General features: G+C 42.8%; 15 protein-coding genes, 2 long non-coding RNA genes and 2 pseudogenes across 40 annotated transcripts; 7 read left to right on the plus strand and 12 right to left on the minus strand.

Moving 5' to 3' along the window:
• The first annotated feature begins 1,580 nt into the window (after positions 1-1,580).
• Positions 1,581-6,936, plus strand: LOC115674809 (uncharacterized). The gene is made up of 11 exons (XM_030597324.2): positions 1,581-2,018; positions 2,656-2,743; positions 3,317-3,408; positions 3,582-3,700; positions 4,366-4,481; positions 4,551-4,678; positions 4,775-4,861; positions 5,547-5,607; positions 5,684-5,724; positions 5,820-5,940; positions 6,378-6,936. The coding sequence occupies exons 1-11, from the start codon at positions 1,675-1,677 to the stop codon at positions 6,435-6,437; spliced, it is 1,257 nt and encodes a 418-aa protein (XP_030453184.2). The 5' UTR covers positions 1,581-1,674; the 3' UTR covers positions 6,438-6,936.
• A 1,639-nt stretch (positions 6,937-8,575) lies between these two features.
• LOC115674773 (U4/U6 small nuclear ribonucleoprotein PRP4-like protein) lies at positions 8,576-23,038 on the minus strand. 5 transcript variants are annotated; one of them, XM_056302976.1, is made up of 7 exons: positions 22,833-23,038; positions 12,166-12,242; positions 11,154-12,054; positions 10,367-10,829; positions 10,080-10,277; positions 9,908-9,989; positions 8,576-8,740 (listed from the first exon to the last, which is right to left on the minus strand). In XM_056302976.1, the coding sequence occupies exons 1-7, from the start codon at positions 23,021-23,023 to the stop codon at positions 8,646-8,648; spliced, it is 2,007 nt and encodes a 668-aa protein (XP_056158951.1). In that variant the 5' UTR covers positions 23,024-23,038; the 3' UTR covers positions 8,576-8,645. The 5 variants fall into 5 exon arrangements, with proteins under 5 accessions (XP_056158951.1, XP_056158954.1, XP_056158952.1 ...); XM_056302977.1 differs by having other exon boundaries at positions 8,584-8,740; positions 22,766-22,863; XM_056302978.1 differs by lacking the exon at positions 22,833-23,038 and adding an exon at positions 12,480-12,546 and having other exon boundaries at positions 8,584-8,740.
• LOC115669346 (probable inactive purple acid phosphatase 16) lies at positions 13,890-16,979 on the plus strand. Of its 2 annotated transcripts, none has more exons than XM_056302982.1 (5): positions 13,890-14,318; positions 14,882-15,106; positions 15,419-15,686; positions 15,963-16,131; positions 16,583-16,979. In XM_056302982.1, the coding sequence occupies exons 1-5, from the start codon at positions 14,000-14,002 to the stop codon at positions 16,793-16,795; spliced, it is 1,194 nt and encodes a 397-aa protein (XP_056158957.1). In that variant the 5' UTR covers positions 13,890-13,999; the 3' UTR covers positions 16,796-16,979. The 2 variants fall into 2 exon arrangements, with proteins under 2 accessions (XP_056158957.1, XP_056158956.1); XM_056302981.1 differs by having other exon boundaries at positions 13,893-14,318; positions 15,416-15,686.
• On the minus strand, positions 17,542-19,650 carry LOC130134935 (glucan endo-1,3-beta-glucosidase, basic isoform-like). The gene is made up of 2 exons (XM_056302983.1): positions 19,507-19,650; positions 17,542-18,645 (listed from the first exon to the last, which is right to left on the minus strand). The coding sequence occupies exons 1-2, from the start codon at positions 19,580-19,582 to the stop codon at positions 17,705-17,707; spliced, it is 1,017 nt and encodes a 338-aa protein (XP_056158958.1). The 5' UTR covers positions 19,583-19,650; the 3' UTR covers positions 17,542-17,704.
• On the minus strand, positions 20,735-21,513 carry LOC130134936 (uncharacterized). Its single transcript, XR_008814458.1, has 2 exons — positions 21,181-21,513; positions 20,735-20,883 (listed from the first exon to the last, which is right to left on the minus strand). It is a non-coding gene; the product is annotated as an uncharacterized LOC130134936 (long non-coding RNA).
• A 521-nt stretch (positions 23,039-23,559) lies between the features above and the next one.
• Positions 23,560-27,092, plus strand: LOC115668350 (probable inactive purple acid phosphatase 16; annotated as a pseudogene).
• A 490-nt stretch (positions 27,093-27,582) lies between these two features.
• On the minus strand, positions 27,583-29,649 carry LOC115667462 (glucan endo-1,3-beta-glucosidase, basic isoform-like). The gene is made up of 2 exons (XM_030589038.2): positions 29,491-29,649; positions 27,583-28,663 (listed from the first exon to the last, which is right to left on the minus strand). The coding sequence occupies exons 1-2, from the start codon at positions 29,564-29,566 to the stop codon at positions 27,723-27,725; spliced, it is 1,017 nt and encodes a 338-aa protein (XP_030444898.2). The 5' UTR covers positions 29,567-29,649; the 3' UTR covers positions 27,583-27,722.
• Positions 29,650-31,412: 1,763 nt separating this feature from the next.
• Positions 31,413-36,825, minus strand: LOC115674810 (DNA repair protein recA homolog 2, mitochondrial). Of its 2 annotated transcripts, none has more exons than XM_030597325.2 (8): positions 36,585-36,825; positions 36,138-36,198; positions 35,377-35,594; positions 34,627-34,714; positions 34,212-34,384; positions 33,763-33,909; positions 33,529-33,666; positions 31,413-32,180 (listed from the first exon to the last, which is right to left on the minus strand). In XM_030597325.2, exons 1-8 carry the CDS (start codon positions 36,693-36,695, stop codon positions 31,893-31,895), a joined length of 1,224 nt encoding a protein of 407 aa, XP_030453185.2. In that variant the 5' UTR covers positions 36,696-36,825; the 3' UTR covers positions 31,413-31,892. The 2 variants fall into 2 exon arrangements, with proteins under 2 accessions (XP_030453185.2, XP_056158955.1); XM_056302980.1 differs by having other exon boundaries at positions 36,142-36,198; positions 36,585-36,745.
• Positions 36,826-39,301: 2,476 nt separating this feature from the next.
• Positions 39,302-42,737, plus strand: LOC130134927 (protein FATTY ACID EXPORT 1, chloroplastic-like). Its single transcript, XM_056302940.1, has 6 exons — positions 39,302-39,570; positions 40,395-40,638; positions 40,895-41,062; positions 41,938-41,984; positions 42,136-42,176; positions 42,265-42,737. Exons 1-6 carry the CDS (start codon positions 39,445-39,447, stop codon positions 42,353-42,355), a joined length of 717 nt encoding a protein of 238 aa, XP_056158915.1. The 5' UTR covers positions 39,302-39,444; the 3' UTR covers positions 42,356-42,737.
• Positions 42,738-43,449: 712 nt separating this feature from the next.
• On the minus strand, positions 43,450-45,474 carry LOC115674811 (uncharacterized). Of its 4 annotated transcripts, none has more exons than XM_056302942.1 (3): positions 45,421-45,474; positions 44,715-44,816; positions 43,450-44,058 (listed from the first exon to the last, which is right to left on the minus strand). In XM_056302942.1, exons 2-3 carry the CDS (start codon positions 44,740-44,742, stop codon positions 43,652-43,654), a joined length of 435 nt encoding a protein of 144 aa, XP_056158917.1. In that variant the 5' UTR covers positions 44,743-44,816; positions 45,421-45,474; the 3' UTR covers positions 43,450-43,651. The 4 variants fall into 4 exon arrangements, with proteins under 4 accessions (XP_056158917.1, XP_056158919.1, XP_056158918.1 ...); XM_056302944.1 differs by having other exon boundaries at positions 45,113-45,473; XM_056302943.1 differs by having other exon boundaries at positions 45,102-45,473.
• A 775-nt stretch (positions 45,475-46,249) lies between these two features.
• Positions 46,250-50,012, minus strand: LOC115665125 (eukaryotic translation initiation factor 3 subunit E). The gene is made up of 8 exons (XM_030587010.2): positions 49,730-50,012; positions 49,433-49,587; positions 48,932-49,159; positions 48,684-48,805; positions 48,285-48,504; positions 47,906-48,048; positions 46,790-46,927; positions 46,250-46,624 (listed from the first exon to the last, which is right to left on the minus strand). The coding sequence occupies exons 1-8, from the start codon at positions 49,935-49,937 to the stop codon at positions 46,525-46,527; spliced, it is 1,314 nt and encodes a 437-aa protein (XP_030442870.1). The 5' UTR covers positions 49,938-50,012; the 3' UTR covers positions 46,250-46,524.
• A 2,804-nt stretch (positions 50,013-52,816) lies between these two features.
• LOC130134888 (calcium-binding protein CBP-like) lies at positions 52,817-55,140 on the minus strand. The gene is made up of 5 exons (XM_056302706.1): positions 54,615-55,140; positions 53,794-53,840; positions 53,514-53,689; positions 53,364-53,382; positions 52,817-53,079 (listed from the first exon to the last, which is right to left on the minus strand). Exons 1-5 carry the CDS (start codon positions 55,057-55,059, stop codon positions 52,975-52,977), a joined length of 792 nt encoding a protein of 263 aa, XP_056158681.1. The 5' UTR covers positions 55,060-55,140; the 3' UTR covers positions 52,817-52,974.
• A 17,033-nt stretch (positions 55,141-72,173) lies between these two features.
• On the plus strand, positions 72,174-86,788 carry LOC115674546 (chromatin-remodeling ATPase INO80). Of its 7 annotated transcripts, none has more exons than XM_056302767.1 (23): positions 72,174-72,434; positions 72,681-72,768; positions 72,961-73,339; positions 73,460-73,880; positions 74,021-74,221; positions 74,367-74,477; positions 75,576-76,006; positions 76,114-76,222; positions 76,303-76,383; positions 76,467-76,639; positions 77,468-77,593; positions 78,077-78,238; positions 78,336-78,393; positions 79,265-79,495; positions 79,611-79,757; positions 81,426-81,986; positions 82,074-82,334; positions 82,442-82,549; positions 84,190-84,284; positions 84,413-84,569; positions 84,853-85,050; positions 85,216-85,371; positions 86,203-86,788. In XM_056302767.1, exons 1-23 carry the CDS (start codon positions 72,189-72,191, stop codon positions 86,470-86,472), a joined length of 4,770 nt encoding a protein of 1,589 aa, XP_056158742.1. In that variant the 5' UTR covers positions 72,174-72,188; the 3' UTR covers positions 86,473-86,788. The 7 variants fall into 7 exon arrangements, with proteins under 7 accessions (XP_056158742.1, XP_056158743.1, XP_030452810.1 ...); XM_056302768.1 differs by having other exon boundaries at positions 72,967-73,339; XM_030596950.2 differs by having other exon boundaries at positions 72,222-72,430.
• A 708-nt stretch (positions 86,789-87,496) lies between these two features.
• LOC115674547 (glycerol-3-phosphate dehydrogenase [NAD(+)] GPDHC1, cytosolic) lies at positions 87,497-90,977 on the plus strand. Its single transcript, XM_030596952.2, has 5 exons — positions 87,497-89,093; positions 89,654-89,875; positions 89,998-90,245; positions 90,421-90,560; positions 90,738-90,977. Exons 1-5 carry the CDS (start codon positions 88,433-88,435, stop codon positions 90,859-90,861), a joined length of 1,395 nt encoding a protein of 464 aa, XP_030452812.1. The 5' UTR covers positions 87,497-88,432; the 3' UTR covers positions 90,862-90,977.
• Positions 90,978-91,883: 906 nt separating this feature from the next.
• On the minus strand, positions 91,884-96,631 carry LOC115674551 (uncharacterized). Of its 5 annotated transcripts, none has more exons than XM_056303054.1 (8): positions 96,184-96,631; positions 96,002-96,040; positions 95,615-95,670; positions 95,451-95,519; positions 95,020-95,351; positions 93,958-94,086; positions 93,473-93,673; positions 91,884-93,325 (listed from the first exon to the last, which is right to left on the minus strand). In XM_056303054.1, the coding sequence occupies exons 2-8, from the start codon at positions 96,013-96,015 to the stop codon at positions 92,327-92,329; spliced, it is 1,800 nt and encodes a 599-aa protein (XP_056159029.1). In that variant the 5' UTR covers positions 96,016-96,040; positions 96,184-96,631; the 3' UTR covers positions 91,884-92,326. The 5 variants fall into 5 exon arrangements, with proteins under 5 accessions (XP_056159029.1, XP_056159028.1, XP_056159027.1 ...); XM_056303053.1 differs by having other exon boundaries at positions 96,180-96,631; XM_056303052.1 differs by having other exon boundaries at positions 95,615-96,040; positions 96,184-96,630.
• Positions 96,632-98,338: 1,707 nt separating this feature from the next.
• On the minus strand, positions 98,339-98,966 carry LOC130134970 (uncharacterized). The gene is made up of 2 exons (XR_008814467.1): positions 98,830-98,966; positions 98,339-98,753 (listed from the first exon to the last, which is right to left on the minus strand). It is a non-coding gene; the product is annotated as an uncharacterized LOC130134970 (long non-coding RNA).
• LOC115674891 (uncharacterized) lies at positions 98,740-103,995 on the plus strand. 5 transcript variants are annotated; one of them, XM_030597414.2, is made up of 6 exons: positions 98,740-98,868; positions 101,794-101,933; positions 102,004-102,148; positions 102,407-102,802; positions 103,257-103,493; positions 103,579-103,995. In XM_030597414.2, the coding sequence occupies exons 2-5, from the start codon at positions 101,882-101,884 to the stop codon at positions 103,393-103,395; spliced, it is 732 nt and encodes a 243-aa protein (XP_030453274.1). In that variant the 5' UTR covers positions 98,740-98,868; positions 101,794-101,881; the 3' UTR covers positions 103,396-103,493; positions 103,579-103,995. The 5 variants fall into 5 exon arrangements, with proteins under 5 accessions (XP_030453274.1, XP_030453272.1, XP_056159043.1 ...); XM_030597412.2 differs by having other exon boundaries at positions 102,017-102,148; XM_056303067.1 differs by lacking the exon at positions 98,740-98,868 and adding an exon at positions 99,036-99,613.
• A 3,329-nt stretch (positions 103,996-107,324) lies between these two features.
• On the minus strand, positions 107,325-109,139 carry LOC115667299 (zeatin O-glucosyltransferase-like). The gene has a single exon (XM_030588898.2). The coding sequence runs from the start codon at positions 109,002-109,004 to the stop codon at positions 107,520-107,522; it is 1,485 nt and encodes a 494-aa protein (XP_030444758.1). The 5' UTR covers positions 109,005-109,139; the 3' UTR covers positions 107,325-107,519.
• Positions 109,140-130,645: 21,506 nt separating this feature from the next.
• LOC115664931 (zeatin O-glucosyltransferase-like) lies at positions 130,646-132,316 on the minus strand (annotated as a pseudogene).
• Positions 132,317-136,742: the final 4,426 nt, after the last annotated feature.

Consider the following 136,742-nt stretch of genomic DNA (forward strand, 5'->3'; position numbering starts at 1 on the left):
AAGCCTTGCCGGCCCGTGCCTGTGGTCGGTTGTTGAGGTCCGGCGACCGGTAAGAAGAAGAAGAAAGAAGAAAAAGAAAAAAATATATTAAAAAAATTTTGGCCTCGATGGACAAGGCGCAAACGTCAAGGACCCAGGCTTGGCCTTGATATTATTGAGCCTGGCCTCAATGGATCGGAGCACGGCCTAGATGGACCCGGGCCATGGCACTGGATTCCCAACCCCGGCCTCGATGGACCATGACGGCAACTTGCCAATATTACGTTTCAGCTAAGGGCGCGCATGGTAATATTTCTGTTTCTTTATTTTTCTATTTTTCTGTTCCCAGAAATATGTTTGGAACAGAAATTCGTTTGGTAACGCAATTTCATTTTTCTATTTCTGGAACAAATTTCTATTCCAGAAATAGGTTTGGAACAGAAATCAGAAGTAAAAAAAATTTACTTTTTTATTTCTGGAACAGAAATAAGAAATAAAAACTTTTCTTATCGCTAGCCCTCGCTACTTGCCGGTTATCCCCTTGCCACTCGCTATTGCCGCCGGCCGCCTCCCATCACCGCTGGCCGCCTCCCGCCACCGCCGGTCGCCTCCCGCCACCGCTGGCCGCCTCTTGCCGTTGGCCGCCTACCGCCGGTGTCCTTCGCCGACTGCCTCCTCCCACCGCCATCTTCCGCCGTTCGCCGCCGCCCAACACCGGCCGCAACCCTCCCACCGCTGCCTCCTGTGTCCTTCGCCGCCACTGTACGGCCGGCTCCCAGCTAATGGCCGTAGCCGGTCACCTCTCGCCGCCGTCCACCCAGTCAGGTGTCGTCCACCGTCGGCCGTCTCTTGCGGCTCAGACCACCGTCCTCCGCCGCCGATAGCCGTTGGAATTTGCCACCGTGGCCGGTCCTCCGCCCAAATCGGCGCCGCCTCCACAGCCTTGAGTGCCGGCCACCCTCCGCCCAGTCGGCCGCCGACCGCCGTCGTCCGCAGTCGGCCGCCCGGCCGCCGTCGTCCGCGCCGTCGGCCGTCGTGCTCCACCGCCCCGAGGCTTAGGCGGCCTCCGGTCACCCTCCGCCGTCGTCGGCCGCGCGTTCTCCCGCCCTCGCCGCCGGCCGTCGTGCTCCACGCACCCTTCGCCGCCGGCCGCCATGCTCCACCACCCGGCACCGGCCGCCGGCCGCCATCATCCACCGCCACCGGCGGGCCACCTCCCATTGCCGGCCACTGTCCTTCGCCACCCGCCGTCCTTCGCCAGTTGCCCGGAACGGAGAAATTTTGTGTCGTTATCAAATAAATTTATATTTCGGAAACAGAAATTTTGTATCGTTATCAAACACGCATTTTTGCTTAGAAATTCGTCCACGAAATAGAAATAGAAAAATATATTTCTGGCCATAAATTAATTTTTGGAACAGAAATATTACCATGCGTGCCCTAAAAGGACAAAGGTCAAATCTCAATGTTGAACATCTGCCTTAAACGAAAGTCCACCCACTAAAGGCACGTGGCGGAACATGATTAGGAACCATGACGCGTATGAATCCGACGTGGCTCTAAAGCGAGGTCGAGCTCGACCAAGAGAGAGATAGAGAGAGAGAGAGAGAGAGAGAGAGAGAGGAGGTCACTGAGAACCAAAGAGACTGTATTTTTCCCTTCTTCTCTTCGCTGAGCGACTCACAAGATTCAGCCATGGCAGCTCGCAAGAGAGCTTCCGTCTCCTCCGACGAGACCCTCAAGGCCCCGCCCAAACCCGCGGACGCCGCGCCGGTCGATCCCCCAATCGCCCCGCCGAAGCTCGGCTTCATCCTCAAGCTCGCCGCCCTCTTCCTGGTCCCCTACCTCTACCTGATCGCGCGCCACTTCGACATCGATCGGGAGCTCAGGAGGTCGATCCTCATCAACGCCGGCCTCAGCCTCGCGGGGTTCTTCGCCACCGTGAGGCTGATCCCCGTCGCTTCCCGATACGTCCTGAGGCGCAACCTGTTCGGGTACGACATCAACAAGAAGGGAACGCCTCAGGGGACCGTGAAAGTGTGAGTAGTTTTTTTGCACGAATTCCGCGATTTTAGCTGCAAATTTTCGATCTTTGTCGAGGTTGGAAATGGAATCGGCTGGTTTTGTACTGCGTTTGGATGCTTGTATTAGAATTTCCTCACGGTCGCGTTGTGTATGTTACATTGAGCTGGATAGGAGTGGGATTCACTTGGCCTCATGAGTCGAAGTCGCTCGTACTAATTTTAGGACCTGTTGCATTTGTGATGTGGTTATTTGTGGTTCTCAGTAACGTGATTTACTTTTGCATTTTCATTTCCTACATTATAGAATTTAGTATTGCGACATCTCTACAGTTCCAATGGCTTGAATGAGAAGCCGTAATTTGGAATTGGGACACTACAGCTGCAAATGATGTGGTCTTGTCTCATTAGGCTGCAGATTTAAGTTATATCCTAAACTATAAGTAATGGAATTTTGTGTTTTCTTGTGATATACGCAAGTTGTTCATTGCTTATTTGGAATCATTTGATTCATATATATTGTTCACCTGGCATGTGGTTATGGAAGGCATAAACTCACGTTTCCATATGTAGTTGGATCAGTCAGTAAATATGATTCTTCCAATTTTGTGGCTCTTCTTTGGCTAATGTAGTGGTGATACTTGTTGATATGCAGGCCTGAGTCGCTGGGTATTGTTGTTGGGATCGTATACTTGGTCTTGGCAATTGTGTTCCAGTATTTCAATTTTACAGCAGATTCAAATGTAAGTTCTCTTGTTTGAATGGTTGACGAGCACGATTATTAGTTGGCTGGCTCTTGTTGTTTCATGGAGTAGTTGACTTTTGATAATCAATTGCGCCTCAAAGAGAACTTCTTTAGTTTCTTCCTAAATTCAAACTTTTGGCATGCTGCACTTTTCTTAACTATTATATATTTCTTTTTTGCTCCCTTTTTGAGCTCATAAATTTTGTTATACTGAAATTTGAGCTGCTAACGCAATTCTCTTACCTTATTCTTCATTATGTGTTGCCTCAGCTTCATGACATGAATCCTGCCATCTTCCTGAACACGACTTAAAATGCGTAGGGAATAGTTCCTTCATTTTTTTTGTCTGGTTGTTTAATTTGTAAATGCTTGGTTAAGTCATGCCAATTTCCAACTGGTGCTTCCTTTCTCCATCTTAACTTCTCCCGTAAATAACTCTTGGTGTTATCAGATTACGTCTAAAGCATTGGTAACACTGGATTTATCAAGTTCTTCTCCACCATGTATTTTTCAGCTCTGAGCTCCTCCTCTGCTAATTGAAAATTAAAATTCTACTATTTACTTTGTGCAGTGGCTTGTTGAGTATAATGCAGCGTTGGCATCAATTTGCTTCATGGTTTTGCTTGGTTTTATGGATGATGTCCTTGATGTTCCCTGGAGAGTGTAAGTATCTGTCAATCCTCCATCATTATCACATGATATGAGAATATACTTCAATATTAGGAGAAAACTCATGTTGGTATAAGAAGCTCAACCATTCATCACATGGTTTATGTGAACAAATTATGAGATGGAACTGACTCTATTCTGGATTTCCTTCTAATTTGCAAGAACAGGAAGTTAATCCTACCATCATTTGCTGCTCTTCCTTTGCTGATGGCCTATGCTGGACATACAACTATTGTCATACCAAAGCCTCTTATTCCATACGTTGGTATGGAGATATTGGACTTAGGTATGTATTAGAATCATAGTTCACAAGTCTCAAGCAGTGAATGCATTCAATGCATTTGCTTTCCATGCAATTCTCGATTTCTTTCCCACCCTCAAGGTGATCTATTTTCGGGAATTGTATACAGTTGGACACGATATTTAGAGTGGACATGCATGTTGATGTAGATAACTCTTATAGCTGTTCTCCAAAAAGTCCCATTGGAGCATAAGTATACTGACCTACTGAGATAACATAGATTGAGCTAGCTATCTTTTTTTTTTTTTTTTTGGTAACCCGGGAACCCCCCGCACGGCCGACAGCCGAGGAGGTAAACCCGGGGTGACGCTAGCGCAGGACCCACCACCACAACTTCACGCTTAAGAATCCTTGACGCCAGCGCTGGGATTCGAACTCCTACCCTTCGTGGGGGGAGGGGAGCCCGAAGCCAGCGCAGCCGCTGAGGGCGGTGGTAGCTAGCTATCTTTTTGTCACTGACTTAAGTAAAAAAAGAGAGGTTAAAACCTAATTTTAATTTATCCGTTGGTTGCAAACTCATAATGGGTAGTGTAAGTAATGTTGGACATAAGGAGAGGATTAAACATGAGCAATCACCAAGATGTTTGTTGTTGTCTTGTCCGTCGAGTTGCTTATCCTCTATGTTGCAAATCTAATTATTATCTGGACAGGATGGATTTATAAGTTATACATGGGACTTTTGGCGGTGTTTTGCACAAACTCCATCAACATTCACGCTGGCTTAAATGGTCTTGAAGTGGGTCAAACAGTTGTCATTGCAGCTGCGGTAAGCATGAACTTATGAGTATTTAGCATCCCATTATATAAGAATCTGACACATTTAATCCATTTACAGATTCTGCTGCACAACATTATCCAAATTGGAGCATCGAAAGATCCCGAGTACATGCAGGCTCATGCATTTTCTATTTATCTTGTTCAACCAATGTTAGCCACATCCTTGGCTTTACTTTCATACAATTGGTAATCAATGAATACTTATCCTTGGTATTTTGAATGTGTTATTAGTATATGTGGAGAACCAACACCTGATAAAGCTCGTGTCTCTGCCCAATATAGGTATCCATCTTCAGTTTTTGTTGGAGATACATACACATACTTTGCTGGGATGACAATGGCAGTGGTTGGGATATTAGGACATTACAGGTAGGCCCTTTCTTGTGGCCTTCCACATCTTAAAGATGCGCTTTAACTGTTTAAGGAGATATCAAGTGCAGGCATAGGCGAAAGTGCTTTTATCTTTTTTCAGTTATTTAATCTGTCTTACCTGCATATGCTGTCTTATGCAGCTGAAATACAAGCATTATTCTAGTTATTCTGCAACAGTTAGAAAACTATTATATACTGCCTATACTTTGTTCCATAAATGATTTTCAGCGAGTTATTCTTTGTAGATCGTATTCCAAACCGAATGAATTAAGCCGTGCGATTAGCTGTTTAGACTCTAGAGAAGTGAAATATTATGGGGCTCTGCTCATAAATCCTGAAAATACTTGATGGTTCATTACATGTCTTTTGACCAGACTGTTAGAAAATTGTCCCCTGATGGTGATATTCCCCTTTACGTATGCACAATTAGCTGTTAAATTATCAATGGAAAATGAGAGCTGCTGTTTTATATACCGATACCATAAAAGTCATTAGTTACGTCGTCATCGTGTGGGTCCCAATTTTTACCTTAGGCGAAGCTTTCGCTCGGTCCCAAAATTGAAAGTTTTCACCTTTTTTTTTTCTGGTCATCGTTCTGCACAGTTGCATTTGCTATTGCAGCAGAATTATTGGCAATGCTTTGAAGCTAATTATTTTTCCATTTCTACTCAATCTGGTTCAGTGAAACACTGCTGATCTTCTTCCTACCGCAAATTCTGAACTTTTTACTTTCGCTTCCACAGGTTCTCTCTCTCTCTCTCTCTCAATTCTGTGTATTATTGGTGTCGTTTTTTTATCAAGTTTAGCTTCTTTTTCCAGCTAGCAGGATTTGTCAAATGTCCAAGGCATCGTCTACCTAGGTAGTATTATTTACCTCAAAATTTTAGGTTTCCACTATGGTAATAATGGTCTATGTAATTTGATGACCTGATGATTTTATGTTGACGAATTTCAGGTTTGATCCTCAGAGTGGACTACTGACTGGCACCAATGATGGGACACTAGTCAATTTCTTTCTAAGAGCATTCGGCCGGAAAACAGAAAAGTCACTTTGCATCCTTCTTCTTCTGTTCCAGGTTTTTGTCATCTTGCCTCTGATTCTTTACTAGATGAAAGAAAAGGAATCATTTAGGACTCTTGGACCTCTGACCCATAATAAGCAAGGACGATTTTCCATTTTAGTTGTTTATAGGTCCTGCGTATTAACGAGTTTATCTAGTCTAAAAGGTGTTGTTCTGCAACATCTTGCCCTAGTGGGCATGTTAGGTGGTTCTTCGGATGACCATTGATCAGGGTCGCAGGCTGCTAGATGGTTGACCTTTTCCCTCTTTTAGAGACCAATAGTTATATCTATTATAAGTTTTTCTTTTTGCCTTTTTGATAGAAGCATCTATTATTGCCTCAAATGGACATCACATATAATTGGAGTCGGAATGCATCACCTTATTTTTTATTTATCTGCTTAGCCATTCTTCAGGATAGTCACAAATAGATATATGTCAACTTCCGACAGGCCATGGCATGCTGCTTCTGTTTCTTGTTGAGGTGGGTACTTACTGGATGGTACAAGTAGAGTGGTGGGATATGAGTTGTGCATTACTGGTTCTGCTCATGAATTTGTGGAGCTTCACCTCCAAATGGCGGCACATGCTGTATTGTTTGAACTTCAATCACACAGTAACTTCACCCCCTCAGGGCACGCAGATATTCAGGAGAGATGCCAGAGATTTATAGCTTCGATGGAGTTGAACTTGATTTTGACACGAGATGGTTAAAAAGTATGCTCTCTGACCAGCATGTTTTGTATTAGCTTTGTTGAGTTGTTTAAAATGAGTGCAAAGTTGAAGAGTCTTTGCAATTCTTAAGCCGCTTGTAACCATGCTTTTACAGCTCACTTTTATAGTTGAAGATATTGATTAGTTCTCTTAAGTTTCTTTCTCAAAGCAGTGTCTGAGATATGTGATCGGACAAATGTAAGATTTCGGCAGGGTATTCCGGCAGAAACATATAGTATTTTGACGGAGAAACTGTCTTGTAATTAGCAAAGATAGATACTAAGATGGGTTCGTTCATTGTCCTCGGTCCAAATTTTACCAAAACAACTTATTATACTTATATAATGAATCCCACGTATTATATGGATGAGCTCAAATGGCTTTTGCGTGTGTATGTGTGTCTTTAAATCCATATATAATGAGGAAAGTGGGTGGGGAATAGTATTTGGGTGATGTGGCTTAATACATAATTTGTTCTTGTTCTTTTTTTTTTTCCTCATTTTGGTTGAGCGTTGGTAGGTGAAATCTTTCCTTAATAGTTTTTGTCGTTTCTTTTGTTTTTGATATTAGAAGTGGTGAGTGATTTTCCAAGATGATTTTTGTATGTCCAATCCGTAAACAATATTGGGAATTCAACCCTTGTTTTTGATATTTTGGCTAGTGAGTTCAAAATTAAAAGTTTGATGAACTATTCAATCTTTTGAAAGAAACGGAATAACTCTGAGCATTGTGGTAAATCTACCTGATGAACAATTAGTTGACTTTATTTTCAAAATTTGATGTAAATTTTATATTAATCTTCATCTACGCCAGTAATTAGTGAATCCATCTATTATAGAATAAATATGTGAACTTCCATAGACATTTTCATTGTAATCTAACGGAGTATTTGGAACCATCTTTGATAATTTGAACGACGGGAGCGCATTAAACTCCATTTGCTCTCTAACGATTGGATCCTCAAGGATCTCTAAAAGCAAAACAATTGATGAAGAAAAATTCAATCAATCGTTTCTCTAATTCTTTTTAGTGTAAAATAATATAAGCAGAATAGACGTGTTCATGGGATCCAAGCCATTCCATTTTCAATTGCTTTATATTGCTTGACTTTTAAATTATTTGATCCATTATATATTTCACGTGCATTATATTTTTTGGGATAAGCGCATTATAAGTCTTAAAACTTGTCACGAAAGTGCAATTGAATCCTAAAACTTTCAAAATGTGCAATCAAGTCTTAAAAATTTCAAAAAGTGCAATCGAGTCCTAAAATTTATTGAGAAAGTGCAATTGAATCCTAAAACTTTTAAAAAGTGCAATCAAAAGAATAACTTAATTGGACTAACTTGACAAGTTTTAGGACTTAATTACACTTTTTGAAAGTTTTAGGACTCTATTGTATTTTGTGACAAGTTTTAGGACTTAATTGCACTTTTTAAAAGTTTTATGACTCAATTGCACTTTGATGACAAATTTTAAGACTTTCAATACACTTATCCCATATTTTTTCAATTATCGTCTCTTGCTACATTAAATCTACAAGTCGGTATAACTTTTCACCGTAGGAGCGCAAGCAAATTTGGAATTTTTAACAAACTAAATTTCCTAATGAGTTCCAATGAACAATGCAATGCAATATATAAGTGAAAGATGCAATTTTCTTTTTTGTTCTATGGCTATAACGATTGGTATGGAAATGAGGAAGCGGTACCTTATAAAGTGTCTTCTGCTTGTTCCTAAGACATAATACACTCCACATCAGAACGTTCCTTGCATCACAGGGTCAAAATATAGAAAGGGGCAGAAACTACTGCTAAGATATTTGGGTAAATATATTCGGGGCACCCAATCAAAAACTATGGTACAAGCAAGCTAGAAACGCTTTTAAACGTGGAAAATAAAGTTGCTAAATATGATGCCTCAGATCTGCCAAAATGTTTACAAACTCTCGACAGGATCAATTTCAGTGCTCCCCCCAAAATAGTACATGCTAACTGAAACCGAATTTAGTCGACATCCATGGCCCGTTCCTTCATGTCGTCGGTACTAGTCCAAAGCTTAATTGTTCTGTCATGTGACACTGTAACGATATGACTTGCATCTGCACAAAAAGTACATTCATGAGCAGTTAGCAGGTCAAGAGGAATCCACATTGAGGGAGGAAATACAATCTCAACTGACATAATTCAACAGTGAAATGCTCTGTTTTCTCTATCCTTGGGGGGATAAATCAGTTTGTCATCACAATACCAACAATTTCCCAATGCCAATTACTGAATACTATGGAGTAACCAGTTTAAGAAACATCCGCATTACAGTAAGTTCCAAAAGGCTTTGTAACAACTGAGCAATCAGAGTTCTCACAGATGCACTTGACAGTATTTCTAGATCACAATAGTCGCCAATGTCAGCCTGCGATCCACAGGATCATGACATTTGCTTTTGAATATATTTACCTATTCACCAGCTCATAAGTACACACATGACAATAATAGCAAATATTTGGTTCCCACATCACCAGGGCTGATCAAAATTCAAGGATCATAATCATGCATTACTGGCCAATTAAGACATTGAAAAAGAATACTCATCACAACAATCAAAAGTAAGTCACAACAGAATATAAATGCTTTTTTCTCTGAAACCACGGGGTTTCAGAGCACCTAACCTATCAATTTATCTACTGAAACTTCAAACACCAATCAATACGAACAATATACAGCGCCACCCCCAAATGTTGCTAAGTCATGCTCAACCACCATCACCTCGTACCATCTAATCTGGCCATCATATAAACATTTTTTCTTTTTTTCTTCAGTGTGGGTGCTGGGCATAGACTAAAAAATTGTATAGACTGCCAAATAACCACTAACCACAATAGTTGTTGCATATTGTTCCCATCCCACCCACTTCATCTCTTGAAACTTAGTGCTTTGCGATTGTTTTTCTTGGTTTTGCGACAATCCAAATGTTTAAGAACCTATTTGCTAAAGAAATGAACTAAAAACTGGATAATTTGATTTACTTCCGGAAAGATTGTCCTGAAAGTAGGTATCCTCAAATTGACAGAGCGAATACCATGGAACCATACAGAGGCTCGGTTCATCTTATGGCACATATCTTGCATGCTCAGCCACGTCAAAATTTCCCGACTAAGTGAGTAGAGCACTTATCATATTGCACAAAGTTTTGCATAATCTACCCTCAAAACCATAAATCCAAGAGAATCATAACTATGTTATGCTTGCATAGGAGTGAAGAAACTTACCCGCGGTGATATCCACTGATGTTATTTTGGCTTCATGCACTGACAAAGTTTTCACCGGCTTAAAGTCTCGGGCCGACCAGACCTAATCACATGCAGACGGCAAAAGTTATAAAAACAAGAACAGGTTTTTCTACAGCAATATAATTAAAGGGTGGAAAGCCAATCTAGATACCTTTGCCGTAGTATCATATGACGCAGTAACCAGAAAGTATCCTTCTTGAGGCTCAAATTTCACTTCCGATATAAGATTTGCATGAGCAGGAATAACATACAATGACTTTTTCTTTCTTAAATCCCAAATACGACAGGTATTATCTTCACCACCGGTGGCTAAATGATATCCATTGGGTGAAAAGCTGATTCCCAGAATCTGAAAAGTGTATGGAAGAGGTATAAAAATCAACAGATGACAATATATTGGCAGCCAAGCATAAGTCAGTAACAATTCCAGAGACTCACTGGCTTAACATGTCCTTCCAAAGCAAGGATGCTTCTACCGGTGCGGAGGTCCCAAACACGTGCAAGAGCATCCAGTCCACAAGATGCCACTAAGGATCCATCCTGGTTGAAGTCTATCCCATAAACACTTCTACTATGGCCTTCTTGAAGAAGTAGTTCCTCACCACTTTCTATATCCCACAACCTCCATGTCTTGTCAAAGCTAGTTGTGCCCACGTACTTCCCTGATGGATGAAATGCAATACGACCAAGGCGATCCAGATGCCCCTCAAAAGTCTTCAAGATAGTTCCTTCAGTATTCCATAACTTTGCAGTCCGGTCAGCAGAAGCAGTTGCTATAAGATTTTGCACCGGAGAAAAGGCCACATCAGTAGCACGTTCTGTGTGACCCTTCAATGTGGACACTTTATTCACTTGAGGCATGCGACATGTGTCCCATAACTTAGCAACTCCACTCATGGAACTAGCAGAAGCAGAAAAAGCTAAGCTAAGTGATTCTCATACAATTGCAAAGTCAATCGCTAATGTTCAAGTCTACCCATGAAATATTATTTGGAAAGCCTGATTCCTAATTCATAATGAAAATGCATAACGAAGTCATGCTCAACACTACTCAGCATGATCAGGGTGTACAGCTATCACATAAAGTCAATGAGATTTCATCCCTCGAGAGGCAATTTGGTTGGTTGAAATGTGGTCCTGGCGGGTGGACAAAGAGCTTCCAAGATTCAAATAAGCACTTATGCACTCTAACACGCATGCATCAAGGAGAAGATAAGCAAATTACCATGTGGCAAGCAGCTTTCCATCATGGGAGAAAGAGCAGCCTGAAAGAGGTCGATCATCACCAATCTCACTGCAATGCAAGGACAAGCTCTCTGCCTTTTTCAATGCCCAATCTATCTCTGCATCCACATCCTCATCAGGGTCATCCCTTCTCCTTCTTGCACGTTCAAGACGCAGTGCAGCCCTCGCGATCGAAAATTTTGCAATATCTATTCTAGCATCCAAAAGAGCTTTAGATCCTTCGGTATAGAATGGATACTGAAGCATCTCTTCCTCGACATCCTCCGGAGCAGCGGAAGCAGCAGCCTCCTCATCCTCATGGGCTTTCATGAGCTTCTCGAGCTGTCCTTCAGCATCTAATTTAGCCATAAGCATCCGCAGCCGGTCCCGCCTTTCCATCTCTCTTTCCCCAAAGAGGGTCATAGGTTCTCCGAGCCGGCGAAGACGGGCACGTACAGCCTTATCATTAGTAGGCACCGCCAGAGCAGCACCGCGCCGCTTCATCATCAGATCCTGCATTGCCTTCTCATGCCGCTCCCGCACCAGCCTGCTCTCCTCTGTAATCTCATACTCCGCGGTCGACCCAGGAACAGCGCCCGCACGCCCCGCGTCATCATCGTCAGAGTCCGAGCCGCTACTGCTTCCAGCCTCTTCTTTCTTGGGCGCAGGAGGCCTGAAAACGGGAGGGCGGATGGGCAGAGGCGCCAGGGGTCGAAGGACCGGAGGAACTGCAGGAACAGGAGCCACCTGAGGCACCGCGGGAGGCGGGATTGCGGGCGGAAGAATCGGTTGAAGGGTAACACTATCGACAGCAGAAGCCAGAGCCTGACTATCCACAGCGGCATCGGTAGACTCCGCGAGGGCATTCAAATCTTCGAGATCCTCTTCAACACCCATGACAGCTGAGAAGACAAGGTTCAAAACGAGGCGCTCATCACAACTGGAAAGGAAGAAAAACAAAAAAAAAAAAAACACCCAAAAAGCTGCTTCAAGGGTTTCTTCGACGGCCGTACCGAATTCAAGAGCGCTAGGCAATCGACTCGATACAGGTCCAACTCGAATCAACACTTCCAGGCGCGCGCGCGCGTTGCTAGTAAACAAAAAAAAAAAACCACGCATCAAGCAGAACCCAAGCAAATACACACGACGCCCTAACAATAAGACGGAAGCTGGTAAGAGATTCAGCCACCCAAAACCCGTCTTTTTCAAGAGCAAAATCGGGGAGGAGGAAGCGGAAGCTGCACGGGGGAGGAACGCACCAAGGTTCAGGAAATCCTCGCGCAGCAACAAAATGCCCTGCTACGTGAGAGAGAGAGAGGGAGAGAACCTCAAAAGATTGTCAGCTGAAGCTTCCTCTCGATCGTAGTGCGCTGAGAGCGCAGTGCAGTGCAGGAGAACGAGAACGAGAACGACGGAGCTCTCCAACCTCCGACGCCTCGAACGTATACCACCTTGGGCTCTCTGCGCTTCCGCGAGGGATCATCAGATGGCGGGCTCGGGCTGGGCATTCTATGCGAAGTTGTAGTTCAGGCCGGGCCAGGTCATTGGTGGGGGGCTCGGGTCGGATAAACTCTTATCTACTCAAAACGAACATGTAGATCCGGCTTGTAGGGGCCTGTCGAGGTCCGATCAGGCCCACGAAGGAAGCAACAATTGCAGGGCTGGTTCCAAAACAAAAAAAAAAAACCGTACCAACTATACTTTGAGTGATAATTCTGACCCCGAACTTTTCTTTATCTCGATAAAAAATACAAAATTTTACTCGAGTCTCAAATCTGGCCCCCGTGATGTGAAATTTTCAAATTATTCGGGCCAAATTTTTGATTTAAGTGAAAGTTTGTGATTTTTTATGAGACAAAAAAAAAGTTCAGGTCAGAATTGTTACTCATGGTAAAGTTAATGCTTTTTTTTGGGAATTAGACCGCATTTGCATGCGCCTGACTCTCGTGTGGATCTTAAAGCCTACGAAAGACATCATATGTGTGATCAAGTTGATCAGTTTTGAAAGCAGCGAATTTCACATTTAAATCGCAGCATACTTTGATGCACGTGAATAAGGTGATTTAAAAGCATTCGCGAAGGTTAGTCAAATCGAGAATTCGAACGCACGTGTTATAAAATATAAGAGAGCATAAAAGAGTTGAAAGTAGCGGGTGATGATCTCAACTCAATTTTTTTTTTTGCGAGAACACTAATAAAGCGATTGACATGATGAATGCGGCCGCGATAATCGAAAATCTTGATGCTTCGGTCTTTTGGGGTCTCTCCACTCAAAGGGTGTAACCTCTAATCGGATATTCCATAGCAGGCATGATCCTCTAGCTGCTAGAGTTGGTCGCCGCTTTTGGCTCGTCAAGGGAAAAAGACATTGGGTTATATAGCACAAATGGTTCCTAAATTTGTATTTAATGTGCAATGTCGATTCTGAATTTTGGCCTAATGTGTCAATGTAGTCTATAAACAATACGAAAATCTTTATAAGTTCAAGGATCATATTGAACATTGGATCGAAATTCAAGGTCACGGCAAACAAATCAAAAATTTTGAGAATGACCTTGCACAATAAACTAAATTTTAGGGATTGTGTGTCATTTTCTCAGAAAATTTTATCTTTCGCCGGGAACTGGCAAAAAACATCCTAGGACGAAACGACGACGGAGGACACTAAAAAACGCAAAAAGTTAAAAAATCTAAGCTTAGATACTCCTAAAAGGTTTAGCATATTCGGTTTTTTCGTGCGTGAGCTTCTAAAGAACGGCGATTCTCTATTACACTTCCCCCCTGAACATTACGCCGACGATCGCCGCTCGCCGGGAGCTCTGCTTCTCTCCTCTCTCCGACGACCCAATGGCCGTATCGCCGGCGGCGGTTCGAGCCTTGATCCTTTCCTTCACATTTCTGCTGTTCCTGAACCTGCGTCCGATCTCGCCTACGAAGGTCGGATCCGATTCCGGCGCGCCCGGCTGTGACGGCGACTACTACCAGGAGAAGTTCAGGCGCCGGGCGTCGCCGGAGAAGCGCCTCCCGGCGAGGCAGGGGTCGCCGTTCAAGATCGCCCTGTTCGCCGATTTGCACTTCGGGGAGGACGCCTGGACGGACTGGGGGCCCCGCCAGGACGTCAACTCCGTCCAGGTCATGTCCACCGTGCTCGACGATGAGGTTCCTGGTAAGTGCTTGTTCGGATTGGGTTTCGTTTTTCTTCTAGCGCGTTTCGCTTCGTGCTTGGCTCGGCCAGTGATTTGGCGAGTGTAGTGGACAGCCCAGATCCCGGGAATTTGCAAGGATAGTTCATTGGACTCGTGCTTTGAGAATTTGAGTGTGCTGTGGTGGGCGAGCTCAAAACAGTAGAATGCGGGTCGTAAAGAGATCGAATATCGAAGAAGAGGCCATCACTGGGTGAATGGCGAATGACCTAGACCTGCGGTTGATGCGCGTTAATGGTGATCTGGACTGAAGTTGGAAACAATAGAGAGAGGGCAAAAATTTTTCGACTTTTGACAAAAATTAGGACGCTGCTAATAATTCATAGGCCTTAGGATCTTCAAATTTTAGCTCTTGCTGCTGCTATTTCCGTGAATCAGCTTCCAACCTGCTAAGTTTTGTGCAGGGCTTTAATTCGTGCGTTTTGCGACAGACTTGCCTGATACTTTGCCCAGGAAGCTCTTTAAAATAGGGACCTGTCTTTTGTCTGATCCACATTCTGACAAGACACATTGAATTGCGTTGCAGATTTTGTTGTGTATCTTGGAGATGTCATTACGGCAAATAACATTCCGATAGCAAATGCAAGCTCGTACTGGGATCAAGCTCTATCTCCAACAAGATCGAGGGGAATTCCCTTTGCCAGTGTCTTTGGAAACCATGACGATGCACCGTTTGTGTGGCCATTGGAGTGGTTTTCAGCCCCAGGCATTCCTTTGATTCACTGCCCTGTTGCAAATTCATCATTTTCAGGTAAACATCGAGGTTTGCTTACGTATGTTAAAGTCGGCAATGCTTACATTAAACTGCAAATGTTTCTAATAGCCTGAACGCAAGATCATGGACTGGGATATCTTCACATCGATGTGATAGCTAGCTTGATGGAGTCATCGCATGAACAAAAGAAGCAGAAAGAATTGCTAGTATAGTAAATAATTAGATATAAAGTTGCACGGCGCCTACAGTCTTGGAGTCGAATTAACTCGAAAAATGATCTCGTCTTGCAGATACGTGATTTATGTGTTGGTCGTATTTATGCGTGATTTTTCCGTGTGTGATTAGGAGATTGCAGCTTCAGAGGAACACAGCGTTTGCAGCTCATGAAGAATGAGATAGAGCAGAATGCACTGTCCTATTCTAGTAAGGGTCCAGAGGATCTTTGGCCAAGCATATCCAATTACGTCCTTCAGATCTCGATAACGGATAATCCTCAGTCCCCTGTAGCGTACCTTTACTTTCTCGATTCTGGTGGTGGATCCTATCCAGAAGTAATATCAAAAGCCCAATCCGAATGGTTCAATAACCGATCTCTACAGATCAACCCAGATTCAAGGTACAAAGAAATGATGGCAGAACTTTTATTTATTTCGTATGCACCTATTACTATTACTCATAAACTGAACTTATCCAGTTAATTTTCCCTGGTTTCCAGGAAGAAGCAATCGCGAACGCTGATAATCATATTTCTGTTGCAAAGAAATTTTTTTCTTTTTTTCTTTATAAAAAGATGGAGAAACTGTATAACGAGTGAGCAATTCGATGTTGGTTAGAATATGTATAAACTCTTTCTCCAGTTTTGTTGGGAAAAACAATTTATCACGTGGCACAGGGTACCAGAGTTGATATTTTGGCATATACCTAGTAAAGCTTACGAAAAGGTGGCTCCATGGATCGGTGTACGTAAGCCTTGTGTGGGCTCGATCAACAAGGAGACAGTTGCTTCTCAAGAAGCTGAAGCAGGGATAATGGAAATTCTTGAAAAGCGGCCTTCTGTCAAGGTAATTAATGCCACAAATTGGTTTGTTCATTGATACTTTGACGATCATCTGCTGAGCTGCTTTTATCACCTTGGTTTTTAGGCTTTGTCAACATGCAAGTATTATCTTTAAGCAAGACAGCCATTGAAACAAAAAAAAAAAAAAAGCGGCAACGCTAGATGCTTCAACCACTTTCCAAGACTTGCCTGGTTTCTTCTTTGCATTTTTTTTTTCCCGGTCTGCACATTCTTGCTCCAGATATAAATGCATGTGGCTATACACAAGTTACTCCCGTTTGGTCTTGAGTGCTTTCTTAAGAAAAGAGAAACTTGCTTGTCAAACTTCTTTTACACCCAGTGGAAGCATATGCCGCCACTTTCATGCATTAAGTTTGAGATACTTGAATCTTTGATAAACATTCGTTATTTCAATCTGATATGAGTAAAAGTGTAATTTTTTGTCACGATGGCAGGCAGTATTTGTTGGACACAACCATGGATTGGACTGGTGCTGCCCCTACAAGAAGCTGTGGCTATGCTTTGCCAGGCATACTGGGTATGGTGGCTATGGCAATTGGGCTAGAGGCGCGAGAATTATTGAGATAAATCAACACCCTTTCTCTATCAAGTCTTGGATAAGGATGGAGAATCACGACGTACACAGTGAAGTCCATTTGAGTTCTTAAAAGCGTTCGGTGTACAGTGAGAAAAAAAGCCACGTGATAAAGGACAGTATTCTCATGTACAAATGTGTCTAGCTCTTATAGAGAATGTATAGAATAATAAATTGTTGATTATATCTTGCTGGTTACCCATTCACGATAACCTCGATCACAATATATAACCCATTTCGATGCCTGAAGAGTAAAATCCTTGCAATCATTTGTAATTGAGTTCTAACTCCTCCAAGCTTAGTGTAATATCAATTCATCAAACGGCAGAACAAATTTCCATCAGTGCAGCTAGGCAATTTTGTTTCCATTCGCACACCCTACGAGCTTCTAGAACTACGCCCTTTCCAATGTAAGGACGGTGATGGGAAAAAATCTAGCCTGCTGCACTGTGGAGTGTGGACTCCTAATATCAAACTGAGTTTCCATGCAGCCACAGATCGACCAAGGACGGTGATAGGAAAAAATCTAGCCTGCTGCGCTGTGCAGTGTGGACTCCTAATATCAAACTGAGTTTCCATGCAGCCACAGATCGACCACTATTCTTTGTCTTGTAATAGAGGGTTGTCCTGAAACAAGATGCTGTGCGTTATACCTGCGTTACAGCTATCAAATTATGCTTTTGGAGGTTGGAATCCATTAATATCGAAGTTTATGATTATTAACATTCACTTGTTTAACTAATAGTTGATCATGTGTGATGGGTGTCGAGGATAAACTTTCTTAACTAAATACTCAAAATGAGCAATCTGTCATATGCGTTAGAGGAAGAATTATATGAGACTTTCGTGATTTATTGCGATTGCCATTTTCTCTTCTTTCCTGTTTTTGCATGTTACATACTGCAGCAACTCTCTTATTTTAACATCATTGAGCTCACGATAGGTGTGCCCTTATTCCTTAATACAAGTCGGTGTGTACCCATTAGTTGAAATTAATAGGGTATTTTGGCTGTCTATTGGGGAAAAAGAGCCCCCAATGTTTCTCAAGCTCCGGGGTCTTCTGGTCCTCGTCGAACATAGCAAATATGTAAGTTTCGATTGGCTTTCCAGGCTTCTTGGGAGTCCCTTGCTTCACGTGCTGAATCAAATTCGAGTTGTAGATTCTCGCGTTGTCAATGGACGTTGCCTTCCCGCCAGCAGATGGCCAACCGCTCTCCGACACAACCACTTCTAGGGACCCCCCACCGGCTTTCTCTAGTGCAGAGTAAACAGCATCTAGAATTGCGTCAAACAAGTTCCGGTACCCAAGTGGTCCATCTTGCACCACGACCGAGTTCGCCGTGAACAGAGCATAGTCAAGGCGTTCCTGGGGATTGTTCGCATAGCTGAAGTACGGATAGAGGTTGACAAGCAAAGGGGACTTGTTGTTGACTAGGAATTGGATTATAGGATCTAGAAGCGGTCTGTGATCGGACTTAAGTGTGCCCTTCGATGGAGGAGACGATTCTCCTAAGATGATCGTGTCCACAGCTGTGGAAACCTTGATCTGGGCCCCGAGTCCGGCGTTCGAGATGGCAGTCTGGATGTTTCGCATGGCAGGGACGAGAAACTGGGCATTTTGAGAAGAAGGCTGCACTTCATTGCCAACTGCTATGTACCTGAACTTGACATTGCCATAGTTCTTCACATTGTTTTGGACCCAAGTGTTTGCATTGGTTTGGCTAGAGGCAATCCTTTGGAGGTCCTCATTGGGAAGGCCCAGCATGAGCTCACTGTTGGTGCCTCTAAGGGCTTGGAGAGCGGGCTGGTCCGGGCCATAGAGCCGCATCCTGCGGATATTGCGCTGGTTGTAGAGCGCAACCACGTCTGGCCGCGAAGGCAAGTTGCTGCCGAGCATTCCATAGCAAACCCCTATTTGAGCACCTGCATGGAATGGACAGAAGAGTTATTGCTTCAACGTATTCTAGACTCTTCTTACTATGTGAAAGAAAAGCTTGCAAGATCTAACATCGTTAGTTGAATGAAAGTTGTTGAAGGGATAAGTGGTCTTTCATACTGTCAAAGCAGGTTTAAGATCTTGTACTTCTAATACAAATGAAGCTTAGTTTTGTGACCTTACCAGCTATGACTTCAGGCATGGTCAATTCAAATAGTTTTTCCGACCAAAAAAAAAATTCAAATATTTTGGTAAGGCTACTTTTTTGAGAGGGCACAGATTTTCCCTTATATATTTCATGATTTATAGAAATTCTTCCGTAAATTTGCTTCATTTGGGCTAAGGGTAGAATAGTAAACCGCCCATCTATATACCATTCCATCCCGTGCATCTTTGATATTTGAACTGGATTTATCAGCATTAGTGATGCATAGATTACAATCATCAGCTTTGATGAGATTCCATTTCAGGGCCACAAGATACGTCCGCGGGCTGGATCGGCTCTATTCTATGCATAACATAATCAGCACATAAATCTATCACCACAAAGAAAGATGCCATGCATTACTTCCCTTTGTAATTGCTCAACCGTGAGGACAGGTCGGTGTAATCTCTATATGTCACCATGAATGCGAGTCTCAACTTGCTTATATAACTTATCTAGCTACCTCGGAGATCCTAGTTATGAAAGGAGAAAACACAGCACGAGAACACGCACGAAAGATCACGTGATACGAATGAGTAGACATTATAGTCCATTAAGAAGTAAAAAAGATTATATTCATTATCTTACTAACGAAATGAAATCATTGGATGATCTTTCCAGAGAGAGAGAGAGAGAGACGAGCCTGTTGTATCAAAATTAGCTGCTAAAAGAGCCAGTGTTAGCATGACAGAGAATATGGAAGATGTGAATGAAGCCATTTGAGACGGAGCGAGAAAGTTGCAGTTTGCAATCTCGGAAGATGCTCCTTTTTATATAGGGAGATGTGCATTGTATCACTACTTGTGCAGATTTCTAAGTAATGGCACGTGAAGACTAAGCAGTCTCCCTCTCTCCTTCTCCTCGCCACGTCCATCTGATCAAGACTTGATCATTTGCCAGGTCAAGTGCGCACCCCAAATGAAGACATATCTCTCTCTCTCTCTCATCCATGTGATCAAGACTTCATGGTCTGCCAGGTCCAGTACGCAATCCCAATGGAGACATCTTTGGAGTGATCTCCATCTGTAAAGGCTAATGGAATTTTCCCCTCCAGCGACTAAGACTAATTCGAAGTCCCACGAGGTCTACTACCGACTGGAACTCCAAGCTATCGTGGCATGAAAATCATTAGGACTTTGAAAAGTTGGCGGTGGCTAGTGCTAGAAATCAGGACATTTTTCCACGAATGGGAAAAAAAAACACGATGCTAGTAATAACACTAATCAAGAAATCATGTTTCCCTTGGGACACGGCAGCCCTTCGGTTTCGTGCCCGCTTACACAGTAGTCAAGCTATAGTAACGAGCTTATCCTTACAATTGCATGTGGAAACCGAATTCCGTAACGGATGTAAAACTCTCTAAGTAATGCGCTCGCACTCTCTTCACACGTGTGCATACCCACGACAAAAGGATAACTCTATCAGGCTCCTTGTACTCGAGGTGTTTGTTGTGGTTAACTTTTCGCTTTTCTTATATGAACAAGTGCATTGAAAACCTTTTGAAGGACTCCTCAATATCATGATTATCTTTTGAAGGACCCCGTCATTTTGAGCCAGATATTCTTCCGCTTCATGTTTAGCACAGAAAACCTTCCCGTATATGTTGTGTGTGGATCCTTCTTTCCAGATAATCCCATGATCACAGGCCAATTCTAAGACCTCAGATTCCAAGCAAAAACCCTTTCCAAACATGATTCCTAGTTCAGCTTTCTTCTTAACGGGTGCCAACTTATTTTTCACCACTTCCTCGCAAACCCGAAGACCAGTTGGCCAGTGAAATTGCCGCCCAAAAGTAAATGTCAAACAGATAATTAGAGATAAATACTATTGGAAAATCATAGTGCAAGAAAATTCTCTGTACAAACAATCTTAAGTTAGAAACTGAATTCCGTCAACTAATAAAAACAACACTCTGAAAGTCCAAACATTCTCATAAATACAGTTAAGAAAAAAAAAACTCCATCTTGAAGATCTTGTTTACGTAATCATTCACACAAATATTCAAATAGATCAGCTTTCCCTGTCGTGAGATTTTGGTAGAACCACTGCCAACTGTTCTAAAAGCTTAAGCTGTTAGATGAAGGCGTAGTTTAATATTTAATTACTTTAACACTCTCCTCCATGCTTAGTTTGGTCTTTTTGCCTAGTACTAAGCGTGGACATATTTAATTGGGGAGACAAATGGGGCCTGGAAAGATTGGAACTCAGGACCACCAGCTCTGATACCATATGAGATTTTGGTAAAACCATTGCCAACTGTTTTAAAAGCTTAAGCTGTTAGATGAAGGCATAGTTTAATATTTAATTACTCTAACACCTACAAATCAGAACAATATCGTAATGAGCAAATCCTGTCATACTTCTGCTCCCTTCCAAATTTTGAGAGCCTAACAAAAACATAATAGAGGACGCTATATGCTCCATCAATTAATTCATAGAAATTTGCACTGCCGGAACATATTAATAAATAATACTGATCCCGTGGAAAAAGTACATAGCACTAATTTGAGAAAAATCCTCTACTTCCAACAAATGAGTAAATGCAACTACTAGAGGGAGATTATATATATAGGCCCATTGAAATCCATTAAGTAAATGAACAGGGATACTTATGCACTCTAACACGCGTGCATCAAGGAGAAGATAAGTAAATTACCATGTGGCAAGCAGCTTTCCATCGTGGGAGAAAGAGCAGCCTAACAGTGGTCGATCATCACCAATCTCACTGCAATGCAAGGACAAGCTCTCTGCCTTTTTCAATTCCCAATCTATCTCTGCATCCACATCCTCATCGGGGCCGTCCCTTCTCCTTCTTGCACGTTCAAGACGCAGTGCAGCCCTCGCGATCGAAAATTTTGCAATATCTATTCTAGCATCCAAAAGAGCTTTAGAACGTTCGGTATAGAATGGATACTGAAGCATCTCTTCCTCGACATCCTCCGGTGCAGCGGAAGCAGCAGCCTCCTCATCCTCATGGTCTTTCATGAGCTTCTCGAGCTGTCCTTCAGTATCTAATTTAGCCATAAGCATTCGCAGCCGGTCCCGCCTTTCCATTTCTCTTTCCCCAAAGAGGGTCATAAGTTTCTCCGAGCCGGCGAAGATGGGCACGCACAGCCTTATCATTAGTGGGCACCGCCAGAGCAGCACCGCGGCGCTTCATCATCAGATCTTGCATTGCCTTTTCATGCCGCTCCCGCACCAGCCTGCTCTCTTCTGTAATCTCATACTCCACGGTCGACCCGGGAACAGCGCCTGCACGCCCTGCGTCATCATCGTCCGATTCCGAGTCACTACTGCTTCCAGCCTCTTCTTTCTTGGGTGAAGGAGGCCTGAGGCCTGAAAACGGGAGGGCGGATGGGCAGAGGCGCCAGAGGTCGAAGGACCGGAGGAACTGCAGGAACAGGAGCAACCGGAGGCGCAGCGGGAGGCGGGATTGCGGGCGGAAGGCTGGGCAGGGTGGGTTGAAGGGTAACGCCATCGACGGCAGAAGCCAGAGCCTGACTATCCACAGCGGCATCAGTAGACTCCGCGAGGGCATTCAAATCTTCGAGATCCTCTTCAACACCCATGACAGCTGACAAGACAAGGTTCAAAACGAGGCGCTCATCACAACCGGAGAGGAAAACAAAAACACCCAAAAGCTGCTTCAAGGGTTTCTTGAACGGCCGTACCGAATTCAAGAACGCTAGGCAATCGACTCGATACCGAGCCAACTCGAATCAACACTCCAGGCGCGCGTTGCTAGTGAAAAGAAAACCACATATCAAGCAGAACCCAAGCGAAACAGACGACCCCTTAACAATGAGACGGAAGCTGATAAGAGATTCAGCCACCCAAAACCCATCATTTTCAAGAGCAAATCGGGGAGGAGGAAGCAGAAACTGCACAGGGGAGGAACGCACGAAGGTTCAGGAAATCCTGGCGCACCAACAAAATGCCCTGCTACGTGGGGTGAGACAGGAAGAGAACCTGAAAAGATTGTCAGCTGAAGCTTCCTCTCGATCGTTTGGAGTGCACTGAGAGCGCAGTGCAGTGCAGGAGAACGAGAACGAGAACGAGAACGACGGAGCTCTCCAACCTCCGACGCCTCGAACGTGTACCAGCTTGGGCCTGCGCTCCTGCGAGGGATCACTAGATGGCGGGCTCGGGCTGAGCATCATGTGCCGAGTTGTCTCTCGGGCCGGGCCAATGGGCAGACCCGGCTCGTACGGGCCCGTCGCGGTCGGATCAGGCCCACGGAGGAAGCAAACGTTTGCGTGTACCCGACTCTCGTGTGAATCTAAAGAAACATCAAGCCGTCGTCGGATCAGCGTGATGCAGAATCCCGCACGAGGCTCGACAACTACGAAAGACATCGCATGTGCAATCAAGTTGATCGGTTCGAAATTAGCGAACTCCATATTTGTACACCTGATGCACGTGAACAGGACGATTCAAGCACATTCATAAAGATTTCATTAAAAAAAGAGAAAGAGAAAGAGCATGAAAGAGTTAGAGAAAGTATCGGGTAATAAATCCCGAATCGGTCGTTTTCTGCTAGAACACTAATAAAAGGAGACCTACTAATAAAAGTGATTGGGCGTGATGAATGGGACCGCAATAATGATCGAAAATCCTTGGGCTTTAACATCCTCGGACGAGACGACAACGGAGGACATTAAAAAACGCAAAAAGAGCTGAACATCTAAAGCTTAGATACTCCTAAAAGGTTTCGCATATTCGGTTTTTTCGTACGTGAGCATGTAAAGAACGGCGATTCTCTATTACACTTCCCCCCTGAACATTACGTCGACGATCGCCGATCGCCGGGAGCTCTGCTTCTCTCCTCTCTCCGATGACCCAATGGCCGTATCGCCGCCGGCGGCTCGAGGCTTGATCCTCTCCTTCGCATTTCTGCTGTTCCTGAACCTGCGTCCGATCTCGCCTTCGGCGGTCGGATCCGATCCCGGCACGCCCGGCTGTGCCGGTGACTACTACCGGGAGAAGTTCAGGGGCCGGGCGTCGCCGGAGAAGCGCCTCCCGGCGAGGCAGAGGTCGCCGTTCAAGATCGCCCTGTTCGCCGATTTGCACTTCGGGGAGGACGCCTGGACGGACTGGGGGCCCCGCCAGGACGTCAACTCCGTCCAGGTCATGTCCACCGTGCTCGACGATGAGGTTCCCGGTAAGCGCTTGCTTGGATTGGGTTTCGTTTTTCTTGTAGCGCGTTTCGCTTCGTGCTTGGCTCGGCCAGTGATTCGGCGAGTGTCGTGGACCGCCCGGATCCCGGGAATTGCGAGGATAGTTCATTGGACTCGTGCCTTGAGAATTTGAGTGTGCTGTGGGGGGCGAGCTCGAAACAGTTGAATGCGGGTCGTAAGGAGATCGAATATCCAAGAAGAGGGCGTTATGTGGTGGGTCGCAAATGACCTGTGGTTTGGTTTGTGCGCGTTGATGGTGATCTGGACTGAAGTTGGAAACGATGGAGACCTTGGAGTTGGCGAATACTTTGGAGACCTTATTTCTCATACCAAGCATGCCCACGTGAGCTTAGGGAAATCGAAATATGAACCGACGATATGTGACCCCAACGGATGGAATATCGGAGCAAATCGGTTTTTTTCTTTTAGGCTTGTGTTTTAAGCTGACTCGTTTGTTGTGGGATCAAACGGATTCAAATGGGCTTGGATTTTGGGCCCATTTTAAGTTCTATATATTGTACTTGTATGAGAGATCATTGTGACAAGTAGTTGTGATTGTAAACCTAAATATCATAGTGGAATCCTTTTGCAAGACGTAGCCCTATTCTGGAGTGAATCTGGGTAAACTCGTGTATCGATTTTTCTATTATCCGTGTGATTGTTCTGATTTTGTTTAGGATATAAACCATCAGGAGAAAGGGAGAAATGGTTGTTCTTCTTTTGAAAAAATTAGGACACTGCCACTAATTCATAGGACTTAAGGTCTTCAAATTTTAGCTCATGCTGCTGCTATTCCGTGAATCAGCTTCCAACCTGCTAAGTTTAGTGCAGGGCTTTAATTCGTGCGTTTTGCGACAAACTCAGCCTGCTACTTTGCCCGGGAAGCTCTTTGAAATGGGGACCTGTCTTTAGTCTGATCCACATTCTGACGAGACACATTGAATTGCGTTGCAGATTTTGTTGTATATCTTGGAGATGTCATAACGGCAAATAACATTCCGATAGCAAATGCAAGTTCGTACTGGGATCCAGCTCTATCTCCAACAAGATCGAGGGGCATTCCCTTTGCTAGTGTCTTTGGAAACCATGACGATGCACCGTTTGTGTGGCCATTGGAGTGGTTTTCAGCCCCAGGCATTCCTTTGATTCACTGCCCTGTTGCAAATTCATCATTTTCAGGTAAACATCGAGGTTTGCTTACGTATGTTAAAGTCAACAATGCTTACATTTAACTGCAAATGTTTCTAATAGCCAGAACGCAAGTTCATGGACTGGGATATCTTCACATTGATGTTATAGCTAGCTTGATGGAGTCATCGCATGAACAAAAGAAGCAGAAAGAATTGATAGTACAGTATATAATTAGATATAAAGTTGCACGGCACCTACAGTCTTGGAGTCGAATTAACTCGAAAAATGATCTCGTCTTGCAGATACGTGATTTATGTGTTGGTCGTATTTATACATGATTTTTCCGTGTGTGATTAGGAGATTGCAGCTTCAGAGGAGCACAGCGTTTGTAGCTCATGAAGAATGAGATAGAGCAGAATGCACTGTCCTATTCTAGTAAGGGTCCAGAGGATCTTTGGCCAAGCATATATATCCAATTACGTCCTTCAGTTCTCGACAACGGATAATCCTTAGTCCCCTGTAGCGTACCTTTACTTTCTCGATTCTGGCGGTGGATCCTATCCAGAAGTAATATCAAAAGCCCAATCTGAATGGTTCAATAACCGATCTCTACAGATCAACCCAGATTCAAGGTACAAAGAAATGATGGCAGAACTTTTATTTATTTCGTATGCACCTATTACTATTACTCATAAACTGAACTTATACAGTTAATTTTCCCTGGTTTCGAGGAAGAAGCAATCACGAACACTGATAATCCTATTTCTGTTGCAAAGAAATTTTTTTCCTTTTTTCTCAATAAAAAGATGGAGAAACTGTATAACGAGTGAGCAATTCGATGTTGGTTAGAATATCTATAAACTCTTTCTTCAGTTTTCTTGTGAAAAACAATTTATCACGTGGCACAGGGTACCAGAGTTGATATTTTGGCATATACCTAGTAAAGCTTACGAAAAGGTGGCTCCATGGATCGGTGTACGTAAGCCTTGTGTGGGCTCGATCAACAAGGAGACAGTTGCTTCTCAAGAAGCTGAAGCAGGGATCATGGAAATTCTTGAAAAGCGGCCTTCTGTCAAGGTAATTAATGCCACAAATTGGTTTGTTCATTGATACTTTGACGATCATCTGCTGAGCTGCTTTTATCACCTTGGTTTCTAGGCTTTGTCAACATGCAAGTATTATCTTTAAGCAAGACAGCCATTGAAAACACAAAAAAAAAAAAGCGGCAACGCTAAATGCTTCAACCACTTTCCAAGACTTGCCTGGTTTCTTCTTTGCATTTTTTTTCCCGGTCTGCACATTCTTGCTCCAGATATAAATGCATGTGGCTATACACAAGTTGCTCCGGTTTGGTCTTCAGTGCTTTCTTAAGAAAAAGAGAAACTTGCTTGTCAAACTTCTTTTACACCCAGTGGAAGCATATGCCGCCACTTTCATGCATTAAGTTTGAGATACTTGAATTTTTTATAAACATTCGTTATTTCAATCTGATATGAGTAAAAGTGTAATTTTTTGTCACGATGGCAGGCAGTATTTGTTGGACACAACCATGGATTGGACTGGTGCTGCCCCTACAAGAAGCTGTGGCTATGCTTTGCCAGGCATACTGGGTATGGTGGCTATGGCAATTGGGCTAGAGGCGCGAGAATTATTGAGATAAATCAACACCCTTTCTCTATTAAGTTTGGATAAGGATGGAGAATCACGACGTACACAGTGAAGTCGATTGAAGTTCTTAAAAGCGTACGATGTACAGTGAAAAAAAGCCACCTGATAAAGGACAGTGTTCTCATGTACAAATGTGTCTAGCTCTTATAGAGAATGTATAGAATAATAAATTGTTGATTATGTCGTGCTGGTTACCCATTCATGATAACCTCGATCACAATACATAACCCATTTCGATGCCTGAAGAGTAAAATCCTTGCAATCATTCGTAATTGAGTTCTAACTCCTCCAAGCTTAGTGTAATATCAATTCATCAAACGGCAGAACCAATTTCCATCAGTGCAGCTAGGCAATTTTGTTTCCATTCGCACACCCTACAAGCTTTTGGAACGACGCCTTTTCGAATGTAAGGACGGCGATAGGAAAAAATCTAGCCTGCTACACTGTGGAGTGTGGACTCCTAATATCAAGCTGAGTTTCCATGCAGCCACAGATGGACCACTATTCTTAGTCTTGTAATAGAGGATCGTCCTGAAACAAGATGCTGTGCGTTATACCTATGTTACAGTTATCAAATTATGTTTTTGGGGGTTGGAATCCATTAATATCGAAGTTTATGATTATGAACATTCACCTGTTAACTAATAGTTGATCATGTGTGATGGGTGTCGAGGATAAACTTTCTTAACTAAATACTCAAAATGAGCACTCTGTCATATGCGTTAGAGGAAGAATTATATGACTTTCGTGATTTATTGCGATTGCCATTTTCTCTTCTTTCCTGTTTTCGCATGCTACATACTGCAGCAACTCTCTTATTTTAACATCATTGAGCTCACGATAGGTGTGCCCTTATTCCTTAATACAAGTCGGTGTGTACCCATTAGTTGAAATTAATAGGGTATTTTGGCTGTCTATTGGGGAAAAAGAGCCCCCAATGTTTCTCATACTCCGGGGTCTTCTGGTCCTCGTCGAACATAGCAAATATGTAAGTTTCGATCGGCTTTCCAGGCTTCTTGGGAGTCCCTTGCTTCACGTGCTGAATCAAATTCGAGTTGTAGATTCTCGCGTTGTCAATGGACGTTGCCTTCCCGCCAGCAGATGGCCAACCGCTCTCCGACACAACCACTTCTAGGGACCCCCCACCGGCTTTCTCTAGTGCAGAGTAAACAGCATCTAGAATTGCGTCAAACAAGTTCCGGTACCCAAGTGATCCATCCGACACCACGACTGAGTTCGCCGTGAACAGAGCATAGTCGAGGCGTTCCTGGGGATTATCCTTGTAGCTGATGTACGGATAGTGGTTGACAAGCAAAGGGGACTTGTTGTTGACTAGGAATTGGATTATAGGATCTAGAAGCGGTCTGTAATCGGGCTTAAGTGTGCCCTTCGATGGGGGAAACGATTCTCCTAAGATGCCCGTGTCCACAGCTGTGGAGACCTTGATCTGGGCCCCGAGTCCGGCGTTCGAGATGGCAGTCTGGATGTTTCGCATGGCGGGGACGAGAAACTGGGCATCTTGAGAAGAAGGCTGCACTTCATTGCCAACTGCTATGTACCTGAACTTGACATTGCCATAGTTCTTCACATTGTTTTGGACCCAAGTGTCTGCTTCGGCTTGGCTAGAGGCAATCCTTCGGAGGTAGTCATTGGGAAGGCCCAGCATGAGCTCAATGTTGGTGCCTCTAAGGGCTTGGAGAGCGGGCTGGTCTGGGTCATAGAGCCGCATCCTGCGGATATTGCGCTGGTTGTAGAGCGCAACCACATCTGGCCGCAAAGGCAAGTTGCTGCCTTGCATTCCATAGCAAACCCCTATTTGAGCACCTGCATGGAATGGACAGAAGAGTTATTGCTTCAACATAATTCTAGACTCTTCTTACTATGTGAAAGAAAAGCTTGCAAGATCTAACATCTTTAGTTGAATGAAAGTTGTTGAAACGAAAAATGGTCTTTCATACGGTTTCAAACTTATGATTATTGAATGGAAAAGTGGTATTTCATACTGTCAAAGCAGGTTTAAGATCTTGTACTTCTAATATAAATGAAGCTTAGTTTTGTGACCTTACCAGCTATGACTTCAGGCGAGGTCAATTCAAATAGTTTGGTAAGCCTACTTTTTTGAGAGGTTTCTTCATTGGGGTATGGGTAGAATAGGGAACTGCCTGTCTATATACCATTCCATCCCATGCCTCTTTGAAATTTGAACTGAATTGATCAGCATTAGTGATGCATAGATTACAATCATCAGCTTTGATGAGAATCCATTTCAGGGCCACAAGATACGTCCGCGGGCTGGTTTGACTCCATTCTACTTAGATATGCATAACATATTAAGCACGTAAATCTATCGTGAACCATGAAGAAAGATGCCATGCATTACTTCCCCTTATAATTGCTCAAACGAGAGGACAAGTCAGCGTAATCTCTGTATGTCACCATGCATGTGAGTGGCTACCTTGCTTATATAACTCATACCGCAGAGACCCTTGTTGTGAAAGAAGAAAACACGACACGAGAACACGCACACAGAATCACGAGATAAGAATGAGTAGACCTTATAGTCCGTTGAGAAGTAAAAAAGATTTGATCCATCATCTTAGTGACGAAATGAAACCATTGGATAATCTTTTTAGAGAGAGAGAGAGACGGACCTGTTGTATCAAAGCTAACTGTTAAAAGAGTCAGTGTTAGCATGACAGAGAATATGAAAGATGTGAATGAAGCCATCTGAGACGGAGTGAGAAAGTTGCACTTTGCAATCTTGGAAGAGGCTCCGTTTTATTGAGGGAGATGTGCAATGTATCACGACTTGTGCAGATTTCTGAGTAATGACATGCGAAGACTAGGCACAGTCTCCCTCTCTCCCTCTCCGCCACGTCCATCTGATCAAGACTTGATCATTTGCCAGGTCAAGTACGCACTCCAAATGAAGACATCTCTCTCTCTCTCTCATCCATCTGATCAAGACTTCATCATCTGCCGGGTCAAGTACGCTGTCCCAATGAAGACATCTTCAGCTGCAGCCAAACGAGAAGAAGTTATCTCCATCTATTAAGTCGAATGGAATTTTCCACTCCAGCGACTAAGACTGCTTCAAAGTCCCACGAGGTCAACTACCGAGTGGAACTCCAAGCTATCGTGGCACGAAAATCATTAGGACTATGAAAACTTGGCGGAGGCTAGTGTTAGAAATCAGGACATTTTTCCACAAACGGGAAAAAAATACACGATACTAGTAATAACACTAATCAAGAAATCATGTTTCCCTCGGGCCACGGCAGGCCTTCGGTTTCGTGCACGCTTACACAGTAGTCAGGCTACAGCAACGAGCTCATCCTTATAATTGCACGTGGAAACCGAATTTCGTAACGGATGCGAAACTCCCTGAGTAATGCGCTCGCACCCTCTTCACATGTGTGCATATACATGACAAAAGCATAACTCTTTGCAGGCTCCTTGTACTCGAGGTGTTTGTTGTGGTTAACTTTTTGCTTTTCTTATAGGGACAAGTGCATTAAAAATTCTAAAACTTATCACGAAAGTCCATTTAAATTTTAAAACTTTCAAAAAATACAATCAAGTCCTAAAATTTTTAAAATGTGCAATCAAATTCTAAAACTAGTCGCGAAAATGCAATCAAATCCTAAAACTTTCAAAAGGTGTAATCAACGGAAGGAAACTTTCAAAAAGTATAATCAATGGAAGGACTTGATTGAATCAATTTGATAAATTTTAGGACTTGATTGAACTTTTTAAAAGTTTTAGTACTCGATTACACTTTCATAACAACTTTTAAAACTTTGAGCATCTCAAATTCATAAAGCCGCTGACCAAAAAAGAATAAAAATCTTAAAGCCATCTAACCCATAACATTTTAAAATCATATTAGACTTTTCCATAATATATTCTTAGAAGGGGTTTTCCACTTTGTCACGACTCACGGAGTCCCGGGATGTATTTATAGTTTCGAAAGTTCACTTCTAACCAAGAGAACTTATCTTCATGAATAGAACTCGTCAAACAACCTACTCGAGCATTCGCCCACTCCATTGATTCCCTGTTGATATTCTTATTTGGATGGTAGGAATTTTAGGCCTGCCACAATAGTCAAAAGCCGTAAAATCATACTGGAACCGTGATTCATCTTGCTATCGAGATTGGACCGAGATTAATGAATTCCGAGGTTGAAGTTCAAGCCTCGTGGTCCATTGACATTCCGATTCAATCACCATGATTAGCGCCGTTGCATTTGGGTCTTACTAATCAAGTGTCATCAGTCTTGTCATGGATCTACATCAGCATCAGGGATTGTTAACAAAGTGATCCTATCTAGACAAATGAACTTGCACCATCGATTAAGGGGACATCTTGTCCTGTCCTTTAATTAATTTTCACTCTCTCTCTAAAATTTTGAAATCGAGGAAGAGCATATAAATCAAGACAAATGAAGAAGGCGATTGCACAGATTTTCATCAGAAAGTAATCAGAATAACTTATTTTATTTCTTTTCTTGATAAGAAACAGAAGGAGTTCCACTGAACTAAAGAGTACAGACAGTAATTATAAAAAAAGAAAAAGGGAAAAAGTTCCACTTCATCTACTGATAGACAACTAACTGTCGTACAGAAGTATAAACTCAAAAATAATGGAGCACCAGATGATCTAGACCAATTTACAGCGAAAAAGTTACCTTAATATACCAGTGGCAATTAGACAGTTACTAGAATCACCATTGCCTCGGCAAGATCCTGATTGTTGGGCAATCTACAAGCCATGGAGATGAATATCCACTCCTCCCCAGGATGTTTACTTAAAAGGGCGTCTCACAACAAATCAGCTTCACTTTTTGGAGCCGATCTTTGACAAGCCCATTTTATAAGAATCCATGCGTATGTGAGCACATACAAATGCTGCAGTTCAATGAGGTCATATCTTGTCATTCAATGTCAACCTGCTCCAACCACCAAGAACAGAAAGGCGTTAGGCAGGTTGTCCAGAATGGCTCAATCGCCTAAGGACATGTCATCCTCACCCAACCAAGGACCTAGTGTCATCACTCTTCATTTTCAAGCAGATGACTCCTCAATATCATGATTATCTTTTGAAGGACCCCGTCATTTTGAGCCAGATATTCTTCCGCTTCATGTTTAGCACAGAAAACCTCCCCGTCTATGTTGTATGTGGATCCTTCTTTCCAGATAATCCCATGATCACAGGCCAATTCTAAGACCTCAGATTCCAAGCAAAAACCCTTTCCAAACATGATTCCTAGTTCAGCTTTCTTCTTAGCGGGTGCCAACTTATTTTTCACCACTTCCACGCAAACCCGAAGACCAGTTGGCTAGTGAAATTGCCGCCCAAAAGTAAATGTCAAACAGATAATTAGAGATAAATACTATTGGAAAATCATTGTGCAAGAAAATTCTCTGTACAAACAATCTAAAGTTAGAAACTGAATTCCATCAACTAAAAAAAACAACCCTCTGAAAGTCAAAACATTCTCATATTTACAGTTAAGAAAAAAAAAAAAACTCCATCTTGAAGAGCTTGTTTCATTCACACAAATATTCAAATAGATCAGCTTTCCCCACAAATCAGAACAAGATCGTAATGAGCAAATCCTGTCATACTTCTGCTCCCTTCCAATTTTTTAGAGCCTAACAAAAGCATAATTGAGGACGCTACATGCTCCACCAATTAATTCATAGAAATTTGCATGGCTGGAACATATTAATAAAAAATACTGATCCCGTGGAAAAAGTACATAGCATTGGCTCCGTTCGTTTCACGGAAAATAACTTCCCACGGAAAATATTTTCCTTCCTATGGACAAAACTCCTTCACTTTTGTGGAAAATGACTTCCTCTTTCTCAAAAGAGGAAAACATTTTCCCTGATTTCACCATTTATTTTCACTATTTTCTTTTTCTTTTTTTTTCCTTCTTCTTCTTCTTCCTCAGCCGGTCACTGGTGGCCAGCGACCGGCCAGCTCGAGCCTCGCCGGCCCATAGCAAGGCTCGAGCTTGCCTGTGGCCGGTTGCCGGCCGCCGCGGTGGCCAGCGACCTGCCGGAGAAGAAGAAGAAGGAAAACGAAGAAAAAGAAAAAGAAAAAAAAGAAAATTAAAAATATTTTTAATAAATAAAAATTATTAAAAGTATTGCAAGGAGGAAAATCTTTTTCATACCGAACAACGAAAAATATTTTCCGAGACTTTTTCAGATTTCAGCTAAACACCGGAAAATTGTGTCATTTTCCAGGAAAATGACTTCTGGGAAAACATTTTCCAGAAACGTAACATTTTCCGCGAAACAAACGGAGCATTAATTTGAGAAAAATCCTCTACTTCCAACAAATGGGTAAATGCAACTACTAGAGAAAGATTATATATATAGGCCCATTGAAATCCATTAAGTAAATGAACAGGGATACTTTAAGATATTGAACCTGACTCCGATACCAAATTAGAATATGCAACCTAATAGCTTAGACTATACGGTGGAAGAAGATTACATGTATAAAGACCATTGAAAACGTGTTAAAGTGGTCCAAATTACTTGAAATGCTTCCTTAAGAAAGTAGCATTGTAACAGATAGCATCTTTAATTGATTTGCAGTGACCCCCACAAGAAATAGTATCTCCAAAAATCAAGGGAGGTTATCTTCTTCACCGAAACCAAATGGTCATTTACCTTATCGTCCGTTTTAAGCAATCCCATCCTGACCAGTCTCATCCGGACAGCCGCATAGAACTTCAAAGCATTTCCACCGCATGTAACCTCATCTCGATGTCCTCCAAATGCGTGACCATATTTTGGATCTGACCTAACCTGAAATTGAGTGAAGCTCATGGTTTAGTGGCCATCATCCTTCTTCCAACAAGAGACAAGTCATCCCATGCAAAAGAAATGGAAGTTAAAATAAACCTGATTCACAAAAACAATGAGAGTTTTCGACTGGAAAAGAGAACCATGGATCTTTCTAAGAGCCTGTGTCATGATTCTTGATTGTATGTCTTTGTTTCTGCTGCCTATTGGTTCATCAATTTCACATTGGGGCACAAGGGCAGCGACCTACAAGAGCAATGCATGCCACAGGCATATGAAAAGGCATGAAAAAATGCATGGTAGTAACACCAGAGAGAGATAGGCCCACAAAAAGCATGCTACCCTTCAATCACAACCTGTGTTCTCTACGGGAGTAGTATTAGACAACTTTATCAACAAGCATTATCAGAAACCAACAAAAGAAATTGAAGAAATAAAACACTAGATTTGCTCTAGAAGAATATTGCGTAAAGATAAATAATACTAAAGGGACATAAAGAGTTCTAGTTAAAATAAGGGATAAACAAAGAGAAGAGCCAACCACTTACGCTGTCAATGACAATGACATCTAGGGACCCACTTTTTGTCAGTGTATCAACTGCACTAAGCAAATTTTCAGCAGAATTTGGACGGAAAAGAAGAAGATTTTCTGTGTTTATGCCCATTGATTCTGCGAGTGATGGGTCGAGTGCATTCTCTGCATCAAAGTATGCACAATAACCTGCTCAAAAAAAGAAAAACTAAAGGAGATGAAGATAACAGTCTCTCTGATGATATGCCATTCAAAATAATCAAATAAGAGACTTAAGAGTCAGATACAGAATAGGTAAACAATTGCTTAGAAACACAACTAACTCTGAAAAACGCAAAAAGGTCTCACAAGCTTGCTATCTTCACGGCAGGACCAAGAGAAATCAAATCTTAGCCTAAAAACAGATACTCTGCAAGAAGACAGACGCATACCACCAAGTTTCTGTGCTTCTTTAATGATGTGAAGGGCAAGTGTTGTCTTGCCAGATGCCTCTTTCCCATATATTTCAACAATTCTACCCTGAAAATGGAATGGAATTTTTTTTATTTTTGGGCTCAAGGGCGTGAATAATCTAAAAAATTCAAAACTTCAGCACAGGCATATCAAAATGTTCAACTCAAACTCTTTATGCAAGAAACAATTGGACATGGAGAATTCATATCCAACAGAAATTAAAAGTTCAATCCTAATCAACTTAACATAAAGATAATAGACAGTGCTAAAAGCAGCCATAAAGTAATTACCATGGTGCTATATGTTCAGGCAATATGTTACAATGTTGCTCATAAATCATGTCTAAGAGTAGTTCCAAGATTTAAGTTAAGCTTAAACACAAGCCTTCTTATCTTTACCAACAATCGATCTTGACAGAAAATGCATTTGATACAATTCCCATAACTAAAATCCGATGTGCAATTGTCAAGAAATCCATGGTAATAGCTATCTCGATCAACTGGACATAACCATAGCCTTGTGACCAAGTAAACCATTACCTTCACTATTAAAAATATACGAAATATCTATAATGTATTCCAGTTATAGAGATATTCTCTTTGATTATAAACTTTTATCAAATAATCCTCTGCGTGTATATGTTTGCGATGCAGAAATATGTAAGTAAATTTCTGCCTCCAGCCTTTGCTATCTCTATCTCAATAGTTCCAATAGAAAGAGGTCCTTACCCTCGGTAACCCTCCAATCTCAAGGGCTTGATCAAGCTTTAAAGAACCAGTAGATATTACTGGTTGACGTCGTGAACTGAAAAATCGCCTCAAAGACAGCATGGATTCCCTACCAAATTCACCAGCAAGGCTTGCCAGAGCATGACGTAGGGCATCTTCTCTCTCCATCATCTTCACATCATCATGAAGTCCATCGCGTTCAAAATCCAACTCTTCAACTTAAATTGGAAGAACATGCATCAAGTTCAGAAATTAGTCCTAACCACCATCAAAGACCAATTCAACTACTCAACCAGCAAAAGAACTTTTGCTGGACGTGTTTTCCAAATGACGAAGCATCAGTGCTATGTGAAGTTACATCTTTTCCAGCAGCCATACGAATGAAGAATGTGACTCACAAAGCTAAGAAAGTGTCGTCCAACCAAACAAAACATGCCAGAGAAGCTACCCTGTGAGACAGTTTGTAAAATGCATTTTCAAGTTACAGCATTTTAAGATTGTTGAAGCAGAATCCCATTACCAAATGCCAACAATTCCAGCTAATTTTCAGAATAGTAGGGACATTATAACTTTACAAATCATGCCACTGAAAACCAGAGCCTTGAAAATTGGAAGGCAGTTAGAGTCAACTCATAAGAGGGCAAAAGAGTTAGGCTAAATTTGCGTTCTGACAATTCCCAGCATACTATCATCGACAAAGAATGGAAGCAATAAGATACGTGCATGGTGGAAGGGAGTGAGCCCCAACAATGGCTGATTACCTACAGTGGAAAGGCAGCATGCGGGCACCCTTGTTCTGGAAACTGGATTCCTTCCGATGCTCTGTCGACGGGAGGAGGAGAAAACATCACATAACAGAAAGACCGGGGGGCACAGACATGCCAAACCAAAAGCAAACAAGCACGATACCAAAACCCTCTAACTAGGTGAAGATTTCAAGACAACTGAGACCTCCGGTTACTAAGAAAAACAACATCGTCCGAGAAAGACAAGAACCCCTGCCCCCCGAACAGTCCGGCACGAAACGCTTATACACAAGCCTCCCTCCCTAATGAGTTATGAGTCCACACTCACAGCTACAGAAAAAACCGCCAGCTTTCGCTTTCGCCATCCGCGGCGCGTCCCTACGCGCTCGTAATTACCCAGAAAAAGAGGGGAAAAAAAAAACTCAAACTTCAACCGAGTTGCTTGGTTGTCGAGCAACTCACCTGGCCGCCGGCGCCGGCGGAGGACCACCTCAGGAGAGAGGAGAACGAGACACCGCGAGAGGCTCCGAGGCGGAGAGAACGGGAAAGCGGGCGCGGGAGGAGGAACGCCATGGCTCTGCTCCGGCGATCGCAGCGATGGGAGCGGAGGTGGTTAGGGTTTTCAAATGGCGCGAAGAAGCGCCAATTTCACCACCGTTCGTTCATATGGATGCGCCTCCTCCTCTGGTCTTTCTTCGCCATTTTGCCACTTTTTCGTCGCGGTTTGGGCTTTTGCTATCGACCCCTCAACTTCTTGGTATTTATCGTTGTCGCGCGGGTGGATTGACATTTTGCCCCCTAATATTTTGGGATTGTGGCAAGTAGCCTCCAACTCTCAACTTTTTTTGCAATTTTCCCTCTGAATCTTCGAAATCGGGCATAATCTTCGAAATAGGGCGTTGGCTCCGGCCAAATTTTGCCTGCAACTCTGACCGCATGATTTGATGTAACATTCTTCTAGGGCGAATTGGTTACATATTAAAATATATGGAAATAAAATAAAATGGACAACTCAATAATAATATGATCGATAAACTATATGTTAATATGCACCTAGCATTAACTTCTGTCAAATACTCGCTAGATTTTGTGTCGCATGCTCTTGTATACTATTCCGAACTGTCATGCTACTTTTTCGTGCGAATACAATTATATCGTCGGTGCCGCAAGGATTCATTGTAATTGATTTTGTAAAATTCGAGATATAAATTTCAAAAATTGAATGTTGCGCCGAATAATTACCCAAATCCACCCATGGCAAAAACTTACATATAAATAGCAGCCCGAATCGATGCCATCTCGAAGCTGAACGGGACGGACTTTCTCACGTAAGAGCATAGTTTAAGCTCATCATTTTGGGTTTGACCATTGATCGCCCCTATGCTTAAAATGTCGAACGGTAGTAGAGCAAAGCCCAAACCACAATCCTCTCTACGTATTGCAGGCCTGTTCAATCACAAACCGGGCTTCTCCTTTCTTTTCTCATCAATTCGACGAGTTCAGCCTATTTGGGTTCGTAATGCCGATTCGGTCTTCGAAACCATTACGCTAATCAAAAGTATAGTAATTAAATTAACCGCACCCACAACTCTTCGAAGTTCGAGAATGAAAGTGTCAAATGTTTCTTTCTCGTGGGAAAACACAGGCTATTCAAGAAGGAAAAGAATCTGATCATCCGATGGGATTAATGTTTCGTTCATGTTGGGTGATTTCGCTGTGTTAGAATTTTCCGAATAAAGACAGACATGGACGAGTTGGCCACTAAGGGCCCGTTTGGCAACGTGCCAAACAGTGAAAATTTCTGTTCTTTTGTTCCCATAAATAATTTGGGAACAGAAATGCGTTTTGTAAACTTTTTGTTCCAGGGCACATTTTTGCAAAAATTTGTGCCGAGAAACGATTTTAGAAGAGAAACAAGAAGTAAAAAAATTGCTTCTTGTTTCTCAGACAATTTTGAGAATCAGTTTTTTTTCTTTTTTTTTCTTTTCTTATTTTTGTGTTGTTCTTCCCAGATGGGCCGCCGGTGACCGCCATACGCCCGAGGCGAGAGGCGTCACGTCCCTCGCCAACCGCCGGCGGAGGCGAGGGTCGCCCTCGCCGGCGAGGGCGAGGGCCGGACCCTTGCCGCCTGGGCGAGGCGGCCTCGCCCGGATCTGGCGAGCCAAGCCTCGCCGTCGCGATCCACGGCGAAGGCGACCTCCGGGCGAGGCCGAGCCTCGCCGGCGAGGGCGACCCTCGCCTCCGCCGGCGGATCGGCGGGGCCGTGACGCCCTCGGCCGGGCCTCGGGCTGTGGCCCGGTTCTTGGCCGCCGGTCGCCGGCGACCGCCATGGCCAAAGAAGAAAATGGGTAGAAAGAAAAAAAAATTAAACAATTCAAAATATTATCAAAATATTATTTGGGAACAGAAATTTTGTGTAGTTACCAAACGTATTTCTGTTTTTTTCTACTCTAGGAATAGAAATTTTGGACGGTTTATTAAACGCCTTAAAATACTGAAATTGTTTGAGACACAGAATAAAAAAAATCATTTTACATTGAGAAATAGTTAGAGCGCGAGAATGGTATTCATGCGCACCCTAAGGGTGCGTTTGGTAACCATTCTGCTCTCGGAAACAATTTCTGCTCAGAAATGATTATTTTTTATTTCATTCCCAGAAATAATTTCTAAGAATTTGAAAGCGCTTTAGTAACCGTCTAAAATTTATATTATTGAAATAGAAAAAGAACATAAATGCGTTTAGTAACTACACAAAATTTCTTTTTATTAATAATATTTTAAATATTTAAATATTTTTTCTCTTTTTTTTCTTTTTTTTTTTCTTCCCCTTCCTTAGCCCATGTCCAGGTCGCCGAATCTGGCGAGGGCGGTAGCGAGGGTCGCCCATGCCAAATTCGGCGAGGGCAGCCCTCGCCGACCACCGACAAGGGCCGCGATGCCCTCGCCAGCCTTGGCTTGGGGCCAGTTGTCGGTGGCCAGCCACAGGTGAGAAAGAAAATCAAGAAGAAGAAGAAAAAGTTTCATTTCTGATTCTTGTTTTCATACTTTTCGATTTTGTTGCAAAACTGATTCTGAGAATAAATTTATATAAATTTATGCCTGGAAATAAAAAAATTTACAATTAATTTTCGTTTCAAAACTAATTCTGGAACATAAGAATGGAATCATTTACCAAACGCAGCCTAACTCCCCCCACCTAAACCATCACGAACAAGTCAAATCAAATCAAAACGCAGCCTTTTCTCTCTACTGATTGAACTCTCTGCCTCCTTCTTCTTCTTGCCTTCGATTTCGATTCCCGGAGTCGATTCGCGCCGTCGGGATGGCATCATCAACCGCGGCAGCGGCGACCGTCTCCCCGTCTCAGCTCTCCTGCTTCTCCGCGATCGATCGCAAGCTCCGGCTGCGCAAGCTCTCCGCTTTGACCTTCCAGAACCATCGATCGAAGGTACGCGGACGCGGAATTGTTTCGATTGTGCTTTGCTCGGGGTCAACGCATTGCGGGGTGTCGCTTGTTTGCTCGAGGGATGCGTCAAAAAGTTGTCTTTTTGGGGATACGCAATATGGGTCGTCGCCGACGTTCTTGATTTTCTTACGTGCGGCCGTAATAGGAGTACCTGCTGCTGAGAATCATGGTATTTGTGCTTGTTCATTGAGTCTCACGTGCCTTGCAATCGAATTGTGCAACTGGGATGATGTGGTCTATTTGTTTATGTTGCATAACTCTTTTGCGATGTCTGCATTATGGAATCAGAATGGTTTTTTCAACTGCATTTCTTGCATTCCCATACACTGGACTAGCTTTTTGAATCTTTTTCCAATATAGGAAGAGATATTCTTTAAGAATCATCGTTCTGCCGTTAATGGGCCGTAGATATCGTTGACCCAATATTTGCGTCTTCATCTCGGGATCTATCCTCGGGTGTTTCAAGCATGTTTGTAGACAGTAGCCAGATGCCCAGGATAGCATTAGTGTGACTTGCTTATAGATTCTCTGCAAGACAGAGCTTTTCATTCTACATTGGGAGTGAAAGTGGAGAGTGTTTTGTGTTATCTCATTGCCTGCTACTTTTTTATGAAGTTCATTTCCGGGATTTCATGTATCAGGAAGTATTATTGTAAGAAGATTGTATCCTACCAACGGCTTTATCTTGGTCCATTAAGGAAGTTTTCAACTGTAAATTCAGTTTAGATATAGTGGAGTCATACTCTTTTTTCCCTTTTTTTTCTTTTGCTTCATAATGTTTGTATAATAACTGGAACATTGTACAGTCATCGGTCGTCATGAGTCTTGAAGGACGTGGCCCAGAGACTACTTCCCCTGGCAACAAAAGTTCTTTCAGTTACATAGATGACGCATCAAGATCGCAAATGAACGGGGCAGCAAAGTCATATACATCTATAGAAGACCATAATGCTGAAAATATGGGAATAAGTGAGCCCGAACAGGAACAGGGTGTCGCGGAGCCGAAGAGGGCTGCTAAAATTCATGATTTTTGTCTTGGAATTCCCTTTGGTGAGTGTGCTGAATATGAACTCCTCGTTGCTGATCATCATAAGAACTTATAACTTGAGGCCTATTTGTAATGCATGCCATCGATCCCCATCTTAGTTCAACACTGTTGAACAGCAGTTGAGATTTGTCTTGTTGATCACTTGAGTAAATATAACATGTCCATCTTACATGTTCAACTTTTAAACCTGTTAAAGTTTGTAATTTGACAGCTTTAGGAGGAAAATTACTCAGGCAATCCTATTGTTTCGTCTAACAGGCGGTCTAGTTTTCAGTGGTGGACTTCTTGGTTTCATTTTCTCCAGAAATCCAACTGCTCTGGGCAATGGTGTACTATTTGGAGGCGCTATACTAGCCCTTAGCACCCTTAGCTTGAAGATCTGGAGGGAAGGAAAATCCAGCTTGCCTTTCATTTTAGGACAAATAGGTACTTGTTATTCTATTAATCCATCCTCGTGAATTTTCATCTTTATATTTATGAGTAGTACAAGCAAAAAGCATATGATAGATAACCTGGAAGTATCAGCGTGGTATTTTCCATTTTCTATACCTTGCTTTCTGCATCAAATGGTAAATCTTGTATTCTTTGGACTGTTTTGGGTCCACAATCAGTGTTTATGCACCTTGCATATGGGACTGGAGCTCATTATTTATGACAAGTGAATATAACTACTTGACCAAATGAAGTGTGTATATTGTTATAGCGGACTCAACTGTTGGCAATGTAGAATTTCCGCATAGAAACCTGGTTGTACTTTCACTTTCTGCTGACGGAATTAGTGACAGATTTGAGCATGGCTTCAAAAGGACTGTGGAGATGAATCAGCATGCTTGTTAAAGGTCCTTCTGCTCCTTCAAATGGAGGATTTTCTGGAAGTGAACCTCGCTTGTTTAGGAGATGCAATATTTGATTATCATTGGATCTTTAGGTCTACGTTTTTACAAAAGAACGCGGCTTTTTAACCTCGATTATCTAATTTGTGGTCTTTCAAGTACAATTTTCAAACAATCTAAGAAGAATCTTCTCTCTTTAAATCAAAACCTGCTAAGCCTGACTTGCAATTATGATTCCATTATGCTGATCATAGTAGTTATTGTATGATATGTATAAAGGAGTAGTTGTATGGTCTGGGCACTGACCTGTTGCATAATGTGCATTTGAGTTAATGGACGTCCTTGGTCACAATTTCTGTGTGGAGATCTCTCCGAGATTATCTGTGCTTATTATGCATCTTCTTTTTTCTGTGTGGAGATCTCTCCGAGCTTATCTGTGCTTATTATGCATCTTCTTTTCTCTTGCAGTCCTCTCTGCTGTCATCTTCTGGAAGAACTTTCAAACTTACTCTCTGGTAGGTCTCAAGCACCATACCCTATGATGCTCTTAATCTGTGAAAGTATGATGTGCATGAGCGCATGCCTGGGCATTTCCTATAGATTGCATATAGAGACTCATTGGATGGTTCTTTGTTTTAATACTCACCTCTTCTGTCACGGATGCAGACAAAGAAAGTATTTCCAACAGGGCTTAATGTTCTTATCAGGTACTTCTGTTGTTGCAGAGAAATGCTTTGCTTACTAGACTGTGAATTCGGTAAAGTGACTCGTTTGATTTTTCATTTGTGCATGTAGTGCTGCGATGCTGTGCTTCTATTCGTATGTAATCTTGTCGGGAGGAAATCCGCCACCAAAGAAGTTGAAATCTTCTGCTTATGTCGCGTAGTTACATGGATGCAAATGTTTGAATGAGATAAGAGAGGTTAGAATCTTTTTCTTCCTTTTCGGCTGTAATACAGAGGTGTATGGTGAACTGAAGAGAAGTCATGGGTGGATGGGTGAAGCCTGTAATTTCATGTTGATTTGTATCTGTTTACTTACATAGCTCCTAGTTATTTGCTTTTAGAGTTCAAAAGGATGGTTTGCTAGTATAAAGTTATTTTGAGGAAGGAGGACACCACTTAGACTGACTCTTTCTTGTGAACCCCTGAGCCTTGTCAAAGAGTGAAGATTTGGAGGTATAGGGACTTCATGCAGTGTTTCTTATGTAAGCATCTTTGGTGCGGTGTGCCACTGTGGGTAATAATAGAAATTTTTTCTTAACGGTAGTTAACTTCTTAGCCCTTCGTGTACTCGGACCTTGTCACTCTATGTATTAAACCAGAATAAGAAAATGAGGGTGAAGATGTGAAGATCTTCCTAGTTATGGACCTGCTGGTCTCCTGCCGGAGTGGTTTTCACTGATTATTGGGACCTGATCGGTGTGAAGGTTGTCATTATGATAAGTTATAAACTATGCAGCAGTGTAGAATGAAAGCAAAATTTCATTGACACGAGGTTGAAGGGGTTTGCTACATTGAATCTTGGATTTTCTTGGGTGCGTTCAGTTTCAAAGAACATCTTTAGTTTGGATTGATATTTGGAAACACAACGAATGCAGAATTTCTGTTTAGATAATCAAATCTCAATACAAGTTGCGGGAACAAAATCATGGCATTTATATTTTTGCTTGCATAGACCGACTTGTTCATTTCACTATTGGCTTTTATTAGCGTAACCGGCCTAAACATGCTCAGTGAAAGCTTAATGAATAACTGTGACTCATTAATGGTGACCCATTTGGCGATGCCATCATTTTCGTTTCATTACCAGCAGAGCCAATTTTAATGACTTCCATGTCGCAGTCGAGCATTTGCTATCAAATATAGCTGCTTAATAGGTGGTTAAAATAAAGGATTGTTTCCACGAGCTAAGGCAAGAGAAAAAATTATGGTTGCGAATCAGATCCATCAAGAAAGGCACAATAATGTAACTAAGCTATTGTCAATTGAAAATATTCATCTATTCTGAGTTAAGTTCATAAATTGTGAGTTACAAAACTTACAACAAAATTTACAAGGAGACTCAAATTTGCGCATCAGAGACAACTATGTACATCAAAGAGAGAGTTCATCGAGGTAATGGTGTAAAAGTACAAAAGAAGTCAAGCTCATCAACAGGTACGAAAGTAGGAAGCGGTAGCTTATTCTCTTTGTGTACCTTCTGTCCAGCCAAGGCCCGGTCTGCATACTTCCTCTTGCAATTCCTCATAGTCTCGTGCGGCACGCAGAGCAGCTTCAAAGTCTGTAGAATCACTAGCAACTGGAAGAAAGCTACTTATATCATCTCTGGCCCCAAAACCTCCAGCCCTTATTACATCATCAGGAATTATGAGCGCTTCCATGTTTACTTCACCAGTAATGTTAGGGTCATTAACAATTGCATTAGGTCCAACAGTTCCCCCAGCTTCTGGATCAAAAACTTTGGCCTTTGGAATACTTCCAGGAGAACTTGGAATGGGTTCCGAGACATCCTTATCTTTGATCGAGGAAAGCTGATCCTCCTTAATAACATCAACCCCTTTGTCGATCTTCTTGCTGTTTATCTTATCTGTAGCACCCACAATGCAAAGATTCTCAATTTGGAAGGAGGATAGGGCGACCAAGTCTATACACTTAAGGCAAGCCAAAAATTTCCATGGTCAAACTAATAGACCGGATGTGACAATTTGCCAGAAATTCCTTCATCAAATGCGTGTTTTTATTTTCAGTACAGAGAGGTAGTGTAGTGACAGGCAACCAACATAGAGAAAAAGATTGGGCACAGAGGTAGATGTCTCGACATTCCAGTCTAGAAGTCGGCATGGACTAAACTGCCAATAGCCGGTATTCATTTGGACAGTGACACGAAAGATCTCAAGAAGTCAAGCTACTGAAATCATCAAGTAATGTACTATGAATAACCATAACATCCACTTGCTGCATAAATAGCCCCTCTTACACACATTACAACCCTTCAAAATCTGTCATGGAAAGGACGTGTGAGCACATCCCTGCAAACAGCAGATCTTGTGTGCGAGAGGGGGGGGGCGCGCGCAAGAGTTCCACAAGGGGCACCAAGAGTACTCTTATTAGGAAATCTACTAGACTTAAAATTCTCCTAACCCCGACAGCAGACGAATTTCAAACAGCTTCTCTGTCCCTAAAATCATATAAGCTCTCGTCATGGCAAAGGAATTGAACATCAAAGGATGAATAAGTTCTTACCCTGTGAAGTTTCCAACCGACTGTCCATGTGAGATCCACTACTTTCAAGCGAAGGCTCAAAAATTTGCGTGATACTTCCTTAAGCAGTCCTCCAAAACTTGCCTGGGAAAACCAAACAAGAGAATAAAGATACTAATGAATTTGTGGGGACAGAAACTTTGCCCAAAACGAGCATGATAAAACACATCACCCAGAGAAGCATTGCCAGAGCAGCAGACGAAAGAGATATAACTATGATCTTCTGTTCTAGAACTTAGTAGGCCTGGTTCGAACGTCGACCAACAACGCGAATTCGTCTGCTAATAAGTCTATGCTATACCTAGGAGCTGCATGTCCGGAAGCCAAAACCCATATGAGCGAAAACAAAAGGTCGGATACGAACTCCACCAGATAGATACCGATAGAAACCAACAAGCAGACGACCCTTCCTTCTTCCGGAACAGAGCAAGCCCAAGCAATCTCACTCCGACTGTTTCGCCGTACGAACAAGACTCGCGACGGGATCCAGGGCATTCGAATCGATCGCAAAAGAGGACAAAGAAGAAAGGAGGGGGGGAAGTTTCACAGAAATGAGTCGTGGCGGCTCGTATAACTGGAAATAGTCTCTAGATTTTCCGATGAACTCTGTCGGACATCAAAACATAGAGACAGAATCGAGACATGTCGCGTTCGAGAAATCTAGCAGAACCGGCGAAAGAGAGCATACCTGAGCGAACGCGACGCGATCTAAACAACCAAGTGATAAGAGAGAGAGCGAGTGTTTTCTATGCATGCCGGTAAGAGCAGCCTTAAAGCATAAATTCGGGTCGGTCCGGTCGATGAAACACGGGCAAGTGTTCGGATCTAGACGATCCGGACCCATAGCATGATGGTTAGGCCCGGCCCAACACCGCCCGGGACCTGAATTCTAAAGGGATCAAGACACAACTGGTGCATTTAACATTAACATTTTTATATAGTCTAGGAATCAAATTGAACATATATAAAAAATTTAGAGATCACATCGAACAATTTAAAAGTTCGGAGATCAAATTGTATATTGTGCTAAAGTTTAGTTCAAATACCGTATTACATAGTAGACTAAAGTTTATGGATCATTTATGTCATTTTCTCAAAAAATAAATCATTTTCCCTAAAATAACGAAAACACTTTTCCCGAATATATCGGGTTCTTACCTTCGAACCCCCCTATATAAGAGGACGCTTTCCTGTTCGTGTCTTTGTCGCACAAGTCGAACTGGAAAGAGAGAACAAGAAATCCGAAGTGACCAGATTTGTAATATCTAATTTACTAACCGGCTAGGTAATCTCGATTGAAAATCATCAGCTGAACTTGCATTCGATTGAAGTTCCATGAGATCGATCCCTGAGCAGGGGCAATCGGATATGTCCTAAACCTCGCTCAGGACGTCCCGCGTCGCGGACACGCAGGTTAAGAGCCATAGCTGATGCCTTCAAGAGCGCATCGGAGACTAATAACCGAAAACTGAAACGTATGATCATAGGATTCAATCCATGCCATATGAAAGCCTCGATGGACCTCCGTTAATACGGAGCAAATTCGAATCACATTCCATTCTCGCTTGAACAAAATATTCTAATGGCCAGAGCAAAATTGCAACTTGGCATCTGTCAATACAAATAATCAACAAGGATTCTTGGTAAGCAAACGTGAATGATCTCTCACAAATTTCAACTTTTCTCATCTCTCACAACATAAGCTTCCTTTGGACAAAAGCTTAACATAAAAAGTAAAAGACACCTTAACCCTAAAAAAAAGAGTACTACTCAAAATCTTCAGCAACCAAAGTTATCGAGCAGTCTGTGTCTGTGCGTGCTCCAGAACCTGAGTGACTAGCTTGTAAGTGCGCCCTGAGAGTGCCTTCGTATGGTCTATCAGTTGTTCATACCTGCAGGAAAGGATAAAAACAAAAGTGCTTATAAGATCAGCATACTTAATTTACCGACGTGGAGAAAGAAAAGACACCCAAGTGTGACACGAAAAGGTGGTGGTTGAGATATCATAACGATCAACAAAAATTCGTGAAGAGATTGGAATTTGTAGGCAATCTTACACGTTGGGGTTATTAGGTTCTATGAGAATAGTCCCCGATTTGGAATCAATCTTGGCTTCGAGTTTTGAAGTCCGAATAAGATTGACAATCCATCTCTCAGCCTCCTCATAATTCAAATTCAGTTTCTCCGCAAGGACCCTGCAAATAAAATCCTACAATTAGAACAGAGTCTAAGAAGCCTCTATACGTGGTATATAATTGGAAACCATGCATCAGGTGTTTCAAGAACAGAGTCTACCAAGTCCATCACAGCTATTCCTTTCACGTAGAAAACAATTTTGGGTCGTACAATCTTCAAGAAAACAGTAGAAGCAAATTAGACATGTTAAGGTCCCCAGTTGTTATGGTATTTAACTGGTGTTTTTTTGCTATCATAAGAGTTGCATGCGAATTGATTTAAATCAAGACAACAAGAAACTATATTCTCCCCCAAGAATAACTTGCATGTTTGAATAGGGTCAGTCCAACTACTATAGAGCTGAATGCCACACATTTTCCCAATTTCTTTTTAAACCCCTTGCAGTGGAGATGATCACATTGCTACTTGCTACCTCTTCACTCGAATGATATCATATGAGAACCGTCATGGGAGGAGTCTCCTAACTCTATGTGGTATTATCACTCAGACAAGACTATGAGAATAAAATGAAGTCGCATTGGATGCCCCAAAACGAGCTTCCGAATAAGAGAGCTCAAAGCAATATCAAAGATTTTCAAAACGCTGTGAGAAGATTAACTTCAAATTGTCTGTTAAGTTAAATCTTCCTTCTAGATAGGCTAATCATGTGACTTGGATGATTTCTTCCTTTCAGATTATGACCTACTTTCTCGAACTGCAAGTGTCGAGTAAGCAATAAGGGCACCTAACTCGCTACTAGCAAGAGAAGAAAACTTCGATTCATGTTATCATATGTTACTCATTTACCAATTCTTCCAAGGGTATGTTCCACGCACGAAGTGCCAAACAACGGCTAAATGAGCAAAAAAACTAAAAAATAGGAGAAATAAGATGAGCAATCAATATCCATTGCCATGCAAATTATTTCAAGCAACCAAAGAGAGATAGCAATCCCTTCACATGGAACTACATTATACATTCCGTCACCACATACATACCCTATATCAATTCTTCTATGTATACGGCAGTAGGTCTCGAATATGAAAAGGCGGGCATTTTCTAGAAACTCATCTCTCAATGGCACACTGGAAAAGTTCCCTTCCTCAACTCTTTTTCCAAGGAAAGGGTCATTCAAGATCGCCTGCAGAGAATGACAATTAGTAAGACCACAGTCCAAGCTACAGCACTTCACTTCTGAACATGGTACGGCAGAAAGAAGGCTAAATGAAATTTCAAAGACCACGCAGCATATCTTTCCTATTAAAAACAGAATATCAATTCCCCCTTCCCAAGACAAAAAGAGGATTTAAACTGAAGCCTCGCATCCACCTTAATACTGTGAATGAATCAAGAGTAGCATCAGGACAAAAAACTTACTTCTTCACACTCTCTCATTTTCTTTTGTGCACCATCAAAGTCGTAATTGACATAGACACATGCTAAAAACTCTGTGATTGGATCTTTGAAGGAATACTGCTCTTGTTGAACAACCCTGATAAAATCCTTGAACTGAGGGCGTCTTCTTTTGTTGACGATAAATGCAGTGGCCAGATAACGTAAAAGATGGGGAGCATTTGTCTGAATGGCATTCAAGTACCTGCAAAGAAGAAAGTTAAATTATTTTCAGACAAACTTATTCAACAAGATCACGCTAGTGAATACGTATTAATACAACGCCACATGAAGAGCATGAGTGACATCTTGGGCAGAAACTTTTCTTAAGGCCTAATGCATAAAAGATGAAGATTGATCAAACAGGGAAATAAAGAACCATACTTGTCCTGATTAAACAGGTCAATGATCTGAGTCCTCCCATTCTCATTGTTGAAAAAGATGAAGAGACTCCAATTCATCAACCATATCCTGCTTTGCACTTGGTTCAGAGCGGACGAAAAATTCTGCAAAAGAAATCAGCATGAACAATTTGAACCCGGGCTCAATAACAAAAACTAATCTATCAATTTCACCAAGAAAAGGATTATTTGATCAATTCCGAATACAACAGTCGGGTATGCGGCCAAAACCTTGGAGTCTATGATCTCCTTCAGACGATTAAGTTCATCGAGAGCAATATCCCAGTTTTGCATCAGAATCTCGGCAGCCAGCTTTCCCCACAATGCACTTAGACTCCTTTCACTGTTTGTGCACAGTTCCCTGTACTGATACAAATAGTCGGCAGCACCTGAGTAGTTCCCGCATTCGAACTGGAATTTGGCATACTGATACAATGCCTCTATCTGCTCTGGACCGATCTGGCAAACCGCACCACCAAGTACACCAAATTCATATCATAAACTTAACTCAATAACATAAGCAGAACAACAAGCAGTATAACCAAACTCGAGAAATCAAAATACGGCACTTCTGGCTCCACGAACAAGTGCAAATCGCTGCACGTGACAAAGCTTTTACTTTTACAAAGACGTGTACAAGGGGCTCGCATCAGCGTGTGTGAAAGAGAGAGAGAGAGCTTCAATTTAATCGATGATATGACCTGGCACACACCAAACGCTGCGTGACCTTACCTGATATCGATCGTTGAGCATCTGGAGATTGTAGCTCTTGTCGGCCCTCAGCTCCTGGACGGAGCTAGGGTTCAGCAGGAACGTGACGATGGGCGCCGCCGCCTCCTCCAGCGCCTTGAGCCTCGCCACCACCTCCGCCCTCCTCTCCACCATATCTACACACAACAAACGCGCGCGCGCCCGCACCAATCAAAATCGCAGACTCGCTGTATAAACCCTAGCGCTCAGGCACAGAAATCAACAAAGAAAAAAAAACAAGGGAAGCACAAAAACCACCAACAACGGAGAAGAAGGGACCTTGAGGGACGTCTTCGGTGTGGTAGAGGCTCTTGTGGATGTCCATGGCGTAGTCGACCATGTTGGTCTGGCTCAGGAGCTCGATCTTCGACTTGAGGATCTCCTCGTCGGGGTAGAGCTGCCGCTCCTGGAGGAACTCCAGGATGGGGAACACCAGGTGCCGGTCGAGGTTCGGCGCGATGCGCGGCGTGAGGTCGTACGAAGCCATGGCTGCGTCCCTCTCCTTCGTTCGACCGACGGAAGGAGGAAGATGAGGCTGAGGAAGAGGAAGAGCTTGGGGTTTCCGTGTAGCGTTTAGGTTTTCTCCAGATCCCCTCCCGGGTCAAGTACTAGAAATCGGATCCGAGACGTCCGACCCGTGAACTATACAAGTGATATATCCATTAGGCATAGGAATTAAGGGAAAAAAAATTGGGAATAGGAATGATGGGAAAAATTAAGAAGTGGATGTGAAAAATACTTGGAGTTAATACCACGAAAAAATCCTAAACTATTACACAAATGACAATTTTATCACGAACTAATTTTTTGACCGTCAAAAATACCAAACTGGTACACCTGTGATAAATTTACCCCGAACTATTTTTTTTACCATTAAAAACCCAATACTGGTACACTTGTGACAATTTTACCCCGAACTAATTTTTTGACTAAAAAAAATCTCAAATTGGTTCACCTGTGATAATTTTACCCCAAACTAATTTTTTTACCACTAAAAACCCCAAACCGGTACATTTGTGACAAACTTACCCTCCATTAAATTGGATTAATATCACAAAAAATCACAAATTGGTAAACTTGTGACAAATAGAGGGGTAAAACCCCAAACTGATACATCCATCAACTGCCACATGTCATTAAATTTAGCAATTTGATAGTAAAATTTAACGAAAACTAACGGATGGTAAATTTGTCACAAGTGTACCAGTTTAAGGTTTTTTATGGTCAAAAAATTAGTTCGGGGTAAAATTGTCACGAGTGTACCAGTTTGAGGTTTTTTATGGTCAAAAAATTAGTTTGGGGTAAAATTATCGCGGGTGTACTAATTTGGGGTTTTTGGTCATCAAAAAAATAGTTTGGAGTAAAATTGTCACAGATGTACTAGTTTGGAGTTTTTTGTAGTCCAAAAAATAGTTTTTGGTAAATTTGTTATAGGTGTACAATTTTTTAATTTTTCGTGGTATTAATCCATAAATTTAAGGCCACCACTTTAAAGGGAAAGTAAGTATTCTTGTACGACTACAATCCGTCCTTTCATGCATCACAATATTTAGCATTAACTTGATTTGTAAGCAGGTTTCGGGTCGGGCTCTCCTAGCTCGACAGTCGAGCTTAAATGAATCGAGCTCAATCTCGAGCCTGAATTCACGTCTAGACCAATCATTCTGAAAAAACTGGAAAAAATTTGTTAGGTTTGGGAAAAATAAGTTCAAGAAAGGATCTCAAAATTTAACTGCTTACAATATATTGCTATTTACTTTTTTTTCTCATGAGTTACAAATGATGCTAACCAATTCATGCTACTTCCAAAATTACCTTTAATTTGGAAAACTTATTACTCGGGGCAAATTTACTAATAAATTGGTAAGAGATAAAAAATTTTCTTGAGTCTTTAAACTTACTAACCTAGATAAGAAACTTACTTCATATAATAAGTAAAACATTATTTTTCAAAAAATTACTAACATTTTATAGTGCAATCAACAACTTTACATACTTAAAAAAAATAAGCAGTCTTCTCATATTTGTGAATAGTTGTCTTTCAAGAGGATTAGTAAGTTTCGAGATAAGAAGAGTAATTCTCAAGTAAACCCGCCCGATCATCACACGATCCCAAACCAAACCCTGCCTTAGGATAACAGCTATAAGTCTAATCTAAACCCGAGATTTTGAGCCTTAAGCACTACTTATTGATTTAAATAACATTATACTTTGATAAAATTCATAAACGAGAGCTACATTTCATCGATTTGACATGGATCATCTATCCTGCGAGTTTTTATGTGGGTATCTTGACCATCAATGCATAATTTATCTATGCAAATTGACAATTAAAACCCAATTGAAACACGAATGAAAGCATCATGCAAGATTGAGAATTTTCATTCCAATTCCAACTTTGCCATTTTTTTCTTTGTCTTGTTAGAGTCAAAAGCAAAATCACAGAGCAAGCACTCTACAAAACAATTTATTTAAATTAACAAATGTCTATTGGTTTTCCTAAGAAAAGCAAAATTAGTAAAATCTTCTTCACCACTTCTAACTTTGTATCTGTATTTCTTCTCTGAACTTGCTTTTTTTGAGATCGAACGACAGCGCTTCGCACATTGTGGAAATGAGCTACTTCTCTTTGATCAACGGCTAAGATCAATGTTAGGGAATACTTGGGAACCAATTTAATCTAAATTTCTTAATTAGTGAAAAATTGATGCATTTAACGAGGTAGTTCGTCACATAAATTATGCACCGCACAGTTCAAGATTGTTTTGTGCTAAAACTTTCGCAAACTTTAAGAATGAGGGCTAATTCCCAAAAAAAAAAAGTACTAACTTTACCCTAAGTGACAATTCTGGTCTGAACTTTTTTTTGTCTCATAAAAATACACAATTAATAATCTAAGCAGTAAGTTTTCTGAAGATCTTATTAAGGAAAAACTAGTAATTATGTGCGCTAATAAACTCGGCCATGGATCCTCAACATCCTGGAATCTGCCATTCCCTTATCACTTGCATACAGTCTGATTTTAGACTTATCTTCACCAGAACATCAGATGCGTTGTCACAGTAGTGCAGAGATACATACAAGACTAGGAATGGCCATAGAAGCACTGCAGCACCATTTTTGGCCGGCCGCAACTGTTCCAGATCAGACAGAGAAAAACTTTCATGGCAACAATCAGATCGAAGAAAGTAATGATGTATTATCGTCCGAGGACCAATTCAACGACCGATTCAACACCCGTTGCCCTTTCTGTCCGTCTGTCCATCCGTGTTCTAAAGAGGAAGGGCATCACTGGAGGCCCTTCTGACTTCTTGCAAATGTTTTATTAAGAAACGAAGAAGAGTGAATAATGGCATTGGCAAGCCCTTGGAGAAGTAAAACTACATTGAAAAGTTCGAAGCTTATTTGACTGAAGCAAACGTGACATTATACCAGTTCACTGGGGGGCAAAGATGCCACAGACGGCGAAAATTACTTGGGAAACATCAACGATACTGCCCGAGAACCATATTAAGGTCTCAAACTCAAGCAATAAGGAAAGGCAACACAGTCAGCATGAAGCCCTCGTAGTTGAAAGTCGCCGAGCCCGAGTACATGGGGTCCCTCTCCTTGAACTTCTCGGTCAGTCCCTGCGCACATCATGTGAACAATGAGGATCAATAAGACAAATTCTCACTCCTTCGCTTCTGGTTAAAACCACTTTAGACATCAATCAAAACTCAATTGAGGCAAACAGCGAGTGCCCGTATTAATATAAAAGCTTTATCTTCTGAGCTTAAAGCGAAGAGCCCAGGTAAGAAAGTCGCGGTGTTTGATGGCAGTTAGGCTAAAAATTATGAAGCGAAAGCGAAGTCCAGTGCATAAACCCAAATAGAAATTGGAAAGAATGGTTATGTGGAGCGAGAACTCTCACCTTGACAGTAAGGCAGCACCTGCATAAAAATCAAACAAAGGAAATTCAAGCATTGGTTAGTGAGCGGTGACAACAGGGAAATCCAATAATTTACGAGGCATAAACTCATGACATAGTGGGAACTAGGCAGACACTAGGCACGGTACGTACTCGATGAAGTTGTCGTATTCGATGGCCCTGTTCTTGCCTCCGCTTTTGTCGAACTTGGAGACAAGCAAGTCGAGAACGACGGGCGAGACGGAGAATCCCAGACTCAGAAGCGCCTCTCTCAACTCGTTGGCATCGATCTTCCCACTCCTATCCCTGTCAAATCTCTCAAATATGCCCTGAAGAAGTTGGTAACAGCACAAATTAGGGAAGCCGGAAGCATATGTGGATATCTCGTGCCGTTTGAGATTACAAATGAAGAGCTGCAGATTTAGGACTTTACCCTCCAGTTCTGGAGACTGTAAAACACCTGGGTGAATTCCTTTGGTCCTGCCAAAAGGTGGGAAATTTGTAAAGGACGTCCTCGGAGGTCATCAAGATATAAGCACGGTCACCATTTGAATTGATGAAAACTCGAGCATCTCAAGACGAGTACCGTAAAAGTCAGATCGAACAGAATCGCGGATGAAATGATCGAAGCTTCACCTCTTTCAGTGCTCAGCTATACATCGGTCATGATTAATATAAGGATTTTGTATATCCATTTTGATGTTCCCGCGCCGTGAGCGTACGCCGGAGCGGCGCTCTGTAGCCGTAGTTCGGCAGCGCGTTCGGGTATATCCTGCCATTTTGATTGCGAAAGAGTTCACGGCGCGGAGAGTGTCTGTGGAGGGCGAAGGCGAACGTAGTGGGCTTGGACAGAGCGAAACGGTGGCGTATTAAGTAGTGTTCAGATTGGGGGATTAGGCTCGCGATTGGGGATTATTACGGTTGTGCCACTCACGTCAATTGCATTTACTTGGTTAGTCGGTCAACGCGTTATTTAAAGTGCGAGATTGGTCCGTCGCTGGTGGATTGCAACGACGGTGCCGTTTTGCTAGTGAAGCTTCAGTACGGACAGGCATCTCTCCGTGAATTCATCGCAAAAGAGACCAAAACGCGCGTCGTCGCGCACAAGGCAGGGCAAGACTTTACCAGCGAAACGACCCTCCAAACCCCCAAATCAAACGGCGAAAAAACACGCCCATCATCCACAAACCCTCGCGATCGATCGAGCAAAAAGATGGAGACACGAATCGACCGGAGAAATGGAGAAGAACTCACCGATCTTCCTCGCGTTGGTGTTGGTGAACAGGTACATCAGCAGGTGGACCGTCCTCATGCTGAAGCTCTGGTTGTACGTCGACAGCGCCCTCTGGAGCTCCGTGTCGTCGATGAGCCCGCTCCCGTCCTGGTCCGCCATCTGGAAGCACGCCACCACGCTCGGGTCCGTCCCCGGCGGGAACTGCGACGGCATCAGCGCCGCGAACGGGTTCCCGCACCCCGGCGCCGGCGGGTACCCCCCGGCGCCCGCCGCCGGTGGCGGGACGGCTCCGTAGGGGTCCTTCGGGGGCTTGTCCTTCGCCGGCTTGTCCGCGGGGTGCGGCGCGCCGTAGGGGGCGGACGGCGCCGCGCCGTAGGGCTGCTGCCCGTACGCTGGGGCGGCGCCGTACGGTGGTGGTGGGGCTCCGTAGCCGTAGTTCGGCGGCGGGTTCGGGTATCCGGCCATTTCGGTTCGCGAGAGAGTTCACGCGCGCGGAGAGTGAGTGTCGAGAGCAATGGGGGAAGGCCGTGCTTCAGCAGCGGAGCGAAGTGGCGACGCATAAGTAGCCTTTCGGTTGGGGGACTAGGCTCGCGATTGGGGATTATTACGGTCGTGCCACTGACGTGAATTGCATTATCTTTGGTTGGTTGGTCAACGTTTTGTTTAAAAATGCGAGAAATCGATATAAATAGTAAGGAGGCGGACCGCATGAATGTTTTCATCAAGGAAAAATACCACTAAAAATCCTAAATTATGTCACTTGTGATAAATTTACCTTGAATTTTTTTTTGTGACACGAAAAATCCAAACTATGCCACTTGTGAAATATTTACCCCACAATACTTTGGCCTATGGGTATTTTCGTCTTTTTCCTTTTTTTTTTTCTTTTCTTCTCTTCCCTCCCCTAGCCATGGCGGAGGAAAGCCGGTGAGGGCGACCCTCACCAGCGTCGGGTGAGGGCTGCCCTCGCTCAACGCTGGATCTGGCGAGGGCGACTTCGCCCGACTCTGGCGAGAGCTACCCTCGCTGGATCTGGCGAGGGCGACTCTCAGGCGGGCGAGGGTAGCCTTGCCCGACGCCGGGGAGGGTCGCCCTCGCCTGAGTCGGACGAGGGCGACTTCTCCCGACTCAGGCGAGGGCGACTTCTCCCGACTCAGGCTAGGGCGACCCTCGCCCGACGCCGGCGAGGGTCACGCTCGCTGGATCCGGCAAAGGCTGCCCTAGCCAACTTCCCTCCGCCATGGCCGGCGGAGGGAAGAGAGAAGAAAAGAAAAAAAAAATAGAAAAAGGAAAAAGACGAAAATGCCTATAGACCAAAGTATTGTGGGGTAAATGTATCACAAGTGGCATAATTTGGGGTTTTTCGTGTCACAAAAAAAAATTCAGGGTAATAAGTGGCATAATTTAGGATTTTTGGTGGTATTTTTCCTTTCATTAATGCAAGTTGGGATATATCTAGTAAAATAAGGATGTTTTTTCGCTTTTGACTAGGAGTGAAGTTTTCATTTTTAAATGGGAATTATCATAATATGGAAAGTGGTTTAGTCATGCAAATTTGAAAAGTTACGTGAAGTCGTAGATCACGGGCGTGAAATTTATTAGGTAACATGCCACCCCTAGATTTTATGGGTTCTCTTTTTGACATCATAGTATAAACGGTAATGTTCTTGTGCGTTCTTTTCACGTTGTCTAAACCTAAAAGTTTCACGTACATAGTGCAGGGGTCGTGAGGCCGCTCTTAATCGCCTGGATACAACTCAATGTGACGTGAATCATCCGAAGCGCATTAAATGTAATCAAATTTGCAATCGAAGCTCCTCAAATAGATAGATGAGGCAATTAGACGAGATGATCTAACTTGCTCATTCATTGGATTTGGGATGGCTCCTCTCTTCTCTGCATACATCCCTAATCAGTATATGGACTATGAATCGCTATCTCGCGAGTATATATACATATACTTAAGGTATCTTTTATTTGAGGAAAGCTATCAATGTTAAGCAATTGATTAATTCTGTTGCTACTTCTTGTAATGACAAACTCGAGATTATTTTATAGTATTTCCATATATTCGTGTGATTTTGAAATGAAATCATCATATATCCTGAAAGTGAAAATTGATATGCTGCACGATTACTTGACAAAAAATAAGATGTGAAACGGTTTAGAAAAATTGAAATGTTGTTTAACCGATAACATATAGCAAGGTATCCATATTGTGTGGCCAGAAGTTGTTGCGCTAGAAAATAGTTTGTATGTTCTTAGAAAACATATGGAAAATAATTTTTTTTTACTGAAAATAACACGTAAATACATACGTTAAATATGACTTCAATCCAAATAAATACTCTCGATACTTTATTTGAAAGCATGGAGGGGAGGAAAGATGAGAGAAAATTTATAAATTTCCACCATTTTCTCTTGAAGACACCATTTTACATGCACATTGGAAAGTCCCTACCATTTTATTGTCAATACTTATGCATTTCTCTTAAGGTGCGTTTGTTTCGCGAAAAATTAATGATTTGAAAAATATTCTCTTAAAAATTATTACTTATACCGGTTACATGCAAATTTATTGTTCACGACAATATTTAGACTTAAATTGTTGTCAATAATAAAAATATTTTTTATTGACTAATTATGTCAAGCGATATAAATAATTATTTTTAGGAATATTTTTTTTTAAACCATTCATTTTTCGCGAAATAAACAGTATTAATATAAATTACCTCATGTCATTGTAAAAATCATTGTCTAGGTTTAAGAAAGTGGGGGAGAAACCAGAAACTTCAAGCATGATTAGCTAATTGCGATCCACATTTTGCGGCGCCTCGCTCTGCTCATCTCTTCCCACATGACTCTCTCCCCCCCCCCCCCCCCTCTCTCTCTCTCTCTCTCTCTCTCTTTCTTCTGGGTCTTAGCATCCTGCTTTCATCAGTTGACTTGCCACAAAAGTCAACTCCAATTATCCAAGTATAAAAAGAAAATGTCAACTTGCTATCAGTACCATTACTATGTACATCATCCTCTTTTATGTCTCACCCTCTCATCAATTTAATAATCAAAATTTATACACGCACAGATCAATTTATATTATGTACATTATCCTCCAAAGATAAAAAAAGAAGAAGTCAACTTGCTATTAGTAGCATCACTATGTACACTATCCTCTTTAAGCCTCACCCTCTTACCAATATAATAATCGAAATTCAGACGCGCAGGGAATGATGCTTATTTGTACTGATCTAAACCCAAGCTCGTCCAAAGCAGATTGATCGCAATTTTCTCAGATTGAGGATCAATTGGGGATCCGAACGTTTACCCTCAACGCTTGCCAAGACTTAAAAGTCAACTCCGGGTGTGAAAGCTGCGGTAAGAGAGTAGCGAAAGTGAAATTACGAGGACAAAGAACGTAGCTTCATCCAAAATTCGCGGCCGATCACCGCCGTTGACTTTTCAAAGTTTCGTTTGACTAATTATGGATCCTTCTATTTCCTTCCAGCACAATATCAACAAAAAAAACATAATTCTTTTGATAATCATATAAAATGATTTCAAAGATCTCTTGTCAAATTTGTCCTTATACATTTGAGGTTTTCAATACTATTAAAAGGGCACCGCTATTGTACATATATCATTAAAAATATCATTTTCAACGAATTGATTGTGCATAATGCGAGGGAAGCGGCGTTTTAAGAAATAATAATTTTTTTTTATTTGGATGTTTAACGAGTGCCCTTGGCCTTGAGGCGCTCGTGAACAAAATCCTAATGAGAATATTACTCTCGAACTTAAACATATTCTAAAACGTCCTGAAACTATCTTAATATTCTTTAGCGACGACAATTGCTTTGAGAATGTAATATGTATGCTGTGGTGGAACTAGTTTTAGACCCGAAAATACAAAAATCAATTCCAAGTCTAAGTCGGCATGAGTTGTTGAAACATGGGTTTAAGATGACTCGTACCCATTGGGGCAGTCAAGGTTTGCTTACATGGGTGGGAAAGTTTGAATTAATCGCTGGTTGATGAAGGGCCGATGTGAAGTCAAATTCGGTTCGCCGAATCGAGATCTCGCTTAGTCATCGCCATTAAAAAGGAGAGAGTAATTATAGCATGCATCATCGGCATTTTCATGCACCACTAATTTGAGAGAGCGGATACTTACAATCTTTAAATCAAGAGTGACAAAGATGTCCGATTAAAATTTCTTTCCACCGGCGATGTATGACTTGCTTTTTCCTAGAAAAATATACCTGCTTAGTATCTGTTTGGTACATCTTTCTCATTGCAACTTTAGCCGTGAAAAGGGTGTTCGGCAAACATCTCAACCACCGCAACACTTCCGAAACTACAACTGTACAACATACAAATACCACAGTTTTTCTGAAACTTTGAGATTCTGCAACTTTAAAACTTACGTCTCTAAACATATAAATCACCGCACGTCACAATGCAGTTACAGCACAAACAGCTAAATTCGTCGACGGCTATACCAAACAGACTTATTAGTTTAAAATATTACGGCTCAAATTTACAGAATTGGGTCATATAACGGGAGCACGTTCATTTGAATTGAGCTAGTTAAACTTATATAATGGCCATGGGGGAAAATCTCGCGCAAATTGCATTTTCCCCCGTCAACTTGGAATGTTCGAAAGTGAATTTATAGCTTTTTCAAATTTCTCGAGACGTCGCGTATGTAGTTTTTAGAGTCGGCTTCCATACATAAGACTAAGGGCCCGTTTGGTTCGACTTTGGGGGAATGCATTTTGGGGAATGCAAATATCTTTGGGCTAAAGGGTTTTTCGAAATGCAAGTAGCGTTTGGTAAGTGTTTTTTAAAAGGGAAAAAATCGCCAAAAATCCCAAACTTTGCCCTCTGTGACACATTTACCCCAAACTTTTTTTTGTGACACCAAAAATCCCAAACTTTGCTATTTGTGACACATTTACCCCAATATACTGTAGCCTAGGGTATTTTAGTCTTTTTCCCTTTTTCTATTTTTTTTTTTTTTTTTTCTTTTTTCGGCAAAGGCCGCCTCGCCGACGAGGTCTCCGGCGACCTCGCCGGCGCGAGCGAGGCGCCCTCCACCGGCGTTAGGCGAGGGCGGCCTCGCCTCGCCGCATCAGTGAGGACCCTCGCCCAGCCCGGGCGAGGCGACCTTCGCTGCGACAGCCAGGCGAGGTCGCCTCGCACGGGCGAGGCGGGCGGCCTCGCCGGCCGCCACCGCCCTCGCCGGCGTCGGCGTCGGGGGCTCGCCTCGCTCGCCCGGGCGAGGGCGACCCTCGCGACGGCGCCCGAGAGGCCGCCCTCGCCGGATCGGCGAGGGGGCCCTCGCCGGCGTCGAGCGAGGCGGCCCTCGCCGGATCCGGCGAGGTGACCCTCGCCGGCGTCGAGCGAGGGCTGCCCTCGCCGGATCTAGCGAGGGGCCGCCCTACTGGGCGGGCGAGGAAGCCTCGCCGGGGCCGGCGGGCGTGCCCTCACCCCGCCCGGGCGAGGCGGCCTTCACCTCGCACGGGCGGGCGAGGGTCCTCGCCAGACTCTCGGCGAGGCGAGAGGTCGCCTTCGCCTTAACGCCAGCGAGGCGGCGTACCGCCTGGGCGGGCGAGGGTCCTCGCCCGGCAGCCGGCGAGCGCGGTGGCCTCGCCCAGCAGCCGTGAGGGCGGCCCTCGCCCTGTCTTTGGCGAGGTCGCCGGAGACCTCGCCAGCGAGGGCAGCCTTGCCGGAAAAAAGAAAAAAAAATAGAAAAAAAATAGAAAAAGGAAAAAAGACTAAAATATCCTAGGCTACAGTATATTGGGGTAAATGTGTCACAAATAGCAAAGTTTGAGGTTTTTGGTGTCACAAAAAAAAGTTTGGGGTAAATGTGTCACAGATGGCAAAGTTTGGGGTTTTTGGTGGTTTTTTCCCTTTTTAAAATCAACTTGGACTAAAGGACTTTTGCTATTTTTTTTTTTTTTAAAAAGCTCCGGTGGAGCTACACCGCCGGCCACCGCCTCCGGCCAGATCTGGTCGCCGGCCAACCGCCGACGGCCGGATCTGAGTCGCCGGCGACCCCAGGCGGCGGTCGGCGGGGTCATGCGACCCTCGGGGCGACCACCGCTTGGGGGTCGCGCGACCCGGCGACCGCCTTGGGAGTCGTCGGACCTCGGGCATCGCTTGGGTCTCGTGACCCGGGCAACGCCCGCTGGGTCGCGCGACCCGGGCGGCCGCCCAAGGTCCGGCGACCCCAAGGCGGTGGTCGCGAGTCTGCGACCCTCCGGCGACCTCCCACCGCACTGGGGGTCGCGCGACCTGGCGACCGCCGCTGGGAGTCGCCGGACCTCGGGCGGTCGCTGGGTCGCGCGACCCAGCGAACGTTGCCTGGGTCTCGCGACCCAAGCGACCGCCCGAGGTCCGCGACCTCGGGCGGCGATCGCCGAGGTCGTGCAACCCCGGGCGGTGGTCGCCGGAGTCAGGCTAGCCCTCAGGCGGCGGCCGTCGGACCTCGGTTTAGGGAAGATGAACAGTGTCGATGAATAGTGCAAGTTGCATTCCGAAAATGCAACTTCCCAAAGCACCTTCAGAGGTGCATTGGCCAAAGGTCCCTTGGGGAGCATTCCAAATGCAATTGCATTTCCCCAAAGTGAGTAAAAAAAATTGCCAAACGCCATTTGCATTTGGCCAAGGGACTTTAGAGGCCAAATGAGCATTGGGAATGCTGAACCAAACGGGGCCTAAATATACCTTTCCTATTTCCGTGAAAGCCGTGCCATTAAGCCCATGATCGGGTGGATTCACCAAATTATTATTTTCTTGTGGCTTGACTTCAAAAGCCCATCGGGCTATCACACACTGTCATGACTCCTCCATCACCACTGATCTCCGCCGTTATCACCACCCTAAACACTGTTATATCCATCGTCTGGCCGCCGCCACCGCCGCAGTCGGTGCACCTATTTTGCCAACACCACCATTACAAAAACAGTGCCTTCAACCTCTTGCTCCTCTCCTTCAATGCAATTTTTGTGGAATAATTAGAATTAGAGAAAATGACACAAATAATCCTTGAACTTTAACTCAATATGTAATTTTGTCCCTGAATTTTTAATTTGTTCAATGTAGTCCCTGAACTTTAACATAATGTTCAATATGATCCTTAAACTTTCAATTAGTTCAATGTGGTCCCTGAACTTTTGATACATATTCAATATAGTCTTTGTACTTTATAAAAATGTTCAATGTAGTTCTTTCATTAATTTAAGTTCAACGACTATATTGTGCATTTTCATATATACCAAAAGTTCAGGGACCATATTGAACAAATTGAAAATTTAGGGATCACATCGAACGTTAGGCTAAAGTTCAGGGATTACATTGAACAAATTAAAAATTCACGGATCAAATTATACATTGAGTTAAAATTCAGGAACTGTTTGTGTCATTATTCCTTAGAATTAAGTAGTGGGCGGTTACTTTTGTGACATAGGAAAGGGTTATTAATGTGAGGCGAAGGAATAAAACTTTTTCCATTATAAAAAAATAAATATGGATATAAATAGATAGATAGGTAACATGCATGCACTCGTCATTAATTAAAAAGGAGAAAAGAATAAAGACACGCGTGCACATGTCTCAAAATGGATTCCAAAATCAACTAAAGAAAAGTTAGAACCATAAACACCCAAAAAAGCTAGTAACTTTAGACTTTCTTTATTTTTTTTCCTAGCACTCGATTTTAATTCTTTTTAGTCATACATAAACAACAACGAATAGTTCTTTTTATTCACTTATAAAGAGGACTAAACGAATGACCGTGTTTAATTAACAATAATGATGCGTTACTTAGATAAAAGGTACTTTCGACATTATTATTAATAGTTATTTTATTTTTCCTTATCAATCTACCGACATGTCTATTTATAAGGCCTAATTTTTCTTTTTCAATAATACCTCACCAAAGTAGTGGCGCGTTTTGGATTGGATCTTTGGTGGTAGTTACCGAAGGTACTTCACCAGAGCATGGGAAGCAAACTTCCGACAAGGCCGCTCTGCCTGTCCACATGTATACACCTGATGGACTAACATGATGCGTTATTTATTTTTAAGTGCTGGTGTTTGCACGCTCAGCTCCCCCAACTGACGAGAAAGTTTTTCTTCCCTGCTCCCAAGAAATACCATCGTATTTTACGTCCCAAAGTTAAGACAAAACAGTTTAAGGACTTACTTAGGTCCAAACATGTCTATTTATAACGCCGAATTTTTCTTTTTCATTTTTTAACTTTATGTTTACGTTAATCGGTAACATTCATTTATAATCAAACTTAAGTAAATATCAAATTGTAGTACCTTTCTAGTAGCTTAAAATAAAAAGGAGTTCACGACTCTGATATTATTATCAAGTGTCCGCACTGATATTTTCACATACCATTAGTCTCCATCTAACTAGAACTTATAATAGCATCCCATCTGTTATTTTGTTATTTTATAATCCGAAATAGATGATGATTTGGTCGGCCTTGTTTACTATGTAAAAAAATGTTGAAACTATCTGAAAAATGAAAACTACAAAAACAGATGAAAAAAATATAAAAAAAATATAAGTTCCTCATTTTCATTTGTTGATGTATTATTTTGAAAAAAAAAATAGAGCGGGTATTTGGTTTTTTCTTTTTGTCTGTGGAATTATGTGACATTCTGAAATCTGACCCACTTGGGATTTATGAAATGGATGGTTTTATGAACGTACTTGTAGTTAGATCTCGCCCGGAACTGATCATTCCTGGGATACTAACCGTTAGGGAAAGGCTAATTAGGGATTTAAATTCGCGCGACCAAAGAACTCGATCGTGAACCGACTTTTGACCATGAAAATTGTCGAGGTGACATTTTGAGCCACTGTAGGCCGATCCAAGGATAGCTAGGGATCAGTTCGCCATTATCATACGAGTGGATCGCGGGTGATTCCACTTGACCACGAAATGAATTGACGAATGGCCCCGAACCTATACCAAACGATCGTGCCCGTCGGAACTAGCGATCGATCCTCGCAATTAAGTGACAACCGAAGTCGTCCCGACCCGAGTAAACTTGTATGTGGCAAGATTTAGTATCGGCCACAGGTCAAATGTACGAATTTCCCCAAAAGCCACCCGTTAGTCTGAGATACGCGCAAGTTACGTTATTTAGAACTTAGTCATTAATTAGAGACCGAGTTGAGCATTGAAAATTTAGAAAGTCACGACAAATCATTTGGACGATGTTGTCATTTGCTCAGTTAGCCTCGGAATTGTCCGAATCCTTCAGAAAAATCGAATTTCGACGAGAAATGGAAAATGACCGTTTTACCCCTGGAAGTTTGTTAAGGCCAAGTGTATTTGGGGAAGGGCATTTTGGTCATTTCGCCCTAGCCTTAGAAATATAAATTTTTGGACAATTTTGCCTTTGGACTTTTTGTGAAATTTCCAAATTGCCCTTGGATATTTTGGAAAAAATTCGATCCGGACCGTTGATCTCAAGATAAGATCAAATCTAAGCCGTTGATTTGGATTGTGAGAGAGGGGCATGATGGTCTTTTGGCATTTCAATTATTGGCCTTTGATTATTTAAGACAAATTTCTCTCTCTCTCTCTCCTCATTCTCTCTCTCACCCCTCACGACATCTCTCTCTCCCTCACTCTCCCCGGCCGAGACTCCTCCCCCTCCCCACCGTGACCGTCGCCGCCGCCATCCAGCTGGATCGGCCGCCCGCCGGAGCTGCCGCACGCCGGATCAGCCGCTCGCCTAGCCCAGTCCCTCACCCCACCGTCCCTCTCTCTCCCTTGTTCTGCCTCACCGAACCACCATCACCACCACCCCCAATCCGTCCTGTTCAGATCAGCCACCGTCCGCCCGAGCCGCCGTCGCCGCTGCCGAGCCGCTCGCCGTCGCCGCACGCCGCCGGCCTGCCGCCCCATTCCACTCTAGCCGAGCCAGTCTAGAATTCGTGTAAGTCGCCCCCTAAACCTTATTTAGGATGTCGGGTATCGATAGACGCGATTAGGGGCTAAATCGGGTTAATTAGTGGTTGTTTAATGGTTAATTAGAGGCTGTTTTGGGATTAAATTAGTAGACTGGCCTGGAGGTTGATATGGGCTGATTTGAAACTGATTTGGTGACGTGTCGAGGCTGAATGGATGCCGAGTTGAATGCTGGAAATTGGGACTCGTATTGACGAGTATATGGTTCGAATTGGGGGCAAATGGTGTCGGTTTGGTGCATGGTATGGTGGCTGGATTGTGATGTTCATTTTGACTTGAAATGAGTTTGGAAATACTGAATTTATGCTCGTGGTATTGGCTGTGATTGTGGGCCCGTTAGAGGCCTTGTATGTTTGTTGTATCGTGAGCCGATTGATTGAAATGCGAGTCGTTATGTGCACGATTGGGCTGAATTGAACTTGATTGTCAATTGGCCGTGTTGGGTGCTTATTAAGCATGAGAAATGTGTGTGATTTGGTGCGTGCACGGGCCAAGTGTGAATGGCCAATATATTGGCATGTGGGTGTTGAGCATGTGAACGAGTGAGAAATCGCGTGTGGTGCGGTATGTGTGGTTACGGAAATCCCTGAGGTGGTACCATTACGCGGGGAATTGATCCGTCCTGAGGCGGTACGACTACGCGGGACGATACCCGGTATTACCGGAGGACGGCCAACCTAAGGCGGTACCATTACGCGGGTTGTGTCGTAGGTGGTGGGTGTTGAGCTTGAGGCGGTACCATTACGCGGGCAAGATACACGGCCTGAGGCGGTACCATTACGCGGGGCATGAAGTGTTGTTATGAGTTAGTCGCAGTGAACCTGAGGCGGTACTACTACGCGGGTCACTGGCGAGTCAAGTTGAAAAATGAGATAGTCGCAGTGAATCTGAGGCGGTACTACTACGCGGGTCACTGGCGAGTCGAGTGGAAAAATGAGATAGTCGCAGTGAACCTGAGGCGGTACCATTACGCGGGTCACTGGCGAGTTGGGTGAAAGGAATGTGATGAGGTAGGACGTATGCGTGAAATGTAATTAGAATGTGCATGTGATTGGAAATGGTGTTATTGTGGCTAACGTGCAGGTTGCACGCAAGAAAGGCCCAGATGAGTATGAATTGTGTGCCTGCTATGTGGTGGCTCAGTGTGGTTGTATTTGTGATTGTCTGGAGGTACATGATAGCCTAGGTGGGGTTTAGGGTGTGTGCTTGCTGAGATGTATTCTCATGGTTGTTTCAACCTACAATTTCAGAACCCCGGCCTGAGTAATGAATCTCCCACCGCCGCCACTTGAGCGTTTTGGAGTACCGATGCACACCGACCACAGCATTATAGAATACCCTATGGATGAGAACATGACTTGGGTGAAGCATACTACGGTAGTTTGGGTAGATATAGGACTACCCCTCCGGCAAGCCCACACGTACACTGCTTGGATGTTTAGAGACGGGGTGGATGAGTTTGGCCCCGTCCGTGGCTTCGATGTCCCCTTTGATGGAGTTGGGGATTGGGATCCATCAGCCATACCTCCTCTTGATGGCGAGATGACTAGTTTGGAGAATAGTCTAGCGCAGTCCGGCCTTCAGCCTGCGCCTGCAACACCGGAGCCTTCGGGGGCCGAGCATGAACCGGAGCCGGAAGAATCCCAGGCGGGGTACGATCCGATGGACGTGGGTCTCGAGGTGATACCAGAAGAAGAAGAAGACCATGAAGCAGAACCTGAAGAGGCCCCAGAAGTAGAGCATGATGATGAGCCCGAAGAAGAACCAGAGGATGCACCAACCTACGAGCCAGAGTACGATCCCGAATTTGTGCCAAAGGACGAGTCGGACGAGGAGCCAGTTGAAGAGGAGCGGGTTGAGGTTCCAGCGGAGTCGGGTGATATAAACAACCCGATTGAGATCGAGGCCGAGCCGGAGTCCTCCGAGGAGCAGACAGTCCAAGGGGATTCAGATTCGAGTGATGAGGAATCAGACTCTGAGTGGACGCCAAGCAGAGGGTGTAGGGGCTAGAGTAGGGGTTGGGTGTAGGCTTTTGAAAGGTACCATTTTTGGAGATAGGGTATACTAAGCTACTGATCTTTTTGGATGTCTGTGGTGCATAGTATAGATATTTGGTGTGCTTGTACATATTGTGGTTTTGTAAATATGTGAATATTGTATAAGTTTGGATGAGCAATGTATGTCTATTCTCCCTCTTACCCCTGGTCGATTCTTTTCCGCGTATTTGCGGCTTTCGCTGATTGGTTTAAATCTCTGATAAGTTGAATTGGGTCGGCGATACCCTGGGACGTCGTATTATTCGACCAGAGAAGTGTGTCGCGCGCTCGATGGGGTTCGGGGCGTGACAAATTAGCTAATATTTTTTTGTCGAAGAATTAGCTAATTGAGTTAATGAGCTTTCAATAAAAGCTTTTCGAGCGGGAAAAATTCTTGCTTGTTCTAGAGCTTTTATGTACTGTTGGATGATGCCCATCTAAGAGCGGATGTGCCGCTGGACTCGTTGTATTGACAGCACGCATTTAAGTATGAAATTACGCATGTTAACAATCGAAACCCATCGGTGAAAAATTCTTGCTTGTTTCCGAGCTTTATGCACGGATGGATGACGCCTATCCAAGAGTGAATATGCCACTGGATTCGCAGCACGTAATTATGTCCAAAATCCCAAATCGTAACAATATTTGCATCAAGCCCCACTCACCAATCGAAATTTCATCCTCAAATACTTTCCTATTTATAGAAACACCGAATAATCTTTCCGTCGAAGTCAAACATATCTGCTCTAAAAAAGGGATTGAAGATTTTCAAATCTAAGAACCCATCCCTCGGCGCATGTTTACAACCGTAACCCATTAATGAACATTCTTGCATAAACCAGAGCTTTATGCATCGTTGGATAATGCCCATCTAAGAGTGGATGTGCTGTTGGATTCGCTCTGTTCACAATATGTAATTATGATTGAAATCCTAAATCCTGACAATCAGGGGTGTCAGAACCGAATCGAAAAATCGAATCGAGATACGAACCGAACTGAATCGAACCGAAAATTCATGCATTTTCGGTTCAGTTCGGTGTCGGTTCGGATAATAAGTAAATGAATATGGTTAACATAACGGTTCGGTTCGGTTCGGTTCAAATCGGTTCGGATTTCGGTTTTTTAATGTGTTTTTCTTCTCTTCGCGTGCTCTCTCTCCTCAATCTCACTGTTCACTACTGCTCGCCTCTCACTCACTTTTCTCTCTCTCTCTCACTTTTTTACTTTATTCTCTCTCTTCCTCTGTCTTCGCACTCTCACAATAGTTTGACTCAGACCCCCACTCGCTTTTTTCATAATCCCATTTCATCCCCAAATAGTTTCCTATTTGCTGAAACACCGAATAATCTCTCCGTCGAAGTCAAACATCCCTCCCATCCTTCGGCTCACGTTAATGATTATAACCCATTGATGAAATTTTTTTTGCATGTTCCGGAATTTTATGCACTGTTGGATGACACTCATCTAAGAGTGTGGAGGTGTTGTTGGATTCGCTGTATTCGCAGTACGCAATTATGTCCGAAATTCAAAATCCTACCAATAATTTGTCAAACCTCATTTACTTTTTCATAATCCCAATTTCATCACCAAATCGTTTCTTATAGTCAATGTCTCCTTTTTAAAAAGAGCGACACTACTTCCACGTCCATTTTGGCTGAGACCCTTGTTTTTCAAGTAAAAAGACTAAAATACCCTTCTCTCTTTTCAATTTATGAACGATTCTTTCTTTACTGAGGCGATTCTTTCTTAAATGATTCTTTTTGATTATATTTCGAACCTGATTATGAAAGCATTTGAGTCTTCTTCGGCCCAAAATTTCCATTCCCAATATAAATGCGTTTGATTATGCATAAAATTTCTTTTTATTAATAATATTTTAATATTTCTTTCTTTTTTTCTTTTCTTTTTTTCTTCTCCTCCTTCTTGGCCATGACCGGTAAAATATTTTTTTTTACTAATAATGCTTTTATTAAAAATAATTTTTTTATTTTTTTGGCCATGGCCGGTAAAATATTTTTATTGACAATATTATTTTCTTTTTTTTCGCCATGGCCGGTAAAATATTTTTTTTATAATTTTTTTTATTAATAATATTTTAATAAAAATATTTTTATTGAAAATATTTTTTTTTTTTTTCGCCATGGCACGTCACCTGGCCATGGCTACGGTAAAATATTTTTTTATAAATATTTTTTTTATTAATAATATTTTAATAAAAAATATTTTTATTGAAATTTTTTTTGAAATTTTTTTTTCGCCATGGCTTGGTCGCTAGCCATGGCCGATAAATTTTTTTTATTAATAATATATTTTTTATTTTTTCGCCATGGCCGGTAAATTTTTTTTATTAATAATATTTTTTATTAAAATATTTTAATCTCACTGATACTGATGAGGTGGCTCGCGCGACATTAGAAGCTACATTAAAAACCAAAAAAAGAAGAAGAAAAAAAAATTGATTCTCATTTTGTTCCCGAGAATCAAGAAGCCTACTTTTTTTTATTCTCGATTAACTCAAAAGCTGATTTCGGGCACAAATTTGCAAGAATTTGTGCCCATAATCAAAAAATTAAACAAACGGATTTCTATTCCCAAACCGATTAAGGAACAAAAGAACAAAATCAAACATTATTTGGCAAGTTGCCATGCGCGGCCTTACCGTTTCTTTCTTTACGAGGCTAATAAAAAAAATTGACTATATTTCTATCATCTCTCTCATCGGTTTCACAATATAAATGCCCGATTATGCTATCTTGTATCGTGTTATCAATTTACCCAGAGGATATTGTTTTTTTTTTTTGGTAAAGTTTTTTTTTTTTTTGGTAAAGCCCAGAGGATATTGTTAATTTCAATGTTTTAACAACAAAAGGCTACACAGAAGAGTGGAAATTTCCATCTATGACAGCTTATGAACACATAATTAATTGCTTATTTTTTATCAAATAGCTTGAGCGAAACCATATTTCAAAGTTGAAAATTAAATTTCAATCTAATTATCTGGTTGATCATTGTCAAAAATGGGAAAAAATTGATCAAAATATGGAAAAGGTTAATTTTTGGAAGCATGGTCAAACGCTAAACATGTTAATATTTAGATCATATCAAAACAAAAGATAAGCACAAAAAGGTAAAAAAAAAGGGGGAACATCTTGCTGTTCTTCTTCTACCACGAAGAAAGTAATTGATATAGATCATTGGTTCAATCTCATAGCAAGAGGATCAAAATTTTAGAATATACATGAAAAGGCGAGTCCGAAGGTGTAGCTAGATTTTCATCCCCATCTTGCAATTTAGATTAAGATGTGAAAATTTCAAAAGAAAGTAGAAAATAAGCGATGTTCTTTAGAATCCACAAACTTAATCCATAAAAACACCCACACTATCAAGATTGACTAGATAATTAGACTGAGATTTAGGCTCCGTTCGTTTGGCAGAAAATATTCTCCCGAAAAATATTTTTGGATTTTTCCGGTGTTCGGGGCGAAAACGTTTTCCGTGAGAAAATATTTTCCTTCCCCCTCACAAAATAAAGTCTACGGAAAATGACTTCCGCTTCTTCAAAAGCGGAAATCATTTTCCTGAGCTTCTTCTTCTTCTTCTTCACTAAGGTCGCCGCCGCCGCCGGCTGATCGCCGCCAGCTGCCGCCGCTGCCGCTGAGCCGGTCGCCAGGCCTGGCCGCCAGCCGCGTGCCGGCCGCCGCCATGCTAGCCGCTGGCTGCCTACGCCCTGCTGCTATCGCCGCCATTCCTTGGCTGCCGCCGCCCTTTGCCGCCGGCCAGTACCGCCAGTTGGCCTTAAATCCCGCCCGCTGTTTGCCGCTACACTTGACGCCAGAGCCAGACGTTAGCCGCCGCTATCCTGGCCGCCGCCAGCCGGACGCCGGACGTTGGCCGTCGGTCTTCGGCCGCCGGACGCCGCTTTCGCCACGGTCGCCGCGAAAAAATATTTTCCGAAACTTTTTCATATTGATCGCCGAACACCGGAAAATTATGTTCCGGAAAAACATTTTCCAGGAAAATGACTTCCGGGAAAATATTTTCCAAAAGGAGAATATTTTCCGCCAATCGAACGGAGCCTTAGTTGAAAATATAGATTCACTCAAACTATTTGAATAAAAAATAGACAATTAATTGTGTATTCATAGACCGTCATAAATAGAGGTGTTTAATATTCATTGTAGCTTTTGTGATTGAAATTATAAGATCACAAATTATAATTAACAGTCTTCTCCAGGCAAAGTTATAACACGATGCATGATAAGATGATATCTTATTGAGCGCAAAAATATATTTATTTTGTGTAACTGATGAGACAGATGATAGAAATAAAGCCAGTTTTGTTGATTAGCCTGATAAAAAACAGAACAAATACATTGAAGAGAAAGAAAAAAAAAGGGTATTTTAGTTAACTAAAAAATGAGTATCTTAATCAAAATGTGGACGAAGATAAAGTAGTTCTCAACAAAAGATGGGATAAGAGTACTAAAAGCTCTAAAATTTGTCGAGAAAATACAATTAAATTTTAAAACTTTTAAAAAGTGCCATCTAGTCCTAAAAATTTCAAAAAATGTAATTAACTAATAAAACTTATCATGAAAGTGCAATTGAGTCATAAAATTTTCAGAAAGAATAATTAACGGAAGGACTTGATTTGACAAATTCGATAAGTTTTAGGACTCAATTGCACTTTATAATAAGTGTTACAAGTTAATTGCACTTTTTAAAAGTTTTAAAACTCGTTTATACTTTCGTGGAAATTGTCAAATCAAGGATACATGGGAAGCGTCAATTTAGATAAAACAAACAATAAGCACCAACCTTCGAATCAATTGTAACATCATCAAATATTAGCTTGAACCCAAAAAGACCCGAAACCCAAACCTTTTTCTTTTTTTTGCATTTCGCCGGTCATGTTCGAGGTCGAGTCAAGAGTCCACATATCTTTTATGATTCGGGCGAGCGTAAGTAGCGTGCCAGACTAGACCCAACTCGATCCATTGACACCTCTATGGTGTAACTTAACCTTAATTTATAATAAAAATCTAAACACGAATGGCCGCGAGCTCGAGCTCGGCCGAGGCCGGCGAGCTCGAGGCTCGCCAGGCCATGCAGGCGAGCTCGGCGGCGAGCTCCGCCCGGATCTCTTTCTCTCGCGCGTAGAGCTCACCCGGATGGCCGACGAGCTCGAGCTCTCGCCGGCCTCGGCTCTAGCCGTCATTGGGCCGTGACGGGAAAGAAGAAAGAAAAGGAAAAGAAAAGAAAAAAAAATTTGGACAAAATTGCCCCTATTCCGCATCTGGAATATATTCTGGCCACGGCAGCTCAGTCCTTATTTGATACTAGTGTTATGAGTTAATTACACTTTTTGAAATTTTAAAACTCGATTATACTTTCATGATTTCCAATGCATTATTCTAAACAGATCGAAAATCTTCGAAATGAAGCCTCCACCTCAACTCATCTCCGGGCGCACGTTAACGCCGTAACCCATCAGGCGCACGTTAGCGTGCGCCCCCCACCTTCGCCCCCAACGCTTCCGACACCGTCCCTGTCTATGGCTCTCCTCTTTCCGCCTCCCCGCCCTCCCCCTTCCCTCCCCTCGCTTCTTCCTTCGCGAACTTTCATTAGGGTTTCTTCCGCGCTCTCTCCCCCTCCATCTCCATCGCCATTGACGACGGCGGATTCCCGCATGCGGCCGACGGAGCGCGGCCTCCCGCTCGCCGGCGCCGAGTCATGGACCACCGGAGGCACACCAAGGACTCGCTCTCCTCCTATTCCAATCTCTTCAACCTGGAGGTCGGTCCGTCGCTTGCCTCGCCTCGACTCGATTTTCGTCCGCGCTTTTGTCCCGTTCGATTCTCAGTTATTTTCGTCGCGGCGGTTGGCGTGCGCTCGTTAGGCGAGTCCGATTGGTTTTGAATTTGATCGAGTCGTTGGACTTTGGGGGGGCCTCGCTTTAGGTTTCGTGCGGTGTTTTTTCTCGAAGCTGCGGTTTTGAGTTTTGCATGGCGAGTGAAGCTGATTCGGTGCTTTTGATTGTGTGCAGCCGCTGATGAGCTATAAGCTGCCGCAGCGCGACGACGATTTCGACTACTATGGGAGCAGCAGTCAGGACGAAAGCAGAGGTAGCCAAGGTAATCGAGACTCTTACATCGCCTGTTCCGGTAGCCTCGTTCTTTTTAGTGTGGCCTTGGAGTTCCATGCCTTAACGAAGTTGTGCTCTGCAGTCCGTACGCACTGAGTTTCTTTTTTCAGGGTAGAATGGTTTGGCGGGGACATAGTTTGAGGTAATTGACGTTGCTTTACTCCCAAACGGTTTTTTCTAGGAGCAGCATTGCGACTACAAAGTAATGGTACGATGTCTAATAAGAAGAAGAAGCGGTCTTTTAATAGCGAGAACGAAGATGGAGACAGTTATTACGGAACAAAGATTACGGAAGATCATTACCGAGCAATGCTGGGGGAGCACATTCAGAAGTACAGGAGGAGACCGAAGGATCATTCATTGCTTCCTCAACTAGCAACAGTAGGGATTTCACTCCCGAGGAGTAATAATTCTGGCCCGAAAGCACATAAATTGGCGAATGAGCGGCGTGGAGGCTTATATGACGTGGAAACTGAACCTGAATGGGCCAACAACATCAATCTTCATAAGGATAGGAATAACCAGAATACCAATGTAGCTCCCGGTAACAGTTTAGAAAGGTCTGCTTTATATATATATATATATTTATGTATATATGTTTTATCTGTCTTTTTACTGGTCTGAGATACAAAGCAAATACTTAAAGATGCTTATCTTTTAATTCTCGTGCCTGTTGGCAGGGTGGTATATGAACCTTCATTTTTGGACATTGCTGATGGCATAACATATAAGATTCCCCCAACTTATGATACATTGGCAGCTTCATTGAATTTACCAAGTTTCTCAGATGTCACGGTAGAGGAATTTCACTTGAAAGGTAGCTTGGATTTGGGTTCCTTGGCAAAACTGATGGCCAGTGAGAAAAGGCTTGGGCCTAGAAATAGAGCTGGAATGGGAGAGCTCAGACCCCAATATGAATCACTTCATGCTAGATTGAAAGCGTCTAATACAGCCCAACCGTTCAGTCTTAAAGTATCAGATGTTGGGTTGTCCTCGATTCCTGAAGGAGCAGCTGGGAACATAAAGAGGTCTATTTTGTCTGAGGGTGGTGTTTTGCAGGTTTATTATGTGAAGGTCCTGGAGAAAGGAGATGCATACGAGGTATGCAAATGACAGATGTGGTTACTGCGAACAAATTAGTGATTTTTTCGGATCTTATATGTTATCATTGCCGGGAGAGATGTGCAGGACTTTGAATTTTTTTTCCTTTTTGCTAAAATAATTAAGTTATCCTTCTACAGATCATTGAAAGAAGCCTACCCAAAAAGCCAAAACTTGTAAAAGACCCTTCTTTGATTGAGAAGGAAGAAATGGAAAAGATTGGAAAAGTTTGGGTGAACATTGTCAGGAGAGACATACCAAAGCATCATCGGATTTTCACGACCTTCCATAGGAAGCAACTTAATGATGCCAAGAGGTTCTCAGAAAATTGTCAGAGAGAGGCATGTTTATGAGACGTTTTTTTATCAAATAATCTTCTTTGCATTTACCAGGGAAAATTCAAGCACACACTCACATCTGATGCTTTAGTCCTTTCTGATTAATCGGGTTAACAAGAGATTTCATAATTGAACTTTCTTTTGACAGGTCAAAATGAAGGTGAGTAGATCACTTAAGTTGATGAGGGGTGCTGCCATTCGTACAAGGAAATTGGCTAGAGACATGTTGCTGTTCTGGAAGCGAGTAGATAAGGAGATGGTATGGCACATACTCTTTCCTGTAGTTTGTTGAATTAAAGTACAATTGACTGGTTCTTTCATGATATTTGTCTAATAATCATTTAATCTCTAAGTGTGAAATCTCACCAACACATGAAAAAATTTCTTGTTGCACTTTGTTGAGTAGTGACAAGATTGTACCTTGTGGCTCAAGTTGAGCTGAACCTCATTATTTTTCTTTTTGACAAGTAACTTGCTTGCATTAACAGAATTTTGTTTTGGATGAATCTGTCTACAGAATCATGTGACAATCTCTGTGGGAAGTCAAACCTCCTTGATTTAGTGTTAGCTCTCTATGTAAATCATCTTCCTTCATTTTAGAGGCCATTTTGTTTCTTCGACCTCTTTAATCTGCTGTACTCCTCCAACTGGAAGACAAAACCACCAATTACCCAAGGATGAACCGCAAGGAAAAAAATAAAAGGGAAAGAAGAGAGAACAGAAAGCAGGGGATAAGTAAACTAAATACGAACCATTACAGATTTGGCTTATGATTGATGTGCTTCTACCTTCTAATAATAAAATTTTATCTGCATGTATGGGATGCCAAAATTTTAATTTTATAATTGTATTAACAAATGCTTTAATGTTTGTTATTTTCAGTTATTAGTAGCTTCCTTGTAATTCTTTTTCTCTGTATTCTTGGTGAATTGATTGAGCCGAAAGTTCATTAGCTGCTTGCTTTTGGAATATGCTGCTGTAGTTTGACTGCTGCCTGAAGTTAAATTTGGCAAGATATTGGAGAGGTCCAATTTTAGAGATCCAATTTTATTATAAGTCCAGCTTCAAAGCAGTTTCTTTGCTGATAACTATAAGAAGACTAGCTTTTAATGTTATGTTAATCCTTATCCATGTTTACCTTCTCTGATGGCCTACAATTTTTTCTTTCCTTCCTAGCTTTTAATGATATTTTGTTGTCATGAAGAAGTTGCGGGTCATCTTGTTCAGGAATTAGGTTCTTGTGTATATCCTGGATTTTGCTGGTTCATTTTGTGAGACAGTCTCCCTGAAGATGACAATTGTGATGTAGTTGTTTGTTGTGGATGTGTGTTGTGCTTACAGTTTACCTGCTTTACAGGCAGAAGTTAGGAAAAGGGAAGAGCGAGAAGCTGCTGAAGCCTTGAAGCGTGAGCAGGAGCTTCGAGAAGCAAAGAGACAGCAACAAAGACTTAATTTCCTTATACAGCAGACAGAACTGTACAGTCACTTCATGCAGAATAAGCCAAATTCACAGCAGCCTGAAGCTTTTCCTGTGGGTGACACAACGGTAAATGATCAAGAAGCACTACTTAGTTCTTTGGATGTCGGGCCTGGTGAGGATGAAGATCCTGAAGAAGCTGAATTGAGAAAGGAGGCTCTGAAAGCTGCTCAAGATGCTGTCTCTAAACAGAAAAGGCTAACTGATGCATTTGACACCGAATGCTTGAGATTGCGCCACCCCACTGATTCTGAGGTGACTCTGCCAGATACCCTAGTAACAGGATCGAGTAATATAGATCTTCAGACACCGTAAGTATTTTTTGTCCATCCCTCTCAGACGGTTAATAAATATTGGTACGAATTACATGCTTCTTGAGCATAGATACTTAGCCATTTGGATGCTTTGGTGTTTGCAGCTCTACCATGCCTGCTATGTCAACTGTTCGGACCCCAGAGTTATTCAAAGGTCGCCTTAAAGAATATCAGTTAAAGGGCCTTCAGTGGCTAGTCAATTGTTATGAGCAGGTCATTAGACAATTTCTTGTGAACATTATATCACGCTTTACATTAATTTCAGGTCATTTATCTAGTTAGAATATTTTTAGGGCCTGAATGGCATACTTGCTGATGAGATGGGTCTTGGGAAGACTATTCAAGCAATGGCATTCTTGGCTCATCTGGCTGAGGTAACAAAAATTTTGACTATTGTATGGCCTTGGTTATCCTCTCCTTTGATATTTAGTCAAATGAAATGGTGAATTTCCTACAGGAGAAGAATATATGGGGTCCATTTCTTGTTGTTGCACCTGCCTCTGTTTTGAATAATTGGGCAGATGAAATTAGCCGATTCTGTCCTGATTTGAAAACTCTACCTTACTGGGGTGGGCTTCAAGAACGGACGGTACTCAGGAAAAATATCAACCCAAAGCGCCTTTATCGGAGGTAAGTGCCTTTTTTTATGCCTTCTAATTACCCCCTTTTATACCAGTTGAAGGTTTACAAACATAGTTTGATGGCTTTTATGTCGGATATGTTTGTTCATGGTGCAATTAATGTCATCTAAGATCATGTCCAGTTTATAAAGGATATGAATAATTGTTGTAGAAAGTGTCCTCAAGCCATAAGTTCAAAATGGCCGACTTTTGAGCCGATGTATCTGTCTCGTCTTTTACATTTTCTGTTTGCTTATGTGATTGTTTAGTTCTTCTTTATTTAGGTGCAGGAAGCCAATAGAAGATTGATTTCTGAGCTCCCACCCTAGTGTTTAGGCAACTGTGCAATATAAACTAACTACGTTTAAATTCCATATAACGAGGAGTGTTAGACTAGCCAACTTAAAAGTTTGTGGTATTAGGTGAAGGTAGATTACAACCATATCAGGTCGTGATAAACCTTATAAGCAAACAATGTGAGATAACACTTAATACCCCTTGCAAATTAGTACAAAGAATGCTCATGGAACAGAAAAATGGGAAAACCACACTCGAAATTTACTTAGATGGAGCATGACGATTGAAACCAGGCTTTGATATCATTAAAGATTATCTGACTCAAAAGCTCAAGCCATTAGATGGAGGGAGACTACATATGCAAGGCCATGATATGCCCTATAACAAGTGATGTGGGATAACTTTAATAGGAAGAATAACTTGTGCAAGCAGAGAATTAGGAGAATTTATATACCCAGAAGCTATGGTCTCTCAAATTCTGTAAACTGAGTTCCATGAAATGGAGTTTTTTTATCAGTTCTGATTCCCTTTTTGATGCCAGGGATGCTGGATTTCACATTCTCATCACCAGTTACCAACTGCTAGTCTCTGATGAAAAGTATTTTCGGCGTGTGAAGTGGCAATATATGGTATTGGATGAGGCACAGGCAATAAAAAGTGCCAGCAGGTTTAAGTTTGATTAAGATTAATTGTTTTTCCTTCACACATTGTGCTTTCATTCAAGGACCAGAGTTCCCCCTCGTCACTCTCTCTCCCTCTCTCTCCCTCCATATTTATTAAAACATACATATGTTCACACATACACGTACATACATAGATGTTGATGTGCTTACATGCTGTTTCCATGTGCGCCTCAGACTGTCCTGTTAGACTACATGCTAACATGCACATATATAAGTGCAGGCAGATGCAGTAATTTTCCGGCACTTAGCAAAAACTTGAGAATTGTCTTTGTTAGTCAAATATATAAAGCAGCAACATATCCAAATACAATAGCTTTTATAATTTTTATGGGATATAGACAATTTGAGTTATATTCTTTCCTAAAAATGGGTTCCACATCCTTTAGAGATGGACTTTAAGCATGTTGTTGTTTGCTTATTTTTTGTTTTCTCATAGAATTGTTATCTTCTCGGATATTTTGTTACAGTATAAGGTGGAAGACACTTCTCAGTTTTAATTGTCGGAATCGCTTGCTTCTTACTGGCACTCCAATCCAAAACAATATGGCTGAGTTGTGGGCTCTTCTGCATTTTATCATGCCTACCTTGTTTGACAGTCATGAACAATTTAATGAGTGGTTCTCTAAAGGGTAATCATTCTCCTGAAGATCGTCTTTACTATATGAATATGTACTTGTAGTCTCATAGTTGTTACTAGGTTAATCCATCTCTTTTGTTTTGTCTCAGAATTGAGAACCATGCCGAGCACGGTGGAACTCTAAATGAGCACCAGCTCAACAGATTGGTAAGCACGTTTTGTCTGCAATTTACTTGGATTGTGAATTGAATTGAAATTTCTTGTGTGGCTGTCAATTCTGCTGGAACTTCATGCTTTGCATAGTTAATTCTGCAGACTTACCCAAAAAAAATTGTTTCTTATTGGACTTTGCTTTCTTTTCATGTGCAAGTCTTTTTTTTGATCGATTCACGTGCAAGTTTAGCTAATGCATTTACCTGGCAACTTTGAGCTTGGTGTGAAATTTGCATAACCTCCAGAACTAAGTCAGTTGGAGCTAAATTTATTGCTGTTATTATTTATGGCATAGGAAGCTTCTTATGATTCTTCAGGTAGTTGTTTAGTTGGAGCCAATGACATCTTTATATTCTCTTCTTCCATCCTGCATGATTTGAGCCCCTTTTATGTGTGTGTCTCATAGCAGAGTAGCCTTTTTTTTCTTCTCTGTACTTATGGAGTTGTAATGTCTGCCTGCTGTGCCTTTTCTTCTTTTGTGAAACGTAAACTTTGTGCAACTTGCCATGCATATCTATCATATTGTATTCTTTATAAGAGGATATGGCGAGCCTTATTAGTATTTTAACACAATCATCAAAGATTCAGCAGAGGGAGTCATAACATGTTTGCTTTATCTTGGGACTATTGTTGAAGTTTTCAGACTGGGAACAGAGAAATTGTAATTGTGTTCTTTGGAATTCCTGTATCTTGTACCGTATGCAAAGGTGGCTGTGAGCCTGGGACCAATCTTTTGTTCATGGCTAAGATGTTCATATTGTCACTATATATTCTTGCTTAATATTGGAATCAAAACGGGTCAAGAGTCAGAGAGTTCACACTTCTTTGCTTTTCTGACTTGTGATATAATTGCTTGAGTGGTCAGCATGCAATTTTAAAGCCATTCATGTTGAGGCGAGTTAAAAAGGATGTCATCCAAGAGCTGACCAGAAAAACAGAGATTACTGTGCATTGCAAGTTGAGTAAGCGGCAACAAGCTTTTTACCAAGCTATCAAGAACAAGATATCTCTCACTGAATTGTTTGATGGGAGTCGTGGACATCTCAATGAGAAGAAAATCTTGAATTTGATGAACATCGTCATCCAGTTGAGAAAGGTACTTTTTTCTTTATATGCCTTTTTCCTCTCGTTTCAGCACCATCTGCAGATATGAGGAGGAGCATTGTCTACTTTTAATAGCTGGCTGAGGCTGATGAACCTTGTTTTTGTAGGTCTGCAACCATCCAGAATTGTTTGAAAGGAATGAAGGAAGCACATACTTCCATTTTGGAGAAATTCCGAATTCTCTTTTGCCTCCTCCTTTTGGCGAATTGGAGGATGTACACTACTCAGGAGGCCAAAATCCAATAACGTACCAGGTACTCTTCCAAAGCTGTGTGCTCTCATAGATTTATTTTTTGGTCGAAACTCTCATAGATTAGATGATACAGAAATATAAATGAGTGAACTAAAAGTACGGTTCAGAGCCCAATCTTATGTACAGACGGATATTCTAAGTCTGGCTCTACGTTTTGCCTAAAAAAATCTTCTCCTATCGAAGAAAACATCGATTCGCAGCTTTGGAGTTCCTATTAAAAAAATCTAGAGGTTTACCTATTTAGTACGTGTATCTCAGAAGAGTTTTGCCTTTTTTGCGTTGGTCTTCTTCATGTCTTTCACAGAATTGTTTGAATTGAACTGCTGGCAGGGCTAACTGCCTTAGTGTACATCCATTCATTAATTTTTGACGTGTCTGAAATTATCTTATGATAACAAGATGGTGCCAGCAGTCTTTATATTATGTTGAGTGATGTTGGTTGCTTCAAACTTGAGGAACATGGTCAATTCATCTAAAAGCTTAAGTTGTTAGATGGGGTTGTAAATTATTATTTAAGTACTCTAAACTCCCCCTCTTGCAAGCTTGAATTTGGAACAAGACTGAAGTGGAGATTAATTATAGATGGGAAGGAAAATAAGTAGCTTGATGAGATTTGAACACAGTACTGCTGTCACTGAGCATGTTGGACAGAAAATTTTCCCCAAAAGTTTAAGCTATTTAAAGCAGGCCAGGAATGTGTATATAATATATCTCTCAACCCTAACTCTCACGTGTAAGTCAGTCCTTACATGTGAAACACAGGGCGGGGGCTTAATCACACCAAATAGACAACTAAGACTGGACAAAAGAAAGAATAGAATGAGTAATTGACGGAATGAAGACAAATGGGAGTATGAGTATTTATGCTGTTTCTGCTTTGATACCATGTGAAAAAAGACTATATCCAACTCATATAGAAGCTTAATTTATCAGATGAAAGCTTGGTTTAATAATAGTATTCTCTGACGTCTGTATGATATATTTATAGGACATAGTGCTTTGTGCCTCCAGCTCATGCCCATGGGGCCTTATGAGCTTAAACTAGAGAAAGAGGACATCTACATAGTAGATTAATAGTTATTGTTTAGAATTTTCCGTAATGAATATTTATTCCGAAAGAGAAGAGTAGTTTGTGATTCTATAAATATGCAAATGATTGTCACATTAACAGTGCACAGTTTTTTGTGCTGAAGCTGTTTGATTTAATTAGGGAAGCACATTGATGTAATAAAAATGCTTTCTGGAAAACTTAAAGATCTTCCCCTAGCACCCTCAGGACGATCAATGGCTAATTGATAGCTAAGCAGTAACGGAGCTTGTTTGAGTGCACAATTCTTTCATACAAATTTTAAGAAGACATTTTGTGTGAGCTTCTTTGCAACTTGCTTTAGTGTGTCGTAATGAAATTTCTGGGTACTGCCTTTACTCGAGTAAACTGATTTCCTTGTTTTGCTGGACGCTACCTGCCCAGGATACTTAATGGACATAAAATAATGTGCACCCATGCGTATTGACTATATATATATTTATATAATTTGTATGAGAGAGAGAGAGAGAGAGAGAGAGAGAGAGAGAGAGAGAGAGGTGACGTTCATCAGTGCTTTCCAATATTTGTGTAGTCCTCTTCATTTTTAGCTTGGAAACCTATGTTCCTTCTGTTTTCTTGCAGATGCCAAAACTGGTAAATGAAGAAAGTCTACAACACTCAGGAATGCTTGACGCTTCTGTTAGGCATGGTGTATGCAGAGAGTCCTACCAAAAACTTTTTAACATATTCTCCCCCTCTAATGTGCATCAATCTACATTTTCAGAGGAAAATAGCTCAAAGGGACCATTTGTTAAAAGTGGTACTTTTGGTTTTACCCGTTTAACGGATCTGTCGCCAACTGAGGTTGCATTCGTCGCTACTGGTACTTATATGGAGAAACTGTTATTTTCCATGGAGAGATGGAATAGTCAGCTATTGGATCAAATGGTGGACTTTGTAATTGAAACCACAGATGATGACATGAGATGCAATCACCTTGACAGAGGAAAAGTGAAAGCCGTTACAAGAATGCTGCTAATGCCATCAAGATCTGAAGCAAACTTGCTTACGAGGAAATATGCTACTGGTCCTGCTGATGCTCCATTTGAGGCTTTAGTTTGCTCTGATCAGGATAGGCTTCTATCCAACATTAGGCTGCTGCATTCAACACATGCATTTATTCCCCGAGCTAGAGCTCCTCCGGTATCTTTTTATCTATCAGTTCCTGTTATTTGATCTTTCAATATCATTTTTTGGCATACATATTTTACTGACTTCTTTCCACAATAGATTGGTGTCCATTGTTCGGATAGAAACTTCACATACAAAACAATTGAAGAATTACATCATCCTAGGATCAAGAGATTGTTCTTAGGATTTGCCCGCACATCAGAGTACAATGGACCAAGAAAGCCATTTTGCCCACCTCATCCTTTAATTGAAGAGATTGATGCTGAGCTACCTATCACACAGCCTGCTCTTCAGCTTACATACAGAATATTTGGTTCTTGTCCTCCCATGCAGAGCTTTGACCCCTCGAAGTTGCTTACTGTAAGCTATATATTGGATGCACCTATCTGTTGGCACTGATATATTCAGAAATTTTTGTACGGACAGATAATCTGATTGCCTGACTGTCCATTTGAAATTGGATACAGGATTCTGGTAAGCTCCAAACATTGGATGTATTGCTGAAGCGTTTGCGTGCAGAAAATCATCGCGTCCTTCTATTTGCTCAGATGACAAAGATGCTCAATATTCTTGAGGTAATGTTTACATTCGATCTCTTCTGTTCCTTGGTCAGTCAGGATCCTATCATTTTCCTCAAGTTATCAACCTCTCCATTGTGGTTTGTTATACTCAGTATAATTATGGTGAATTGTGAATGCATTTGATCATCCTTATGGGCGTACATTGTTCACCTAATGGGTCGCCTTGCTGAAGTGTCTTTACTTGCTGATGACTTGCTGAAGCCAAAGTAGTGAAATCGGAAAATGTATGATGATTCAGAGTCCTGGATCCGGATTTAGGGGAAAAACTGCAATCCTTGTAGATATCCAATATCATTTAGTAAAGAGGCATAGAACCGACTGTCCTTCTATAGTTCATAGTGTTCCCTTCTTTTTCTTTCTTTAGGGCCATATTAGTGTGCCTTTTCATATTTGTTATTCTTCCCCTCTTTGTTGCCAGATAAGTCCTTGCATGTGAATCCCAGTATCAAGTTTCACATGTTGGTGAATCTGTAAGTCTAGAAAGAACAAAGGGCAAAGCAGTTGATGTCACTTATGGGGTGCAAGTTCCTAACCTGTCACTCTGTCTTTCCTTAAGTGCGACCGACATCCCCTATATATCCTCTATCCATCACAAATCACGCTGCCTTTCCTCTCAAGTGGCCGTGACAACACCCGCTCCTCTCTCTCTCTCTCTCTCGCTCGCTCAAAAACGTCTTTTGCCAACAGTAGTCCTTTGGCACCAGGAGATGCAAGGTGGTAGTGGAATACAAGTGCACTGTGCAGATTCAGCAGTTGCGTTCCCTCTCGAGCAAGATATCTTCAGCCTATTGATCTCATGAATATTGGTTTCAAGTTTCTCTCTGGTTTGCAAAAGTTCTTCAAATCCATTGACTCAAATTGCAGATTTTGAATTGTGGTCGATACTTTTAGGGATAATGACACAAATAGTCCCTGAACTTTGGCTCAATGTGCAATTTGGTCCTCGAACTTTTAATTTGTTCAATGTAGTCTTTGGACTTTTGGTATATGTTCAATTTAGTCCCCGAACTCTATGAAAATATTTAATGTAGTCCTTCCATTAATTCAAGTTCAGGGACTACAGTGAACATTTTCATATAGTTCAGGGATTACATTAAACATGTACCAAAAGTCCAGGGACCACATTAAACAAATTAAAAGTTCAGGGACCATATTGAACATTAGGCTAAAGTTCAGGGACCACATTGAACAAATTAAAAGTTCAGGGACCTAATTGCACATTGGGCCAGAGTTCAGAGATTTTTTGTGTCATTTTCCCATACTTTTAACGAGTAATGGTAACTTTTATGTGTGTTAGTATGTTTATGTTGAGTTGCACTTTTTGGTTGACTTCATAAACATGCTGATAAGTCATAGATCTGTGGAATTTCCCTCTATTTGCTTATTGCTTTCAACACTCTGTTAGAATCAGTCAGGATAACTGGGCAGGTCCGACTTGTCACTGATTCATTTTCATCACCGTTCTTCTTATTATTTTTGCTTAATTAGGTGCTTAAGTGCGCGATAGCATCGTTGTTCTCTTATTATAGGGAGAAATGGATTAGTGGTATATATAACAATATTTATCATGAGTGGATACTTCTATTGATCAGATTCGTTCCGAGCTGGGTATCTGACATGCCACATCTTTACAGGACTATATGAATTACAGGAAATATAGGTACCTAAGGTTGGATGGATCCTCCACCATTATGGATCGACGAGATATGGTCAGAGACTTTCAACATCGGTAGGGACTTTAAAATGATGTTCTGACTCACTTTGTCTGCAATTCGAATGATGTTTTGTGTGCGATTCCTTGTTCTTTGGAAAATTAAGTTGTACTACTATTGTTAAATTGTTTTATTTCTCTCGCAGGAATGATATTTTTGTCTTCTTACTAAGTACCAGAGCTGGAGGACTGGGAATTAACTTAACAGCGGCTGACACGGTCATATTTTATGAAAGTGATTGGAATCCAACACTGGATTTGCAGGCGATGGATCGAGCTCACAGATTGGGTCAAACAAAGGATGTCAGTTGTGAAAACTCTCATGGCCTCCTTTTAATTCCAGATCCTTATTTCTTCATTTTAGTACCCTGTCTTAGGAGTACATCTTTGCCGCTGCCCCTTCCAGAAAAGAACCCTCCTTTCGTAGCATTCAAGTAACCTTGGAAATGCATGCAAACAGTCAAAAACCATCTGTGCTTGCTGAAGTTGGTGTCCATTTGGCCTTTATGAAAACGTTTTGTGATATGCTTGTTGATTTTGGATTCTATCTTCAAATGAAAATTTCAGTCTTGTCTTTGTGTTGTAGGTTACTGTCTATCGGTTAATCTGTAAAGAGACAGTTGAGGAGAAAATTCTTCAAAGAGCTAGTCAGAAAAATACTGTTCAGCAGCTTGTCATGACAGGTGGTCATGTCCAGGGCGATCTGTTGGCTCCTGAGGATGTTGTGTCATTACTTTTGGATGATGCTCAATTGGAGCAAAAACTAAGAGAGATTCCACCACAGGTTGGCATAGAACGTCTATCATTGTTGTCTTTTTCGGACTTTAGTTGATGCAGCTTCACCTGTATCCTGCGTTTGAAAGAAATATCCTAATGAGATGGAGAAAGCACAATATAAATGAAGCTTGGGTGTTGCAAAGGGTGATATATTATCTCATTCCATTGTCAGGTTAAGGATAGACAAAGAAAGAAGCAGCCAACAAAGGGCATCCGCTTAGATGCTGAAGGGGATGCGTCTTTGGAAGACTTAACAAATATCGCTGCTGAGGGTGCTGGAAATGAGCCCAATCCTGATGCAGACAAATCAAAGTCCAGTAGCAAAAAGGTATCCTCACATGTATCATCAATTTATTTTAAGAGATTGAGATTTACTCTGCGAAACTATCTAAAAGAGAGGCATGAGGCATGACTAAAGGAGCGTAATTGTGTGATCTGGGGTAAAATTGTTGAAATTTGTTATTACCGGTGTAAAACCTAGACTTTTGAAATTACTTTCGTGTTTGTGCAAGCTCGTGGTCTAATTAATGAAACTCTGTCCCCGTTAGCACCAATCGGGATGGGCATTGCTATCTGAGGTATTCCATTTCAAGTTGTTAGCAGGAGGGGAGTAGCAACACCCGTGGGGAACATTCTCTAGTTGTGGACTGAGGAACTGAAAATTTTGAACTTAATGGAAAATTTTTGGTCATAAACTGTGGATGTAAGATGTATATTTTATGCTAATAGTGATGTGTGGTATCTGCTGGCATCAACATGTACCTCGTTCTGAATGTTTTATTTCTTTGTTTGTTGCACGCTCCACGTGTGCCCCCACTTTTTCATGCACATTTATCGTGAGAGGGGTGGGTGAGTTTGAAGGGATATCGTGCTAGTGCAAGCTTTTATATTATGTCTCCCTAGGATTAAAGGTGGTTCTTGTGTATTAATTGCCTTGTTGTTTACCCATCTCATTTATCGTCAATGTACATACTAGCTTGATTGCTGCTGTTGCACTGTTTTTGTTTGTCTTTTTGCCTTATTATGCTGTGAACTTTTTCGCTGGTGATTATTTTTGGACTCTCCGTGCTTTTTGAACACTAGCATGACTTGTAAGGATGGTGTCGATAGCATCCTCTCTCTTTCTCCTTTTTTTTAACTTGCTCTGTGGGTAATGCAGAGGAAACCTGCTGCCGATAAGCAAAATTCGTCGAAGTCAAGAAACCCGCCTAGGATGAATGAACATAGCTCGTCGCCCGCAGAGTATCCTTTTGATGACGGCTTACAATATAATGACCAGCAATCACAGAAACCGAAGAGACTAAAGAGGCCTAAGAAGAGTGTGAACGAGAATCTCGAGCCTGCATTTACTCCTGCGCCCAACATACCTCCGGAGCAGACCCTATTTCAGTCTATTCAGGAGTTTGGTTCCAGTGATCCCAGTACATGAACACACGACAACTTGTGACGTGATTATATAAAGGAATCGCGAGTTGTATAATTATATCCGCTCCCACTGGCTGACCTTCCACATTGCGAAAGGCGTCGAGTGCCGCTTTTTGGCTCCTTCATGGCATCGGGGAAGAGTGATGAGATTCGGGGAAAAGGCAACGTCCGACCTGTATGATTTTTTTGTATAGTTTTCGGCAAAATTGTCGTAGATCTACTGTTTATGGATAGCTTGTATAGGCCAGAGTTTGTCGAGTAGCAGAGAGAAACATTTGTACAGGTCAAATCCCATTTATAATGGAAAGTCCTGTTCGGAAGAGTCTCTGGTCCTCTCTCTCTCTCTCTCTCTCTCCAACAAAAGCTGGCTTTCATGAAAAGAAAGTCTTTCAGCGAACTCATTTTGTTCCTTGATAGACTTACCCTCGTGCGCTGCTAGTTTGAGGAAACCTTAGGTGCCGAATCCACCAAGCATTCCTGGGGAGAGAAATGCTTAAGTGTATTAAAGACAATAAAATTGATATACTAAATTTTATAGCACGACATATACAGATATTGGAAATATTACTTGGTACTTCTGGTCTACGTTAGCCAACTTTACGACCGTCGGTCGGTCGTTAGAGGTATTTAAAATGTCCTGCTTATTTGCCATTTTTTCTCTGATCAATCTTACTAGATTCGGCGGTGCCATGTTTCTCTCTCTTTTGCCCCAACTTCACCTTGCCCAAAAAACCAGACATATTGGGGGTTGACGGGCTTGAGTAATGAAGCTCGGCCCGAGAGAGAGAGAGAGAGAGAGAGAGAGAGAGAGAGAGAGGGGGGGAGGACAACAAATGAAGAAAACAGGGCAAAAATGCAAATGGCAAAGGACCCAAGTCACGGGACAGGACACGGGGACTAAGATTGAGACCAATGTTTCGAGTCCTTTCGTGGGTACACTCGTGTTAATCACCGTTTTGGGAAGTTGGCGAGCTTCCAAAATATTTATTGCCCTTTGGCACCCAACTCTATACCCAACTAATCCATTCATTTCATTCAATGCCTCTCTCTCTCTCTACATGACTCCAGCTCACCAGTTCCTCGTTTCAAGCTTGTAAGCTTACATGCAAATCCTCTCGTGTTCACAGTGACTCGCTCGAATTCACAGTCGCAGTCACGGTCTTGTCATGCGCCTGAGCTTTTAGTTTGGTTCTTTACCTTCTGGGTCCAGCAATGGAGTTTTTTTGAATGACGGAAGAAATGGTCAAGTTTATAAGTGGGGAGAGTGTTGTTACGATCACAAGTAAACGACCCTTTATTGGACGGCTCCGCTTTGGAGTTGCCGACACGGAAAGGTCGGTCTTTTCCCTTTCCGGCAGTATCTTAGTGGCATTTTGGGGATTTTCATTGGGCTTTGTAGGTGTGGGTAGATGAACGAACTTAAGAAGGCGGAGATAACGAAGGCGTGTGGCAGTTCGCTTCATCCGCTGAGAGATGACGGACTCGAGCACATGTACTTAAATATTCTGTGGAATTGTTCTCGCCATGAGTAAAATGCCTTGAATTCGAGTAGCGGAAAAGAAGAAAAGAGAGAAAAACTCCGGTTTGGGTGGCCAGAAAATCTGAGTGGAAAAAATGCAGAGTTAGTTTGAGTTTTGGTGAAGAATATCCAACCAACAAGATTTCATTCTTCTGATGAACGGCGAAGCTCGGAAAAAGTGGGAGAAGTTTGTGGGGTTTTAAGCTGGGGGTTGTGATCATTCATTTAGTGGAAGGTTGTGTTGAGAGAAGCAGCTGCATAAAATCAGGTGGGTTTTGTAGTGTCTGATTTTTGTGGAGTTAATGCAACCATCATAACAATAATAAGAAGTGGTGAGACATACAGGTCACGCCTCTTCGATATCGCTGAAGGTTCTTAGGAATTAAGGTGGTACTGGTATTGTTGATCTGTTGATTTTGGAGTTGTATTAACTCTTTGGAAGAAAATGGTGGGTAGTGTTGAGAGGGTTGCTCATAATGGGTACTCGAATGGGTCCATTCACAATAATGGGAATGGTTTGGAGGAAAAACTCGACGAGCTCAGGCGTCTTCTCCTCAAAGCTGATGGTGATCCGTTGAGAATTGTTGGTGTGGGGGCCGGTGCTTGGGGCAGTGTTTTTGCAGCTCTGCTTCAAGATAGCTACGGCCAATTTCGTGACAAAGTTCAAATCAGGATATGGCGAAGGCCTGGTCGAGCCGTGGATAGAGCCACAGCTGAACATCTTTTTGAGGTCATAAATTCAAGGGAGGATGTCTTAAGGAGGTTGATACGACGCTGTGCGTATCTGAAGTACGTTGAGGCTAGACTTGGCGATCGTACTCTATTCGCTGATGAGATTCTGAAAGATGGTTTCTGCTTAAACATGATCGATACGCCTCTCTGTCCCTTGAAGGTGGTCACTAACTTGCAGGAGGCCGTTTGGGATGCTGATATTGTGGTGAACGGGTTGCCTTCCACGGAGACAAGTGAGGTGTTTGAAGAGATCAATAATTATTGGAAGGAGAGGATCACGATGCCCATCATTATTTCTCTGGCGAAGGGCATAGAAGCTGCATTAGATCCTGAACCTCATATTATAACTCCTACTCAGATGATTAACCGTGCAAGTAAGAGTTGCATCTTTGCAATTAAGAAATTATCTATCAGTCCTCTCTTTCTCTGGAGTGCATTGTGAAGGGGGTTTGCTATCTTGCTGCTTTGTGTGTAGAAATCTGTTTGCCATATTCAATTTTACTTTTGGCTGCATTTTGAAAGATGAAGAAAACTGAATCCATTGAATGGGCTGTAGAGTTAAACGAAATAACACGTCATTGGATCTTAGGGATATTTTCAATCAAAGGAGTAAAAGAATTAATTCAAAGTGAAAAAAGTGACAAACATGATGAAATGTGGGCTTCATCCTAGTCTAGCCAACTTTGCTTCGGCAAAAACATAGGAAGGGAATCGTGGAAGAGAATATTTAGAAACTCAGATTCATATTCTGTCTGTTTAGGACATTGATGAGTGCTTCCCTTCCAACACTGAGCATCATCACTTGACAATTTGTGTTTTCACTCCATTCACCTGCTGCATTGAAGTTCAATCTTGCATATTTGCGTTGCTTATACAAATTGGTGGTTGCATCCATCCGCTTTCTAAGCATTTATGTTATCCGCATGCTTGGCAGCTGGAATCCCCATAGAGAACATACTTTATCTTGGTGGACCCAATATTGCTTCTGAGATTTACAATAAGGAATATGCAAATGCTCGAATATGTGGATCTGACAAATGGAGGAAGCCTCTCGCGAAATTTTTAAGACAACCCCATTTTACAGTGTGGGACAATAGCGATCTTGTCACACATGAGGTCATGGGCGGCCTCAAGAATGTCTATGCCATCGGAGCTGGTAATTTGCCAATAATCCAGTAATTGTATATAATGCAATCATGTCCATAACATTATCATATCTTATATATTTGTTTTGAGAACCTCCGGGCGTTTTGTTCCTTGCGTGCTGAAATTTTCCAGGCATGGTTGCTGCTCTTACCAATGAAAGTGCTACAAGTAAATCGGTGTACTTTGCACACTGTACATCGGAGATGATATTCATAACCCATTTGTTGGCGGAAGAACCAGAGAAATTGGCGGGACCTTTGCTGGCCGACACGTATGTGACGTTGTTGAAAGGTCGTAATGCATGGTACGGGCAAATGTTAGCCAAGGGGCAGCTGAACCTGGACATGGGAGACAATATCAGTGGAAAAGGAATGATTCAGGTGTCCGTATTTTGCGACCTTACGGTCTTAATGCAATTGTCAGCTTACACATAACTGTGATGATTTAGTTCATTTATTAGTTCCCCTAGGTTGCGTATATATTTGCCTAATTTCCTTTTGTTAGCATGTTTGATCTTATGCTCAACTGTTGCCGACTTCGTTATATTAATTACAGGGTGTCTCAGCTGTTGGAGCCTTCTACGAACTATTGAGCCAGGCGAGCTTAAGCGTGTTGCATCCCGAAGCAAAGAAGCCTGTTGCTCCCGTTGAACTATGCCCGATCCTGAAGACACTATATAAGATTCTGATAGTGAGGTACTTTCTGCATTGCGATTAACGTCTAGGATATATTCTTATCTTGCAAATCAATATCAGCTTACTCTCTCGCATATATGCTAATTCATTTCATTTTGCAAGCCGACTAATCTCAGCTCCCTCCAATCATTGAATCCCTTCTATGGAAATAATTTTTGTGTGGTTGCCATTTGCCAGGGAACAACCTGCGCGAGCTATCCTGCAAGCACTGAGAGACGAAACCTTGAATGATCCTCGCGAACGAATCGAGATTGCACAGAGCCATGCTTTCTACCGACCTTCGCTTCTTGGTCAGCCTTGAGCGGCTTGTTCTTCCGAGAGAGTGATAATAAGAAACCAGCATCTTACTTGTATGTGAGACAGAATCATAATGGGTTTATAATGGACTTTGAATTAATACATCTATATTTTGATCAACTGGTAGCTCTTACCTTTTAGCTAGAAGTGGCTGCACAGCTTTTATGCAGGATTTTGCAAGTCTTTTCAAACACTTCTCAAATTAAGATGGCACTTTTATCTCCCTGTTCTTAATGATTAAATCTGCTTAATTGGTCGGCTTGCATTACTTTGATCCTAACAGAAGGACCAGAATCAAGATGGATCCAACCGGATCTCACTTCTTACCCAAGCCCTCTCTAGTCTCTTTGACTTTTTCAAGTTGGGGGGTTGTTGGGTAGTGACTGAGATATGGCTTCAAATTTAAGAAAGAGCTAATGGATAGGAAAGAGTTGAACAAGCCAAATGTTTTGAGGAAATGGGTTGGCTGAGTGGAATCAATTGAGTCATTTTCATTCTACCCGAGACACTCAGAAAAAACAGTTTTTGATTCTCCAGCGAAGATGCATCATCTGTCGGATCCTCACTTTTGAGGCCGGGCGAATTTATGGCATAACTAAGCTCAGCTAGTCTCATGACCAAACTGCAAAACCATCATCTCGTGCCGCAAATGACCTATGAAATGAGCAACCGGAATCCTCCGAGAGCACCTAATAATTTTTTTATTATCATACTGTCGTAGTAGTAGATGACCAGTAGATCAAGAGAAGTGTTGTCTAGGAAAGGCAAACTCTTTCCAATGGGTAATATTTAAGTTGCGCAGTTTAAGATTTAACTCATAAGACAATGTGAGTGTTAAAAAACAGAATTTCTCTGTGCTCATTTCCACTCGGGCTGAAAAATTGCCATTAAAGCATAACCAAACGGAGCCTGCAGGCCGCGCTTCCTGCTTACCTCAAGTCAACAACTGAAAGCTAGCTGAAGGAGTTCTAGCTACAAACTCTGGCTGATTAATGACCGGCAACATTCTTTTACAAAGACAATATATGATGTTAGCAGAATTGAAAATTTCAAGGTCGATAGTGATACCACCTGCACTTTGTCAACATTCACGAACGAAATATACATACTCCAACTCCTAGACAACACATTGTTTCTACTTGCCCAATTGTACGAAGTGTAAAAGACAAGTGATCCTCCCATCATTTCCTACATGCTTACTCTTTCAGCACGTGTATACCTATTTATGTATATCTGAACAACAAGTGTATTAAAGCTTTTCTTACTAAAGTACCTATTACTGTGTATCACGTGATGTATGATTTCTCGCCGTGGTCCTTTGAAGATGGAGCCAGCCTGTAACCCACACGGATCAGCACGGAACTTTCCAAGGTGCGATTGAAGTTGCAAGAATACCCACATATGTGCAAATACAAGCTGTAAGCACATAGCAGATACAAACCATACTCAACAAAATCCGCACCCGTAATCTAGCAACGACCCATTTTATTAGCTATTTGCTCGACCAGCAACTTTTTTGTAAGCTTATAGTAGTTTTTGAGTTTGTGTTCCTTTGCGATGGCCCTCAGATCATTTAACTTCAAACTCTCCAAACTGACTTCAGCAGGGCGCTGCAATATCCCCAGCTCGTTGTGTAAATCATCTGATTTCTCATGTTTGATCATCAGTGGTTCGGCCTTACATCCAGGACCAGATACTTCTGCTACTAAGTCGCCCATTTTAACATGTGCATGGGTAACCCTCATGGAAGGTTCTGTGTTTGATGTCTTGTGTCTTTTCCTTTGTTGCTGAGAAACCAAACCTGCACTAACATCATGTTCGAGAGCAGGATGTTTGGCTTCAGAGTGGATCGCAAGAACAAATTCCTTCAAAATCTTTCCAGTCAAAGGCTTCTTTACATTGGAGCACTCGTTAACAATTCCGAACATCCATCCCCCTATGGTGTTTGAAAGGGATGCACTAGGTGCAATTTCCACTTGCTGCAATCTTTTAGAACTCAATACATTTTGCTCTATTTCCCTCTTAACCTTCTGCTTCTGTGGCCTCTTTGACTGGATCAAGTTGGATCTAGCTACAACAGAAGCATCATCCTGTAATTTGACTGCAGTGGAAACTTTGTCTTCTTCCCCAGGATCTGTCTTCATCACATGTTCACTTTTCCGGTCCTCTAGCTCTACCATTGAGTTCAAGGCAGAACTTTCAGTGTCAGGATTTCTGCTTTCCCCACTAACAATCAGAGATGAGCTCGGCAAGGTCTGCTTCTTGGAAAGAGCAGCCTCTGGTTCTTCCTTTTCATCTTTCAAGGCAATTTTTAGCATTTGATCGCTATATCTTGGCTCTTCATCAGGATTTCTGTTATTTTCTGGAAGTGCTCCTGTTGCAGTGTTAGATGTCTTCGTTCTCCTATCGCAACCACCATCATGAATAGAAGGATCTGGAACAGTATACTCAGTGGTTGCATCTGGAGGCTGGTCATTGATATGAATAATTGCGTCATTGATGGAGTTGATATTGCGTTTAAGTGCTTTTCCAAGAGTTCTGCCCGTCAACTTCCCAAACACAATGAAAATGATGGAGGTACTTCACTGAAACAAATGAAGAAATGAAATTCTTACCTCATCAGATTTCATGGTGCTGTCCTGCGGCTTCAAAGGCTGATTTAACATTCTGCTCCTATCTATAACACTACCATTTCCATGTCCAACATCATCACTAACTTCCAGTTTAGGCTCACACATCTTAACCATATTCCCATCGCAAGTAGTTTCATCTCTTAGAGCAGACAAACTGGAGCTTTTGATACTGGTACTTGGGGGCTATGGATAGCAAGAAGAGAAAAGCAGAGGTGAAAGTCAGATAGGTGAACAATTCCTGTAGCGTTAGAATCAAACTAAAAGCTGATTCAACAATGCAACAGTGCCATGATTTGCACATTTGAGCTGATATCAAACCTGAGTAGAGAACTTAACAGTACGTTTTTTAGGTAAGTAATCTAAATGCACATTTATCTTGTGAAGAAAGAAATAATTTTCTTTTCCTCAGACTCGTTTGATGATTTTAGGGCTGCTACACTGCAAACAGTAACGGAACTATATCCAACCTCTGAAATCAAAGCTTTGGGATGAGGTTCCTCCCATTGTTTCTCGTCAGAATTGGAATGAACAGATGAATCATTTACTGCATCTGTACTGGAACTTCCATCAATTGTTTGCAGAGAAAGTTCATGCTTCTGCGAAAAGCAGTCATCATCAGTCACTAGATGAACTAGATAACGGTCAGAATCTGCTGGTAGCTCTATCAGGAACACACAATGAGTATACGACATATTTTTTTTGGTCAAAAGTATATGACATATTCACATATGTTAAGAGCAGCAAAGAGGAAACTACAAAATACAAAGGCAGAAATAATTGTCTTAAGATATTTCCTCATGCTTTGCCCAAAAGAGGTGCCGTGTCAATGCATAAATCATTAGATGTAAATAAATATGTTTAGAAGCAAGAGACTACTTCTTGAAGACATTCCCTCAGTCGTAACAATACAACAGATGTAGCCCAATTAAATATTTATAAATTGATCAAAAGAGGGGGATGTTTGCAGGATTTCTGATGTTACTTGTCAGCCACTTATAGAAAAGACGAATAGGTCAATAGGGTCAAAAAGAGGATGCCGGCAAGTGATTTATTAAACTCAACAAGCTTACCACTCTAACAAAGAACGCACACATACTTCTGATTAGTATAAAAGGAAGATTCATACAGGGTATTGCTTACTGCTACACAGAAACGTGGACATCTCCTAACTTAATCCACAAACGAAAAAACAAGAAAACTGTTAAAATTACCACCAATGGTGGATTTGCCGATTTTGAGGACTGTTCATTCTTTCGAATCTCCAAGCAGGGAAGAATCAATAAACAAAAGACAATGATAAACCTAATTATTCGTGACATAGGAACTGGAAGCAATTGACAAAATGAATGCCACACTTCAATTTGTGAATGGAAGCAGTTAGCCATTGCATCTTTGACAAATCAATCTTATGTCAACTATTCCTTTCTCCTTGCGCTCTTTGGATCTAGTTAGGAACATCAGATCCTGGTGCCACAAGCACAGGTTTGGTTGCCATTAGAAGTACAACGATAACAATTCAAGAGCCAAACCTGGTTCTTTTCATGGCAGTAGCTCCTGAGTAGAGCCTTCACCATGTCATGCATTCTTTCAGCAGGTTCCTCATTCACATTTGAATGAGCGCCCGAATCATCTTGATCTCTACATCTCAACCACTTCAGAGATACATGAAAGTAATCAATCTTTTCTTTCAATGCATTGCAGCATATGTTAGGCCATTCTTCATATTCGACACACGCTAGTTCACTTTGCAGGCACACCAGATGCTTTTCTAGTTCATCGATTTCGTCATCAGCCTTCCTCACCAATATTTGCAGCACTTGTACACAAGCCATCTCATTTGCTGCATTCCCTTCTAGTACATCTGCAACCAGCAGATATAGTTGGAATCAGAGTTCCACCATTACTGATGACAAGAAAATCACTGCCAGGACATGCAAAGAAGACAAGGACGAAAACTCACCAACACCATAACCTCCGTGGAAGTCATGTTGACACCCACATTGCATGTCGATGCTGCTCTCTGGTGCAACTGTAGAGATATAATTGAATCATAAGAACGTGATGGCACACACAAGGAGCCTTGATATTGAAAAAAAAAATGAAATAAGTAAAGAGCAGGAGAACCTTGGATGTGGGGTGGATCCCAGAGATCCCATGTCATAATCTCGTGACTGTTTATCCTGGAAAGTTTGCAATTTACCATCAAATCTTTGTTCTTAGCAATACCATTCCCGAAACTGATGTAGACGAAGGTTCATGAGTCAACATATACATGAAGATGTTTACGCAAGCTTACAGGTGTAGACGACATGCTATAGCAGCTATTTGTGGGTAGATTGGGCATGGGAAACACTCGTGGACATTGTACAACTAGAACAAACAATCGGTTTTTCATGGCCATTGAATGGAGAGGCAAAGAAATTTATCCATGGGCCATCAAGAAAAGCACATAAAAAAGCAAGAAATGTGCGAAAACCAGCAGAAAAGGAAAAGAGAAAGGAAGAGAAATACCCAGTCGGCTGCATCAATACTGAACGTGAAATCACCCACCTGAGCAACCAACAAACGCAGGAATGTCACTTTAACAATAAATTAAGGACATGAACATTCCATTCGATCGATGATGCGACCCAGCCAGTAAGACAAAGTTAAAGCGTCGCAGTCGAAGCAAATGGATGCTGAAAATTACGAACTCGGAATCGCTGAGGCGAAACTCCCGAAAACTCGATCGAACAGAAATGGCCAAAGGAAACGAGAGCGACCCGGAAGAAGAAGAAGAAGAAGAGAGATCGTGGGGAAGTGGCTTCAGCCACGGCGAGTTCTTGTCGTGAGGCGCAATAAAAGAGGCCGCGTCCGCGGTGCGAAGGAGGTGCAAGATGACGTAGACTCTGCTCTGCTCGTAATGGCAGCTTCTAAATTTGTCGACGGATCGCGACAGCTAACGCACGCCATTACGCGGTCAATGTGGCAAGAAAAGATTACGCGAATCCTCCGTGCATGTGCGGGTCGCCATCTTCTCGCCAAAACAAAGGAAAAAGGTACACGGAAAGAAACGAAACAGGGGCAGAGACAGAGACGGAGATGAGGATGGCAGCACCCCGTCGAAGACGACGAAGCGAGCGAGAAAAAGACTGGCGTGAAGAAGCGGGAGAGATGGAGGACCAAGAACGGAGCGTGAAGCAGCAGTACCTTGAAAACGACAGAGAGAGAGAAAGAGAGGCCCGCAAGTGAAAGCGACCGACCACCTGCTCTGCTCCCCACGTTCTTCTCAGCAGGAGGGAGAAAAAAGACTGCTACTGACTGCATTGAAGAAGGTGGCGACGAGAGGGAGAGAGATAGAGACGGAGAGACAGGGGTGGGGCCCCACCTCGGACGACCTTTTTGGACACGTAAGCAGCCTACGTGGATGCTGCGGTGCCTCGTTGAAACAAATCTTTTTGTTAGAAACGTTGACGATTACGAACAGATCTTCTTTACTTTTTCGAAAGTTAAAAACATAATTTATCGCTTGAGAATATCATTTGAAGTTGCTACGGAGGAAATTCTTTTATTCGATGATTAGTATCACGAAAAATTTTAAATTAATATATTTATGAAAAATTTATCTTAAATTAATATTTTGATCATCAAAAATCTCAAATTGGTACAGCTGCAATAAATTTATCCTAAGTTAATTTTTCAACCATTAAAAACTCCAAATCGATACACATTTTTCGATTTAAATTCAAATAGCTAATTTCATTTCTCAATGGCACATGTAAAGATATGTTTACAAGCACATTTCAATTGCAAAAGCGCAACTCACCAAAACTAGTTAACAATCAAGTTTTATTCACTTGTTTATTCAACTCTGCACGCACAAGCTACGCGATCAACTCTAGTTTTTGGATTTATTAAAGAAAGTTTTGGTGCCGAAAGATTAGTTTATTTAAGAACCTAATGTTTGCAAACATCGAAATTGCAAATTCAGTCAAATCAATTCAATCGGTATTGATCCCTTTCACATCACGTTACAAAAGCTATTAGCGCTTTTGAATCTTTTATTCATCCTTTCCATAATTGAAAATTTTCTTACATCTAATAAATAACAATCGCATTATACTAATATAAGAAGGGAAAATACTACAAAAAATCTCAAACTATGCCACTTCCGACAAATTTACCCTGAACTTTTTTTTGTTACATAAAAAACCCCAACTATGTTACTCGCGACACATTTACCCTACAATACTTTAGCTATGAGCATTTTCGTCTTTTTCCTTTTTTTTGTTTTTTTTCCTTTTTTTTTCTTTTCTTCTCTCTACCGGCGAGGGCTGCCTTCGCCGGATCCGGCGTCGGGCGAGCCTCGCCGGGGTCGAGCAAGCCTCGCCGGCGTCGGGCGAGGGTCGTCCTCGCCTGAGTCAGGCAAAGTCGCCCTTGCCGGCAGAGAGAGGAAAAGAAAAAAAAAAGGAAAAAAAACAGAAAAAGGAAAAAGACGAAAATGCCCATGGCCAAAGTATTGTGGGGTAAATGTGTCACGAGTCGTATAGTTTGGGGTTTTTCGTGTCACAAAAAAAAGTTCAGGGTAAATTTATCACAAGTGATATAGTTTGGGATTTTTCGTGTCACAAAAAAAAGTTAAGGGTAAATTTATCATAAGTGGCATAGTTTGGGGTTTTTGGTGGTATTTTTCCATATAAGAAACATAGAGTAGCTTTTTTTAGTGGCACAAAGAAAACGAGTTGCGACTCTTTCTATTATTTCTTCCCTTTTAGGCTCTTTTTCATTATTTCACTACCTTTTTTTTTTTTGTAATTTTCCATTTGACATGTATTATATTTTCTATTGGATGTGAAAAATACAGAGGACTACCATGTTTAACAAAAAAATTAATTTCCTTGAGATATACAACATAATGTATTAAAGTATTATATATATATATAAATAAACAGTATGAAAATAAACCTAATATTCATCTTAATAAATACCGAGGAGCAAAATCCGCCGCAACTCCTTCCACGAACGCTCGAGGTTCCGGCGTTCTTCACCGGCGCTCGGCGGCTCCGCACGGTGGCTCCGGCGCTGGACAGCTTCGTTCCAGGTTCTTCCTCTCTCGTTGCCGATTCCAAAGGGTATCTCCGAGAAACCGATCGATCGTTCACGCTGCGAATGCGGCGATGATGCGATTCGGTGCTGCTTCGTCAATCTCGTGCGCCACGATCGTCTGCGACGACGCGATTCGGCGGCTTCGCAGTTCTTCTGCTCCCTTCGAAGTTTGATTTCGCTTCCATCTTTCCGAGCCGGATTTCGGAAGTCTGTTTCGAATTTCCCGCGGGCACGAGTGGCTCGACTTGATAAACGTCTGCTGGAGATTCGAGGCAAACCGCAAGAAGCTGCAGGTAATCTTTCTGAGTGGTTTGATGATACTCTGCTCGATTAGTCGTCGGTTTGCTCGAAATGTTTGAGAACTTTCAGTATTTGCTGGTGTAGAGATTGATGGAGTAACGTTTGTGATGCTGCCTTTCATGTGTTATGTTTCGTTGTGAGACATAGGGTCGGTTATGCGTAAGTCACTGAGAATCTGAAGTGTTGATCGATGATCTGCGATGATATTGTTGTGCCAGTGTTAGTTTTAAATGAAAAACTGCTTTGAATTCGTGGTAAGGTTCAATATTCTCGATGCACGCCAACTGTTTGTTGAAATGCTCCTCAAATACAGATGTGAAATAGTTCACATTTTTTATGATCTAAGTGCATTTCAGTGTAGTATAATCATTTGGTTAACACAGACTCGATTCCATCATTGTTTTGTCATGGTTGAAATCGAATTCTAAACATTTTTTTCTCTCTCCTTGCTGCTCGGTTGTTGTTGTATCTGCTGCATTGGGTCTCTCTGTGGTGACTGCCCGTGACAAATGTTATTGAATTAAGCCTATTCTTAAGAACATCCATACATCAAGATATGGTGATTCTCTATCTTGCATTTTTCTGGTTAGTGGCTGTGAATGGTGAGTGGCCAGCAATGAAAATTGAAGAGTTGTTCAATAACTGAAGCTGTTTAGTGAAAGTGAATGACAATGGTGTTCAGTAGAGATTGATGGAGGAGAGGTAAGGACAGCATCTGTCGTTGGCTGATGATAATAGGTGATTGATGGCGGGGGTATATATGTTCAGTGTACTGACACTTTGGTGATAAGAGGTTTGATTGTTGGTGTTTTGAGGTGGTGAATTTTGGTCATGGCTTTGTGTGTTCTCGGTTCACTAAATGGAAGACAATAGATATATAAAACAGAGATAAAAAAGGAAATGATAAAATAGGAGCAGTAGATTTGGGATGTTGAGGATTGTTTCAATGGTGGAAATCGGTCTAATCTTTAAACTTGAATTGGTTTAGGTGAGTTCCTTTTTACTGCTAATTTGAATGCAGTTGTTTGTGAGCTTTTTTAAGAAACAAACCTTGGAGTGCTGATCTTGGCGAGTCGTTCTCAGCTTAGGGAGAAAGCAAATGGTTCCAAGAAGAAAGAGAGAAAATAAGGAATAATAAGAAAATGGGCTTTGAAGGTTTAGAACTATAAAGGGGCTCTGTATAAAAGCCCGATCATATCTCTTGGCCCAGATTTTTGAAACCATGTTGGACCATGTTCGGATTGGGCTCAACAGCCCAACCCGAGTCCCCATTTTCTAGAAATAAAAAATAAAAAAAATCTGAAATTAAAAATTTGGAAAATTGGTTAGAAAAATAGACATTTATTAGGTTGTTAGATTTTAGTATTGGAAATTTTTTAGTTTCATTTAGATAGTACACACATGGCTTAGGAAAATTCATGATTTTCTCTAGTTTAGTTTTAGTTAGATTAGTCTCTTAAGGAAATTGAATTTGATTTGAACTAAGCTCATGGAGCTTGCAGTCCCGGGGCGTACTTACAAGGCCATGTTATATTTCTGCCCGACTCATATTGGGTTACTTGACCGCACTTCATCTTTTTACTCTCATGATAACACTTCCATGTCATTTCTTTGATTGTGTTTCTTATGTTGTTTTAGCCTATTTGGATGGTTTAGGCCATACACTAGGATCACAATAAACATGGACACTTAGTGGACAAGAACTTTAGGACTCATGATTGGATAAGAAGACTGCATGTACACCTTAGTTCACAAATGATCGAGAGTAGGTACCGAAAGAGCACTAGTTAGATGACTAATGTTAGTCAAGTCCCCGCCCTTAGATCTCTAGTTACGTAGGAAGTGAGGTATATTCCCATACCTCACTTGGTTTCTAGTCGACTCCAATAGGCTGGTGGTGACTCCTCATATAGAATTCTCATAGGGTTAATTGAATTAAAACAAAAAATCCCAATGTTGCGCGAGGTAAGGGTTTGGGAGAATCCGCGCCGAACGGGGACCATTGGTCCTAACTCGGCATTATCTCTAAACCCGTCCTTTTCCCCAACACCTGTATTGCAGCAAAACCAAATCGTTCCCTTTATTTTTCCCTAACAAAGAGAGAAGTGTGTATAAAACTGTGAAAAATGATAAGGTGATCATTTTCCCTTATGAAAACACTACTCGACTGGCCAGCCTCTGTACACTACTGAAAGACTCAGAGAGCACACGGCTGCTTTTAGATTTTTAATTAGGAATTTGTTACTAAAACGCGGAACCAACGTTGATGGGTAGTATTTGAGGTTGGACCCTAGACAGCAAACAATAGGTTTCAGCTTGTAGAAAGTGAGAGCTTGTGACTTACATGAGGTGGTAGATTGTGTGTGAAAAAATCTCATGGTTTTGCACAAAAGCAATATAAACTGCACTATAGCATTTCTTGGTTTCATCTGACGCTGTCTCAAGCATTGTTTTCAAAATCCCGAGTCATTCTAAATTTTTAAATTTGATGGTTTATCTTGAATGGAAGGAAAGTTGCAAAATGATAGAACTGGTATAAACTTTTTATTTGAGCTCCAGAACTGGTGTAATTTTCTCCAAGATGATTTTCTGAATTTTAGTAGACGCTATAGGAACATCTCTGGTAAATGTGCGTAGATCGGACAATTGAGTGTTGTTCATTCTAAAAGCCACATTGACCTGCAGACTTTAGTATCTCATCCATTATTTGTCTCACACTGTGTCTCCTTTTATGTTTCCTGAATGTCAGTCCTCAATGTTTGTTAGCTTTCCTTTCGTTCCCCTCTCAAGAAGTATGTCCGATTGGTGTTTCATTACTTTATTTTCATTCTTTTTGCCCTTAAACTGCTTTGCATAATTTAATGGGATGCCACTAAATTGAAGAGATTATATTTGTTTTGAACTGTTCTCTTCTGCAGCTTCCGTAACAAATAAGGTCCAAAATGGAGTGTGATGATTGGGACAGCCTGTCAAGTGACTCTGAGTTATTGGAACAAGACTTAAAGGATGAAGAGGAATATAACTATACATCCAACTCTTCGTCCAAGTTGCAATTCAGGTCAGTTACTACAAGAAATGGCTTTTCCTTGATACTATTGAGGATGCTTTTGAATTGACGATCCATGAAGGCGTGTTTTACAGGAAAGTAACTTCTGTAGCTCGGTGGAATAGTGGGGTTGGAATGGCTGAGGTGGTGGAAAGGAAGGGTCGGTTATGGACAACAACTGGCATTGTCCGTAGCGGGAAGCTTTGCTGCTCAATTGAAGAGACCTTGTAGGTGATGCATGAGGCGTTGCCAATCTACATTGCTTTGGTGGTGCCTTGATTTTCCACTTCTCTATTCCACATTGGAGAGACTTCAGTTTTTGCTCTTGTCAACTAAGTGGACTTTTAAACTAGAAATTTTGATTCTTAGATTCATAGACACCTATTGATTAACACACATTTGCATAGTTAAGAAGTAGATTTGCCCAGTTAACTTGATGTAAAATTGTTTGTTGATCGATTATTTCTCCTTTTTCTGTTTTGTAGGTTCTTGATGGAAATAGGGGCTTTGCTTCTTTTGAGTGAGAATGATGAATCCATCTCCTTGGAAACCATGTATCAGCAACTAGCAGAGGAGAAGGATGGATGCTGTTGGGAGCTTTATGAGGTCTATAAACACCTGAAGTCACTTGGTTACATTGTTGGTCGGCACGACATTCCTTGGTCTTTGAAGAGTGTCAAGAGAAACACTGGCACAGTTTCTTCTGAAGGTACTTCAGAAAGCCTGGAATTGCACTCACCTCAAGACTGCAATTCTTTAATTAAAAGATTTATAAAGATGGACTTGAATGAACTGAAGCCGGTATTTGATGTTTATCTCCCAAATGGAAAGTTCAGAAAATCTTCACCTGGTGATCCAAGCTATGTGCTTTGCTTAATCAGGTACTAATTTATTAAATTTCTATAACTCACATCTTTTTCTGAGGAAGGCCCAGCATAAAGCTCTGTGCGTCGAGTATTCTCTCTGAAATATAAGCAGATAATTGAAATTTCTCATCCCATTGATTGCCAATGCAAATTATTGAAATTCAATATGCTATCCCAGGACCCGAGTTCCTCATTCCTGGGTTTTGTTGCCGATGTTTCATTAATGTAAGTTGAGAACATACCTAAGTCCCAAATTCTGGAGAGAAACATATAATATCTGGAGAACTTGTTTTCAGTTAGTGAATCAAAGTGGTTGAATCGGCTTATCTTGAGAAAAGAAAATGAAATTCTGCTAAATCTTGATGCTCACGAGTGTGTAAGAACTGGGTTAATCACTATATTATCAGAATAACTTTTAGGGTATTGTCAGTGCTTCTGTTTCAATCTTTTGCAAATTGGCTACTTGCAGAGGCCAACCACCAGCTAAAATAGAAATTGAAGCTCTTGAAAGACAATGTGGAGACATTCCACTGAAATTTTGTCTGGTGGAGCAAGGGCGCGTCAGTTTCTTTTCCTTCAGCAAAGTGGAGCTTCCTGTCCTGCCCTGATAAATGTCTGTGCATGCAGCTCCATAGACCTATTTCATTGGAGTTTCTTGACGCTCTTTCAGAACGAAGGAGATCTAGATTGTAGACTTCAAATGGAGGTGAACGCATGAAGTCTCTTTTCCCTCAAGCCTGGAGTACTTTCTGTGATTGTTCTACTCATAGTTACTATTATTATTCTTGCAGAAAGAGGTGCAAATTTTCACGGAACGAATGCGGGTCAATCTAGCAGCAGAATGATATTTGGAAACAATTGCTGAATGATTGATTATTCAGTTCTCTTTTGGATCCTGTCTCTGCTTTCACTTTCCCCAAGAATTTGCTCCCAACTGTTTGAACTTTGAATGACCAGGCTGATATCTTTCCTCTCCCTGAACTTTCAGTCAATCGAACCTTTTACTGTTTAGTATTGTACGTCTGTTTTGTACCTCTGTGAAGGGAACAAATTTTAGAAAGGCCAGTTGGTAAATTGTATGGGTATGTTGATTTTCTTGGTTACACGATGATGGAATGTCGTAGAACACTCTTTGATAGCATCTTTAAGGGATTATTAGTAGTTTGTTTTTGAAGGTTCATAAAAGAGCGACTTTTTCTTTTTTGTTATTTTTATTACAGAAACCATTTTTGGCCATCAACCTACCCCGTTCTACTTTAAATGTGCCGAAAGATTAAAAGATAAATCTATGTTATTTCTAGCTCTACTATTGCATTTATCTTGCATGGCTTATTTCAATGGGAAAAACAAAATTATTTAGTAACCTTGAGATAAATCGGGTCTGAAATTATCCGAATATAAGCTATGGTTCTACTCATGGCACTCTCTTGGTCCTTTATTGGACAAGTTCCCTGGAAGGATCGTGTGCAATTCAAGTTTAGGCCAAGTTTGTAAGGTCTCGAAAGTTATAAATGGCTAGGACTGGTTTTGGCCTTCGGCCAGATCTGACGTGCTTTGGGATATACAATTTGCTCTCTCTGCAATACTACACCCTTAGGGCCGTTTGGTTTAGCATTTGCCAAATGCTTGCATTTGGAATGTTGAACCCAAATTTTTTATCCCCAAACTACCCTTAGTTATTTTGGCTTATTCCGGTTTTGCCCCTCGTGTGTACTGTTCATCTTCTTCTTCGTGAGGTGGCCGGCGAGGGAGGCCGGCGAGGCGGCCGGCGCCGGATCAGGCCGGCAAGAGGCCGGCGGCCGTCGCCCGAGGCCGGGCGACCCTCGGCGAGAGTCGCGGGACCCAGCCGGTCGCCTTAGGTCGCTCGCGACCGGGTGACCTCGGCGAGGGTCGCGGACCAGCGCCGCCGGGTCGCGCGCTCAGGCGGCCGTCGCACGGGTCGCGCGACCTCGGGCGGCCGTCGCTGGGTCGCGCGACCTCGGCGATCGCCGCCCGAGGTCGCGCGACCCAGCGACGGCCGCCGAGCCGCGCGACCCAGCGACGGCCGAGGTCGCGCGACCTGGCGCCGGCCGCCCGGGTCGCGCGACTCAGCGGCCGCAGGTCCCGCGACCCTCGCCGAGGGTCATCCGGCCTCAGGCGACGGTCGCCGCCCCAGAGTCCCGTCATGGCCGCCCGACCTCGAGCGACGGCACGCCGCGCAGATCTGCTCGCCGGCGGCCCGGCCGGCGCCGGTTCCGGCAAAGGGTAAGTTAGGTTTTTATTCCCAAAGTCCATTTGCAAAAATAATTCACCAAACAATATATTTTGCCCAAAGTAGCTTTATAAAATATTTTTACTAAACACCATTTGCATTTCCCCAATGGGTTTTCACCCAAAGGTATTTACATTCCCAAAATAACATTTTCAAAGTTGAACCAAACGGGCCTTACTCCAATATCTCTAATGAGCTTGTGGGGTTTCCTAGTTCTAGTGGCCTTTTCTTTTCACTGCTGATCAGGAAACCTGGTGCTTGGAGTGCTGAATTTGGTTGGATAGAATCAATGGGCCAAAGGCAAATCTTTCCTATCTTGTTATCCAAGCTTTTCTTGGTGTGCTACTGCTGATCATCTTTGGATGGAAAGGTATAGAAGACTCCATAATGATCCTGTTGTCTTGGATGTTGATACTGTGTTCGGCCGTATGTTTAGTGACGCAAGACTCAGGGTGGAGTCGATGTAAAGCAAAGCAAAGGTCCAGTTATTTCATAAGCAACTCCGTCAGAATTGGGTTCTATAGTTTGGTAGTTTTCAACTGTTGGGCTGCTGTATTGGGGCCAATAGCAAAAGCATTTGCCTCCTGTTGTAAGCCTTTCCTGAGTAGTTTAACCCTATGTATGAACCAAATTGCATAGATTGAAATGATTTGAAACCAATACTAACCAACTTGGTAATCGAGCCAGGACCAGCTTGTTTGTCATCTCTAATCCCATGCCCACACACCCCAAAAAGAAAGCAAGCAAGCAAGCAAGGCCCGACACTGTAGGTATCTGGACTTTGTAAGTAGTTGTAACCCAGATAGTTTGCCCGAAACAGTTTACAGGCAATCAATCGTTGGGATATGAACAGGTGAACTTTCACCTGTTCATAAGTTAGAAACCCACGACCTTCCAACAAATCACGACAACCGTTCTTTGCCTCCACATTCGATATATTTTCATACCATGTGTAATAATTACTCAAGTGCAAGACCGCGTACACACACATATTTAGGAAAAATTAAAGTATACAGCGCCTATAATGCAACAAAGAACTTCACATGAGTGGCTTGATTGGGGATTCTAGCTATCTCACCAACTATTTAATTAAGGGTCGATTTGATCACTTATAGAATTTCTTTTACACTGACAGTACATGATATAATTAATTTTTATTTAATTATCCACAACGACACTATACATATTATTTAGAAAAAAAAATGACAATAATTGTAAGATGGTCGCTCGCTGGTTGAAATTTCCCAAGGTCTAGAGATAATTACTATTATATTAAGAGGGTAGCTGGTTGGACTTATTATCCTTCTTGAATGTACGTCATTCAATTCATAATTCCACCTAACTCCCCAATTCCATGGTCAAGCTAACTTAGTGAAAATCCACAGATTCCATCTTAATTTAAACTAAGGAATGGTCTCATCATTGAACATTGTATTCATCATTATATAGGAAAATTCTTCAGTGACCGACGATACATGAACCGTTCACAAGCGTGACCACTCAATCTCACTTTCTAACATCTTTTTCTTAATCACAATTATTACTAACTCATTACCAAAAATTTCTTCGAAAAACTAATTGTTTTTCAAAAACGGCGGGCCACAAGTGATTGTCAAAATCTGGCTGCTGGAAAATGTGTCAATCTATTTTTTTTTTTTAACAGCTGCATGTATTCCTTGATTTTAGAAGTCAGGAGCTTGGCGGGGCCCCTAGTGAGCCCACTTGAGAAAACCCCACAAACTCATAAATCCCCCTATCCGGGGAAGGGGAGTTCCAAACGCCTCATTTCAACGTGGGAATGGTGGCCACTGGGTCAAGCCCTCAGTAGTTCCAATCTATTTAATCACAATTATATTAATTTGGTACTTTAATTTTGAATTTTCCCTGATTTAGATTTTGCAACCATGCAAGTAAACATAGTTAAGTTTTACTCTACGATTATTGCCAGAAGTAAGACTTTTGTGCATTAATGCATACATCGTCTTTGTGTAGAAGTTAAATCCTTATTATATTTTATTAACGGGAGTTTGGATGTGAGTGCATACCCGGTGCTTCAATTTTCTACCTGGTGCATGAAGCACAATAATTTAGATTAATCTGCTATTGAATTTTAAAGTACAATACTTTATTTTAAGGAAGTCTTGCACATGTTTTCGATACAAACTTGACAACAACTGTCTAATCCAAGAGCCTAGGATAAATCAAGATCTTCGTTCTTAATAACTTTTTGAATACCTATGGAGAAACGGTTGTGTGAACTCATTTTATTATATCAAGCCAATCACATATTGAGAGTATAAGTTGAACCCATATTAAACCTCACTAAAAACACAAGCTCTTATATAATTTCCATATTACGATTGATTATTGTTCATCAAATCACTCGAACAAAGAGTTCATACAAAATGTTTTCTTTCTCTCCCCCCGCTAATTATGATTCACTGTTAATGTGTAGAAAAAACAAGGATAAGGGATAAATTACTATCTAGAGATGTGAGCTATGAAAGAGTCCAATTCGGCCCGAGAAACTCCACCCTCATCCGTTGACCCCCGGACAGCCGCCCCTAACTCAGCCGCCCTCTTCCTCATCTCCTCCCCTGCCTCCGACGCCATGAGCGCCTTCACGGTGCCTTCGATAGTAGATGACTTCACAACGTCCTCTTGGCTCATCCAATCCTTGACAGTAAGTCCAATCTTGAGGACTCGTGTGATCAAGACAGCATTCCAGGGCTGATCCGAATGCATAGGCCATGCGAGGATCGGCACTCCCATGCTGATGCTCTCCATGCAAGAGTTCCACCCGCAGTGGCTCAAGAACCCGCCTGTCGCAGGGTGCCCCAAGATCTCTAGCTGCGGTGCCCAGTCCCTCATCACCACGCCTAAATCTCGAGTCTCCACCATCTCTTCGAAGCCTTGGGGCAGTTCGATTTTCCTCGCCTCTCCTCCTCCGCTGAAAATGTCCGCCTTATCAGCTTCCCTCAATACCCAGATGAACTTCTGTCCACTGCGTTCCAACCCCATCGCGATCTCGCGGATCTGCTCGTCGCTCAGCACCGTCGTGGTGCCGAAGGACACGTATATCACCGAGCTCGGCGCTTGCTTGTCGAGCCACTCCAAGCACAGGTGAGCCGATCTTCTTGACCTCTTTTCGGGTACTTTGACCGGGTTGAACGGCCCGATTGCCCAGTGCTTGGTCATGGTGCCGTTCGTTGCTGCACTGGCAAATAAGTCTACGTAACGGCCTTCGACGACCCTGCACGTGTTGTAGATGCTCCCCGAGCTGAACTTCTCGAACTCGTCCTCCGACGCGACGAACTTCAAGAACTCGTCGGTGAAGGAGTCCAGGAGGGACGGGAAGCCCTTGGAGGAGATGAGCTCCGCGACATCGACCTCCACCTCTGGCGGGGGCGCCATCCCTCTGCTCTCCCACACGTACCAGCAGAGCGCGAACGCGGAAACCGCGTAGAAGATGTAAATCTCGGCGTTGGGGACCGAGGCAGCGTCCTGGACAACGGACGCCATCAGCGAGTCGTTGACCACTACGACCCGCCTCGACCCCGAGGACAGGGAGCGGACGAGGTCGGCAACAGGGCTGCGGAGCGACGAAGTGGTTTCTAACACAGGCTGGAGGTGGGAGGGAAACTTGTGGGGGGAATTAGGGCTGGGGGCGGGGGAGAGGAAGGGTGGGGTTGGGAAGTCGTGGAAGCGGATGTTGCCGGGCGTGGACGAGGGCGGGACATGGAAGCGGAGCTTGGCCTGGTGGTTGTGGGAGGCAGAGCCGACGTAGTGGACGGGGACACCGTAGGAGGCGATGAGGTGGGCAAGCTCGAGGAGCGGGTTGAGGTGGCCTTGCGCCGGAAGAGGCACCATGATCACCACCACTGATCCTGAGACGTCTTTGATTTTAGGTCCGTTTGGTTGCTTTTGGACATGGTTTGGGTCTTGTTGGTGTTGGTGGGAGGACATTACTTTCTTTTTTAATTTGGCTTAAAGAGAGAGATCAGAGATGAATCAAATTTGGCTTGGGGTCTGTTTGAGGGGTTAGCTCTCGGTTTTCTTAAATAGGGAATGGAATCCGAAGACAGGATCGTTTTGACCTTTCTTTGTTAGTTTCTTATTTTTTGCTTCTTCATATTTCGTTTAGAATTGTCTATCGAGAAAGTGTTACGGGTGGCTCTAAATTGACCCCTGAAATGGCTTCATCTAACCCCTCAAGGATCAAAAAGACGAAATTATCTGACTTGTGGGTCTCATTCCTCACCTTCATTTTTCTCCACAAAGTTCACCCGCTCGCAGCTATTTTGTTTCTTTATTTTCTTCTCTTGATAGTGGCCCGCACACCCCCTTTCTTTTTGTTGTAAAGTTCTAGTACGGATCAACAAAACCTGTGTTTGTCAGCCAATGTTGAGCCCTTCATTGAGATATTGATGGAAGAAAGTAGCTTGATAAAATCTAATGAAAACTCATGAAGAGAGGAGCATAAAATTTGGTAGAGAAAAGAGGTGTTTTTTTCCGGGGCTCGTTTACTCGAGAGGAGAGAGAGAAGGAATGGTGTCTTGTTGCACAGCGAGGAAGAGGTACATGAATAAGTACATGACAGCCAAACAAGCATTCTTGGACTTGCAAAAGTTCATAAAAGCCAGATAGGCATTCTCGGTCTCACACTCCATGTACCTCCGAGCGCTACACAGCATCAGATCCGCCCTCGGCTAGTTCACCAACGATGAGACCACCCTCCACCTCCACCGCTGTCCCGCATCACTCGTCTTCTCTGCGACCCTCTCCGCCACAGTCGACTCCAACCCCTCTCAGTCCCAGCTTCAACATCTAGACTTCCAACCCCGGGACCACCTCCCTAGCCTTGTCACCTCCACCTCCTCCGTCATTTAAGAATTTTTCCCCCGTGTTTTCTTTTTAGGAAATGATGCTATTCTTTATTTGACTTTGCAACCAATTACCGGATCAATTAACACCATGAACAATACAGCTAGACATATAATATACAATAGCTACTCTCATAACCAAAGTTAACTCTCATTGAGAGTCTCTCAGCATGGAAGTCATCAATAGGGTCGCAATTGAAGAATGTCTAATCACAAAACATCTCCAATTGCATCACATCCTCTTGGACCTTGGAACACCAATTAAACAGCCAAAAGGATTCTGGTTGAATGACCTCGACCCGAGCACTGTAGGCTCTGAGCTTGAAAGGCAAGATTTTGTTGATGTTTAGAGTCAGAGAGAAAACAACGACAAAGTGTTTATGGTGGCTCAACCCTAATTAGGGTTGTATGATATGTATTTATAGGAGTGACTAATTACAGAAATGGTACACATATAAGCATAATTACATAAATACCCCATAATACATATAATTATACATTAATACTCCCCCTCAATCCGAAGTAGGTGTAACAACTGAGAGATTGGATCTTAATAACGCGTGACGCGGACTAGGTAGTCCCTTGGTGAAGATATCTGCCAATTGATCTGTTGTAGGCACGTAGCGAACATGGATGTTGACACCTATTTTTAATTTGCCCAAAATTAATTACACAAAATTTAGGAATTAATTTTCTTTAATTCCTAAAACAAAAAAATATTTCTATTTAAATGCATTGCATATAGACATTAGGCATATGTGCATTAATAGGGCCTATTAGAGCATATTTTCTTAAATTTTAAACAAAAAATTAAAAAAAAAAAAAAAAATCGAGTCGGGCCGGGTCGGAGCTGGGCCGACCCGGCCCATTTCTTTTTTCCTTTTTTCCTTTTTTCCCCCCTGGCCCGGCCCAGCCTTCTTCCTTTTCTTCTTCTTTCCCCCACGCCGCTGCTGGGCCTGGCCCGGCCCAGCCTTCTTCCTTCCTTCTTCTTCCCCCTGCGCCGGTCGCTCTCTCCTCCCCTGTTCTCCCCTGTGCGCGACCGACGCGTGACGCACGGCGGCGCCGCTCATCGTCATCATCCGGTCAGAGGAGGCCCAGGCGGGCACGCCACAGGGACTGGCCATTAAGGCCAGTCCCGTCTTCCCCATCTCCCAGGCTCTCTCTCCCTCTCTGCCCCGTCTCTCTGCACCCTCTCTGTACCGGCCCCCCCATCTGCTCTGCTCTGCACCGGCCTGCCATGGCCGCGAAAGTCGCGGGGCAAGTAGGCCGGTGCAGGCCATCGTCACGCCGACGCGGCCGGGCCCAGATTCATCGTCGTGGGCTATGAAAGACAGAAAGAGAGAGAGAGAGACGGGGGGCCATTTTTAGAAAAAATACAGAGAGAGCGTGAGAGCGTGAGCCGGGGAGAGACAGGAAGCCTCCGGCAGCCACCGCGCCTCAGCCATCCATCCCCGTCGCCGAGCCGACGGCGGCGACACAGAGAGAGAGAGAGTGGGTCGGCGATTTTTAGAGAAAAACAGAGTGAGAGAGAGAAACCGAAAGAGACCGAGAGAGAATAGAGAGTGAAACAGAGAAGAGAGAGGGAGCCGAGAGTCCGCCGGAGCTAAAGAAGAACTAGCAGCGGTCGTCGACGCCGCCAGACCTGCCGGAAGCCGTCCAGACGCGCCATCGGCCAGGTGAGCCCCCCGGCCGCGAAGCTCCCACATTTTCCCACGATTTTGGCTCGGTTTGGCCGGGACTCGCGCCCGGCCGTTTCGCGCGAATCCCGGCCCATACCGTCGTCGGTCCCGACTCCTAGTCGCCGTCGGAGGTGAACCCAAGCCGCTGGAGTCGACCGGACCGCCGGAGGAGGTCGGAATCCCCCGTTTTTCCACGCGCCCGCCAGGCGTTCGACGAAATGTCTCAACCACGCCGGTTTTTGTTTCATCGCCGGCCGGCGAACGGTGGTCCGACAGCGACTCGAGGTGAGTGGCACGGCCCAGCAGGGCGGTCCTAGTCGGGCGACTTGGGGGCGGCTGGCTGGGTCGGCCGGCGGACGGCCAATTTTGGCCTCGCCGCGCCCCTCTCCCCACGGTCTGTTTGTTCGGGTCGGATTCGACCCGAATCAACAGATCCGACCCGGGTCAACGCCCGGGTCGGATCCGTTGACCCGGGTTGGTTCCGACCGACCCGGATTGACCGATCCGCCCGGGTCAACGCCCGGGTCGGATCCGTTGACCCGGGTCGGTTCCGACCGACCCGGATTGACCGATCCGACCCGGGTCAACGCCCGAGTCGGATCCGTTGACCCGGGTCGGATCCGACCCGACCCGGTTAATATTATATTATTATTTTATTTTATTTAAAAATTAAAAATTTTAAAAAAAAATTTTTAAGAAATTTTTTTTTCTTCTGTATTATTATTACTATTTTTTTCTTCCGAAAAAAAAAAAATTTATTTTAAATTTTTTTTTATATGTTATATCTAAGTGTTTTAATTTATTGTATTATTATGCATGTTTTTTGTCTTGTTTGAATTAGACAAGCCTGAGGTTGCGCGATAGTATTTTGCATGTTAGTTTTTATTATCGCTGTATTATTATGCATGTTTTTAATACAATTGCATGAGTGTTGTATTTTTGAATGTCATCTGACTTAGTTAAGGTTAGAACCTTAGACTGCATGAATTGTTGTGTTCTTGACTGTTAATCGTTTCTGATTATGCACTCGCTTAATCACCTCACATGTTAGGAGAAAGGTCCTAAAATCAATCCAAATTGCCTGACAAATGTTTTCAGAAATGAACAGGGTAAAATGGTACCGAAAGGGCATTAGTTATCCAACTAGTGTAACCAAGTCCCCGAACTCATTTAATCTCTGGTTCGTAGGAATAGGGTGATTCTCCCATCACCCTATTTGGGTTTCTAATCGACCCACCCCAAATCGATTAGTGGCGACTCCTTGATATAAACCACTTGCATGTTAAATACTTAAACCCTAAGTCGCGATATGGTATGGGCTTGGGAGGGCCCGAGTTAAGTCCCGAACCTAGACTTAGCACGTACCAGGCGAGCCCCCCTTTTTTGCATGTTGTTTAAAAGAGGGCTCAGGAGTTCGGTCGCGACAGACTGGCGACTCCGCTGGGGACTTGTTGTTTTTTAAAAAAAGTGGGCTTAGGCAAAAAATTTTATCCTGTTCAAAATAATTTTTGTTTGGCAGCAAGGACTCCAGGTACGATACTAACATTAAGGTGTTATTTGTGTTTGCAGGTTCGAATTGATTGTTTATAATTTGTTGTGCATGCTTTAATGATTTAGCACTACACCGTTGCACACACAGCCACGCTGCCGGACCTGGGCCGCGATAGGGCATGTTAGGATGGTGTTAAGAAAGATACGACCTCGAACGCGAGCCCGCGATGTAGAGATTGCCTTTCTTTTCCCCGAAATTTATTTCTAAAAATCGTAAAGAAGTATCTTTAGCCGCTATTCGCGTGACTATAAGATATTCCTTTCGATTTGGCCGAGGTTAAAAGGACTTGACACCAACGCGAGACTGCGACGGTCAGGCACTCTTTTAACTTCATGTTGCTAAGCCAGTCTAGATAGAAATCGAACCTCACTCCTCATGTGTATGTCGTTGTGATTGCCATGGTTCAAGGAAAGGTATATATTCTATCCCTTCTCATTTTTTTTTATATATATACGGCCTACTTATTCAATTGATTTGTTACTGTTAGGCCACCCGTTGATTGCAGTCTATATATCAGGGATACGCTTATTGCGGAGCTTGTCCGTAAAAATAAGCGCCTCCGAGAGACCGTGATTTCCTCATCGTTTATAAAATGAGTATCCGGGAAAGACACCCTTTTGTTAAAAACCCCGTCTTTTATATTTCCCTGTATTTATGTTCAGGGATTTTGGTTATCTCCTGTAAAAATGTTTTTGGGTTGTACAAATGTTAATATAACTCGGGCCGTTTTTTATGCTTTAAATAAAATTTTTTGCCCCTTAATGACACCATCACGGCCTTCGGCCCAGTGGTATCCGGGGATGAGCAGTCACGGTCCGAGGCGACCGGGGTTCGAACCCCGGGGACGCCGCCTGTAATGTTAATATTAATAAAAACCTTTTTTGCTTATTTTTTCTTTGCAAATAAAGAAAATATGCAGTAATAATATGAATAAGTCATAGAATGATTCTTTATTGGGCATTATACTCATTCATATCAGCGTTTTCTCAGGTAGTTACAAAAATGGCCGAAGAAAACGTCCGTCTCAATAACATGGAAACCGAAATGAAGCAGGTCTTCGCCTTTCTTCAACGACTCTCAAAACAAGTGGAACATCGTCGGTCCGCTTAGACCAACTCACCATGACTCGCTTCGCAATCCAAGACCGGGGGTGATGATTCAAATGGAGCCATCCAAGGTCAACCGAAGGGTAAAGATGTCATAGTTGACAATGTCCACGAGTCCCCTGATCCTAAGGAATTGAGCACCCTATGCCCAAAGTTCATGCAACGTGAACAATACAAACCCGGTATCCCTCCACCCCAAAGGCAAAATAACAAAAAACAGTGCACGCCACTCCCTTTGCCTATGTCTCAGATCCTGCCTATTCTCCTGGACAAGAGGTTGCTTGCTAAAGAGTCAAAGCGTAAAAATCCTGAGCGTTTCCCCAACTACGATCCCTCCAAGGCATGTGATTATCATTTGGGCGAAATAGGACATTCCGTCAATGATCTGTGTCGTCCCTGAAAAATAAGGTCCAGAAATTATTGGATGCAAAGATGCTTTCATTCCACAATGCACCACCCAATCAAGCGGGAGGCGCGGATGTCGTCATTGAGTAAACCGTAGACTCAATTTTCCTCCCTTAGAATAGAGGCATATTTAATAGTTTGAATCCTCCCATACTTGGGAGCTTTTCTTGTTTTCTAAAGTCTCAGCTGTTTTCTAGAATTCCCAGTTTTCTGAATTTGTAATTATGCTTGGAATTTTAGTATTGCAATTTCCATTCCAACAAATGTAATTCGCCTGAACTATTCAAAAGAATTACAAATGTTTTGTTTTGAGGGCCTGAGGAAGTATTCCAAACCGGCCCGTTGATGATATCCAGCCATGTAAAGGAAAGTGTTCTGAGGCCCGGGCTTCCTCATGCTTCCTCGTTTCTAAGCTTTTGAAAATAAAACAAACGTTTTATCATTTTTCAAAAGGGCCGAAAAAAGAACGGTGGTGGAAAAGCGTGCATGCTCTTAGCCCTGTTTGTTTTTCTAACTCGCTTACTTCGTGTCTCAGAGCATACTCCTTTTTGATTTGTTATTACGAAGGGGACATTTGAAAATGACACAAGCTGAAGAGCACACCAGACCTTGATGATGCTAGCGAACCAACTCATCTGATAGGGGCAGTCCGAGCGAAGATCATCCAACCTTCAATGAAACATGAGGCAAATCTCATTATTACCAGTGGGTGATATCAACCCCAGAAAGTCAAAGAGAATGCTGACCATTCCTTGACCCCATGATGAGCGAAACATCATTTCGTACAAAAGTCAGGGGCAGATCAAGAAAAGATTATCCCTTTTGAAAGAAAAGGTATCTCTTATTCCTTAACAAATTTTGGAAATGACATTCCATCCCTTTTCTTTTGCAGATAATGAACTGGGGAACATGCTAGACTCTGACGTGCTAGCGAGCCGGATAGAGCACCAATGTCGGGACCTCTCGAATGAAACATGACGAAGAAGTGCTTAATTGGAAGAGTAGACTAGGGGGCATGCGATCTCCCAGTCCATCAAAAAGGGTGTATTTCGTTCCTAAAGTTCATCCACTTTAGCATAGAAATGACATATCTTTTCCTTTTACATAGGACAAAATTGAGTAAAGAATACTCATGGTACAAGCAGCTGGAAAGGACTTTGCATATGACAAAATGGCGTCAAGGCAGATCCTGACAACCACAGAAGTCTCGATGGTAGTCATGCCCATGTTCGTCAAAGACCTTTAAAGTAGAGATTAGCTTTGCTGCGAAGATCCCCATGCAAGCAATTGCACATGCCTGTGCAATCAGGAATCGGAGCATTCACGAGAAACTCCTCAACATGTTGGAATTGCATTGACACAGCATCCGCTGACAAAAGAACCCTCTATTCGGGAGCACCCCTAATTATAGAGGATCTCATTCGAGCTTCATGACTAAGAATATGGAGGAGCAGACTGAGACAGAGAAGGCTGAACAAAGTAAAGAGGAGAAAAGACTCTGCTAGCTTTGAAGGCAAAATGGAAGAAGGGTAATTTGTATCGTTCTCAATTTACCCTCAATTATCTCATTTCTAACATAAGCTCATGTTTTTGTCAGAAGAGAATTATCAACATCTGAGAAAACTCAAGGAGTTGTCAGTTTGATCTCAAATGAAGGGAATCACGAAGGGTAATGTTGTATCGTTCCCATTCCTGTTCCCCAAAGAGCCATTCATTAACATGGTCTTTTTTATTATCTTACAGGTTTACCTCGTTGCTGCTGCAGCACAGGTAAGTATTTCTTTCCCTTAAAACTTTAAGAGTTGAAAGAATCAAAAGAAAGAGGAAACAAGTTAAAGCAAACAAATGTTTAACCTTCGCCCAAGTGCATTGCATGTCTTTTGGAAAGGAATTTCGCATGGTAATTTTACCTGTTTAATTCACCAATTCCCTGTGAAAATCTTGACAATTCGACGAATGGTGTCAAACTGCTCCGATGTATTGAACGAGGTGTCTCAGGATGATGAGAGGCAATCCTTAGTCTATACACGTTCTCACGTACCAAACCCATGTAAGATGAGCGAAAAGATTCCACTTCTACAGGGTAAAGGGGTTTCTCGCATAAGGTACGGTAGCCAAAATGACGAGAGGCAGTTCATTTCTCTGTCCCATACACTACCATTAATCCTTTGCTTGACCATTTGAGCCCATACACTTGGAGGTTCCTTTCAAATTACCCCTGTCAAGAACCACCCCACATTGGGGCAGCTTGAGGTAAATCAGCATCACAGGGAGAATTCAAATTCAGAAGGAGCAAGAAGAGCGTCCCTCCTTTTCGATCACCGCCCCTGTGTCTTCGGCCTCGTCGTCTTCACGGGTCCGGCGGTCCTCGACAGAGTCTTCCAAGACAAGCACACCATCGACGGCCGGACAGTCGAGGCTAAGAGGGCTTTGTCAAGAGAGAAGCAGCAAACTAAAGCTTGTCCAAAATGCCAACATCTTATTGATAACAGTGATGAGCAAGACAAGAAGGATAAGGAGTTTGTAATATCTAAAATTTTCTATGATCATCAGCTGCAACAGCTCTCACAAGGTGAAAAGATGAATAGAAATTTTCTTGCTCTCATTTACATTAATCTTTGAGTGTTATTATTGCAGGTGAACTCTCACGATAATTTGAGTGCCCTAGGATGACGAAGAGCAGTTCTTCTTCTATCCCATACACTTATATCCCTTGCTAGCCCAATTGAGCCGGCGATTTCATTTCGTACCAACCCAGTTGGTAATCATCCCCTACACCGGGGCAAGGCAAAAGTCACTACAGCTTGAGCATCAGGGTTCAAAGTACCGAATCAAGATGAAGACTCCAAGAGCCTAATAACATTGTCTGCTCAAACTTGTTTAGGCTAGTCCTGACAACACCAAAAGAGCAGTAAACAAATGCTGAAAACTAGGGGCATGAAAAAGCAGTGTGCCTGGTAAAAGCAAGGCCAATGCCCATGAATAAAAAACAAAGAAAAAGAAAAAAGGAGAATAAGAAAAACGATGAAAAGACGACCCCAAAGGTTTAAACTTGAGTTCTTCTTCGATACAAATTCCTACTTTAGGAACTCTGTCTTGACAAAGATCTGTCACATGATAGATGAAGACAAGCCTATTCTTGAGAAAGCAATTGGAACAGGGATAGAATGGTATCCAGGAAAATGCTTGACGCAGAAGCTCCTCAAGAAAATGTTGTCAAAGATGCTAAAACACGGGATTACCCAGGGAGTTGTCCAAGAGGATCCTGATGATGAAGAAAAAGACAGGTGACAATGCCAGGATGATCACCAACTCTCACCCTTACACACATTTTTGAGCCTAACAATCTTTTCGTTTCTCAACCTATGAACCGAGCCCACGTTACGTCCCTCATGAAGTCTCTTCTGACTAGGACGCTTGAATTAACGTGGAATTTCAAATGTTTATAAACAACGCTCGAGGAAGTGCGAGCAAGACTATTTCTATCTCGTTTTGCAGGGTTCTTGACTTGTAAACCCGGAGATGATTGCAGAATATTTTCTTTCATGGCCTTGACTTGGACAGTCACCTTCATTAAGCCATTGACCAAGCCTACATTACGACCCTGAAGAAGACCTCTCAGATTGGCAGCGTCGTACCGCTTGCGAGAAAACTCAGACCCTTGTTGATGTGATAGTGGTCAGATTGAGTGCTTTCGATGTTCCCGCATTAATGGACGGGACAAACAACCCCTTTCAATGAGAGCGAGTGGAAAGTCCTTTCTGACTGAACATTCCTCGTTCAGCATCTCGAGAAGTCCACCTTGCGAGCGAATATTGTCTTGATTGATAATTACCCTCGGTGGATGATTGGTGATGCAAACATGGCAAAATCATCATGCATGAACTTTCAAATATACATTCTGGGATAGCCTAGCTTGTCTATCCTTGATGAATGCATGCATGTTTGCGCTAACCCTCTTTGACAGGTAAAATATCCTCAAAGACTCAAAGAACATATGACCTTTGGAGCATCTCCAAAGATGTCACAAAAATTTTCTTCCGCTCCCCAAGTGGAATTGACACAGCATGCTTTTGCTGCTCAGAGTTCTAATCCCCAGTGATAGAACACGAAAATTCGGGCGCTGGAGAAGCCCTCATTATCATCACAGAAGAGATGCCCTGAAAAAGGTCGGGTATTCAGCAGATGATACATCAAACCTCCGGGTAAGAAATCCCAGGTATTTCATCAGATTTCTTTTCAAACTACCCAGAAGGTAAACGGGGTGTTTCTTTGAAAAAGAAAAGCATCTTGACTAGCTGGTCAAGATATTTCATACGATATTCAAGAATAGCCTCAGTCGTCTATTTCTCCGATGAATACGTATGTGTTTGCACAAAAAAAACTTGTCTGACAGGAGACACGCCCTTAAGAGGCAGGAACGTGCCCAGGTAAGTATATTTTATCCATGCCCGATTCCAAAAATCCATGTACCTACGATTGTTATGGTACCCTTTGAACATCGGAGTGACCCCGTTGTTCACCAATTGAACATCGGAGTGACCCCGTTGTTCACCCTCTGAACATCGGATTGACCCCGTTGTTCACCCTCTGAACATCGGAGTGACCCCGTTGTTCACCAATTGAACATCGGGTTGACCCCGTTATTCACCCTCTGAACATCGAATTGACCCCGTTGTTCATCCTTCTGAGCATGGGATTGACCCCCATGTTCACATCAAATCCTCGGGCGAGGACCCCCAGGTGCTCATCGTTTGAGCCTTTTCAAGACCTGCTGGCGAGGACCCACCAGGCAAACCATCAAATCCTCGGGCGAGGACCCCCAGGTACTTTGTCAAAGAAATCCTCAGTCAAGGCGACCGAAGAAAGGTTCGGGTCCTAGACAGGCAAAATCCAGTCAGTCAAGGCGACCGAAAAAAGGTTCGGGTCCTAGACAGATCAAATGAAATCCAGTCAAGGCGACCGAAGAAAGGTTCGGGTCCTAGGCAAGCGATTTCCCCAGTCGAGGCAACCGAAGGTAGATTCGGGTCCGAGACAAATGAAATCCAGTCAAGGCGACCGAAGATAGGTTCGGGTCCTAGGCAAGCGATTTCCCCCAGTCAAGGCAACCGTAGAAAGGTTCGGGTCCGAGACAAACAAAATCCAGTCAAGGCGACCGAAGAAAGGTTCGGGTCCTAGACAAATGAAATCCAGTCAAGGCGACCGAAGATAGGTTCGGGTCCTAGGCAAGCGATTTCCCCAGTCAAGGCGACCGAAGAAAGGTTCGGGTCCTAGACAAATGAAATCCAGTCAAGGCGACCGAAGATAGGTTCGGGTCCTAGGCAAGCGATTTCCCCAGTCAAGGCGACCGAAGAAAGGTTCGGGTCCTAGACAAAAACAATCCCCGTCAAGGCGACCGAAGATAGGTTCGGGTCCTAGACAAACCATTTTTTCCATCAAGGCGACCGAAGACAGGTTCGGGTCCTCGACACACAATATCAACTATCTGGAATTACTCTACCCTTCGGCAAGGTAAGTAGCCCCAGGTATGTTTTTATTTGCTTTAGCATGCATCATTTTATATCGCATCATAAAAATGGGACACCAGTCTCGCCAAAAATAGCATTCATCGAGCATGCATGGGCCAAATTTAGGTGCCATTTTATCTTTGAACGTAACCTCTGCGAGCTCAATCTCTGCGAGCTCACCTTCAAAGAGGGGCAGCTGTTGACACCTATTTTTAATTTGCCCAAAATTAATTACACAAAATTTAGGAATTAATTTTCTTTAATTCCTAAAACAAAAAAATATTTCTATTTAAATGCATTGCATATAGACATTAGGCATATGTGCATTAATAGGGCCTATTAGAGCATATTTTCTTAAATTTTAAACAAAAATTAAAAAAAAAATAAAAAATTTCGAGTCGGGCGGGTCTGGTGGGCCGACCCGGCCCATTTCTTTTTCCTTTTTTCCTTTTTTCCCCCCGGCCCGGCCCACCTTCTCTTCCTTTTCTTCTTCTTTCCCCCAGCCGCTGTAGCGGCCGGCCGCCACCTTCTTCCTTCCTTCCTTCTTCTTCCCTCGCGCCGGTCGCTCTCTCCTCCCCCTGTTCTCCCCGTGCGCGACCGGGCGTGACGCACGGCGGCGCGCCGCTCCTCATCGTCGTCATCCGGTCGGAGGAGGCCCAGCGAGCACGCCACGGGGACCGGCCATTAAGGCCGGTCTCGTCTTCCCCATCTCCCAGGCTCTCTCTCCCTCTCTGCCCCGTCTCTCTGCACCCTCTCTGCACCGGCCCCCCCATCTGCTCTGCTCTGCACCGGCCTGCCATGGCCGTGAAAGTCGCGGGGCAGGTAGGCCGGTGCAGGCCATCGTCACGCCGACGCGGCCGGGCCCAGATTCGTCGTCGTGGGCTATGAAAGACAGAAAGAGAGAGAGAGAGAGAGAGACGGGGGGCCATTTTTAGAAAAAATACAGAGAGAGCGTGAGAGCGTGAGCCGGGGAGAGACAGGAAGCCTCCGGTAGCCACCGCGCCTCAGCCATCCATCCCCGTCGCCGAGCCGACGGCGGCAACACCGAGAGAGAGAGTGTGGGTCGGCGATTTTCAGAGAAAAACAGAGTGAGAGAGAGAAACCGAAAGAGACCGAGAGAGAATAGAGAGTGAAACAGAGAAGAGAGAGGGAGCCGAGAGTCCGCCGGAGCTAAAGAAGAACCAGCAGCGGTCGTCGACGCCGCCAGACCTGCCGGAAGCCGCCCAAATGCGCCGTCGACCGGTGAGCCCCCCTCGGCCGCGAAGCTCCCCTGTTTTCCCCTGATTTTTGGCTCGGTTTGGCCGGGACTCGCGCCGGCCGTTTCGCGCGAATCACGGCCCATACCGTCGTCGGTCCCGACTCCTAGTCGCCGTCGGAGGTGAACCCAAGCCGCTGGAGTCGACCGGACCGCCGGAGGAGGTCGGAATCCCCCGTTTTTCCACGCGCCCGCCAGGCGTTCGACGAAATGTCTCAACCACGCCGGTTTTTGTTTCATCGCCGGCCGGCGAACGGTGGTCCGACGGCGGCTCAGGTGAGTGGCACAGCCCACAGGCGGTCCTAGTCGGGCGACTTGGGGGGCGGCGCTGGCTTGGGTCAGCCGGCGGACGGCCAATTTTGGCCTCGCCGGCGCCCCCTCCTCACGGGTCTATTTGTTCGGGTCGGATTCGACCCGAATCAACAGATCCGACCCGGGTCAACGCCCGGGTCGGATCCGTTGACTCGGGTCGGTTCCGACCGACCCGGATTAACAGTTCCGACCCGGGTCAACGCCCGGGTCGGATCCGTTGACCCGGATTGACCGATCCGCCCGGGTCGGATCCGTTGACCCGGGTCGGTTCCGACCGACCCGGATTGACCGATCCGACCCGGGTCAACACCCGAGTCGGATCCGTTGACCTGGGTCGGATCCGACCCGACCCGGTTAATATTATATTATTATTTTATTTTATTTAAAAAATTAAAATTTTTAAAAAAAAATTTTAAGAAATTTTTTTTTTCTTCTGTATTATTATTACTATTTTTTTTCTTCCGAAAAAAAAAAAATTATTTAATTTTTTTTATATGTTATATCTAAGTGTTTTAATTTATTGTATTATTATGCATGTTTTTTGTCTTGTTTGAATTAGACAAGCCTGAGGTTGCGTGGTAGTATTTTGCATGTTAGTTTTTATTATCGCTGTATTATTATGCATGTTTTTAATACAATTGCATGAGTGTTGTATTTTTGAATGTCATCTGACTTAGTTAAGGTTAGAACCTTAGACTGCATGAATTGTTGTGTTCTTGACTGTTAATCGTTTCTGATTATGCACTCGCTTGATCACCTCACATGTTAGGAGAAAGGTCCTAAAATCAATCCAAATTGCCTGACAAATATTTTCAGAAATGAACAGGGTAAAATGGTACCGAAAGGGCATTAGTTATCCAACTAGTGTAACCAAGTCCCCGAACTCATTTAATCTCTGGTTCGTAGGAATAGGGTGATTCTCCCATCACCCTATTTGGGTTTCTAATCGACCCACCCCAAATCGATTAGTGGCGACTCCTTGATATAAACCACTTGCATGTTAAATACTTAAACCCTAAGTCGCGATATGGTATGGGCTTGGGAGGGCCCGAGTTAAGTCCCGAACCTAGACTTAGCACGTACCAGGCGAGCCCCCCTTTTTTGCATGTTGTTTAAAAGAAGGCTCGGGAGTTCGGTCGCGACAATGGAGATCTTCGGAAGGAACCCGTTCTCGAACAAAATGGTAATCCAACTCAATGTGTTTGGTGCGAGCATGAAACACAGGGTTGATAGCAAGATAGGTGGCAGAGATGTTGTCACAATAAACGGTGAGAGGATTATAAAGGGGGACCCCAAGCTCACGAAGTAAATGACGAATCCAAATAGTCTCAGCAACACAGCGAGCGACAAGCACGATACTCAGCCTCTGTACTAGAACGGGCCACGGTGGGTTGCTTCTCGGCACTCCATGAAACAAGATTGGTGCCTAGAAAAACACAAAACCCGGAGGTGGACCGTCTAGTATCGGAGCATCCAGCCCAATCTGCATCCGCATAAGCAGTCAAGGAAGTGGGAGAACCCCGCTCAATGAGCAAGCCATGGGTGGAGGTGCCAGCTAAATATCGGTATATACGTTTGACGGCCTGGAGATGAGGTAATCGTGGTTGATGCATGAATTGACTAACCAAATTAACAGCAAAACTAATATCTGGTCTGGTCATAGATACATACTGTAGAGCACCAACCATTTGTCGATACAACGTCGGTGAAGCGAGAACCTCACCATCATTAGCAGACAATAGAGTCTTCGAGGCTAGAGGAGTAGATACAGGCTTGACCTTAACAAGGTCAAACTTGCGCAAAAGACTATCAACATACTTGGCTTGAGATAAAAGCGTATCGTCAGAGCGGTGATGAGCCTCAATGCCTAGGAAATAGTGAAGTGGTCCAAGATCCTTCATAGCAAATTCCTGTGAGAGTCGAGTAATCAAAGACCGTAATAACTCAGGAGTATCACCGGTGACAAGGATATCATCAACATACAGCAGGAGATACACACGGCCCCGAGAAGAAGCATAGACGAATAATGAAGGATCGACCTTACTCGCCATGAAGCCCAAAGATAATAAAAAACTGCTGAAGCGATGAAACCATGCACATGGAGCTTGTTTTAAACCGTAGATGGCTTTCTGGAGACGGCACACATGATTCGGGAATTCAGGATGAGAGAAACCGGGAGGTTGGCGCATGTAAACTTCCTCACAAAGGATGCCGTGTAAGAAGGCATTCTTGACATCAAGTTGACGTATGGCCCATCCCGAGCAAATTGCAATAGAGAGAACAACCCGAATTGCAGTGGGTTTAACGACTGGGCTAAAAGTCTCGTCATAGTCCAGTCCAGCTTGCTGCTTAAATCCCTGTGCAACGAGGCGAGCTTTGAAGCGTTCCACAGTTCCATCAGATTTTTCCTTAATCTTAAAAATCCATTTACGACCGACTAAATTATTAGAAGGATCAGGTGGTACAAGATCCCACGTGTGATTGGTGACCAAGGCATTAAATTCATCTGCCATGGCTGCTTTCCAACGAGGGTCAAGAATAGCCTTAGAATAGCAAGTCGGTGTCTTGTCATGAAAAGAATGAGAGAGATTAAAAATTTTCCTCTATTTAGAAATTCCAGATTTGGCACGAGTCTGCATAGGATGAGTCGGAAGAGAGGAAATGGAAGTGGTAGAGCTGGATAGAGATGTAGAGGGGATTTGCGGGTCTGTTATGGGAGGAATTTTGTCGGGAGAGGAGTGAGGTTGAGACATAGTGACTGAGTTCGGAGAGAGGGGAGGTGGAGGTGAAAAAGAATTGGAAGTAGATTCGGTAGTTCGAGAGGAGGAGAGAGGCAAATTAGGAGGTTGGGCTTGAGAAGAAAAAAGAGGCGGATGAGAAATTTGAGGGCCAAAGGAAGTAGAAGGAAGAATAGATTGATTGGAGTAAACAAAAAGTGAAGAAGGTGATGTAGAACAGTGGGGTACGGGACTATGATTTGAAGATTTTGTTGAAAAGGAAAATTTTTTCATCAAACCGAACATGACGACTGATAAAACACGACCACTTGACCGATCAAGGCAACGATAGCCTTTGTGATTTGACGCGTGCCCAAGAAAATTGCGGGGTCTACACTGAGTATTAATGTATAATTATATGTATTATGGGGTATTTATGTAATTATGTTTATATGTGTACCCTTTTTGTAATTAGTCACTCCTATAAATACATATCATACAACCCTAATTAGGGTTGAGCCACCATAAACACTTTGTCGTTGTTTTCTCTCTGACTCTAAACATCAACATGGTATCAGAGCAGGAAAACGAATCGAATTCTTCAACATCCCTACCCCAAATCAACACTTCCTTTGCTCCAATTACTATCTCAATAATGTCCAATACATCTCTGAATTTTTCTTCTTCTCTACCATCTCTTTACCCACCATCTTCTTTTTCTGTTAATCCCAATTTCCCATCGCCTCCCGATAATATTGCGCCCACTTTCCCGTCTTCTTCACTCTTCACTCGTCGCTCCGATCTCTGCTGCTACTCAAATTACGGCTGTGCAATCATCCTCGTCGTCGCTTGTTCTTCCCAACATCACAAGTCTCGTCTCCATCAAACTCGATGCAGACAATTATCTTCCTGTGGAAATCTCGGTTTGAATCTATTTTAATCAGAACGATCTTTTGGGCTATGTGGATGGTTCTTTTCCATGTCCGCCGAAGCTTATCAATGATCAGACTGGCACTGTAGTGGTCAATACTTCCTATTCCACCTGGGTGAAGACAGATCAATGTGTTCGTAGTTTGATCAATTCGACCCTCACAGTCGAAATTTTCCGTGAAGTTCACGACCTTCGGACATCTCGGGAGATTTGGCTTGCTCTAGGACAACGTTTTACTGATCGCTGCGCGGCCAAGGAAATTGGACTAAAATTGGATTTTCAGAATACTGTGAAGAAACCCGATCAGTCAATGTCTGATTATCTCCAGCATCTGAAGTCAATTGCGGACTCTCTCACCGCAATCAATTGCTCCGTCTCTGACAAGGACTTGGTGATTCAAGCCCTCAATGGGCTCCCATCTGAGTATGATCCTTTTGTCACTATGGTCACAAACGGCCCTACAATTCTCTCCTTCGGTGATCTGCGGTCACGTCTCCTCATCCAAGAAGAACGATTTCTCCGAAAATCTAGTGCATCATCTTCATCTGATATTCATCATGCTTTGATTGGTCACACCACTTCACCCAGTCCACCGTTTCGAGGATCTCGAGGTGGACGTAATTCTAGAGGTCGTAGATCTGGTCGGGGACAAGGTGGACGATTCTCGCGTGATAAATCGAATTGGCAATCTTCCTATGATCGGTTCGGTTCGCAATCATTATCGGCTCCCTATGCCTCCTCCACCTCCTCTGGTCGGTCTCGTGGTGGTTCGAAGCCCTATGTTCCCCCTTTCACACCGGGAGGTATTCTCGGATCTAGGCCTCATCTTACTTGTCAGATATGTAACGGAGTTGGGCATACTGCACTACAATGTCGACAACGATTCAACCATGCTTTTACCACTACTGATCTGTCGGACTCGTTCTCAGCTTCACGGAAAATTTCGACTGTGAGGGTCGAATTGATCAAACTACGAACACATTGATCTGTCTTCACCCAGGTGGAATAGGAAGTATTGACCACTACAGTGCCAGTCTGATCATTGATAAGCTTCGGCGGACATGGAAAAGAACCATCCACATAGCCCAGCAGATCGTTACAGATTAAAATAGATTCAAACTGAGATTTCCACAGAAGATAATTGTTTGCATCGAGTTTGATGGAGACGAGACTTGTGATGTTGGGAAGAACAAGCGGCGACGAGGATTATTGCACAGCCGTAATTTGAGTAGCAGCAGAGATCGGAGCAGCAGTGAAGAGTGAAGAAGAGGGGAAAGTGGGCGCAATATTATCGGGAGGCGATGGGAAATTGGGATTAACAGAAAAAGAAGATGGTGGGTAAAGAGATGGTAGAGAAGAAGAAAAATTTAGAGATGTATTGGACATTGTTGAGATAGTAATTGGAGCAAAGGAAGTGTTGATTTGGGGTAGGGATGTTGAAGAATTCGATTCGTTTTCCTGCTCTGATACCATGTTGATGTTTAGAGTCAGAGAGAAAACAACGACAAAGTGTTTATGGTGGCTCAACCCTAATTAGGGTTGTATGATATGTATTTATATGAGTGACTAATTATAGAAAGGGTACACATATAAATATAATTACATAAATACCTCATAATACATATAATTATACATTAATAGATTTGGCGGGTGAGGGTAGAGCTAGGTGCACGCTTGGAGCAAGGAGTGAGGGGGAGAAAAGGAGAGTGATGCAAGAGCTGATGAGAGATAGAGAAGGTGGAGAGTGGGACCCATGATTTGGGTAATTCCATTCTTTAAATTTTCCAAGGGTGGATTTAGCACAGCCTTATGTTATTTACGAAAGATTATCGTATATATACAGATTAGTTTACCATTGACTTAATGGATAAAATTACTGTTACGAAAAATTGAATCACATCCATTTCGTTTTCGATGAAATGGACTATGGGTTTCATAATTTTTTGAGACGTGTTTGATTAGATCTATCACAATAACCTCTTGTTATTGAACTCTATCAAGAAATTATACATAGCTGTTTCTCTAAAATCCTCATAGTTTTGGAGAAAACGATTTAGCTTACATGATGTGAAATTTCAAAATCCTAACATTCTCTCTTGCTATTATTTTTGGTCGTTCGACTGTCTTTGGTTGTTTGTCTATTCATGTGGCGGTTCAAAGTCTCATATTTTCACGTTCAGGGGCCGACTTTCACGCGAAGGAAATTTTTAAAGAAACATATATGTTAAATTAGCTTACATGTCCTAAAATTTCAATCTCATCGAACAACGGTTTGTTTAACATGCTGTAAAAAAAAAACAAGAGGAATAAGAACTTACGAAGTTTTGTCATAACCAACCAAACAGAGAAATTAAGATCGCGTTACTGTAGTCTATACGCCTACATGTAATAGGGTAATTATCAAGGCTCGAATGCTGAGGGGCCTATATTAGGGTTCACATGAAACCACATATGCTGAGAGCTTTGAACATCTTTGTCGTGTTAATAGTTAGGACAGACTGGTCGGCATGCCCAACACTTCTCCTTCCATTTCATGACTTGCTAGGCCTGCAATGACCTGGAAAAATGACGAGTGGATAATAATTTCCGTTGATACCAGAAAATTCTCAAAGTTTCTGACCGTCATCTCGGACTAAATATGACCGAGCAAGACATGGCTAAGGTAGAATTTGCTAAGTTCTTTTGGTCGGCAACTATGGGCAATCAACAAAGACGATGAGAAGTTGCTGATAGGTGAAACAAGAGACAATCACTTAGCGTCCAGCCATGAGTGTCGATGAATGGGACTTAGTTTAGTTGACGAAAGAAATGAAGCTGAAGTAAAGATCGATGATTCAAGAATAAGCCGAGTGTCCGAGTAAAGAAGCCAACAAGCTCGGGCGCAGCCATTACGATCCAGTCAATCATGGAGCCCACACAATCATTAGATCATGGAGCCATGAATCTCGAAAGCACGAATAACAATGGCCGGGAAACATGGGCTGTTGTAACCATCAAGAAGAGGCGTTGCAAGCAACGGAAGTAATCATTCATGTGGGGCAAGTGGTGATTCCATGATGTTCGATTAGTGGGTCTTTTGATAACTGTTTGTAAATGAGAAATGCTCATGTGACGATTTTTAATCTACTTTGGATCGACAGCTTGTTTTGGACCACAAAAAAAGAAATGACAAATAATTAGAAATTGTTGTGGAGTTCACTATTTCAAGAATTTGTGACTCACAATGTATTGTTACTCTCACAGTAGCCCAAAAACTATTATGCTAGCAAAACCCTATGTAAATATATCTATTGCTAATCTTTAGGAGTCACGTAGGATGTTATTTGCTTTCTTTGTAACCCTTGTTAACTACCAGTAGTAGTATAAATGCTTGACTCATGGTTTGTAGAAAGGATCGCCTATCAATCAATAAACATAAGTTGTTCAATTTTATCTTCATGTTATCTTTACATTCCAGCACCATTTTACATGGCTGGTCGCCATTGCCTTCAGTCTTTGTACTTTTAATTTTCTCATCCATTCGCGTTTCTAGTCTAAGAATCAGCAAAGAACCCCTCATATCCTTTGTCAGTTGGTTGATCGATTGATCCTTGCAAAGGTGTTTTATTGACATTTTTCGGCGAAACAATTTCAGAAAACTTGTGGAGGGCCAAAAATCCGTCTTTGACGTCAGCAGTTCATAACTCTCTCTAGATAAGGTAACAACGTCCAATAAACACACACAAGTCCGTTCGAGATTTGCTTACGACATGACTCAGAACTGGTAATCTCGAAAAAAATTGAGCTCACGTGAGCAGTGAACCATCTAGACTCGGGGATGAAGCCTTATGTTGAACAATGCTTGCAGTAACTAAATGCTCTCTTGTATGTTTCCTAACGTCTCATAAACTTGCTCAGGCACCAGCATATAATCCAATTTTCCATCCTTAAAAAGCCAGACAACCGTTCTGTACCTCCTAATTCGATGTATTTTCATACCATGTGTAATTACTTAAGTGCGAGACCGTGTACACGCATATTTAGGTAAAATTAGAGTATACACTGCCAATAATGCAACAAAACGTTCTACACGAGTGGCTTGATTGGGATTCTAGCTTATGGAATTTTTTTTACAGTATATGATATAATTAATTTTTATTTAATTATCCACAGCGACAATATACATATCATTAAGAAAAAAGCATGATCATAATGGTAAGAGGGTCGGTGGTCGAAATTTCCCAGGGTCTAGAAAGAAATGACTATTATATTAAGAGAAAGGCTGGTTGAACTTGTTATCCTTGGCGAATATATGTCATCCAATTCATAATTCCAACTAACTTTACGATTCCAGGGTGAAGCTAAATTAGTGGCTACTGGCCATTTAAACTAAGAAATGGTCTCATCATTGAACATTGTATTGTCATTATATGAGAAAATCCTTCATAATCCGACGAGGCAAGAACCGTTCACAAGCGGGACCACTCAATCGCACTTTTCAACATCTTTTTGTTAATTGCAGTTATTACTAACACATTACCAAAAATTTCTTAGATAAACTAATTGTTTTCCAAAATAGGCAGGCCATCGGTGATTGTCAAAATTTGGCTGCAGTTAACATGTGTCAATCCATATTTTTTTTAAAAGTCACGTGTATTCTTTGATTTTGCGGCTCAGTTTGAGGAAACCCCATAAACTCATAAATCCCCATATTCGGAGGAGAGGAGTTTCAAACTCCCCATTCCCACATGGGAATGGTGGCCACTAGGGCAAGCCCCCGGTAGTTTCAATCTATTTAATTACAATTATATCAGTTTCATATTCTAATTTTGAAATTTTCTTGATTTAGATTTTGCAACCATGCAAGTAACCATAGTTAAGTTTTACTCTACAATTATTGCCATCCTTAAGACTTTTGTGCATAAATGTATACACGGTCTTTGTATAGAAGTTAAATCCTTATAATATTCTATTAACCGGAGTTTGCTGGTGAGTGCATGCCTGGTAGTTCAATTTTCTACCGGTGCATGAAGCACAGTAATTTAGATTGATCTGCTATTAAGTTTTAAAGTACAATACTTTATTCCAAGGAAGTCTTGCACATGTTTTCGATTCGTACTTGACAACAATTGTATGGTCCAAGAGCCTAGGACAATTCACGACCTTGGTTCCTAATAACTTTTTGAATAGTTATGGAGAGAGGTCATCCAAACTCGTTCTATTAGATCAAGTCAATCACATATTGAGAATATAAATTCAATCCATATTAAACATCACTAAAAACACAAGCTCTTATGTAATTTCCACATTTCGATTGATTTTTGTTCATCATATCACTTGAACAATGAGTTTATACAAAATGTTCTCTTTCTCTCCCCCGCTAATTATGATTTATAATCAATGCGGATAAAAACAAGGATAATGGAGAAAATCTATCTAGAAATGTGAGGGATGAAAGAGTCGAATTCGGCCCGAGAAACTCCGCTCTCTTCCATAGACACCTGGACGGCCGCCCCTAACTCAGCCGCCCTCTTCCTCATCTCCTCCCCTGCCTCCGACGCCATGAGCGCCTTCACGGCACCTTCGATAACAGATGACTTCACGACATCATCTTGGCTCATCCAATCCTTGACAATAAGTCCAATCTTGAGGACTCGTGTGATCAAGGCAGCATTCCTGGGATGATCCGAATGCATAGGCAATGCGAGGATCGGCACTCCCATGCTGATGCTCTCCATGCAAGAGTTCCACCCGCAGTGGCTCAAGAACCCACCTGTCGCCGGGTGCCCCAAGATCTCCAGCTGCGGTGCCCAGTCCCTCACCACCACGCCTAAATCTCGAGTCTCCACCATCTCTTCGAAGCCTTGGGGCAGTTCGATTTTCCTCGCCTCTCCTCCTCCGCTGAAAATGTCCGCCTTATCAGCTTCCCTCAATACCCAGATGAACTTCTGTCCACTGCGTTCCAACCCCATCGCGATCTCGCGGATCTGCTCGTCGCTCAGCACCGTCGTGGTGCCGAAGGACACGTATATCACCGAGCTCGGTGCTTGCTTGTCGAGCCACTCCATGCACACGTAGCCGATCTTCTTGACCTCTTTTCGGGTACTTTGGCCGGGTTGAACGGCCCGATTGCCCAGTGCTTGGTTGCGGTGTCTTTTGCTGTTGCGCTGGTAAAAAAGTCTACGTAACGGCCTTCAATCACCCTGCACGTGTTGCAGATGCTCCCGAGCTGAACTTCTCGAACTCGTTCTGCAACGAAAGGAACTTCAAGAACTCGTCGGAAACGGTGTACGGGAGGGACGGGAAGCCCTTGGAGGAGATGAGCTCCGCGATGTCGACCTCCACCTCCGGCGGGGGCACCATCCCTGTGCTCTCCCACTTGAACCAACAGTGCGTGAACGCGGAAAACGTGTTGAAGACGTAAATCTCGGCTTTGGGGACCGAGGCAGCGTCCTAGACCACAGACCCCATCAGCGAGTCGTGGACCACCACGACCCGCCTCGACCCCGAGGACAGGGAGCTGACAAGGGAGGCGACAGGGCCACGGAGCGACAAAGTGGCGTCGAACGCCGGCTGGAGGTGAGAGGGAAACTTGTAAGGGGAATCAGGGCTGGGGGCGGGGGAGAGGAAGGGTGGGGTTGGGAAGTCGTGCAAGTGGATGGCGCGGACGGGGGCGGGATGTGGGAGCGGAGCTTGGCCTGGTGGTTGTGGGAGGCGGAGCCGACGTAGTGGACAGGGATGCCGTAGGAGGCGATGAGGTGGGCGAGCTCGAGGAGCTGGTTGAGGTGGCCTTGCGCCGGAAGAGGCCCCATGATCACCGCCACTGATCCCGAGATATCTTTGATTTTTGGGCCGTTTGGTAGTTTTTGGACATGAATCTGGTCTTGTTGGCGTTGGTAAGAGGACATTTTTTTTTTTTGTGGTGGGTGATTTTTTTTCCTTAAATTTGGCTAAAAAGCGAGAGATTAGAGCAGAATCGAATATGGGTGTGGTGGCTGGAGAGCCAAATATTTGAATTGGAGTGGGTTTGAGGGGTTTAGCTTTAGGTTTTTACTTTTTATAACTAGGGAAAGGAATCCGAAGACATGATCGTTTTGACCTTTTTTATTAGTTTCTTTTTTTTCTTTTACTTTTTTTATATTTTATGCAGAACTGTTTATCAAGATGTGTTATGGGTGACTCTAACCCTTGAAATGCCTTCATCCACCCCTTGAGGATGGAAAAGAAGAAATTATCCGATTTATCCATCCCTTTCGTCACCTTTTTTTTTTATATCCACAAAATCTTCATGCTTCACCCGCTCACTTCTATTTTGTTTCCTTATTTCCTTCCCCTAATAATGGTAGGCAAGGGGGCCCTCCTTTTACTTTTTTGTTTTAAAGTTGTTATCACTGCGCTGAAACAAAGTACGTGATCAACAAAACTGTGTCTATGGATCAATGTTGAGCCCCTCAATGAAATTGCCGGTGACATTCATGGAGGAAGGAGCTTGATAAAATCCAATGAAAACCCACGAAGAGAAGAGAATAAGAAAAATTTGGACGAGAAAAATGGTAGTTTTTTTGGGGGGCTTGTTGCTCGAGAGGAGAGAGAGAAGAAACGATGTGTTGTTGCAAGGTGAGGAAGAGGTACACGAAACACTTCGTGAAAGTGAGACAGGCATTCTCGGTCTCACACTCCATATACCTCCTAGCGCTGCACAACACTGGATCTACCCTCCGTCAGTTCACCGACGGTGAGACCACCCTCTACCTCCACCACTATCTTGAATCACTCGTCATCGTTGCTACCCTCTCCACTGATAAGAAAGAAAGATTAAAAGAGAATGGTATTTATTCTCTTATAATGGTGTGGGAAACAATGTACATGAGAAGCCTTTATATAGGCTTAAAGGAGTAAAGGAGCCTAGCATTCTTCCTATGTGGGACCAAAGAGAAAGAAGAGATGTAAAGGAAAACCTACAAAACTATACAACATGTTCTAACACCCCCCCTCAAACTCAAGGTGGATCAAATAACGAGAGTTTGGAAAGAAGAAATTTAAATCGTTGTGATGTAAGAGCCTTCGTAAAACAATCGGCAAGTTGATTCTCAGTTCCAACAAAAGGAAGTAAAATAGTGCGAGCTTGGAGATGATGACGAGTCAGATGACAATCGATCTCAATATGTTTGGTACGCTCATGAAAGACTGGATTTGCACCGATATGAATGACACTCTTGTTGTCATAATGCAGAGGAGTAGGATCCAGAAGTGAAACTCCCATATCAGCAAGTAAGCGGCGAAGCCAAACAATCTCAACAGTAGTGTCGGCTATAGCACGATACTCGGACTCTGTAGAGGAGCGTGAGACAATATGTTGTTTCTTGGAACGCCAAGAAATAAGTGAATCGCCAAGAAAAATGCAATAACCAGTGATAGATTTGCGATCGATGACATTGGAAGCCCAATCAGCATCAGAATAGGCATGCAACTTGAGAGCAGAAGAGGATGGTAGAAATAAGGAACGCGATAAAGTACCTCGAAGATAGCGCAGAATCCTTAGAACAGCCGCATAATGAGTTGGTCGAGGAGCAGCAACAAACTGACTGACAACATGAACAGCATAGGCGATGTCGGGTCGGGAGATAGTAAGATAAATAAGACTGCCAACCAAGGTCCGATAGCGGGTGACATCATAAAGAGGTTCTCCATCGTCTGGGCAAAACTTTTGATTTAGCTCAATAGGAGTGGTAGCAGTACGTGAATCTGATAGAGCAGCCCTGGACAGAATGTCAGCGGAATATTTCTGCTGAGAAATGAGAATACCACGTGAACTGCGAGCAATCTCAAGCCCAAGAAAATAGCGCAGTGGTCCTAGATCCTTCATGGCAAAATGTTGCTGAAGGTGCCGCTTGGTATGCTCAATATGGTCACGATCATCTCCGATGATGACCATATCATCAACATAAAGAAGAAGAATAGTGCAGCCTGAAGAAGAGGTATGAACAAACATAGCATGATCAGTCTCACTTTGAATGAAACCAGCAGACTGAATAGCATCACTGAACTTCTCAAACCAAGCACGAGGGGCCTGTTTGAGACCATAAAGAGCCCGTCGCAAGCGGCAAACCTGTCCAGAGGTATGAGCAAGACCAGGCGGAGGTTGCATAAAGATATCTTCCTGAAGATCACCGTGAAGAAAAGCATTCTTCACATCAAGCTGAAAGAGAGGCCAACTGCGAATTGAAGCATCAGCTAATAAAGCACGGACAGATGTCATCTTTGCTACGGGAGCAAAGGTCTCCTCATAGTCGATACCATACTCTTGCGAGAAACCTCGAGCAACCAGACGAGCTTTGTAACGCTCAATACTGCCATCAGAACGAGTCTTAATCTTATATATCCATCGACAAGATACGAGAGAGCAACCTGGAGGAAGAGGCACAAGCTCCCAAGTACCAGTACTCTCCAAAGCCGAGAGTTCCTCAGACATAGCCTGGCGCCATTCTACATGCTGAACTGCCTCGCGATAACTATTAGGTTCTTGTACAAAGCATGAACAAAGCACTAAAAAGGATCCAAACTCGGTAGAATAAGAAGTAGCGAGCAACATACGGGCGAGGTGGACACCGATCTCGAGGAGGATTACGGCGTGGCTCTAGTTGTGCAGAATCGTCGAGGGCAGATACAGCAGGAGGTGCAGCACAAGGGATAGGTGAAGATGAAGAAGGTGGCAATATATCTAGATCTGATGTAGAAGAGGGACTAGAAGGATCAGGTAGAGGATCAACAGGAAAATCCATAAATGGAACAGGAGACGAAACATGAGGTGTAGTATTTGTTGAAAAGAAAGGGATGTGTTCATGAAACGTAATATCACGAGAAATACGTACACGTCGCGCATTTGGGTCATAACAACGATAACCTTTGTGCTCAGTGCTGTAACCCAAGAATGCACATGGGATAAAGCGGGCGGTAAGCTTTGTACGTTCAGTGAGTGGAAGAATGACAAAACAAATACATCCAAAAACTTGAAGATGATTATGCTAGGAGGTCGAGAGTAGAGACGCGGAAACGGTGTCTTGATGGAGAACAGATGAGGGTAGGGGATTAATTAGATGAACAGCCGTGAGAAGAGCCTCAGCCTAGAACTCAGTGGGAACGGATGTGCCAAGTAAGAGAGCTCGAGTGGTCTCTAGAATATGACGGTGCTTGCGTTCAGCAACTCCATTTTGAGCTGGAACCCCGGGACAAGATAACTTAGGAAGTGTACCATCACTAGCTAAGAGGGAACGAAAGACACCAGAGAGATATTCTCCCCCTGAATCTAAACGGAAAACTTTGATTTTTGTATTAAATTGTGTGGAAACCATGGAAGTAAAAGACTGATAGATGGTAAAGAAATCACTACGTTGACGCATAAGATAGATCCATGTATAACGAGAATAATAATCAATAAAAGATACATAATATTTGAAACCACTCTTGGAAGAGAGCGGGGCAGGACCCCAAACATCAGAATGAACAAGATCGAAGATCGCACTAGTTCTAGAGTTACTAACAGGAAAAGGCTTAGCAGATTGCTTGGCCAAAGGGCAGATAGAACATGGAGGAAGACTACCAGAAGAAATAGGACCCAGAGCACCTTGTTGGTAAAGGACGGTGAGACAAGAAGACGGAATATGTCCAAGATGCTGATGCCACCGAACAAGATCGAGGGTAGCCACCACAGGATGAGGAAGAGAGGAAGTTGGAAGATGGAGATGTTGCATAATATAAAGTCCATCCCGTCTACTGCCCCTACCAATCATCTTGCCACTCAAACGATCCTGCACAAAGCAAGAGTTATTTATAAAGCTTACAGTACATCCAGCATCGGTGAGTTGTCCAACAGATAATAAATTGAGAGCTAAAGAGGGAACATGTAACACATCAGGGACATTGAAATCTTCAGAGACGGTAAGAGTACCCTGTCGGGTAGCTAGTAGAGGAGAACTATTAGCAGTAAAGAAATGTGCTGGTTGCTTGAGCTCAGAGAGCTTAGTGAGAAAAACAGTGGAAGTAGACATATGTCTAGCAGCTCCTGAGTCAAGTACCCAAGTAGTAGAAATATCACCTGAAGGTGGAGTAGCTGCAGCGGTGCTTCCAGCAGAATCGGGAAAAGACCTGGGCAGAGAAGGACTCAAACGGGCAAGTTGGGCCTCAAGAGCAGCAATACGGTCATCCGTAAAGGGAGAAACTAGAGTAATAGGTTGAGAGATTGGAGATGCGGTAGTGACTCGTGGTGATGCAGAAAGGCGTGAAGCATTCCTCTTCTTCCAACAATGTGACTCGTCATGACCAAGACGATGACAATACGTACATGAAAGGCGGCGAGGACACGAGTAGGCGAAGGACGT

The sequence above is a fragment of the Syzygium oleosum genome, unplaced genomic scaffold (assembly GCF_021117445.2).
Source record: "Syzygium oleosum isolate NSW1041296 unplaced genomic scaffold, Sole_v2.1 Sole_v2.25, whole genome shotgun sequence".
NCBI lineage: Eukaryota > Viridiplantae > Streptophyta > Magnoliopsida > Myrtales > Myrtaceae > Syzygium > Syzygium oleosum.

What these genes read in the sequence shown, in the direction of transcription:
- LOC115674809 (XM_030597324.2), top strand. Translation starts at nt 1,675, where the DNA reads ATGGCAGCTCGCAAGAGAGCTTCCGTCTCCTCCGACGAGACCCTCAAG. An exon ending in TATGGAGATATTGGACTTAG is followed by an intron (nt 3,701 to 4,365) that starts GTATGTATTAGA and finishes TTATCTGGACAG; the next exon opens with GATGGATTTATAAGTTATAC. An exon ending in TTTTACTTTCGCTTCCACAG is followed by an intron (nt 5,608 to 5,683) that starts GTTCTCTCTCTC and finishes TTCTTTTTCCAG; the next exon opens with CTAGCAGGATTTGTCAAATG.
- LOC115669346 (XM_056302981.1), top strand. Translation starts at nt 14,000, where the DNA reads ATGGCCGTATCGCCGGCGGCGGTTCGAGCCTTGATCCTTTCCTTCACA. An exon ending in TGCAAATTCATCATTTTCAG is followed by an intron (nt 15,107 to 15,415) that starts GTAAACATCGAG and finishes GTGTGTGATTAG; the next exon opens with GAGATTGCAGCTTCAGAGGA. An exon ending in CAGATCAACCCAGATTCAAG is followed by an intron (nt 15,687 to 15,962) that starts GTACAAAGAAAT and finishes CACGTGGCACAG; the next exon opens with GGTACCAGAGTTGATATTTT.
- LOC130134935 (XM_056302983.1), bottom strand. Translation starts at nt 19,582, where the DNA reads ATGGCTTCATTCACATCTTCCATATTCTCTGTCATGCTAACACTGGCT. An exon ending in AGCTAATTTTGATACAACAG is followed by an intron (nt 18,646 to 19,506) that starts GCTCGTCTCTCT and finishes CATTCCATGCAG; the next exon opens with GTGCTCAAATAGGGGTTTGC.
- LOC115674773 (XM_056302976.1), bottom strand. Translation starts at nt 23,023, where the DNA reads ATGATGCTCAGCCCGAGCCCGCCATCTAGTGATCCCTCGCAGGAGCGC. An exon ending in GGAAAGCTGCTTGCCACATG is followed by an intron (nt 10,830 to 11,153) that starts GTAATTTGCTTA and finishes TGCTTCTGCTAG; the next exon opens with TTCCATGAGTGGAGTTGCTA. An exon ending in CATATGATACTACGGCAAAG is followed by an intron (nt 9,990 to 10,079) that starts GTATCTAGATTG and finishes GCATGTGATTAG; the next exon opens with GTCTGGTCGGCCCGAGACTT.
- LOC115667462 (XM_030589038.2), bottom strand. Translation starts at nt 29,566, where the DNA reads ATGGCTTCATTCACATCTTTCATATTCTCTGTCATGCTAACACTGACT. An exon ending in AGTTAGCTTTGATACAACAG is followed by an intron (nt 28,664 to 29,490) that starts GTCCGTCTCTCT and finishes CATTCCATGCAG; the next exon opens with GTGCTCAAATAGGGGTTTGC.
- LOC115674810 (XM_030597325.2), bottom strand. Translation starts at nt 36,695, where the DNA reads ATGGCGTTCCTCCTCCCGCGCCCGCTTTCCCGTTCTCTCCGCCTCGGA. An exon ending in ATGCTGCCTTTCCACTGTAG is followed by an intron (nt 35,595 to 36,137) that starts GTAATCAGCCAT and finishes TTCCAATTTAAG; the next exon opens with TTGAAGAGTTGGATTTTGAA. An exon ending in TGCTTAAAACGGACGATAAG is followed by an intron (nt 32,181 to 33,528) that starts GTAAATGACCAT and finishes CAATTTCACTAG; the next exon opens with CCAACTGGTCTTCGGGTTTG.
- LOC130134927 (XM_056302940.1), top strand. Translation starts at nt 39,445, where the DNA reads ATGGCATCATCAACCGCGGCAGCGGCGACCGTCTCCCCGTCTCAGCTC. An exon ending in TCCAGAACCATCGATCGAAG is followed by an intron (nt 39,571 to 40,394) that starts GTACGCGGACGC and finishes AACATTGTACAG; the next exon opens with TCATCGGTCGTCATGAGTCT. An exon ending in GGGCTTAATGTTCTTATCAG is followed by an intron (nt 42,177 to 42,264) that starts GTACTTCTGTTG and finishes TTGTGCATGTAG; the next exon opens with TGCTGCGATGCTGTGCTTCT.
- LOC115674811 (XM_056302942.1), bottom strand. Translation starts at nt 44,742, where the DNA reads ATGGACAGTCGGTTGGAAACTTCACAGG. An exon ending in TCGGTTGGAAACTTCACAGG is followed by an intron (nt 44,059 to 44,714) that starts GTAAGAACTTAT and finishes TGGGTGCTACAG; the next exon opens with ATAAGATAAACAGCAAGAAG.
- LOC115665125 (XM_030587010.2), bottom strand. Translation starts at nt 49,937, where the DNA reads ATGGCTTCGTACGACCTCACGCCGCGCATCGCGCCGAACCTCGACCGG. An exon ending in TGCTCAACGATCGATATCAG is followed by an intron (nt 49,160 to 49,432) that starts GTAAGGTCACGC and finishes GCGGTTTGCCAG; the next exon opens with ATCGGTCCAGAGCAGATAGA. An exon ending in GACCTGTTTAATCAGGACAA is followed by an intron (nt 48,505 to 48,683) that starts GTATGGTTCTTT and finishes TCTTCTTTGCAG; the next exon opens with GTACTTGAATGCCATTCAGA.
- LOC130134888 (XM_056302706.1), bottom strand. Translation starts at nt 55,059, where the DNA reads ATGGCCGGATACCCGAACCCGCCGCCGAACTACGGCTACGGAGCCCCA. An exon ending in CACCAACGCGAGGAAGATCG is followed by an intron (nt 53,841 to 54,614) that starts GTGAGTTCTTCT and finishes ACCTTTTGGCAG; the next exon opens with GACCAAAGGAATTCACCCAG. An exon ending in ACAGTCTCCAGAACTGGAGG is followed by an intron (nt 53,690 to 53,793) that starts GTAAAGTCCTAA and finishes CAACTTCTTCAG; the next exon opens with GGCATATTTGAGAGATTTGA.
- LOC115674546 (XM_056302767.1), top strand. Translation starts at nt 72,189, where the DNA reads ATGGCTCTCCTCTTTCCGCCTCCCCGCCCTCCCCCTTCCCTCCCCTCG. An exon ending in TCTCTTCAACCTGGAGGTCG is followed by an intron (nt 72,435 to 72,680) that starts GTCCGTCGCTTG and finishes GATTGTGTGCAG; the next exon opens with CCGCTGATGAGCTATAAGCT. An exon ending in CCCGAGCTAGAGCTCCTCCG is followed by an intron (nt 81,987 to 82,073) that starts GTATCTTTTTAT and finishes TTTCCACAATAG; the next exon opens with ATTGGTGTCCATTGTTCGGA.
- LOC115674547 (XM_030596952.2), top strand. Translation starts at nt 88,433, where the DNA reads ATGGTGGGTAGTGTTGAGAGGGTTGCTCATAATGGGTACTCGAATGGG. An exon ending in GTGGAAAAGGAATGATTCAG is followed by an intron (nt 90,246 to 90,420) that starts GTGTCCGTATTT and finishes TATTAATTACAG; the next exon opens with GGTGTCTCAGCTGTTGGAGC. An exon ending in TATAAGATTCTGATAGTGAG is followed by an intron (nt 90,561 to 90,737) that starts GTACTTTCTGCA and finishes GCCATTTGCCAG; the next exon opens with GGAACAACCTGCGCGAGCTA.
- LOC115674551 (XM_056303052.1), bottom strand. Translation starts at nt 95,693, where the DNA reads ATGGTAAATTGCAAACTTTCCAGGATAAACAGTCACGAGATTATGACA. An exon ending in CCACGGAGGTTATGGTGTTG is followed by an intron (nt 95,352 to 95,450) that starts GTGAGTTTTCGT and finishes TGCTGGTTGCAG; the next exon opens with ATGTACTAGAAGGGAATGCA. An exon ending in ACTGCCATGAAAAGAACCAG is followed by an intron (nt 94,087 to 95,019) that starts GTTTGGCTCTTG and finishes TGCTTTTCGCAG; the next exon opens with AAGCATGAACTTTCTCTGCA.
- LOC115674891 (XM_030597412.2), top strand. Translation starts at nt 101,818, where the DNA reads ATGGAGTGTGATGATTGGGACAGCCTGTCAAGTGACTCTGAGTTATTG. An exon ending in TCGTCCAAGTTGCAATTCAG is followed by an intron (nt 101,934 to 102,016) that starts GTCAGTTACTAC and finishes CGTGTTTTACAG; the next exon opens with GAAAGTAACTTCTGTAGCTC. An exon ending in TGCTCAATTGAAGAGACCTT is followed by an intron (nt 102,149 to 102,406) that starts GTAGGTGATGCA and finishes TCTGTTTTGTAG; the next exon opens with GTTCTTGATGGAAATAGGGG.
- LOC115667299 (XM_030588898.2), bottom strand. Translation starts at nt 109,004, where the DNA reads ATGTCCTCCCACCAACACCAACAAGACCCAAACCATGTCCAAAAGCAA.